This window comes from Pan paniscus, chromosome 14 (genome assembly GCF_029289425.2).
Source record: "Pan paniscus chromosome 14, NHGRI_mPanPan1-v2.0_pri, whole genome shotgun sequence".
NCBI classification, from domain to species: Eukaryota; Metazoa; Chordata; class Mammalia; order Primates; family Hominidae; genus Pan; species Pan paniscus.
In genome coordinates, this window is record NC_073263.2 from 67290206 (window position 1) to 67434384 (window position 144179).

General features: G+C 35.0%; 1 protein-coding gene and 2 long non-coding RNA genes across 3 annotated transcripts; 2 read left to right on the forward strand and 1 right to left on the reverse strand.

The window, feature by feature from the left end:
- Window positions 1–33387: 33387 nt before the first annotated feature.
- Window positions 33388–96780, forward strand: LOC117975616 (uncharacterized). Its single transcript, XR_010109620.1, has 5 exons — window positions 33388–33980; window positions 34214–34411; window positions 40016–40146; window positions 43980–44039; window positions 94511–96780. It is a non-coding gene; the product is annotated as an uncharacterized LOC117975616 (long non-coding RNA).
- Window positions 44289–45613, reverse strand: LOC100981942 (heterogeneous nuclear ribonucleoprotein A3-like). Its single transcript, XM_034936778.3, has one exon. The coding sequence runs from the start codon at window positions 45579–45581 to the stop codon at window positions 44697–44699; it is 885 nt and encodes a 294-aa protein (XP_034792669.2). The 5' UTR covers window positions 45582–45613; the 3' UTR covers window positions 44289–44696.
- A 25721-nt stretch (window positions 96781–122501) lies between the features above and the next one.
- LOC130540748 (uncharacterized) lies at window positions 122502–135464 on the forward strand. The gene is made up of 3 exons (XR_008954739.2): window positions 122502–122699; window positions 132173–132232; window positions 134382–135464. It is a non-coding gene; the product is annotated as an uncharacterized LOC130540748 (long non-coding RNA).
- Window positions 135465–144179: the final 8715 nt, after the last annotated feature.

Consider the following 144179-nt stretch of genomic DNA (forward strand, 5'->3'; position numbering starts at 1 on the left):
GATATAGTTAATGTTACTATGATATAATTAGATAGATATTTATCATGTTTGTATTAATAACTATTTTCTATTCCTGGCATCTGTTCTTTGTGTTTTTTTTTTCTCTTCCTTTTATGCTTCTCTGGTTTAATTGAACATTTTACATGATTTCATTTTGTTTCCTCTCATCAATTGGACTACTTTTTAGGAATTTTTTTGGTTGTTGTCTAGAGTTTACAATGTATTTTTAAATTAACCTTAATCCACCTTCAAATAACCCTATGCCATTTTATCTGCAGTGGAGAAAATTTATAGCAATATATTCCCAATTCATTTCTCCCATTCTTTATGATATTGCTATTGTTTATTTCATTTATTCTTGTGATATAATTACCTAATACATTATTATTATTATTGCTCTAAACAAATAATTATCTTTTAAATCATTTGAGTATAAGAAAAGTAAAATGCATTGTTTCATCTTCATTTATTCTTTCCACAATGCTTTTTCTTTCTTTACATAGATATGTTTCTTACTTTAGATTTGTTTTTCTACCTGAAAAACTTGTTTTGACATTTCTAACAAGTCAGTTCTGCTGGCAATAAATTTCCTCCATATTTGTTTGTCTCAGACGTCTATTTCTTCTGTACTTTTAAAGAATAATATTACTGGATATTGAATTCTAGATTGTTGGGTATTTTTCTTTCAACATGAAATATTTCAGTTCACTTTTTTTCTTGTATGTATAGTTTCTGATAAGAAATACACTGTAATTTTTATCCTGTTTCTTCTGTGGGAAACCCCTCTCTCAGCTTTATACAATTTTCACTTTGTATTTGCTTTTTTATAGTTTGAATACTGTACGCCTATTTTGGTTTGCTTTTTAAATTTATCATGCTTATTTTTTCTGAGCTTCCTGAAGTGTAGTTTGGTGTCTATAATTAATTTATAAAGTTCTTTTTCATTAATATTTCAAATATTCCTTATGTTCTATGCCCCTTTGCTTCTCCTTTCAAACCCAATGACATTTACAGGATACCTGTTGATATTTTCTTGATGGCAAAGCTCATAAAAAAAAAATGTTTCCACCATATGGTGCAACTCCAGGAGTTTCTCATTCTCCTGCTAGTCCACATAGCTTATAATAATTTGTAAAAATTGCAATTTAAATGTTACTACTAGTTTATGGCTCCAGCAGCTTCTGCTCCAGGTAGGAGCCTGATTATGACTGTGGATTCACCTCTCTCTAGATTTTGGTGTAGTTGTTTGCCCTGTGACTTCAAATCTCTGATGCGTCAAAGAAAAGTAATTGTTTTCTAGAAAGTCCAGCTCTTTCTTTTTGTAAGAATGGGAGTATTGACTTCCAAACTTTTTATAAGTCAGAGCTAAAACCAGAAGTCCCTGAGAATAGATTTCTGCTATCTATTAGAAAATCAAATCAAAAGAAAAATGTTGCAATAGAGTTATGACTTGGAAAATAATTGTGGAGAAAGAAAGGGCCCAGCCACTGGTTAATTCTAAAACATAAAACAAATATGGTACATGTTCCTCTATAAGTGTCAGTTTCTGAATGTAACTCAGAAATCAGACAGGCCATAGGAATTGCATGTTGTTTTCAAAAAATAGTTGGGGATTAATTGACTGAAAAAGTTCAACTCAATTGACTTAGTTACCCTTAATTTCACAGACTACTGTTACATTGCAAGACACAAAGCTGAGACATGCTTCTAGCTTGTGTGTCCTCACTGCACTGTATCACTGGTTCTCAAGTGTGTGGGACTCCAACAGCACCAAGAAAATTCTCTGGCAGCTTTTTAAAAATGCACATTTTGGATCTTATCCCAGACATATTGAATCAGAAATTCTGGGAATAAGGCCCAGAAATCTGTTTATTAAAAAAAGCCCTTCAGGTCATTCTAATGCAGACTAAAGTTTGAGAACTGATTTCCTATATCATAGTATAGAATGATTTCAACTGTAGTATTCCCCTAGAAGGTCAACACACCACATACTGGGGATTGCTCTTTCCCCAGGTCCCTTGTTTACAGGAAAGCAGTAGAAGCAAGCTTGACTCTGCTGCAGGCCAAAACTATGTGGTCACTTAATATGACAGTGTTATTCCATTAGAAAGGCACCTTGATGAAGATTAGCCAATTAAAATGCCTCATTTGAAAATTTGGCTTTGGAATTTACTTGAATAAAGAAAATAAGTCAGCACCTGTAGATGAGGGCTATTTTCTTTTTTTTTTTTCTTTTGTTGTGACAGAGTCTCACTCTGTTGCCCAGGCTGGAGAGCAGTAGCGCAATCTCGGTTCACTGCAAGCTCCGCCTCCCAGGTTCAAGTGATTCTCCTGCCTCAGCCTCCCAAGCAGCTGGGACTACAGGTGCGCCACCACACCCGGCTAATTTTTTGTATTTTTAGTAGAGGCAGGATTTCACCATGTTAGCCAGGATGGTCTTGATCTCCTGCCGGCATGATCCACGATGAGGGCCATTTTCAAATGTAGTCTGGAAAGTATAAAAACTAGCTTTCCCAAAGAGAGTAAAGCTGAAATGTAGAGATGCTTCAAGGAACACTCAAGACAGATCTCTTTTTTTTTAGTTTCTACTGTGCTCTATCAGCAGTTCTCATCCAAACCAGAGGTAAAGCTGAACTCCTAACACTGCATTCTTCGTTAAACTTATACATTCTGGTAAGTAGATACAAATTTTGCTTAAGCTAGGTTGATTGGGATTCTTTGTAAAAGAAAAAGAGTTATAAACATAACAGGTAGAAGATTTTCTCCTGATTATTAGGAAGCATCTTTCTTACTTATAATGCTTTCTGATATTTATTTAACAAAAGACCAAATAATTTACATCCAGCTTCAAATGAAGAGCTCAAACACTCTTAATAGGAAGAGATTTTACATTACTATGTATTTGATCCAGTGAAAAGGCACATTCCAGAAAAGTTTTCATGGATGTGTATAGTCTATCAAGTACCATTGACAGGTCTAAGACTGGACTGGCAGCATATTCACAGTTGTCTTAGTCCATTTTATGTTGTTGTAACAGAGTACCTGATGCTGGGTAATTTATTTTTTAAAAAGAGGTTTATTTGGCTCATGATTCTGGTAGCTGGAAGGCTCAAGGATAGGCAGCTGCATCTGGTGAGGGCCTCATGCTGTTTCAACTTACGGTGGAAGGTGGAAGGGAAGCTGGTATATGCAGAGACTATTTTGCAAGAGAGGAAGCAAGAGTGAGAAATCCAAGAAGCCAGATTTTTAACAACATGTTCTCAAGGAAACTAATCCATTGCAGTAAGAGAAACAACTCATTAATTCCGGAGGGAGGTCATTAATTTATTTATGAGGGATCTACCCCCATGACCCAAATACTTCCCAGTAGGCCTCACTTTCCAACACTTCACATTGTGAATCAAATTTTAATGTGAGTTCTGGTGGGGACAAATCATGTCCAAACCACAGTAACAATTAAACATTGCTGGGCTGCAACAGCATCTGTGGACACAGTCACATAAACACTCGCATTCACTCACTCATTTCTGCTACTGCTCAAAATTCCAATGGGCAGTACATACACACACACACATACACCACCCCCACCCCCCAAAAAATAAACCTAATAACTGCTAGGATATCTGCCTTGTTCCAAGATGTCTCTCTATTTTCCAAACCAGACAACTGAATTGCAGATTTGACATGTGTGAGTACAAAATTTAGTATGAGGTGGAAAAGGTTTAACTGCTTATTGCAGTATATTGCAATGTATTTTCTTGAGTAATACCTAATGTCCTGGAAATAAAGAATGCCAAACCAAAATAGAACTAAAGTTTTAAGAATTATCTTACCATTATGAACAAGTCAAGTAGATCCATTAATTTATTTAGTCTTTCTTTAGATCTTTTTTCAGTAAGGCATTCCCAATAAAATAAGAAAATGAAGGCATTATGATTTGATATTTATCACTGCTTACTGAAATAAACAAAAATTGCTCAACTATCTTTTATGGGACAGCCATTTTGAATGATCACTGCCCATCAGCAAGGAGCAGAAAAGTGTATAAATACTTAATTATTAGCAAACTAATGATTTTATGGTTGTATTTTCTTAATTAATGGCCTAGCTAATTGTGAAAATAATTAAATGAACTCTTAATTTAAAGAAATTTGTTGTGATAAAAACAAACAACATTAAATTTACCATCTTAATTATTTTTAAGTGTACAGTTCAGTAGTGTTAAATATATTCATTGTTGTAGCACAGATCTCTAGAATTTTTCATCTCACAACATTAAATCTCTATGCCCATTAAACACTAATTTCCTCTCCCTTATCCCTCCAGGCTTTGTCAACACTTATATACTTCATATAAGCAGAAGCATATAGTATTTGTCTTTTTGTGACTGGATTATTTTGATTAGCATCATGTCCTTGAGGTTCATCCATGTTATTGCATGTTACAGGATTTTTTTAAGGATGGATAATATTCTATTGTATATATATATAGGATATTTTATTTATTCAGTCTTAGAAATTAGGGTGGCTTCTGCTTCTTGATTATTGTGAATAATGCTGCAATAAACAGGGATATGCAAATACTCTTTTGTGATCCTGCTTCCAGTTATTTCAGACACATACCCAGAAGTGAGATTGCTGGATCAAATGGTAATTCTATTTTTAATTTATTGGAGGGATCTACATACTGTTTTTAATAATGGCTACCATTTTACAATCATATAAACAGTGCACAAGAGTTCCAGTTTCTGTGCATCCTCAGAAACACTTGTTTTTTCTGTTCTTTTGATAGCTGCCATCCTAATGGGTATGAGGTAATGTCTTACTATATTTGATTTGCATTTCTCTCATGATGAGTGATTTGAGCATCATTTTGTTACGGGTGGGTCTTTGATCTCAGAGGTCCCAAGATGTGGTGGGCCACTCCCAAGATGGTGGCGGCCACTCTCAAGATTGCAGCAAGCCTTTTGTTCTCTGACCTGGGGTTCTTGGCCTCACGGATTCCAAGGAATGGAATCTTGGGCCATGCGGTGAGTGTTATAGCTCTATTAGAAGCCACGGGTCACAGAAGAGAACCGTGGAACCCAACAACTAGTGTTCAGCTCGATTAGGACAAACCCTGGGCCCTTAGCCATGCAGGAGCAATGGTGAGCCTCTATCCCGATTGGGAGCGGCAATGGGCGCCTCACTGGATCAGGAGCGCAGCGGACACTGCCGGATCCAGAGGGACGGAAGTCAGCGGCAGTTCTGGACTGCGGCAAACAGCAGTGGTGGACGGCAAGCAAAAGTTCAACTCGAGCCGTAACAAACACGGACCAGAAGAGTGTGCAGTTGCAAGATTTAATAGAGTGAAAAAAGAGCTCCCATACAACAGGAGGGTACCCAAAGGGGGTTGCCCACTCCCTGCTCAAATGCCTGGGTTTATATTCCAACCATTGTCCCTCCGCCTGTGCTCTCAGATGATATGTGATTTGACTACTTCTTTACCTCCTGCTTTTGCCTAATTTGTATTTTAGTAAGCCCTCTTTACTACCTGATTGGTCGCGTGTGAGCTGAGTTACCAGCCCTGTGTTTAAAGGTGGGTGTGGTCACCTTCCTCAGCTAGGCTTAGGAATTCTTAGTCGGGCTAGGAAATCCAGCTAGTCCTGTCTCTCAATTTCATGTTTGTTGGGCATTTGTACACCATCTTAGAGGAATTGTCTGTTCACACCCTTTGGCCATTTTTATAGGACTATTTGGTGGGGGGGCGGGTGTTGTTATTGCTGAGTTGAAGCACTTTGTTACATATTGTAGATTCACATATATGATTTACAAATATTTACTCCCATTCTGTAGCCTGACTTTTTATTCTGTTGATAGTTTCCTTTAATGCACAGAAGGTTTTAAGTTTGATATAGTCCCATTTGTCTAGTTTGCTTTCTGTTGCTTGTGCTTTTAATATCATGTTTAAGAAATCCTTGGCAAATTAAATGTTCTGAAGCTTTTCTACTTGTTTTCTCCCATGACTTTCACAGTTTTAGATTTTAACCTTTAGGTCATTGATCTATTTTGAGTTGATTTTTGTTTATGGTACAAAGTAAGGGTCCAACTCTATTATTTTCATATGAATATCCAGTATTTCCAACATCTCTTGTTGAAAAGGCTGTGTAGTCTTGCTTCTTCAAAGTTTGTTTACACATATATGCAGGGGTTTATTTCCAGGCTCTCTATTATGTTCAATTGGTCTGTCTTTCTTTTGCTATTGATTTCTAGTTTTACTCTCTTGCAGTTGGAGAAGATACTTTTTATGATTTTAATCTTCTTAAATGTATTAAATATTTGTTTTGTTGCCTAACATGTGGTCTCTTTTGGACATCAGTCCATGTGCACTTAGAAGACTATGTATTCTGCTGTTGCTGTATGGAACCTTCTATATATGTCTGTTAGGTCTCATTGCTCTACAGTGTTATTAAAGTTCTCTACTCTGATTTTTCTTACCTACATAAATTATTTCTCTATTAGATTTTTTTTAAACAATTTCAAATTTTATTTTAGATTCCGGGGGTAAATGTTCAGTTTTGTTACATGGGTAGATTGTGTGATGCTGAGCTTTGGAGTATGACTGAAGCCTTCACCCAGGAAGTGAGTATAATACCCAATAGGTAGTTTTTCAACCCATGGCATGGCACCCTCCCTTCCAGCAGTCTCCAGTATCTATCCTCCCATCTTTATGTCTGTGGGTACTCAATGTTTAGCTCCCACTTTGAGAACACGTGGTATTTGGTTTTATGTTCCTGAGATAATTTACTTAGGATAATGGCCTTCAGCTGCATCCATGTTGCTGCAAAGTACACGCTTTTGGTTTTTTTATGTCTGCATGGAATTCCATTGTGTATCTGTACCATATTTTCCTCATTCAATCCACTCCTGATGGGCACCTAGGTTGATTCTGTGTCTTTGCTATTGTGAAGAGTACTGCAATGAACATAAAAATACACGTGCCTTTTTTGGGAACAATTTAATTTCTTCGGGTATGCACCCTGTAATGAGATTGCTGGGTTGAATGGCAGTTCTGTTTTAAGTTCCTTTAGAAATATCCAAACGGCTTTCCACAGAGACTGAACTAATTTGAATTTCCACTAAAGTGTTCCCTTTCCTCTGTAGCCTCACCAACTTCAGTTATTTTTTGACTTTTTAATAATAGCCATTCTGACTGGTGTGAGATGCTATTTCATTGTGGTTATGGTTTGCATTTCTATGATGATTAGCGATGTTGAGCATTTTTTCATGTTTTTTGGCCACTTGTATGTTCTCTTTTTGAGAAGTGTTTATGTCTTTTGCCAATTTTTAATGTGAGATTTTTTTTTTTTGCTTGCTGGTTTTCTTTAAATTTGTTATAAATTCTGGATATTAGACTCTTGTCAGATACATACTTTACAAATATTTTCTCCCATTCTGTAGATTGTTCCCTATATTCTGTTGAGAGTTTATTCTGCTGTGCAGAAACTCTTTCATTTAATTAGGTCCACTTGGAGAAACTTTTTGAGTTGCAATTATTTTGAGGACTTAGCCATAAATTGTTTGCCAAGGCTGATGTTGAGTAGGCTATTTCTTAATTTTCCTTCTAGGATTCTTATAGTTTGAAGTTTTACATTTAGATCATCAATCCATCTTGAGTTCATTTTTGTATATGATGAAAAGTAGGGGTCTGATTTTATTCTTCTGCATAAGACCAGTTATCCCAGAACCGTTTGTTGAATAGGAAGTTCTTTTCTCATTGTTTGTTTTTGGGGACTTTGTCAAAGATCAAATGGTTATAGGTGTGTGGCTGTATTTCAGGGTTTCTTTATTCCATTTCACTGATCTATGGGTCTGTTTTTGTGCTGCTCTTTACTGATATTCTGTCTGGTTGTTCTAATCATAACTGAAACTGGGCTATGGAAGACTACTATTGTTATTGTGTTGCTATCTATTTCTCTCTTCAATTCTGGCAGTGTTTGCTTCATATATTTAAGGGCTCTAATGCTTACATATATACATTTATAATTGTCATATTTTTCTGCTGAATTGATAATTTTATCATATTATAATGTTCATCTTTTTCTCTTGTGAGTGCTTTTGTCTCCATACATATTGGGTCTAATATATGTATGGGCATACCTGCTGTCTTTAGGTTCTCAGTTATGTAGCATATCCTTTTTCATCCTTTTACGTTCAGCTTATGTGTGTCTGTAGATATAAAGTGAGTCTTTTGTAGACAGCATACAGTTGGATCCTGGGTTTTGTTTTTTAACTTAATTTTTTTTTTAATTTATTCAGCCCCTCTGTGTCCTTTAATTGGTGACTTGAAATTCACATATATTTATAGTAATCACTAATAAGAAGATAATAATACCATTTCAGTCATTATTTTCTATATGTCTTGTAGCTGTATTATCTCTCCTTTCTCCTCTTGTTTGCTTCCTTTGTGTTCTATTGTTTCTTTTCTTTTTGTGTGGTGACATGTTTTGATTCTCTTTTCATTTCATTTTGTGCACATTCTATAATTTCTTTGTGACTAACATTATATTGCATAAAATATTTTTAAGTTATAGCAATCTATTTCTAATTGATAGCAAGTTAGTTTTAATCACATATAAAAATTTTAATCTTTTGCATCTCTGTTTTTACACTTAATGTAATTGATGATACAAATTTTCTCCTTTTATTATGTATCTGTTAACATAAATTTAGCTACATTTTATGCTTTTTTCTTTAAAATTATTTACTAAATTTAAAAGTAATGTGTATAACTATATTACAATACTACAAGATCCTATATTGTCTGTAAACTTACTGTTGACAAAGAGTTTTGTATTTTCAGACAGTTTTGTTATGCTGTATAGTGTCTTTTTTGTTTCAAATTAAAGGATTCTCTTTAGCATTTCTTGTAGGGCAGAAATGGATACATAAATTGTCAAATAATTCATCAAAAAGTGATGAATTCTTTGATAATTCATGTATCCAATTTTTTAGGGTCAGTTTCTGAAAAAAAGTATTTTTTTCTTTTAGTTGGACCATGTTTTTGTTTCTTTATATGCCTGTTATATTTTGTTGGGACTTGGGAACTTGAAAGCAATACCATCACTCTTAGTCTTTACGGTCTGGACTCATACGGGCAGGACATTCACCAATCAACCTGGCTAAAGATTCTGGAAGCCTTTTCTGGGGATATGTCTTCTTTGTGCTGTACATATAATTCCCTAGATAAGGAGCACTTATTTCTACTCAAGAGTGCTCCTTGGTGATTATTGGTGATACTGCTGACTCTCTAGTGCTAGGCAAACTGAGGAGTTCTTCTTTGTTTTAAGAAGCCCTCATCCTAGTGCCTATTACTGTCAGCATTTATATTCCGGCAAGACAGAAATCAATCCCTCAAAGAGCTATCTAAAAATGGCAGAAGGTTGGACATACATGCCATTCTTCTTATTCCCCCTAGACAGAAGCTGGAAGTTGAAATTTTTCTCCTGATCAGGCCATGCTTCCTGGGAGGAGAAGCTATTGGAAGGACATTGCTGTGAATATTCCTGTCAGCTTTCATGTGGTTCTTCTTGGGTTGCTTGCACTGCAAGAATGACTTAAATGGTTCCTAGATTTTTCACAACGGTAATTTCTTTATGTATTGTTGTCATGGGAGAAGGAAAACCTAGAGCTTCCCATTTAGCCATCTTGCTAATGTCATCCTTCCTGGAAAGAAGATTGTTTTATGTGCACAAATATAAACTCAGTATTTTTTCTGCTATCCATTTCAAAACTAATGAAGTGCTATTAATGATAAAAAGGATATTCTGCTTGATAAAAGATGAAAGAATTTTGGTTATATTTTTCATAGAAATTGTATCATTTAGGGTAATATAATTTTTTATTTAGTCTGCAGTCATTATTTTAGAAAAGTTTTGCTTTTGTTAAAACTGTATTAATTTTATAAAGCAAAAGAATCCATTTGCTCTGGACAAATGTCAGTTCTTAGTGAGGGCAGGGACCAATAATTTCCAGAAAGTTGATAACATGACATTAGAATTTGAGTATACTTTTTTGAATCTGCTGTGGCTTTGATTAGAAGCAATACTAAGATAAGAATTTAGGCACACAATACAGATTGATAAATTTAGGCTCTGTTTAATCAATTCTCAGTGAAGATGCTGCTACTTTACTTAGACATTGGGTGATTTGTTCATGTTATTTAATCTTTCTGAATGTCAGTTTTCTTATATCTAAAATATTGTAAGGATAATACCCACTTAAAAGGATTGTTCTGAAGATTAAATAGTACTAACAATAATAGTAGCAGAAGCAGTAGTAACAGTAATACTAGCAGTATTGGCTAACATATATTGACTGCCTATCATGTGTTGGGCAGAGTGTTAAGAGGTTTACATGCATTAACTCATAGCACATTTTCTGAAATACAATATTAGCACTCAATAAATGTTAACTCATTGTCATTATTACTGCCACTATTCATGAAAAGCACCAAATTGAATTTGATTACAAAATTACATGACAGGTCACTAGAAAAAAACCTATGTTGAAAGAGGCAATAGAGAATTCTAATTTTAGTGAAAAAAATCATCTGTAACAGAAAAAAATGCCTGTATATTTTATACCACCAGAAATGATTTTAAAGAAATTTGAGACATGCAAAGTGGTTTTTACCTTTAAGCTTTTTATTGGATAATTGTACCCAATAAAGGACGTACTGGTTCTTTCTTTCTATTATTGATATTCTTACTTTCTCATTTAAAGTTTCCTCTGGCCACCAAAGTCTCTCATTTTAGTGTGATTCAATGGATCTATTTCTTTTTCTTTATTCATACATAGCAAGAATTTCAGGACTTATTATATTATAGTTTTTATCTCTTCTGATATCTGTGAAAATAGGCTGATAATATTTTATGTACCTATACATCTATACATTACTCATTTTCATTAAAAACTCATTAAGACACATACATATGTGTGTTTGTGCACATGTGTGTCTATCTGTTTACTAAAATGATATCTCTGTTTAAAAGAAAACACTTTAAATTTAAATCTTAAATATATTTTTCATGCTCATGCATTGATAAACAGATGAAATAATATGTTTTGATCTGGATGGCTTTTAGTGGGCTCTGGAATTGCCACGTAGGTTTTTTCTGCATTGATCATATTATCTTTGGGGATGCCTCTATTCAAGAACATCAGCGATCCAGATTTTTAGCAAATATTTTATATGGTTTCCTTGTCCTAAAACATGACTTGACTCTTGTCATCCCATAACTTTTTAAAAATATATATATTTTATATAATTTTATACCCTTATATTATGATTTAACTATTTGATCTGTGGTAGAACACATATATTCTTTTTGTGAAAAAATAAATAGCAGTTGATTGAGAAAAACTAACAGGTTTGAGCAATACAGGTTAAGGAATTAAGTACAGAGATTAATTTTTTTTTCATTCAGAGTTCTTCACATTAACATTGGAATTCATATAAATGTAGTGTCTTTAGGGCATTAAAATATAAGCAAAAATAGTGGTAACCTATGTCAGGGAGAAAAGTATCAGTTATAACCACTCTTCCTCTTTTAAGATTCTACATCAGTGCTACTCAGATTTCAGTGTTTCCAGGAATTACCTTACAATCTCATAAAAATTTGATTTCAATATTCTAGGTCTGGAGTGAAATTTAACTGTGCATTTCTAACCAGCTCTTAGTGGGTGGTTGCCAGATACCAGATGACATCTTGAGCTTTCCAAGGAAAAATAATCTAAACTCAAGTAAATTGTATAATGTTACTTTAAAAGTATTTAGGGGAACAAAGCAGCTCAAAATCCCTGACTTTATAATAAAAAATTTATTCCTATGGAAACCAAACAATTCAAGCAACTAAAAATCAGTTAACACAGTTTGTTAGTTAAGATGACAAAAAATATATATCCTTTTCAGAGAAGCGCTTCAAGATGGCTAACTAGAGACATCCAGCACTCACCTCCACAAAGAACAAAAATAGCAATAGATAATCACAGTTTGAATAGTGGATGATATGGTTTGGCTGTGTTCCCACCCAAATCCCATCCTGAATTTTAGCTCCCATAATTTCCATGTGTTGTGGGAGGGACCCAGTGGGAGATAATTGAATCATGGGGGCTGTTTCTCCCATACTGTCCTCATAAGTCTCACAAGATCTGGTGGTTTTATAACAGGATTCTTCTTTCACTTGGCTCTCATTCTGTCTTGCCTGCTGCTATGTGAGATGGGTCTTTTGCCTTCCACCATGATTGTGAGGCCTCCCCAGCCATGTGGAACTGCGAGTCCATTAAACCTTTTTTTTCCTTATAAATTACCAAGTCTCAGGTATGTTTTTATCAGGAGTGTGAGAACAGACTAATACAGTAAATTGGTACTGGTAGCTTGAGACACTGCTGTAAAGGTATCCAAAAATGTGGAAGCAACTTTGGAACTGGGTAACAAGCAGAGGCTGGAAAAATTTGGAGGGCTCAGAAGCCAGAAAAATGTGTGAAAGTTTGGAGTTCCCTAGAGACTTGTTGAATGGCTTTGACCAAAATGCTGATAATGATAAGGACAATGAAATACAGGCTAAGGTTGTCTCAGATGGAGATTAGGAACTTGCTGGGAACTGGCGTAAAGGTGACTCTTGCTATGTTTTAGCAAAGAGACTGGTGGCATTTTGCCCCTGCCCTAGAGATCTGTGCAACTTTGAATTTGAGGGAGATGATTTAGAATATTTGGTGGAAGAAATTTCGAAGGAGCAAAGTACTCAAGAGGTGACTTGGGTGCTGTTAAAAGCATTCAGTTTTAAAAGGGAAACAGCATGAAAGTCAGAAAATTTACAGCCTGACAATATTGATAGGAAAGAAAATCCCATTTTCTGAGGAGAAATTCAAGCCAGCTGCAGAAATTTGCATGAGTAACAAGAAGCCAAATGTTAATCACAAAGACAACAGGCAAAATGTCTTCAGCACATGTCAGAGACTATTGCAACTGGCCCTTCCATCACAGGCCCAGAGGCCTAGAAGGAAAAAAAGGTTTCATGGGCTGGGCCCAGGACCTCCTGCTGTATGCAGCCAAGCGACTTGGTGCCCTGCATCCCAGCCACGCTAGCCACAGCTAAAAAGGGCCAAGGTACAGCTTGGGCTGTGGCTTCAGAGACTACAAGCCACAAGCCTTGGCAGTTTCCATGTGGTGTTGAACCTCGGGTGCACGGAAGTCAAGAATTGAGGTTTGGAAACCTCCGCCTAGATTTCAGAGCATGTATGGAAGTGACTAAATGTCCATGCAGAAGTTTGCTGCAGGGGAGGGGAGCTCATGGAGAACCTCTGCTAGGATAGTGTGAAAGGGAAATAAGGGGTTGAAGCCCACACAGAGTCCCTACTGGGGCACTACCTAGTGGAGCTATGAGAAGAGGGCCACCATCCTCCCAAACCCAGAATGGCAGATCCACTGACAGCTTGCACCATGCTCCTGGAAAAGCTACAGGCACTCTACGATAGCAACCAAGAAGGAAGCTGTACTCTGCAAAGCCACAGAGACAGAGCTTCCCCAGGCCGTGGGAACCCACCTCTTGCATGACTGCATATAAGACATGGAGTCAAAGGAGATCATTTGGGAGCTTTAAGATATGACTTCCCTGCTGGATTTTGGACTTGCATGGGCCTTTAGTCTATTCATTTTGGCCAATTTCTCTCATTTGGAATAGGTGTATTTATCCAAAGCCTTATCCCCATTGTATCCAGGAAGTAACAACTTGCTTTTGATTTTACAGGCTCATAGGTGAAAGAGACTTGCCTTGTCTCAGATGAGACTTTGGACTGTGTACTTGTGAGTTAATGCTGAAATGAGTTAAGACTTTGGGGGACTGTTGGGAAAGCATGATTGGTTTTGAAATGTGAGGACATGAGATTTGGGATGGGCCAGTGGTGGAATGATTTCATGGGAGGGAAAATGAGGGACACGATTCATACTATGTGGCATAAGAAATTTGGCTGGGTCTCCACCCAAATCCCATCTTGAATTGGAGCTCCCATAATTCCAAGTATTGTAGGAGGGATCCAGTGGGAGATAATCGAATCATGGGGGTGGTTTCCCCCATACTGTTCTAGTGGTAGTGAATAAGTCTCATAAGATCTGATGATTTTATAAGGGGTTTCTCCTTTCACTTGGCTCTCACTTCTCTTGCCTGCTGCCATGTAAGAGGTACCTTTTGCCTTACAACATGATTGTGAGGCCTCCCCAGCTACGTGGAACTGAGTCCATTAAACCTCTTTTTCTTTTTAAATTACTGTCTTAGGTATGTCTTTATCAGCAGCATGAAAACAGACTAATACAGAGCATCTAAGACAGAACACTGAAATTTAACAGAGAAGCAAAAGGAAACAACTGAGGCACAAAAGGAGAAATGAGTGAGAAAGCCATCTCAGTTGGGATTGGCTGGGAACCTGAAGAAGATCCCCGGTGTAGGGAAAGAGTGAATGAGAGATCCCTTGCAGTTCATATAACCACCATAGAATCTTACAACTCTAGCCATGGAAGAGCCCCTCCATCCTTGCAGGCCATTAGAATAGCATAGAGAGATGCCTGGAGACCACACAGCAGCATTGTCCCAGAAAGGGAGCTCATGCTAGGTCCCACAAACACCACAAGTACTAAGCAGCTTATGCATGGCACCATTTTGAGGGCCTGGTCCCTACCAGACTTCATTTTGCCCTATGGCCCAACAACCCCTGCCACTCCACGGCCCCAGACACCACTAAAATCACCCTGCATTCATCCAGAGGCCAGCAGTCACATAATGCCTGTTAGATGTAGAGTCCCCTGCAGTCTAGCAGACATATTGTCCTGCTCACTGGAGAATGGGCAGTGCTATGCACCAGGGATGCTGCCCTTGAGACAAAGGGAACCAGAGTGCCCACTCTCCAGATCCTGAAATCTGACCGTCTGTGGTCACTGCCACTGAGAACAACACTGCTTCCACTATCAGCAGGGCCCTCACACATTTGCACAAGTCCTGAGGATTGGCTCTTCTTGTCCACTGTTAGTGTTATTTTCACCATCCACACATGTTACCAGGGGCCACGGGAATCATGCAACAATGCCCACCATATCCCCTATCCATTTGCACTGCTAAGAGGCCTAAGTATCAGCTCAGCTAGCTTGGCATCACCTCCCAAGCCCCAGTACCAAAGCATACTGCCCAGGCACCTTTGTATCACCCCAACCCATGTAGCTCATGCACCTCATGCTGATATCTATGTATTCCTACCAGGGACCTGAGGATGGGCCCCTCCCTTCTTCTACTACCACCACAGCCACAACCTGCATAAGCCACCTGAGGACCTGAGGACTGGCCTATCCAATAGCCACTAATAACACAAGCTCATGCCGTATGGGAGCCTAGGGTTTTCCAACCACTGCTTTGGCCATTGCCTGCAACATGCTTGCTGCCCAAAGCTTAAGGCCCAACCCCTTGCTACCTCAGCACTATCACTGCAAAACACCCAAGAAAACCACCTAGAGGCCTCAGAATTGGCCCACTTAGACCCACCAACACTGGTCCACATGTATGCCACCTGGGGCCCACGGACAGGAACGCTTGACCCACTGATGCCACTATTCAAGCCTGAGGACTGGCTCACCTGGTGTTCCCATTCCCAGCAAAACTTCACCCAAAGCCTTCACTAACAACCACAGCCTAAGCCACTGTGGAAATCACATACATCATCAGCATTGCTTACAGCCAAAGAAATCATACAAAGAATACACACCACATGCACCCAGAATAAATGATGAATTATCATATTTAACAAACACAATAGATAAATATGCAGGAAAAAGGCCTCCCTTAAAAAAGCCAATCCAAAAAAGTGGAAGAAAGGACTGTTAAACAGGATATGCAGATATCAACGTATGAACAGAAGAAAGATTAAAAAGCAAGGAAAGATAACATTTCCAAAAAACACAGTAATTCTCTAGCAATAGATTCCAATGAAAAAAAAATTATAAAATGTTAAAAAAATTCAAAATAATAGTGTTAAATAAGCTCAGTGAGATACCAAAGAACAGAGATGAACAAGACAGAGAAATCAGAAAAAAAAATTAAGGATATAAATGAGAAATTCACCAAAGACATAGATATCATAAAAAGAACTAAACAGAAATTGTAAAAGTGAAGAATTCAATGAATGATATAAAAATGTATTTGACAGCTTCAACAATAAACTAGATCAAGCAGAAGAAAAGATTTCAGAATTTGGGTAGGTCTTTTGAAAAAACCAATGAGACGAAAATACAGAAAAAATAAAAGTAAATGTGGAAAAACCCTGCATAACATATGGGACACCATAAGGCAACCAAATATTTTGGCATCTTAGAAGTCAAAGAGAAAACCAAATGAATATGAAACCAATTCAATAAAATAATAATTGAAAGCTTCCAAATCTAGCAAGAGATTTAGACATTAAGATGCAGGAAGCTGAGATATCCCCAAACAGATAAAACCCAGAAATTCTCCATGGCATATTATAACCATAGTGTCAAAAGTCAAAGATGAAGAATTCTAAAAACAGCAAGAGCAAAGCATTGAGTAACATATAAGGAAACCCCCATTAGACTAACAACAAGTTGTTTGGCAGGAAACTTACTGACCAGTAGAGAATGGGATGATATTCAAAGTATTGAAGGAATATAATGATGACTCAAGAATATTATACCCAGTACAGTTATCCTTCATAAATGAAGGAGAAATAAAATATTTCCCAGGCAAGCAAAACCTAAGGAAATGTATCACTACTACACTAGTCCTGCAAGAAATGCTTAAGGGTGTCTTACACCTGAAAGCAAAAGGAAGATATCTGTCATCAGGAAAGCATATGAAAGTATAAAACTACTGGTATTGCAAACACACACATGGAGAGAAAGAACTCAAATATTCCCATTACAGGAAATAACAAACTGCAATGATAAACAATAAGAGAGAAAGGAAGAAACAAAAAATATACAAAATGACATGAAAACAATTAACAATTGAAAGGAATAAGTTCTTGCATACCAGTAAATACCTTCAATAAAAATGGATTAAATTTTTCACTTAAAAAATATACACTAATTGAAGGGATTTTAAAAAATGACCCAACTAAATGCTGCTTACAAAACCTCATATCACCTGTAAAGACTCAAGTAGACTGAAAGTAAAGGATTGAAACAAGATTTTCCAAAGAAACAGAATCCACCAGTAAACAAGGGTAGCTATGTCAAAACAGACGTTTTGTCAAAAACAGTAAAAGGAGACAAGTCCATAATAAACGGACCAACTCAACAAGAGGACATAACAATTCTAACTACGTGTACACCCAGCCTTTAGAGTACCCAGATATAGAAAGCAAGTGTTTCTAGATCCAGAAGAGAGAGACAAACTTGAATACAATAATACTTGGGGACTTCCACACTATATTCTCAGCATTAGACAGATCATCTAGATAAAAAAATAAAAATAAAAAGTAAAATTGAACTTAAACTGCACTTCAGACTAAATGGGACTGATAGATACCTACAGAACAGTTTATGTAACAGCTATAGAATACATACTCTTCTCATCAGCACATGGAATAGTTTCCAACATAGACCATATGTAAGACACAAATAAATCCCAACACATTACTTAAAAATCAAGATTATACCAAGATTCTTCCCAGACGACAATGGAATAAAACCAGAAATAAAAATGTGAACATGGAAAATGAGAAACATGCTCCTGAGCAACCACTGGATCAATAAAGTAGGAAGAAAATTAATAAATTTCTTGAAACAAATAAACTTGGAAGCACAACATATCAAAACCTATGGGATACAGCAAAAGAAATGCTAAAAGTGGAATTTATAGCAATAAATACCTACATAAAAAGTAGAATGATTTCAAGTGAACAATATAACAGTGCACCTCAAACAACTAGAAAATCAAGAAAAAAAACCTGAAAATTAGTAGAAGGAAATAAAAGAGCATAACTAAACAAAATAAAGAAAAAAATCAACAAAATAAAAAGCATGCTTTTTGAAAAGATAAACAAAATTGATATACTGCTATCTAGACTAACCAAACCAAAAAAAAGAGACAAGAATCAAATAAATTCAGAAACAAAGAGACATTACAACTGACATACAGAAATTCAAAACTCATCAGAGACTACTATAAACAACTGTAAATTAACAAATTGCAAAATCTAGAGAAAATAGATAAATCTTGGATACACACAACTTATCAGGATTGAATCAGTAATAAATAAAATACCTGAATAGACTAATAATGAGTAATATGATTGAATCAGTAGTAAACACTCTCAGCAAATAAAAGTTCAGGACTGGACAAACTCACTGTCAAATTTTAACAAACTCATAATGAAGAACTAAACTAATTGTCCATAATCTATTCTAAAAAATCGAAGAGGAGCAAATTGTCCTTAATCTGTCTATGAGGTCAGCATTACCCTGATACCCAAAATCAGACAAGGATACAACAAAAAAGAGAAGGACAGGCCAAAATTCCTGATGATCACAGATAGAAAAATCCTCAACAAAATACTAACAAACTGAATCCAACAGCACATTAAAAAATAATAATAAGGCTATTTTGTCTGTGAAGAAAATGCATTGCTTAATGTAGCTACCATCATCAATTATTTTAGCTAGATCTTCTGATAACTTGCTGCAGTTTCTCCATCAGCAGTTACTGCTTCACCTTGCACTTTTTTGTTAGATAGCTTCTTTTCTTAAACTTCATGAATTAACATTTGCTACTTTCAAATATATATATATATATATATATATTTTTTTTTTCTGCAGCTTCCTCATCTCTGTCAGCCTTCTTAGAATTAAAGAGCACTAGCGCCTTGGTCTGGATTAGGTTTTAGCATAAGAAAATGTTATGGTTGGTTTTATCTTCTATTCATACCACTACAACTTTTGCCTAATCAGCAATTAGGCGGTTTTGCTTTCTTATCATATGTGTGTTCACTAGAATAGCACTTTGAATTTTCTTCAGATTTTTCTCTTGCATTCAAAACTTGGCTATTTGGCACAGGAGGCCTAGCTTTTGGCCTTTCTTGGCTTTTCACACTCATTCTGAGGATGCTTAATCATTTACAGCTTTTGATTTAAAGTGAGAGATGTGCACTTTAGAGGCCATTGTATAGCTATTAAATGGCCTGATTTCAATATTGTTGTGCTTCAGAGAATAGGGAGGCCTAAGAAGCGGAAGAGAGGTGGGAGAACAGCTAGTAGTTGGAGAACTCAGAACACAACATTTTTTAATAGTTTGCCATCTTATACAGGTGCGACCTATGACATCCCAAAACAACTACAATAGTAACATCAAAGATCATACATTATGATCACTATAGGAAATATAATAATAATTAAAAATGGAACTACGGAGACAATTGCCAGAGGCACAAAGTGACCACATGATATTAGAAAAAAAAAAATGGTGCTGATATGTTACTAGGAAATGTAGGAATCCTCAGTTCTCAGTCTTCTTTTGAGAAAGAACTCGGACAAGAGACCAATCAGTAATGCAAACAAAGGTTTATGGGAGGAAAATAAACAGCAGGGAGTTTATTGAAGGAAGTCCTTGCTAAGAGAGTAACAGGCTGGTCTGTCTGGAAAACAGCAGTAGTAGCCGCAAAGTTTAAGTAATAGTGGATAAAGTATACTCTGAAGGACAAGGCAGAGTGGGCTGTTCAAAAGAGAATGAGCCAGCAGCTGCGGAGTTCTGCACTGCAGTTTTATTATGCCGGATTCTGATCTTTAAGTTCTTGCCTCTGTCTCAAGTCTCCACCTTTTTCTTTGTCTAGTGTCTTAGGCCATTTTCACACTGCTATAAGGAACTGCTTGAGACTGAGTAATTTATAAAGGAAAGAAGTTTAGTTAACTCACACTTTCACATGGCTAGGGAGGCCTCAGAAGACTTACAATCATGATGGAAGATGAAGGGGAAGCAAGCACCTTCTTCATGAGGCAGCAGGAGAGAGACAGAGAGAGAGAGAGAGAGAGAGACAGAGACAGAGAATGAGAAAGACAGACCTAGACCACAGGGGAAACTGCCACTTTTAAACCATCAGATCGCCTGGGCTCAGTGGCTCTTGCCTGTAATCCCAGCACTTTGGGAGGCCGAGGCAGGTGGATTACCTGAGGTCAGGAGTTTGAGGCCAGCCTGGCCAACGTGGTGAAATCCCATCTCTACTAAAAATACAATAATAGCCGGGTGTGGTGGTGCATGCCTGTAATCCCAGCTACTTGGGAGGCAGAGGCAGGAGAATCACTTGAACCAGGGAAGCGGAGGTTGCAATGAGCTGAGATCCTGCCATTGTACTCCAACCTGGATGACAGAGTGAGACTCTGTCTCAAAAAATAAACAAAAAAAATGAAAACCATCAGATCTTGTGAGAACTCCCTCACTATCATGAAAACAGCATGGGGGAAACTGCCCTTATGATCCAATCACCTCCCACCAGGTCCCTTCCTTGACGTGGGGATTGCAATTCCAGATGAGATTTGGTGGAGACACAGAGCCAAACCATATCATCTGGTTTCCCACTTCTGCCTTAAGTCACACCTTCCTCTGCCTAGTTCCTGCCCCAGGTTTCTGAGATTCTCCCTTACTGTCAGTTGATGTGCCTGTGTGGACCTGGTGTTGCACACAAATTCTACTTAATGGCGGCATTGCTCATTACCTCCCCCACAGGAATGCATGCATGTTTCGGGTGGCCTCTGGGGTGTAAAATTTTCCAGACTTCCCATTTCTCAAGGGCTCCCCTTCCTGCGCATGTCTAGCTATCTGCCTACTGTAACAGACATGCTAGATGCAGGATTGCCACAGATCATTAATTTTTAAGAAATCCGTGTCTGTGAAGTGCAATGAAGTGAAGCCTAATAAAATGAGGCATGCCTGTATATTACAGCCATATGATCATCACAATTTGATTACATGACTAAACAAACTCTTTTATTATATTTATTTTTGTATAAAATTGCATTGAATTCAAGAAAATATTTGTGATGCCAACATAACTAAGCAATATTAAAGTATGGCAAATGCCAAAAATTAATTATGCTTAAAAACCATTCATTTCATTAAAATAGACATGAGAAATAAATTTTATTTTATTCTAGTATTATTTTTGTTTGTTTGTTTTCTGTAGAGATGAGGTCTCACCATGTTGTCCAGGTTGGTCCCAAATGCCTGGGTTCATGCAATTCTCCCACCTCAGCCTCCCAAAGTGCAGGGATTACAGGTGTCAGCCACTATGCCCTGCCACTATTAGATGAAGGAAAAAACAAACAAACAAACAAACAAAAACTTTTAACGGCTTGGATACATAAGAAACTTTGTACCTAATATTTTTATACTTCTCTATTATCTACATTTTAAACCATTGACAAGCACAGTGAGATTATCTTTTAAATCACTTGTTATACATGATATTCTATTATCTTACATCCATTATAACTTGTTAGAAACTTTTAATAATGCATGACTCCAGAAGGCAATTCTCCATAATAGATACAGATACTTAAATATTACTCCATCTATATTTTGTTATCTTATGAAGCATACTGGCAACTGAGCCAGCAATTTTGTCAGAAATGAACATTTACTAAGAAGCTTCAAAATTATCTAAAATACTAAATATGACAGCATAAAATAGCAAATCAATTTTATTTTTAAAAATCTTATTTTCCTGCTGAAAAATGAGAAGAGACATTTGAAGTGTTCCTATAAAATTTACTTGAAATTAAAGTAAATTAAAAGGCAATATAATAATTTATATTGTATATATGTCCAATATGCATCATATTGTCTCAATCTGAATAATGTAATTTAATTATTTTTGTATTAAAAACATTTAATTTTGTTGGAGCTATTATATTATTTTCTCTGGTCATCACATAATAAAAATTAATCACATAACTATTAAATTATAGAACATATTAGATAAATAAAACCATAATTACTTGAATTTAGTTTTAGTTGAAAAAAAATAGTGTAACTTTAATTTAGTTCACTGATATAAAATTATTCCAGCTTAGAGGTATTTGCAGAACCATCTTCCAAATAGTAGTAACATGAACTTTATAGAAAAAACAAAAATTTCAGGATTTTGATTAAACAGTTTTGTGAGAAATTATAATCAACACTGGTAGTGCTGAATAATGTAGTAAAATTTATTTAACAAAGCTAATTGTAAAGTTTATTTGCTACCTATAAAATGATTTCATCCTTATATGGTTTTAAAGCAGGGTTACATAAGTAACAATTTTCAATGCTTACAAATTTGACAAACAGTTAACTATTACTTACTTAAGTATTTTTAAATACTTTTTCCAAAAACAGAAACAAAGTAAATTATCACTAGATTAAGACTCTGTGGTAAGATAGATGGTCACATTTTCCTTAATAATTCATTAGTATGTCTAATCTTCTGCTTAGGCAATAAATTTACTATAAATTTTACATATATTTTGGTGTATTTTTACTTAGTCTTGGTAATATATAATCATTTAACTCAACCCTCCATGTAATTTATTTGGGCCTCTGTAGATAAACACAAAAGACGTTTCTAAAACCAGATAGACATCTTATAATTTATAGAGATAGAGATTAATACATTTTCACCTGAAATTTGGAATTATTTTGTAGCAATATGCTCTAACGCTAGGGTTCTACAATGATTTCTAGCAATTGCATGAGAGTTGTTATTAGTACATAGTATTATTCTAACAAATGAATTGTATTTATATATAATTCTTCTGTTATTTCTTTTAACCATTTACCGAATTTTCTCTATATTTTTAATCCGTTTAAAAAATGTTGCTACTTCTCCCTGTGTAATGTTTGGCTTTACCTTTTTGAATATATACATATTTTTAATTTTTAAATGTAAGTTTTCATGGCTTATGTTATGAGACCTCCTTTTGTTACTTTTGTTACATAACATTCCAGATAGAAAAACTGAAGTTTTGTTAATTGGGAATGTAAAGAAATCTCATGGCAAGAAAAAAATATATTCTTAACTGAAATATAGACAGTACCATATATTTTGACACCAACATCTGATTATAATTATATATATATTATATAGTTTATATGTTTAGTATAAAACAGATGCACTATGCTGAACCAGGGTTTCTAATAAAACTGAATATGATGCCTAGTGAAGCAATTTATTAGATGGTTTGACTCTATATTTACATGACATTATTATAATATGTTGCTTATCTCTGGTACAGAATGTAGTCATTGATCCTACATAGTGATTAGTTCAGTCTACAGACTTGAACATGATTCTATACATGCAGCTGAATAGTTTTGTCATGTCTCCTTTCCCAAGATTTGGATGAAATTTTTTTTTAAATTTCTCCTGCAAAAATATAGCATACATCTTCAAAAAGCCATAAAACAGTCAATATAGGATTTTTTATGCTTCTATATGGTTTTGTTTGCTTTTTTAATTCAATAATTTAATTGTCAACAAATATATTAAGAGAAAAAAGGTATGCAATTTACGTAAATATTTACATCTCAAGCCATTACAACATTTGTCTAGTCTTAGAAAGAAATATTGTGGAAGAGTTGGTTCAATGTAGGTTTTCAAAGCTGTTTCATTTTTTTATCTTATAAAGAGAACTAATTCAAGTTATAAATATTAATAAAGTCATACACTAAAAGTAGAGCTTAGAAAAAGTCAGCCAGTGTTTTTCTTCAGTTCTTTAAAGAACACAATCTAAATATATGAGAAAAATTCTTGGCTCTTTTTTCCTTTCTTTGCCTTATCCTAAGATTAAAGTTGCAGATTTTCCTTATCTAAGTACCATTAGAAAAATGTGTGTAATGTTCAATAAAATTGTATTACATTAGTAATTGTGAACAGCATTCAGTAAGTGGCTTTAATATTAAGCATGTTTAGCAAATATACATAAAATTATATTAAAACTAATTTATTCACAGAGGACTAGTTTTCTAAATTTGACTAAGATACATTAAGGCACCAATTTTGGTACATACCTTCATTTTCTCTTTCCCTTGCTCTACAACTGGCACATTCAGAAGCAAGAAAGAATATTGCATGCATTGCTCTATTAATTAGAGAAAAGTGAGCAATAAAAAATCTATTAAGAATATAAATTGGAAAACATTGCATATATATTAGTGATAGCATTGTGTAGTGTCATGATATAAATAGCCCATTAATTAGCAATGGCTTATTATCCACCAAAATTTTTTTTAAAAAGCAAGCTATTTTTAATATTTTTAAATGAATTAACTCTAAGAATTATTTAAATAACAATCGATGAGCACTGAATGAGCTTGCTATATATCCAGCATAATGTTTAGCTATGCTCGAAACAGTTTCTTACTTATTTGGTTTGAATTTATCCACCAAGTTTAATAAATCTTTTTGAAAGAGTATCTTTGTGCAAAAAAAAAAAAAAAAAAAAAAAAAAAAAAAAAAAAAATCTGTTTGCATAATCCTCTTAGGGATATAAGTGAAATAACATAAGTAAATTACTGGATTGTATTATGAACAAATATATGGGGCAGGGTGTGGCAAGGGTATTAGTATCTGAATATATTGTTGTTATTCCTAGCCACATTGCACCTCTTTTAAAAAGTTCATATTCTATCAGCCAACATTTAGAAAAGTAGTTTAAAAGTTTGAACACAGTATAACTTTCAAAGTTATGACATAACCATTCTTGGTCTTCAAAAAAAGAAATCTTAAAAATACAAAAAACAGAACATTCTATGCTGTAATGAACATAATCTTTACTAAAAATATAGTACGATTTCTTAATACAAGTTCTTAGAGAGTTCCTCCACATGGGTCGATGACATCTCATGAAAGCATAATTTGATCAAAGGCTATATGCTATAAGAACAATATGATACACCACTCTGATGGTGGGAAAACCTAGAGGTACATTTCATAGAAACCAGAGGAATGCATGATTTTTACATCCTTCGGGCAATCCTCCACACATATTGTTTCTTTGAACTAAGCTTTTGATAAACACTGAATGGTTGTAGGCTTGAAATTATCCCTCCTGGCTAATGCCTGGAGTGCAGCTCTCTTCTGCTGTTTGTTGAAATCTGCCTCATGTTCCTGACTAGATATGCTGGTTCTATAAAGTTAAGGATGCTTTTATAAAACCTGAAAAGGCTAGAAAAAGCACAGGATAAAACACTGATACGGCTCCGATGACTGGAGGAACACCGGGGTCCTTAGTCTCGCACCAATTTAGGTAAAACGAAATGGACTCACGTGGAGGGATTTTAAGGACCAGAGAGTTTAATAGGCAAGAAAGAAGGAAATCGCTGCCCCATACATAGACAGAGGGAGAGAGGCTCCAAGCGGAGAGAGGAAACCCTGAGGGCAGGGAAGACAGTCAGTTACATGAGGAGGCTGGAGGAGGCGGTGTCTGATTTGCATAGGGCTCAGGGGATTGGTTTGACCAGGCATGTCATTCAGGTAGCCCGTGAAAAAACTGGCCCTCCCACCTTAACCTTTAATATGCAAATGCAGGGTGCCCTGATGTTCTACAAACCTAGGGATATGTGGGTACGGCCATGTTGTCAGGCACATGTAGGGGCAAGAAGAAGATGGTGAGAATTGCCATGTTTTGGTGGAGCCAGTCTCTAATGGCCTATATTTGCCTATCAAGGCTTGCCGGCCTGACTCTAAGAACCAGGCTTTCCTGCTAGACAAGAAACCTTCCTGGAGCTTCAATTAAAAAAACAAACTTCCTAGGGATCCCTTTTCCTCTCTATCAGCCTAAAATGATTGCTTAATAACTCCTTTAACAATACCATGCATATTTCCCACATTATCTCCATTCTGAGTTGTCAAGGAATGTCTGCATGTAAACATAAGATCTGCATTTTAGAAAAATTATTGTCACCTCGTATTGCATGCCTGTATCGCAGTTGCTCAGGAGGCTGAGCTGGGAGGATCACTTGAGCCTGGGAGTTTGAGATTACAGTGCATTATGATAACACCACTGCATGGGTAACAGAGGATGACCCTATGTCTCAAAATAATATTTTAATAATAATAATGATAAAATAATAATCATCAGTAGACACATTGATAAAGCTATTAAGAATGCATATTGCTTAACTATATGTAACATGAACAAAAATATTTTTGTATAATTTTTTCAGCCAATAGTAATATTGCCAATCTTCAAATAAAGTCATATCAAAATAAAATAAGTATAACTCGTTTGGAAGAAAAACATAATAATAAATAAATAAGTGTGGAAGTAGCTGTCATGAAAAGCAGGAAAGCATTACAATGGAAAATGAATGATGCTATATTCTAGTGGTAAAAAGTGCAGATTTTGGAATCATAATACCTATATTCAAATCCAAACTTAGGTAGTCAACATATTAAGCCTCAGTTCTTTCACCCAAATATCAGATTGATAATTAATTTGAGGCTTAAATAAGATAGTATCTGAAAAGTATTTGACATGATCTATGGAAGGAACTGTTGCAAAGTTAAGTTTACAGTTAGGAGATACTAAAGATGGACAGGAGGAAATGGCAATTATAAAACATCTAAGGTTAACATTTACATCAAACCAAAGTTAATAGAATGATCACTAAATGAATTGAAAATGTATCATGGGGAAAATAAACTATTAAACAAATAACTATCAGTGGAAAGTAGACTCCCTAAAGAAAAATAACTTCCTGATTCTGAACTTTGAGAGGCCTCTCTGTATACCTTGTAGGAAAAGCTTCTCTTAAAATCTAAATTAGAAACTTATCAGGTAACCAACAAGCCCCAGGCACATTTAGACCTCTGTCATTCTTCTCATTTTGTTAAAATGTTAATTGTACATAAGATCCACTTATACAGCAGAGAAATCAGAGCAAATTTTTACCACATAAAACAATAGACAACCCAGGATTAATATGCATATGAAGGAAAATCATGAAATAACAAATTTAATAACATAAAATAAATAATAAAATAAATCCCAAAGGAAAAATTTTTAGGTAATTCTGAAAATCAAGAGCAAATTGCTATCTATCAAATTAAGAAGAATTAACAATAAGAAAATGCCCTTGAGAATTTGTCTTAATGTTTAGAAATAACAAAAATTCAAGCTCTGTTGGAGATTAAATTTGATAATATTTCTCAAATCACAGAGCAAATCACAAATAGTTGCAATATATGAGATAAAATTAGAAATATAAAAACTATTCAGGATATACAACACTCATCTAATATGAATGCAATTAATGAGAAAGAAAATGGAGGTGGAACCTATCAAGCCAAGAATAAACAAAGGTTTATTCTTCTACATTTTCAGATCCTCCTACGTTTTCAGAAATAAAAGATCCATTGAAAATAAAACAGTGTAAATAAAAAGAAAACTAAAATTAGTCTTAAAATTTTGCAGTGGGAATGAGCAGTTAATAATACAAAATGAAAAATACAAAATAAATGAGAAATAAGATTTAAATATGTAGACAATAGAATAAAAAGAAAAAGAGCCATAAATTCTAAGTTCTGAGACTAGATAGATAGATAGATAGATAGATAGATAGATAGATAGATAGTTTGATAGATTGTATTAATCATCTCCAGAGCAACTAGGATACAGGCATGCAATTATATTGATATATATGTTTATATATATATATTATATATATATATAGAGAGAGAGAGAGAGAGTGAGAGAGTAGTCCCACCTTATCCATGCAAGATGTATTCCAAGACTCCCAGTGGATGCCTGAAACTGTAGATAATACCAAACTCTGTATATATGAGGTATTTTCCTATACATACATAACTATGATAAAGTTCAATCTATAAATTACATAGAGTAAGAGATGAACAGCTGTAAACCACGGATAAAATCCTAAGCTTCCCAGCCGACTGAATGGATCACCCCTTGGCCAACGGACTCTAGAGAAATCTGAAAAACTATATTCCTGGTAATGATGGGAAGGGGTTCATACACCCCTTGTTATATTCCCTTCCAGCATTAAGGTTGAAATAAAAGATCAAAAGACTGACAAAGCAGACTCTTTATAGCAATAAGATACCAAATAATAAACAAGATCTAAGGACATGAAAGGCAATGGTTAAGTCTGTTGTGGGAAGTCAGGGACCCCGAATGGAGGGACTGGCTGGAGCTGCGGCAGAGGAATATAAATTGTGAAGATTTCATGGACATTTATCACTTCCTTAATAATACTCTTATAATTTCTTACGCCTGTCTTACTTTAATGTCTTAATCCTGTTATCTTCGTAAGCTGAGGATGTACATCACCTCAGGACCACTATAATTGTGTTAACTGTACAAATTGATTGTATGTGTGTTTGAACAATATGAAATCAGTGTACCGTGAAAAAGAACAGAATAACAGTGATTTTAGGGAAGAAGGGAAGACAACCATAAGGTCTGACTGCTTGTGGGGTTGGGCAAAAAGAGCCATATTTTTCATCTTGCAGAGAGCCTATAAATGGACATGCAAGTAGGAGAGATATTGCTAAATTCTTTTCCTAGCAAGGAATATTAATATTAAGACCCTGGGAAAAGAATTGCAATCCTGGGGGGAGGTCTATAAATGGGCGCTCTGGGAGTGCCTGTCTTATGTGGTTGAGATAAGGAATGAAATATGCCCTGGTCTCCTGCAGTACCCTCAGGCTTACTAGGATTGGGAAATTCCAGCCTGGTAAACTTTTGATCAGACTGGTTCTCTGCTCTCGAACCCTGTTTTCTGTTAAGATGTTTATCAAGACAATATGTGCACCACTGAACATAGACCCTTATCAGGAGTTTCTGATTTTGCCCTGGTCCTGTTTCCTCAGAAGCATATGATCTTTGTTCTCCTTTTTGCCCTTTGAAGCATGTGATCTTGTGACCTACTCCCTGTTCTTGCACCCCCTCCCCTTTTGAAATCCATAATAAAACTCACTGGTTTTGCGGCTCAGGTGGGCATCATGGTCCTACCAGTATGTGATGTCACCCCAGCTGGCCCAGCTGTAAAATTCCTCTCTTTGTACTCTTTCTCTTTATTTCTTAGCCAGCCGACTGACACTTATGGAAAATAGAAAGAACCTATGTTGAAATATTGGGGGCGGGTTCCCCCAATGTAAGTTGTACCCTATAAACCATAAAATCTCATTAAATAGGTGTTTTATTAATCTTGTATAATGTGGGTTACTTCAGTCTTGACCCTTGTATAGCATCACATGACATGATAGCAGACCCTGAATAAAAAGTGTTTTATCCCCAAATATGTTTCTTTGTCACCATTAAAATGATCCTGCATAGCCATGTTTTCTGGGAGAAATTTGCATCTGTGGAGAATCTCCAATAATTCAGCCAGGTCTCCCCTATTTAGATCTTTCCTAAATCTAGGAGAGTGTGACACCTTAGGAAACCTGAAAAGAGATATTTACCGTCTATTCTTTCTAAGGGTTGTAAAAGTTACCTCTGAGGTTTCATCTACATATCATGGGCCTTGGCCTCTACAACCCCCTTATTTTCACTGGAGCATTCCTTTCTACTGACTTCACGTCTTTAGACAGTAGCTTAACTCTCTCAACCAATTGTCAGCTAAAGAATCCCTAAAATCGACCTATGACTTGTAAGTCCCAGCTTTCTACATCCCACCTTTTCAGGCCAAACCAATGTGTACTTTCCACGTGTTGATTTGTCTTTGACTATAACTCTTGTCTCCCTAAAACATATAAAACCTAACTGTAACCTGACTGCCTTGGAATCATTTACTCAAGGCTTCCTGAATTTGTGTTTTCTCTGGGCTGTGGTCACTCATGTTGGGTCAGAATAAACCTCTAAAATATTTCACAAAGTTTGGTTTTTCCATTAACACAACAATAACTAATAATAAGCTAGAAAAAGTATAATACTAAGGGTTATGTGAATATAGTGTCTCTCTCTCAACATATTTTGTGATGTAACTGAAGCCATAGAAAGCAAAACTGCAGACAAGGGAGGAATGTTGTATCTTTACAAGCTGAAATATCAACTGAAAATATAGAAAAATAAGTACATTTTTAGACACTTATTAAAACACAGATTTATCATATGTAAAAATATATTTACATGTATTTATATGTATATAAATTCTCAAGTAATTTCTTCAGAAAATATATAGGTGTATATATATATGTGTGTACATATATTTATATTTATATATCCTATATATACAAATCAGGTAATTTCTTCAGAAAAAAATTGTATATAATATGTGTATATGTATGTATCAGGTAATTTCTTCAGAAAAATATATAGTTTTATATATATGCTATACATGTAAGAAATATATCCTTTATATTTTCATATGTACATAAAGTAATTTCTTTAGAAAAAGTATTGATAGATAAAAAGATAGAGACATAGATAGATCTTTTCTGAATAAAATACTTGATAATGTATCCCAGTAAAATGAGAGTGAAAATCTAGATGGACCTTCAGCTTAAAAGATAGTTGATTTGGCTCAAAGTCAAAATAAATCAAAGGGAAATACCTATCTCTAATTAGGAGGTGACCAGTCATAGGATGTCAAAATTTCCACTAACAGCCATTTGAAAAATGAGATACATGTGTAAAAATCATAATTTTAAAGGCATCATGTTTCTGTGGATGTAACAACAACAACAAAAACATACAGAATAAGTATTCCAGAAAGAGCAAAAAGAAGTAAGGTGAGCTTATAGCAGGTATCTCCACCCTGCCCCCTTTTTCGCCTTTGAGATCATTTGTTTGAGTTAAAGGTGGAGAATAAGATCCCTAGATATTAATGGCAACTTGGAACATCTGTCCAATAATCCCCAAAATATTTAGATGGTTCCCTTTCCCCAGCACACATTTTCTGAGTAAATGGTCTGGTAGAGTCTCTTGGTGGAAGGATTGGATAAATCACTATCACACACACTTGCTATTGTGATGCAGGGACTTTAGTGCCTAGAGATTGAGGATCCAACCTCTCTTTAGATAGTTCTATTTTTTCTTATAAAAGCTGATTCAAGTCAATGATTTGGCTTGAGTAATCACTTCTCAACCTATCAATTATTTTATTTATTTATTTGCTATGCTGCTATGGTCTGAGTGTGGCACCCCAAAATTTGTATGTTGAAGCTTAATCACCAGTGTGTTAGTATTAAGAGGTGGGGTCTTTAGGAGGCAATTAAATCATGAGGGCAGAGCCCTTATGAATGGGATTAGTTACTTATAAAGAGGTGCAAGGGAGCTGTTTGTCTTTTCTGCCATGTCAGAACGCAGCAACAAGGTACCATCTATGGAGTAGTGGGTGAGGCTTCACCAAATATCAAATATGCTGGCACCTTGATCTTGGGGTTCCCATCCTCCAGAACTGTGAGAAATAAATTTCTATTATTTATAAATTACCTAGTCTAAGGCATTTTGTTACAGCCGCAGGAATGGACTAAGACACACACCATTGTTGGGTAGCCATCTGTATTCCCAATTATGTTGCAATAACCATTCCCTTAAAATTCTTCGGGTCAAGTGTTTCTGGCCACAATTACAATGCCATTATTCATTATGGTAATGGATTGCTTCTGACAATTAAGCTCTGCTGTGTAGACCTCTATTATTTTGTAATTCTCTATTTCTTTTGCTAGTGGTGAGCCTAATACTACATCATCCTACCATCCATGGAGTCATCTACATAGAAAACAGGCACCACTGTAGGTCTCAGTGATGCTTATACCCTTCTTGCCAGAGCATTTCTCGTCACTTTTATGAATAGACTAATTTTAATGTCCTCGAATGGAATGCAGTTATCTGGTGAGCTCTCTAATTTCACTAATCTAGCATGTCAACTTCCCTGAGTTTTCTTAATCCCTTCTACCACCATATACCATGGCTGTTCTATTTCTGCTTCACCTAATGTGGAACATTGCTTTCTCCAGGATTCCAAGAGCCACTCTCACAGTATGGTAGCACTAAATTCACAAGTCCTTGTCAAAAAATTAGTGCTATAACATGGGAAATTTTTTACTAATGATAAACATTCACTTATTACCCCATGTTCCAAGCATTCGATCAAGCACCTTCAGACCCAGTGCTTTGTATAGTCCCTGGGCTTCTGCTGTTACATGGTGGTTAGGTCTTGAAAGTCATCCAGGATACATTGACTTTCACTTTTCTTTTTTTATAGATGTGAAGTGATACTATGTGATCTGGCTTGAGTAATTATGTGACATAAATATAATGGTGGACAGGAAAGGAGATGGGTTTTACCTTGAAGAAAACACATGTTGTCTTGTAAGCCAGATTTTTACATCATCTTCAAGCTCGTAGGGGAGTACAAGCTATTAGGAAAATGAACCTCTTCTGTAGGCACCACATTTACAATAAATCTGAGGATTCAATATTTTTATATGCACACATGCAAATGCCCACATCGCAGGGTCTCAATCCTTCTTAATGCCTACAAACTCAGGGTCTTGGCTCTTCCTGATCACACCTGAGTGCTTGGTGTTTGTCAAGACTGAGAATTCACATTTCTTCAGACCTCTTAATTCATATACAAATGGTACTTGACTCACATTGGGGTTACGCACCAATAAACCCATCGTAAGTTGAAAATATAAGTTGAAATGCATTTAACACATTTAACCTATCAAACATCATGGCTTAGCCTAGACAACCTAAAATGTGCTCAGAACACTTATGTTAGCCTACAGTTGGGCAAAATCACCTAACATAAAGCCTATTTTATGAAAAAGTATTGATTAGCTCATGTAATTTATCGAATACTGTACTGAAAGTGGAAAACAGAAGGCTGTAAGGGTACTCAAAATATTGTTTCTACTGAATGCTTATGACTTCCATACCATTGTAAAGTTGAAAACACTTAAATTGAACCACTATAAATTGGGGACTGTTTGTAATTAAATCCTAGGCTTGAATATCAGCTATTTTTTGCCCTCTAGCTGTAGGAAATGATAATCTCTTTCTGCTATCAAGAAGCTCTTCTCATTTTCACTCTTAGCCTTTAATTGGTGATTAGTCATCCTTAACATTTCATTGTCTTTCTTCAATAAATGACTTTTCTCTGGAAACTATTATCTAATCCCATGATTTTTATAATTAGAGTTTTTCTCTAAAAACTCTACATTTCTTTTATCCATTAGTGCATTTTTTTTTCAACTGGTATTCCATTCCAGTGTTCCACAGAATAACATTTTAGAAACTACTGCCACAAGCCAAGGATTATTATTGTTCCACCTACTACCAGTGCTTTCCTCTCATTGCCAGCCCACCACTGAGTGATCTAGCTCCAAATTCTGGCTTTGCAGTTGTTTCTTCAGCTTACTTTTATTTTTGACTTTTTAAGATTTTGTTCCTTAAGAAATGAACACAGAGACAGACTCTGATACAGGAAGTTTTGGGAGGAGTTCTTCAAGGGTCAACAAATGTGAGTGAATGACTATAAGAAATACAACACAATTGGGCACAGGAAGACAGTGAACTTCCACAGAGTCGATCAACAGCCTCAGCCAATTCCACAGGTATCTTTGTACCTGAGAAGTCTCTTCAGAGATACACCAAATGGAGGCAAGCCAAGACCTTTATATTTTTACAACAAATAGTCATTAGATGCGGGCTGCATCCAAGAAGGGCACACTGCTTTAGAAGAGGTGACTCTGTTCAGCAGAAGATGATTACTGGAGACAGATCCTGCTGAGAGCTGTTAGTCAACTGGGAATATGAAGGCCGTAGTCTGACAGGGAGATTCTGGGTGGGCCACCATCACATGAACGACATATGTGTTTACACATATATATTTATATTTGTATGTAAAAGCCTAGAAACTTAAAAGCCTTAATGATAACCACATGTTTACTTTCAGAGAGGAAACCCAAAACTGTGGCAATCAGGAATCACAGGTACGTTTTTGCCTTATCTGTTTTATCACTTTTTTATAATGAGAATGTATTAGTATGTCCCTATTATGTTAAAAAAAATCCATAATTAAACAACTTTTTATTTGCAACATGTACATATTTTAAGAGAAATGTTCTAAACGAAGTAGGTTATAAATTAAAATTAGTAAAATAAGTGAGTAAAACCTGGAAGATTTTATATATATTGCTAAAATAAAGTATATCTTTTTTTTCAGATTGAATAAACCACATAATGACAAAGAAATAACAAAAAACATAACAGCAACTATTTTCTTACAAAAAATTGTCACCCAAATTTGGCACAAGTGATTTTGGAAAACTGAATATGTTTTTATAAAACTGCCTTCCCTTACGAGATATTTCTCCATTAAATAACATAGAATTATTTTCATTGAATCCATGGAGGAATGGAGGTATGACTTTTGCATCTTCATTGTCTTTTGCTGGAATTGTATTTAAATAATGTTCAAGTAATATATTGATTTTTAATTAGACATTTAGAATGCAGTAAAGGCAAAGTCAGAAGAGGTTAATAAAAATATATACTTTATTGTTATTATTATTATATTATTACCATACCATTACAGTATTGTTATTGTTATTACATTATTGTAATTTTATTACATTATTAATATTTTTATTTGGCCATCCAAAAGTACACATAGTGCCACTAACAAATTGTTAGTGGTAACAAAATGAATTTGGATTCAGCTTTTATTGTGTGGACATACTATAACAATTTGACAGGATGAGAGACAGAGTTATAAGTATGTTAATCAAGCTTCAAAAATTACTTGAAGGATTAAAAAATAAAATTATGTGAAAAATCAGTAATTTGAATGTGTAATTGAGTTCAGTACTCATCTTGCATGGTATGTTACACAGCAGAATATTCAGGTTGATGGATCAAAAGATAGTGACTTAAACATGTTAGTTAAAATGCTAAGAAATCAGAAGAGAAAACCCCTCTCAAATTTCCCAAAAAAGGTTAAAACCGATTATTGGGGAATGGGGCTGAGGATAATTAGGGCAAGTTAGGGCAAATGATTCTTGATTCTTATTGAAAAATCCTTCTGTCTATTTAATATTATTTACACAAGGCATACATTACTTCTAATAAAACAAATAAGTGGCACAAATTGAGGGGTATACCACAAATAATAAATTGTATCCATATAGTGAAGATTAAATTCAGTGGTGCTCTTAGAAAAAGTTTCCACTATCTCTGAAACTTGGGGAAGAATTGCAAGATTTTGAGGCATTCGTTAAATACATTCATTTCATCCCTGATTTCACTTAAAATTCCCACCCATCCTTGACCCTCTTCCTTCATTGTATAACTTAGTTCTTTTTCAAGTTATCTTATCATATTGTATCAATTCTGTATGATGACTTAACTACTTTCTGAATCAGGGTGGTGTAAACTTACATTTTTAACTGTGTTTACCTGGTTTTCCCCTTTGATATCATAGTACACTTTTCAGCGGGTAACCTATCTGCACAATCTGATAGGTAATCTTTTCTTTCTACATTAATAGTCATTAAAGAAGATGTGAAGAATCACAATTTCTTGAGTAAATTGGAAAATACAGTCATTTTTAATATTCTTCTTCTTTTTTTTTAACCTTAAGTTCTAGGGTACACGTGCCGAACGTGCAGGTTTGTTACATAGGCATACACGTGCCGTGGTGGTTTTCTGCACCCATAAACATTTCATCTACATTAGGTATTTCTCCTAATGCTAGCCCTCCCCTAGTCCTCCACCCCCAGACAAGCCCCAGTGTGTGATGTTCCCCTCCCTGTGTCCATGTGTCCTCATTGTTCAACTCCCACTTATGAGTAGGAAGATTAGGTGTTTGGTTTTCTGTTCCTGTTAGTTTGATGAGAATGATGGTTTCCAGCTTCATCCATGTCCCTGCAAAGGACATGAACTCATCATTTTTTATGGCTGTATAGTATTCCATGGTGTATATGTGCCATATATTCTAAACATACTAGAAATACCCATTCCTATTACCACTTAACATTTACATAATATATTTTAAGAACATTGCACTATCATTTCAGATTTTTTTAAAATAGACAATTTATTTTGAAAGGGATTTAAGTTTTGTATATAGTTGAAACACTGCATTCAAAATGACATTTTATGGATGAAGAGGGTCAATAACTAGTACTCCACCATTAAACCACCACAGTCTTTTCAGAAACTCAATTCTTTGTTACAGAAAGAAAGTAATTAAACTTAAATATGCATGTTCAACTGAGGTTAACACATAGCGCTTCTTATTCTGGCTTTTGCAAGTATCCAAGACATCCTGGGTGGCAGAGTGAGGGCTGCCACACCAAAGGACCTGGTAATAAGAAGTTACTGAAAAGAGTATAATGACATATTTTGAACAGATTGTTTTGGATTGTAGTTGTTCTACAATATTTTAATCATAATTTTATAAAATTTTAAAATATTTTTCTTCATATGAAAGTATACAGAATCTTTTCATTTTTATGCAAGTTGTTCTACTATTATTTCTATACAAAGGCTTGGATTAATATACTTATCTACTAAAGTAAGTAGATAACTAAACCCTTTTGATTGCACAGAATTATAATAATACCAGTATTGTTTCTTTAATATTGTTTTACAAATCACATATATCTACTTGTCTGAAGAAAGGCTGCTGAACCATTTTAGACAATGGTTACACTAAACCTGATTCTCCTTCACTAATTGTGCTTTAATGATAATTTTCCATTTTGAGGATAACTGTATTTAAATATTCAGAGAACAGATTATTAAATTTTTTTGCTGAATGACGCATACAGAAACATTAATTAGAACAAGAAAGACAGAGTTGCAATTTTCCAAAATAGTAACTGTGCCAGGTGAACTCAAGACATGTTTCTGCTAACTGAAAACTTTTATATAGAAACCGGCAAATAATACATGTAATAATGATTAATGGTTTTCTTCTGAATATTTAAAAATGAATTGCTTACTACAAGTCAGGACTGTGGGTTCTCATTCGAAGTTCTGCCACTCATGATTTTACTGAAATATTTCAGTATTTTCACTTACTTTTATTTTAATTCTTTTCTCAAAGTATAACCTGGGAATTATAATTGAAAATATACAAATAAATAAACTGGGTAAAGTAACAAAATGAAAAATATACCCTCTATTAAGATGTTCTGACTGAAACATTGTTTGTGAAGGATTCACATTTAATATTAATTTGATCCAATAACACCAACCACTGTAAATAGTACGTCATACCATCAAGGAATTTAAACTAAATAGGAAACAATCTTAGGTCATGCTTTCTATAGTTATTTTCCCCTTTTAAGAGAATAACTAATTAAAATATGTCATGAGTTCCAAAATTTCAATTCTGAATTCTTAATAACAGAAATATAGAGACCTATAGCTGCTTACTTAAGTATACAGAGGAAAAAAATCCACATTTTAAAACTCTGAAACAGAAAATTAAGATACTAATAGTTTTCTGATTATTTCAAATGTTATATTTTACTTAAAGTCTAATCTAATCTCTTTTACAACAGCAATTGCTATCATGTCAATTCAAATGACAGCATACCCCTCACTGGAGCTCAATAGTTTTCTGTTAACAATTAAGGAACACTCTCGCCATCCTGTCTTCTCAGTTTGCTCAGTTGCATTTTTTGAGCCTTTACCAATGTGCAGCGCCACTATGCCTGGTTATTGTGTCTGTGCTCATGACATTTCCAAGCAAAGACTTCCAAGATCATTTCTCCCAACACAAACATCTTTAGAAAGATGGGAGGTTTACTTAAGATCACACTGCCCCTTGTTCAATCTTTGCTAATGCTGCAGCATTTGGAAGTCTTCCTGAAAATAAATTGTCTGATGTTTTTCCACAGTATGCAGAAAGTACCGTACCTGAAAGATTTGTACTAGTCAACTCAGCATATAAAATTCCTTTTCTGGCACCAAACTAAGCTCCAAGGAAATAAAATGATCTGCCCTCTTTACAGTGCCTTGCACATATCGATGTTCATTAACTATTTGGAGCTAGAGGAATTTTTATTTCCTATCCATATTGCAGTAGTAATGCCCCTGCCATTGAATATTGGTTTCATCCAATTTTTCACTGTAATTCTCAAGGCCATTAAAAATACCACCTACCAAGTCACAATGTAGCTATGGATTTGCACTAAATTCCGTATCTCTACTTCATTTGTCAGATGCTGAACTATTCCAGCAGGAACAGATTCTTTGTGGCATCTTATAGCAATTAAATTTGTAGTAGTTTTTTTGAAGGGTTGAAAGATCTAATTTTTCATTCATCTAATTGTTCTAGTTTTAGAGTTGTTCAACATCAGATAGTACACAAATAATTTGAGGCAATAAAAGAACAGTAAGTAGCTTAGCAACTATGTAGCTGAAAAAAAGCAGTTATAACTATTTATAGTCAATCCTAAATTTAAATTAAATTTGCAGAAATGCAAATGACAAGGATTTTCTGAGTTTAATTTAACCTTACTAACAGCCTAGGTGTTCACATATCATTTACGTGAAGAAAAACAAGGACCAGTGAAAAGAAAGCTGGGTATCTGAATCACAAAAATGAAACACAATATCTTTTTATGTCAAAACAAATAGTCCTCTTTCAAATTATGATTTTTTCTTCTGTTTAGTTTTTGTTATTACCTACCCTGTCCCTTTCTTTTTTATTTAGCATTACACTATAATTCTCGGATTTTTGTATCCTCATAGCCAGGAACACTACTTATCCAAACCAATAGCCTCATGATTTTCTCATCCTTTGGGGACAGTGAGAATATAAAAGACTCACATGAATCTATACTAAATATACTTCCGTAGCATGGATGTACTCATTTCCTTAGAATGGACAAACAGTCTTCAAAGGAGCATATACTAATTTATAGGAAAATATATTTGAGAGGTCACAGGAAGTCCTTTTTCTCACTAGTTTTCTGTTATTTCACTCCTAATATCAATGTTGGCAGAAATTTTAAAAATTATTTTTTTCCAGGCAGAGTGTTCTGGGTTTAACAAAAATATGCATAGAAGCCATATAAAAATATTTTTGGTCAAGACTTCCATATGCAAGTGACACTAGTTCAGAATTTTTCCTAACTCCCTGGCAGGTACCCAAAATCAGATTAATTTAATAATTAAAAGCTTGAGAGTTTTGTTTATAAGAGTTTGGTTTATATTGTTTGGGTAGGGTGTGTCCAGATGGAAAGGAAAAAAATAAGTAAGTTATTGTCATTGAACAGGTAGGAAAGCTGGTAAGAGGAGAGAATATTACAGTGCCCCCCATAACTGCTGACTTCCATGTTTTGCCAAGTCAACATTTCAAGTCAACATGTTTCTCTATGTATTCATTTAGCAAAGTTAGGGGCACCCCTATTATGTGTTGCTGTATACAATTCTAAACAAAAAATTTACATTTTATTATAGAAACACTTAAGAATATACGAAGTAGAATATTAAATATATACAAAGTAGAACTCTCACGTGCACATCACTTAATTTAAGCATTCTCAATTCTTGCCCATCTTCTTTCCTCTGTATCCAAACTTGCTTCCCACCCTCAACACCCCTATCTTATTTTGAATTATATCACAGCCATCAGGCTTTTTCATCTAAAATTATTTAAATCTATACCTTCAAATACAATAAATCGTACATACATATATACTAACTAGAAAACCATTATTACATTTAAATACCGATTATCCAAAGTTTTCTAGATTGCCTTATGTTTTGAGAATTCCTTTATTTGAATTTCTATCCAAATAAAATCTCTACATTTAGATCAGTTGCTATGTCTACTAAGTCTTTTACTATGTAAGTTACCAGCATCCCTTTATTTTTTTCTTTCTTGCACTTAATTTTTTGAAAAGCATTATGCTGTTTGTCCTGTAGTATTCCCCAGAGTCTAGATAATGCTGATTTTCTCCTCATGGCATTGTTTAACATCCTCTTCTCTCCTCTGCATTTCCTGAAGTTGGTTGTTAGAGATGGGAATAGGGATAGTCAAACTACAGCCTGTGACCACATCCAGCCTAAAGCTGTCATGAGATCCTTGGGGTGTTGCTTCACTACCTGGAAACATCTTTAGCCAGCGGCATCTTCTGTGTGAGTATTGCTTGCACCTTCTGGGCTCATCTGTCCACTTGGCCTGGCAGGTCATGCTCAGTTAGCATTATCAGCCCAGATCCCGCACCTGCCAAGGACAAGCCAGGCACGAAGCAGCAAGGGTTGTGTGAGCAAGTGAGCACAGGGTCCAGCCAGTGTGTACAATCAGGCACGCCAGCTGCTGCTTTGGGGCAGGCAGCTCCAGGCGCCAACCCAGGTGCCAGGTCTGTGTGAGGGTGAGGCTAGACCAGGTGTACTGCATGCATCTTCTCCTGTGGGCACCCGGGTCTCAACAAGGGGAACATGGTGGTGCCCGGAAGCTTGAAGACACCAGGCACTGCAGAGTCCCAAAAGGGTGTCACAGCCCTGGCTTGGGGAACCCCTATGTCTGGGCTCCCAGAAGGGCTGTAGCTCTTCTGTCCTTTTTGTTGCCGGTAACATGGAGAGCAGGGGGCTGTGTTTCAGCCCTGTTTGTGTTACAACAGGTCGTTCCTACAAGTGTCCAGCTTTCAGCAGAGAGGAGACCCGCAGTGGATAACTCCTTTTCACAGGCAGGTTGAGCTCCTTTTCAAAGGTAGGTCGTCCTGACATCAGTCAAGTCTGGCTGAGTCTGGGTTTTTTTTATGGGCTCAGAAGGGAGGAAGTGCGTGCTGATTACTTAAAAGGTTGCCTTGGTTGGCCCCCCAAAAGCACCATCTAATTGGCCAAACAGTCATCGATGAGGTCCTCACTCCAGGCCCTGGACTTCAACCAGAACTGGCAGCCCGACCCTTAGTCTTCAGGCTGTTCCTGACCTGAAGGTGGGGTTTCACCGGGGACCCACCCCTTTCCACCCAGGAACCTGCCTCCCGCCATCAACATGTTGACTATGGCACCCAGGTTGTTCATGCTGAGGGGCACCTCAGCTCCATCCCGGCCTCCCTCCTGAGCTCCTTAGTGCCCAAGTCTGGAGGGGGCCGAGGCAGCAAGGGGCTGGGGTGTCAGCATCATTGTGAAGGTATACACCTGGCTGGGTTGCAACAGCACCAGGGCTCAGCCAAAACATTCCTCCCCTCTAGAGCAGGCACTGGGCATGGGGAGAGGCCAGGGAGTGGGAGCAGGCACTTCTGATCTTGTGGAGCAAGGAGGATTCCAGGCCCCTGAGAGTGCAGGGATGCTCAGGTCCAGAGCCATGGCTGGGCTGCTTCAGTTGTGCCCAGGAGTGCAGGACTCCCACCCTAACTCAGTAGGGGGTGGGACTCTGGCCTGTTCCCAGCCCCAGCTAGCTCCATGGAGTGTGCAGTCCCTGCCGTGCCTCCCCTGCTGCAGCTGGCCTCTTCTCAGTGACTGCTCCAGATGGGCCATTGCTGCCATCAAAGCTTATTTTGTTTAGTGCAATTTTTTTAGAACCCAGTCAAAATTATTCATTTATGTATTTTCTATGGTTATGTTTACCTAAAAAGGTAGAATTGAGTAGTTGTGGTAGACATCATGCAGTCTATAAAACCTAAAATATTTATTCTCTGGCTCTTTACATAAAAGGTTTATTGCCGCTCAATATCAAGGATTGATTTTCATTTGATTGTTTTTGTTCTGTGTACTTCATATTTTGGTGTCGTGTACTTTCTAGCAAATAAGTAATGTCCAGTTGTCTTTTTGTGAGGTTAAAAATCATTTGATGCTCATTTCCTGAATCTATTGATTTTATCAAGGAGTTGAAAATGCTAACAAACTAGTTATTTTAGTACCATTGAGGTAAGAGATCAGCAGGACCTGTTTTCATGACCCTGCTATCAAAACAGGAGCAAAAAACTAACCAAAACCAGCTACGACTAGGAATTATAATATATTTGCTTCATATAAGACACTCCAGCACAATGACAGTTCACAATTGCCACAGCAACACCTGAATATTACCTGATACGGTTCCAGGAGCTCCCCACCCCTTTTCTGGAAATTTAGTGAATAACCTCCTCCTTATTTAGCGTATAATAAGGAGGACGTATACATATAGCTAGCCGCAACCCTCAAGTGCTACTCCACTTATGGGGTAGCCCTGCTGAGTCAATGGAGTAACAATTTTGCTGCACACTGTTGCTCTGATAACTTGCTTTCTTTCACCATTGGCTTGCTCTTGAATTCTTTCCTGAGCAAAACCAAGAAGCCTTCCAGGCTAAGACCCAATCTGGGGGTTTCCCCGCATCACCATGACCTAAAACGATTTCTGAAGACCTGACTTTTGTATGGGACCTGGAAATATTGTACTAGAATATCTCATTGCATTATTTTATAGGGAGAGGATTTGTAAAACTTTTGAGAAAAGAGTGGACTAATAAAAAAAATTGAATTGGTATTAAACCCTGGCTTTAGAAACATACATTTTTAATATTACTGAATATCAACTTCTGAATATGTAGAATAGAAATATCAGAAACTACTTGATATAACTATGGTAAATATTAGAAATTATGTAATATATAATTACATATTTTATACATAATTTCTAATACATAATGAATAATCAATGTTAACAATTGGCTGTACCATATTTCATGAAAACTCACTTTTTCACATGTCAACATCTCTGAAATTGGACTATATTATGAAATTGAACTGTATTATAAAATTGATAAATCTTAGGTTTAATGAAATATGGAAGTAGCAGTGTTAATATGATAGCTATGTGTTGTGTAAGTGTGTTGATTCTGTGCCATTAATATTCCCACCAAAAGCTCGAATAAAATTATTTTCACAGAATTTTCTTAGGTCCCCAAATTCTGTTGTTCATTTATACTGACCAAACTTTCATGGAAGATCTTTATTCTGGTGTTTTAGGTATTTGTACCAAGTGCCCTGTTCAGATTAACAAAGATGAATTTAGAAACTCTAATGCTATCACCAGGCATCTAAGTGTGTTGCGTTCATGTATTTCCCCGACCCCCACCCCATGTGATTTGTTCTGTGAGAGAGCTAGAGTTAGAGGTAAACCAGTTTGAAATAGTCAGGCAGGGGATGCTTAAAGAATCAGTTGTAGTTTTAATTATTCTACGTCATTCCTGAAATTCAAATACTAGGGTTCAAGAAGATCTCTATTTGCTGTCCACACCCTCCTATCTCCAGAGACAGTTTCTCCCTGGGTGTATGATCGACTAGTCTAATCACCCTGAAACAAAATTGTAAAATATCACTATTAGTAATAATAACAAAACACACTTAATAAGCTTATAATTTTCAAAGTACTATTAAAAGTACTTTACATATGTTACCACATTTAATCATTACAAAAATTAGACATGTTAAATGCTATTATTGTCTTCATTTTCTGGATGAGAAACATTAAGTAATATGCTGAAAATCTCACAGATATAAATAGTAGGGTCAAAAATATTATGTATATAAAGTATCTCCTCATTTTTGGGATAATAGATGTGAGAATTCTTTTCATTGTTGTTTGTTTTGTTTTGTTTTGAATAAAGCAGAGGTTTTACTGTAAGCCACACGGCTGTCTGGGAATAGGAGTAGCTGTTAGTATGTATATTCCCCAGGCCTTCAAGGGAGCAGGGATACCAGATTTTCAACCTGCAGACTCAGTGAGACAACCAAACTGAAAAGAAAACCAAATTAACCTTAGCTGAGTCCTTGTGGATTTGGTGCCAGTTCTCCTCTCATTATAAGTACTTAGGAAGATTGCGCTACCTCACTTTCCTCAACTTTAATCATGGTCACATGATTTACTTTGGCCAGTAAAAATTGAGCAAAAATGATATGTGTTGCTTCCAGTTAAAGCATTCCTGAAACAATAAATCTGCCATGTATTCTTATTCTTGCCACAACATCTTGTGTGAATTTTCCAGGCTCATGAATGAATGCGACATGAAGCAGAGACTACTGACAATCTGCAATGGACAGATTTAGTGAGTACAAGCAAATCTTAAATCTTTGACGTCACTGTGGTTGAGAGTTATTTGTTACCATAGAATAACCTAGCTTATTCATACTTTATAGTCAGAGTTAGTTTCTGTCAACACTCATAGAACCTAGATAAGCCTTTGTAATTTTGTCTAGCTCAATTAGCTATATATGATGCCCAACACTGAAGACCCCACTGTAAGTTCGTCCTTCAATGTTCATTTAATTAAGCTTATAAAAAATATGTAAGCTGAAGACATTTTCTTTTTTTTTTTTTTGAAAAGTTAAAAATTCCTTAATTTTTTATTCCTAGTACCACTACCACAATTTACAGGGCAATATACCTGATGTAATGAAAAGAAAAAGAAAAAGACAAAGCTACAACAGATAAAAGACCTCAGGAATGTACATCTAGTTGACACTACATTGCATTAATCAATAGCTGCACTTTTTGCAAACTGTGGCTATGACAGTCCTGAACAAGAAGGGTTTCCTGTTCAAGCTGCAGTAAATTTTCTGACTATGGATCATTGTTCCTTCTGTGGCAGATTTTTACAGTTCCTCTAATGCATTTGGGACAACTCTCTCAAGGTAACCTGCAGCTTTCCTGACAACTCCTTGCTCTCTCTCCTGCTAAAAACTGTAGCCCTTTTCTGCTGTTTTTAGAACCTTCGGCTACCATATCCACCACTTCCACCACCAGATCCATAACCACCACCATAGGGACTGCCCGAGCTTCTTCCACCAAAACTGCCCCCTTTCATGGGTCCATAATTTGATTGCTGTTGTCCACTATAATTTCCAAAATCATTATAGTTCCCACCACCACCATAGTTACCACTGCCAAAATTTCCTCCTTCATTGTAACCATCATATCCTCCACCACCTCCACCATATCCACCACCTTGGTTTCCATATCCTGTTCCACCACCACCATAGCCCCCTCTACTACTATAACCAGGACCACCACCATAGTTGCCACCATCACGTCCAAATCTATTATATCCACCATCACCTCTTCCATAACTTCCTCTGCTGCCACCACCTCCACCACCATAGCCTCCTCTTCCACCAAAGTTTCCACCAAGGCCAAAATTACCTCCAGCACCTCCAAAGTTTCCTCCGCAACCCATAAAATTGCCAGATCCACCTCCATGACCTCTCTGTGATCCAGCAGACTGCATCTCTTGTTTAGAAAGGGCCTTTTTCACTTCACAATTATGCCCATTAGTAGTGTGGTATTTCTGAACAACAATTTTATCAATTATATCATGATCATCAAAAGTTACAAAAGCAAATCCTCTCTTTTTTCCACTCTGCCTGTCTTCCATAACTTCTATGGTTTCAATCTTGCCATACTTTTCAAAGTAGTCTCTCAAATTATATTCTTCTGTATCTTCTTTAATACCACCAACAAAAATTTTCTTCACTGTTAGATGGGCAACAGGCATTACAGAATCCTCTCTAGAAACAGCTCTCTTTGGTTCCACTACAAGACATTTTCTAAAAATGAAAAAAACATAAAGCATACAATTGACATTACACATAATTCCTCCAAGTCTTAATATATTAATGTATTTACTTCCATCGTATATCCCAAGAGTATGTGAGTAAATATGAGCATATAAAAAACAACCAATTATATAGAATTTGTTTTTAAAAATCTTTCTCTAGCTCATCTTTTATTTACTATGCAACAGAAATAGCCACTTTCACATATTTTAGAAATTATTTTAGAAATGATTTAAATCTTTAAATAAGCTAGTATTTCTGTGTAACTTACTATGTATCTTTCCTCAGTGAAGAATAAGTATTTAATTTGTTTCTGTTTTTCTGTAACTACAATACACACTCAGCACTTTCCGCCCACAACCCCATTCTCTAATTATGGTTTATCATAACTTGAGTTAGATCAAGATTTATATTTCTTTCATGATTACTATATACATACTATTGAGAGCTAAGTAATATGCTTTAATTTTTTGAATCCTCACACGTATAAAAATGTCTATATTATATTGACAGTTGAGTGACATTTTGACTGATTATGGATTCATGATGAATTTCTGTTTTCTTCAGAATTTTTAAGGCATTTCCATTTTATTTTAGCTTCTAGTGTTTATCACAAAAAGCCTGAAGCATACTAATGACCGAACCTCAGCATGTAGGCATTTTTTCTCATATGTAATATTGTAGGATCTTTTTATTTTTCAATATTCTGGAATATTATAATGATGTGCCTCAGTGTTGCTCTAATTTTTCCCTTTCTGTGGGCACATAATGGATTCTTGAAATATGAAAAAGCATGTCCTTAATTTATATAAAAATTTTCAAAATTTTTATTTAATACTTTAATCTTTTTAACTTTTTATGCGATCTATTTCATACATTCCTATTACTTGGATGTTTGAATTAATGGGATGTGTCTTTTATTGTCTTACACATCTCTATTCTTCCCTCCATGTTTGTCTTTTTGTTGTTTGTTTTCTCTTGTTTCTGTGAAATTTTCTCAGCTTTATCTTTCAAACATACTATTAAGCTTTACATTTCTAATTGTGAAACAATGTTCATTTGTTCTATGATACATACATATATACGTATGTATATGCATGCATGTGTGTATATACATATATAATCATTATTCTGTTTGTTTCATGAATGAAATACTTTGCTTTATTTCTTTTAAGGATTTATTTTATACTTTTGTCACTGTGGCTCTGAGAATTGCTTAGTAATGGTGAACTGTACTCAGCATAGCCAATCAACTGGTTAGTCAGTTAGTCATCATCTTTTATATAGCAACAGATGACAAGACATCTAAAGAAAAACTCTGTTCACGAACAATTAAAAAAAGAAAAAAAATGTTTGACAGAATGAAGGTAATAAAAAAGAACTTAGAAAAAATTAAGAGAGGCAAAATAAGACTCTTTTTATCCTCTTCAGAGAATCATTCTCAGTATTATTTATCAAAGATAGCAATTATGTGCTTTTCCAAACAATTATAGAGCATGAGGTCATGCAACATATTCACTACAAACTACTAATTAATTCCCTTTATTTTAGGCTCAATTCTTTTCTTCTCCATTTCCAGTGACACCTTATATTGCTACATCGTGAGCATTTTGGAAAAATTTTGACATGCAAACATGGTCATTTATCAGCTTTATTTACTGCTGGCCAGGTTTGATTTGGGTAGGTTTTCTAAAAAGTGTTATGACAAGTTCAATTAATTTCCAAGATCAATAGTTTGTTGATGATGGATCAATTACCATTCTACTTCTTCCTGTGTGTTTATTCTAAAATAAATAAATTAATTAATAAACTTTACAGTCACTTAGTGGGTTTTCAGGATAGAGCAATATAAATATATTCATTCAAATTCTCTTAACTGGGTGGTATCCTTTTTTCCCTGTTTACATTATATTGTATGAATTGTATGAATTTTTCTAAAACTTTAATTCTTTATTTATTTTATTTTTATTTATGTATTTATTTTGAGACTGGGTGTTGCTCTGTTGCCCAGGCTGGAGTGCAGTGATGTGATCATGGCTCACCATAGCCTGGACCTTCTGGGCTCAAGCTGTCCTCCCACCTCAGCCTTCCAAGCAGCTAGGACTACAGATATGTACCAGCATGACCAATTAATGTATTAATTTTTTGGTAGAGACGGTGTGTCCCTATGTTGCCCAGAATGATCTTGAACTCCTGGGTTCAAGCATTCCTCCTGCCTCAGATTCCCAAAGTGCTGGAATTATCGGCATGAGCCACTGCACCTAGCCCAAAACTTTAATTCTTTTACAAAAACTTGATATTAAGGCTGTCCTGAAAGTATGCCATTATGAAATAACTTACAATTAATTTCACAATTTTCTTCTGTGAAATAACCAGATTCTCACATTTATGTATGTACATATATATGTATATATGAGTGCATTTAATCAAGAAAGTGAAAGGTTTGCAAATAAATATAAAGACATCTTTGTTCATGGATAGGAACACTTGATATTGTCCTACCCAAAGCAATATACAGATTCAATACAATCCATATTAAAATTCCAAGGTTTTTTTTTTTTTAATGGACAAGTCAATTCTCAAATTTATATGGAATTTTAAAAGATTCAAATAGCAGGCCAGGCGCGGTGGCCCACGCCTGTAACCCCAGCACTTTGGGAGGCCGAGGCGGGCAGATCACAAGGTCAGAAGATCGAGACCATCCTGGCTAACACGACGAAACCCTATTACTACTAAAAATACAAAAACAAAATTAGCTGGGCGTGGTGGTGGGCACCTGTAGTCCCAGCTGCTCAGGAGAATGGTGTAAACCCAGAGGCAGAGCTTGTAGTGAGCCAAGGTCGCATCACTGCACTCTAGCCTGGGTGACAGAGTGAGACTCCGTCTCAAAAAAAAACAAAAAAACAAAAAAACAAACAAAAAAACCCTCAAAGTTTCTGTAAATTAGGAGTCTGAGTATGACTTAGCTGAGTCCTCTCTTCAGAATCTCACAAGACCACATGCTCATCTGGAGTCTTAACTGGGGAATAATTTACTTGCAAGATTCTTCAGGTTGCTGGAAAAATTCATTCCCTTGCAGTTGTAGAACTCAGAGCCCCATCATCTTGCTGATTGTCAGCTGGGGATTGCCTTCAGCTCTTAGAGGCCACACTCAGCTGCTAGCCATATAGACCTGTTAACATGACTACTCAGTTCTTCAAGGCCAGTTAGAGACAAGGTCTCTATAGTATGTCTATATCAGGATAGAGTCTTAATATATTAAAAAAAGAGAGATTCAAATAGCAAAAATATTTTTTAAAAAATAAGAACAAAATGGGAAGACACATTTCCCAATTTCAAAACTTACTACAAAGCTAGAGTAATTGAAACTGTTGCACTGGCATAAGAATAGACATATATACTATCAGAATAGAATTGAGAGTCTAAAAAAAAAACTCATATATTTATGACCAGTGGATTTTGGCAAACCATTCAATAGAGAATAAAAGTTTCTTCAACAAATGATGCTAGAACAGCTGGACTATCACATGCAAAATAATTAAGCTGGACTCTTACCTTATATCATGTAAAAAATGACTCAAAATGGATGATCAACCTATATATAAGAGCTAAAATTGTAAAACTCTAAGAAGACAATACAGGATTTGTTCATCATCTTGGGTTTGGCAATGGATACTTAGATATATAACCAAAAGTAGCATCAAAAGATGCTACAAAAGAAAAAAAATCACAGCAACAAAAGAAAAAATATACTAATTTTACTTCATCAAAACAAAAACTCATATGCATCAAAGAAGTGAAAAGACGACTACACAATGGTAGAAAATATTTGCAGATTATATATCTAATAAATGTTTTATATCCGGAATATAAAGTGCTTCTATAACTCAACAACAAAAAGAAACAACTCATTTCAAAAATAGGCAAATACTGGAATACAAATTTCACCAAAGAATAACCAATAAGCACATGTAAAGATGCTCAACGTCGCTAATCATTAAGAAAGTGCAAATCGAAACCACAATGAAATACCACTTCATACTTACTAGTAAGGTTATAAAAATAAAAGGAAAATAAGAAGTGTTGGCCAGGATGTGGAAATTGGAACACATATATTGCTGATGGGAATGTAAAATATTGCATGTTACAGATGTGGAAAACAGTTTGTTGTTATTCAAAAAGCAAAACATAAAATTGCCATGTATCCCAGAAATTCTATTCCTAGGTATACACCCCACGAATTGAAAACAGGAACTCATTGAGATTCCTGTAGGCCAGTATTTGTTGCAGCATTATTCACAATACCAAAAGTAAAAATAATCAAAGTGTCTATCAAAAAAGGAATGGATTTAAAAATGCAGTATATACATACAGTGGAATATCATTCAGTCATAAAAAGGAATGAAGCTATGAAACATGCTACAACATGAGTGAACTCTGAAAATATGCTTAGTGAAATAAGACAGACACAAAAGAATAAATATTATATGATTCTACTTACGTAAAATATCTAGAATAGGCAAATTCATAGGGAAAGAAAATAGATTAGAGGTAATCAGGGGCTGAGAGTAGTGGTTAACTGTGAGTTATTGCTTGATTGCAACAGAGTTTCTAATTGCAGTGATGAAAACTTTTGGAAACTGATAGTGGTGATGGTTAGCACAATTATTTAAACATTAAAATAATTAATGCTACTCAATTTTCTATTTATAACTGATTAAATAAAAGATTATATGTGTGTATAGGTATTATTTTTATCATAGTAATTTTTTGTCCAAATAATTATTTCTCCAGAAGAAGTTTATAGAATCAGATTTTGTCATGAAATACATTTTTTTGCATGTACTTATGTGATATTTTCTACAAGGTATGATAGCGGAGAAAAAAAGAGCTTGTTGTATAAATTTGTAAGCTCAGGAGTCAGACTGCTCCTGTCAAGTAGAATCTTGGAACTATTCCTTACTACGTGGAAATTCTTGTTAGAGTCTTAGAACTATCCTTTACTATTTGGAAATTCTTAGGCAAGTTATTTATGTTTTTTTTCAATTATCTATAAAATAAAAACTTATAAAATTTTTCTCATAAGAATTTTTGTGGATGTAATGGCAAAACATATGCATAACACTTAGGAAAGTGCACAGTAAACTCCAGTATGTTAGTGATTAATACACTTCCATCATTTACACTAGAGAATGTCCTTAAAATGGTCAAAATATTTAGAATAACAAACCTAACCTACATTGGCTTTCAAATGAAAAAAATATATTAATATGCATATACAAAGCCAGTTAATAAAATTAAAAACAAATTTAACTCTCTGAAGTATTTCTGCCCCACTAAATTTTTAACTAATAATGTAAAGTCACACTGGGGCAAAAGAGCTATCCCCTCCCATTTGGAATTATCTCAATAATCTCATAAACCTTTCATTAATTTTACAAGTAGAAACACTTTTCCAACTATATGAAGAATATGGAGCAAAACAAAATAAGATGTAAAACATAATAAGAATTTATAGTGTACTTTGAGAAATACCTAGCAAATTTTATGAAGACCTCTATATTTTGAAATAAATACTTATTAATAAGGATTACATCTTCAAGATAGCAGAAGTTTGGAAAACAAATATTAGTAGGCTCTTTTTCAGGCAGATTCATGTAGTTTCTAGCAAGCTACCTCATCTGAACAAATGGCAGATGCTATCATGATAGCTGAGCAATTTAACAACCTGCTGTATCACACATGCACAAATCCTAATACAAGGAGAATGTAATCTTGCCAAGCACAGAGATTCCTTGTTAATTACATTTTCTTTCTATAACTTGTAACATAATATTTAACACGTTCTTAAATAATTTAAGGTTTACTCACAAGCTATTAAGTCAACTTATTTTTCATATTTTTCTTATCTGTTTAATACAAACTCAAAAATATTGTAAAAAGTGAGTTGTTTCAGATTTTTAAAAAGTTAATATTTTTCATGGAAAAATCAGTATTTGCTGAGTAATGTGTAATGTGGATAACATATTTTGGTTATTTTTGCAGCTTCTAAAAAAGATAGGTTCAATGAGACTATAACCATAAAATTAGTTGTAATTTTGATGTGTTGAGAATGAAAATATTAATACAATCAAGTGGTATAGCTGTTTAGTGTTTACCAATCACTTTACACATTTGCAAATTAAAATCACACTCATTATCAGTAACACAAAAATGACATTTTATGAGACTTCCTGAAGAACCTGTGGGAAATCACCACTATGTAAAACATAGTTTGTTCTTATTTAAAAAGAACTTTAAAAAAAACTATTTTAAAGTTCACTTAAAACATTCACCTCAATTTTATAGTAGAATAATTTTAAAAAGATGTGATTTGATTTTATCTTGAAAATGCATCTAACATATTACAAATATTTACATATTACATGTACATATTTACATATTATCATGTTTACATATTTACATTTTATATAACATTGACCATATTTACATTTTAATATAACATTGACCTTATTTTCAATAGAATTAAATCATTATTTTAAATATGCATTAATTCTCTGAAAACTTTAAGCTCGCATTAAACTAACTTGTTTGTGTTTTTGTATGCGTTTTTATTTTTTGCTAAAACTTGATTATTGCACATAACATTGTGATTTTTTAAAAGAACAATCAGAAAAAAAGATCATTTTTGCCAAAATACTGTAGGGCTTCATTAATTTTCCCAAGAACCTTTTTCAATTCTTTGATATCCAAATCATTCTTTTTTGAAGCACCTAATGTATCAACATCTTTGCCAATATGTTTCTTTAATTTTTAACCAGTTTATGATACTCTCAATTGTAAAAGGCTTTTAGTGATAAACTCTAGTAATTCTACTTACCTTTATTGGCTTCATGAAATCACGTAGTTATTGCAAGATTGCAATTTGTCTTTGCATATATTTCATGGTTTTGTTAGATGTACAGAACATCCTAATACCAAAAGGAAAATAACTGAAAAAGATGTTGCTCAGTTTACTGGGATGGATATTGTTGGTCATAAAAGAAAATTTGAGGTAGTGATCAGTTATATCAGTGGTATTAATAAATAATATCTTGTTTTGATGACTTGTTTTCTAGAAAAATTATAAATAATAACTACTTGGATACAAGGAAAAATTCCTATACATCTAGAGATTGGAGATTTGAGTAGAACTTTTGCATAAAGACTTGATTTATTATGTAATTTGTTTGCTCTTCCAAATATAATAAAATTGCAAATTAGGTTTAAAACACTTTCACATATGTTTTATAATGACTAGTGAATAAGGTGCCTTTGATTATCATGGACATTTTGAAGACATCTTAAGTCATACAGTTAAAATACTAATTTAAAACATGTTTTTAGCTATAATATTTCTGGAAAGTGGTCAACTCTCATGTATTTCAACACCCAATTATCAAGAGCTATTTATTATTTCACCAAGTTATTTCCATCATTTTATTTTTTTAGTGACATATGTTTCATAGCTGTTTCCTTAAACACATTCCCTTGCTGATTCTAGTTAAGAATTCTGCACTTAGGCAGACCAAGATAAGTTTCCATTTCAATAAACTTTTATATATATGCAGTTCACAATTTGATATACCTTAGTGTTCTCTCTTCCAGGCTAACATTTTCTAGTTTTTCGTCTCATTTCTCATGACATCTTTATGCTCTGCTGTTACAACCCCTGGATTCAATTTGGTTATTGTTGCTCATCTTAAAATGAGATATCCAGAACTAATCATGTTCGTTAAGAGTCATCACTCAAATGCACAATTGACTTGGACTATTTTTGTGATGGTGTTCTCAAAGAATAAAACATTCTTATTTTCTTAAGTTCCTGTTTGTGCTGAAACTGACACGTGGTGATCTATTACAACCCTCTCTTAAGGTGACTTATGCCTCATATCATTTTTCTTACCTTGAATCCTACTTGGGAAAAGGAGAGTTTTTTTTTTTTGAAAATGACTATATCTTATCTTCACTGCCACACTGTGTCTCTTTATAATCGGTTTGTGTCTATAAAATACTTAGGCATATTAATCCTATCTATTATGCATGCTGTCTTACAAAATTTTCTCAAGCAACATTTAGTCATAAAATAATGTTCTCTATGTTTTACATATCGTAAAGTGCTGTTCTTTCTTTCTAAGAGTGAATCACAATTTTATCATATTTTCTATTCTGTAGTTATAGACAAATTCAAACCAAATTCTTAAATATTTGCTGGAAAAAAAGCAGGAATAATAATGCATACACATACATTCTCTTAATTGACAAGTAATTAATTTGCTGACATTTGATCTGAAAATGTACACAGACCACATGATCCCAAGGAATAAAAACACAGAAGATGATAGTAATTACAAAAGAAAAGTAACAGTTGCACATAACACTTCATATAATCAAATCTACATTCTAGAGAAAAATAAAATAGGTAAATAAAAATTGTTTTAAGCTGTAATAGCTATTATACAAGAAATAAAACATAAACAGAAATTGAAGTAATCAAGTAAGAGACCTACTTTTGACAGGATGGTCAACAAATTTCTGACTAGGAAACAAATTAGCTGAAATTTAAATGGAGAAGTAGTCTAATAAAGAGGCAGGTAGCATATTCTGGAAATCAGAAATAACGTTTGTTAAAACATCTATTTTTTGCTTATATGAATGAAGTCTGCCTTTACAAGACTGGTATCTTTAAATTACCGTGAAGAAGAAATCCAACAAAATGGAATTCTAGACTCAGAAAAATTGTTACTCAAGACTGAAGACACATAAAATATATACGTAAATGAAATAAATGAGAGAGATTACCACTCAAAGATTTTGGGAAAATAGTTACAATATCCTTAGCTTCAAGGTGGAAGACTGATTATACAAATGGACAATGGTCAGACCATATATGACAACAGGACTCTGACACACAAACTTTGCACAACTAGTCAAGGAAACAGTCCCAACTTCTGCAGCAGTTTGCCCAGAATGGTAAATTAATCACCAGTTACCATCTTTTCCTATATTTCGTTCTGACTTCTAACTCAGTCCATAACAGAGAAAGCAAAACATGCTGTCCAAAACTATCATATAAGATGCCCATCTTCCTCATGCCAAAAGCTTCCAAACAGAGCACACCTAATGTTTTGCTCTCTTTCTCTCTCTTTTTTTCCCCATTATAAAGCTTTCCTGCCTGCCTTTGAGTCTCTGCCTAATACAAATGGTGGTACCCAACTCACTTGCAATAGCAAGCTCTGAATAAATGGTTTCTGCTTCTCATTTCCATGATTCTAGTGTGTTTCACAAAGGAAATAGAAAATTTAAAACTGAATGGAGATAGAGATAAAAGAATAAATGGTTAACAGAGACTAGTAAAAATGTGAGGAAATTGAGTGGGTATTTTTTTAGAAGAACAATTCAAATAATTTTATTAACTAATAGAATGTTAGGAAAAAGACAACTAAAATAAAAAGAGGGTAATAATAGTGATGACATGATGAGGTCACCCAAATGTCCTCATGTTACACTGATAGAGGAATGATATTCACACTTTATTAAATCAGGTGTTCACTTGAACAATTTAAAGATCAATAGTATATACCATTTATGAAACACTTGAGAAAAAAGAGAGGAGAAATCAAGAAAACCTAATTTGATGACAAAAAATTGTATAGCTATAGATACAATGTAATTGTAGAAAATGCTGGAGAATGCAAAAAGCTAAAGTTATTGTCAGGGTCTTTTGTATTTTTCCGTTTTGCTTTCTCTGCTCTGGAATTTGTTATGTCCATCTTATTAACTTTCACCACTGCTGTGGATCTATTACTCTTCTTTTTCACTATCTATGACCTGTGGTCAGTTTTTTTAGAGCATATGCTTCCTACATTCACAAATGAATTTCATTTGAGCTAGCCAGGTATATGTGAGTGAGAACAATTGTTAATACACCCATTACATGAATGAGCGTGCTGAAGTATATATCATTTAAGTAAATCATGTAAGCAATTTAAGTAACACAATTAATAGTCACTAGTCCTCAGGTAGAACTTAATACAGTACTTTAGTATTTTTTTTTTAGAATTCTAGCTGCCTCCAGATAGACTATCAATGTCAATGAGCCACATACATTATTTTCCAATCAAATGAAGCTGAGAGCAAGAAATCTTCAATGTTAGACACTCAAAGAACAGTTTCTGTGTGGCCAGAAAGTATCATTTTGACACTTCTATTTAATTAGAAAAGCTTCTATTAGCATTATAAAGGTCGTTCAAGACACTGTTGTCAGTGACATCCACCAGCAAGTCGATCAGACTTGAACTGATTGTCCCGAGTACTTCTTTGCCCCTCTTGAACTTGACCCTTTGCCCAGGTGGAATTTAAAGAAAGAGATGCTGGAATAAGCATTGCAAACCTTCTAAACTGCAAAGTGGATAATTCAATCTTGAGACAACCTCTCAAAGTAATTTTGTCTTTAACAGACAGGAGATGACTAGAATATTTCCATATTTGAAGCAGGCTTTAAAATGTTTTTTCCTAACATTTTATTTTCTGAAGCTTAAAACTACTCTTTTTACCACAAATGTAAGTCATTTGTTCTGTTTAAAAGACATGAAAATTATATGAATGTTGTGGTGTGTAATATGTTTCTACCTGTATAAATTTTATTGAAAGGTTTGTGATACTTAAAATATTGTGTCTGCAATAACCCCAAGTTAACTTCAAATTAGTATTTAGTTTTTTGCCTTGAAAAATATTTTAAAATTTAGACTTCTAAATCCAGTAGTCCAGGCTACCACTTTCATTATTATTTCTTAGCTTCTGGGCAAAATTAAATGTCAAATGTTCAATCACGAAGATCCTTTTAGAATCATGAAATTAAGTAACAACCACATTATGACTTTCAGCTTATATTTATGTAAGCTCAAAATAACACATCACACTACTGTTCTGATATTTAACATATTTCCCACAGATTAATTTTAAAAGTGTGGCTCTTGAATGTAAAAGACAATGTCCATATGTTAAAGAATTTGGTCTAAAGCACAGACACCTTGAATTCATTTATTTGACAAGGAAATTAACCTAAAGAATCCAAAGATATAAATATATAATTGCCTGTTTTTGTAAGATATGAAAACATATTTATGGTCCATTTTATTTCAGATAATTAATATGCACCTGGTCCAACTAAAATTAAAATTAAATGAAGAAAAGTGTTATGGTTAGCATGTGCATTGTGAAAAAGTAATAGTATAGTGACTACAGTTTGCTTACATTTGAAACTGCTGAGTTATCATGCTAAAGTGTAAAACTGTTTTTTAGCTTTTGAATTTGAGTTATCTTTATTTTGGAATCTCAAGCTTTTATTCATTTATTTATTCACCCAATATATATTTATTGATTAGCCATGACATGCCAGGGACATATTAAACAGTAATGAACAAGACAAAGTTAGACTGTGGCTTTATGAATGTATGGTATGATTTTACAACTATCTAAAGCGTCTTAACTTCAAACTACTTTAAAAATATTAATCTATTAAATAAATTTCACCTGTTTCATTCAGTGAACATGAGAGATAAATATATATCTACTCTTGTGAGCAGCTATTAAATATTACAAACTTTTTTCCAAAGTGAATGAATACAAAGTACATTTTTGCTTCATATTTTAGAAATTCTATATAATACCAGATTGATACGCACCTGTCCAACATTAGTCCCTCTACATAAATTTCTAATTTTATTTTCTTTTATAAATAAATAATGGATGGGAAAATATATGCAATTATTAGCTACACAATACTCTTCAATTACTTCATTTATTACAAATTAGTTTTATCCCTGAATTTGCAAAGTTTGTCACTCCACAGATTGAAAAATCTGAAGTACATCTGTCATTATCTGCCCTCATTTTTTAATTGACAATATCATTGATAATATTACAATTCTATAAACAATGGATAATTTATATGTGAAATTTTTATACTTGCCAGTTTTACTGGTTATTAATCCTTCATAATTTTTCAGTTTTATTGTATAATATGATTTTTAAAAAACTTTTAAAGCTCAGAAAGTTATAATTAAAAATTTCTCTAAAAATTGCAACTTCATATTGGTCTAAGTTTTTTCATCAAATGGGAGCCAAGTTAAAAGAAGCACCAGGCTCACAAATTACCCCTACTATGGTGTAGGTGTGGTGAATATATATGGACGTAATGGAGATCATTATTCAGAGACAGAGTCACTGTTGTGGCCCACACTGCAAATACAAAGCAAAGAAAAATCTCAGCTTCATTTTCATTATACAACTTATATTTATATTTTAAGAATAAATAAAATAGCTCTAGTCACAATGATCAGTGAATTTAAATTCACAATAAATAGGACCTTTAGAAAATGACATGCTCTCCTATAGAGTCGTCATCTAAAATATTCCACATTCCTCAATATTGATTCTGTTAAGAAAGTTGTCCCTCTAGTCAATTACTTCAACACACACAATGTGGTTGTAAGTCCACAGTCTAGTCATACATTCTGAACAATGTCTTTGTAAGAAGCCTCTTCGTTTAAAATTTTTTAAGGTTTACAAATGATTGGACCTGTGTGGAGATAAATTAGAGACTAGTGGTAGGGGCTATGACAATTATGTTCCTGGTACTTATATTCAGCAATAATGAAAAATGTTACATGTCTCTGTGTTATGAGCTCAACTAAAGTGCTACCTTAAACTGATTACACATCAATTTTGAAATAACTTTTATTTAGTTTAATATATTAAGAAATGTTCACACTACTACAGTCAGAATCGATCACTTTATATGTTAGTCATGGAACACATTGAGGAACACGCTTAGTTTCATTATGTATTGCTTAAATTAGAATCTTAAAACTACTGAAGCAGTCTGCCTTTCACTGTATAAATTTCATAAGCAGAATTTCTATCACTCAAGTTTTCTTTTCCTAATCGATTTCTCATGATTCAGAAACTTCATTAGATACAGAGTCTCCTCCACCACTCACCACACTCATGTACTCTGCTCATGCCGACAGCAAAAATGCTGCTAAAAATGAGTGGGTGGAAGAAGTATTATAAATGTTATAAAATTTATCAAATGGTTGGTAAAGGAAAGAATACATATATGCTTTCTTTTCACTTGGATGTGACGGGGAATATTTTTTCCTATGTTACTCAAAAGGTCTTTTTTTCTATAAGCTGTGTTTTGTTTCCCCCAAAATAGTGTTTCTAAAATTTCAAGCTATGTATGAATTAAGTAGGACCTTACTGAAAAGGGAGATTTGGATATTGTAGGTCTGAAGTGTGGTCTGATATTCTGCGTTTGTAAAAAGCTCTTAGTGATGATAATGCTGCTAGTCCACAGGCCACACTGAAGACTCTAAGAGTCTCTCTCCTAACATTCCAGTTAAAACAACTATGAGTAAAATATTTTTTTTCTGGAGAACCCAGTGGGGAATAGAGTGGAAATATATGCTATGTTGTCATTCCTTGTGGGATAAACAAACAGATGCTCGGGATAAAGTGTGATGCGGTAAGAAAAGCACTATGATTTCGAATTGGACAATTTAAACTTGACTGTTAAGTTCCAACATTAAAGTCATGCAACATGGAAAAAATAAGATTTCTCACTTTACATTTTCTCTCTGATAAAATCTGCTTACATCAAAGCATGTTTCTGATATTAAGGTGGGATGATCTGTATGAAAGTGCTTCCTGTATGATGAAGCTCTATATAGGCACATTACATTGTTATTTTATGCAGTTAGATGTCTTTCTGCCCTCCTCTCCACCATCAGTGCCATAGTCTGTGCCCTTTCTGTTTTTAGCTGCTGTGAAAACTGCTCAGGAAACTGTCACTCAGCAGCTGCAGTGACTGCCAGTACTGAACCAGTTGATAGAAGGATCTAAGAGGGGAGAGGACAGACAATTTTGTTTGCTCTGCAGTTCTGGTTATAAAGCTTGGATATAAAAGGAGAAAATCATTGTGATGTGGAATGTGAATTTTAAGATGCTTTCATTGGTTTCATTCACATTCTAGAGCAGTGTCCTCAAGAGTGTTCACACCTTAGAAAGTTTTTTTTAAGTCTTTCTTTAAAAAGATATTAAAAGGAGTATGTCATCTTCACAAAGATGGTTATTATGTCATTGATCATGTAACTACATAGATAAGATTCTGGACTTATTTGCAGCTAGCTGAAAACCAACCAGCAACTTCATATTTGATATATAGATGAAGTGATATTGCTTTAAAACTAATGTAGAATTTATTTGTAGTGCACAATTTATTAGTATGCATGAAGATGAATTAGAACCTGCAAGCTATATTAAATTTAATGCATAAGAAAGGGAAGTAATGAATTACTTGAAAATCATTTTAAAGCATCATTGCTAATGCGCTGTTAAACCGCACTAGTACTAACTGCAGAGACAAATATTATTAAATCTGCCAAAGTCCCCAAACTGTGTTTTACACAACTCCTTCAAGAAAATAAGGAAAGGCATTTTACTCCCATCTTTATGAATAAATACAGTATGAAACCATATACACCACATATTCAAAGAAAGGCTTTAACAATTTGAATATCTCATAAAATAATTTTTATTCTAAGGCTAAAACAAAAGTTGTTTTAATTTTCAGACAGACATAACATGGAATTTATTAACTTCATATTTCTAGTGGATAAAAGAAAATGTAATAAATGAAGAGATGAGCCCAAACTGCACTCACTCAGCTTTAGTCAGCGTTGGTGCTCAGTTAGCTGACTTCTCTATCTGCAGCTGTAATATTGTACTGGCTAAGCCTTTTAGTGTGCACTAAATCCTAGCTGCATAAAAGTGAAGCTAAATGGTATTTACAGGTCCTTTTCCCACAAAGTGCAAACTAGCATTCCATTTATAATCCTATAATGACACTTTGTAATCTGCATACCAATGCAGTGCAAATAACACATTTACTTTAGAAATGAGCATAATTAGATTATATAGATCATATTTGAATTGGACTGAGTGACCTTCTGCTAGCATTCTCTGATAATGCAAGAAAATTTTACTACTTGGCTGACTTTTCTCATTTAATCTAAATGATCAGTTTCTGACATAGGCCTTGAAAATCTTCAGACTCTTTCACAGTCTGGAGTTCATGTGAAGATTTTTTTTTCCCCAGTAGAAGGAGTCTTAGTGTTGAACACTGAGAGCTGGGGTTAATATTCTCTATACATAGTAGAAGTAAGGAGGAGGAACACATAAAATATAAAATGAGTGGGCCGGGCACAGTGGCTCATGCTTGTAATCCCAGCACTTTAGGAGGCCTAGGCAGGCAGGTCACCTGAGGTCGAGGGTTCGCGACCAGCCTGAGCAACATGGAGAAACCCTGTCTCTGCTAAAAAATACAAAATTAGCTGGGTGTTCGGGCACGTGCCTGTAATCCTAGCTACTCAGGAGGCTGAGGCAGGAGAATTGCTTGAACCCAGGAGGCACAGGTTGAGGTGAGCCGAGATCGCGCCATTGCACTCCAGCCTGGGCAACAAGAGCAAAACTCAAAAAAAAAAAAAAAGTAAAATGAGTGATGATATAAAATTATTTATAATTGGGTTTATTACGGTTTTTGTACTTACGTTTTTGAACTATTATTTTTGAGAGTATGCTTTTCCCATTTGTGTATAATTCAAACCTTATGTTATGTATTATGTAGTTTAAGCCTAGTTTTTCCACTTAGCAATACATGAGATATTTTGCATCTGAATGGTTAATTTTTTTAAGTTATTTATTCACTAAATAGTTATTGTGCACTCACTATGAGTCTCCTATATTGGGGTAAGTGGTGAAAGCTGAATGTTTGTTTCTGAAATTTCCTTTTGAAACTCGAAACTATAATCAAAGATAAGGAAGATATAGTGACAATAACAACAGCAACATAGAGTAAATTCAGAGTAAATCACATCTCCTTCCTATTAAGAAAGGTGAAGGGAATTAAGAGTCATTTGTAACCTCAACACGTTTATTTCTACTCTTTCACTCCTAGGACCTCCCATTAAGCAAAAATTCATGTAAAGTAGGAACGTGTTCCTGAATGTTTGCCACTGACAAAGACTCTAGTCCCCTCAAGGTCACAGAGAGTTATATCTGCGTCATGCATCCACTATCCCTCCAGTCTTCCAATCTTGTATAGGAGTTCAAAAACATAGCTAAAACAACACAAAGATAGATTGAGAGGCGATCCTCAAGAATTTTTTTTTTACTACCTCTTTTATAAATTCCATAAGGGAAAACTTGTTTCAAGATGTTCCTTGCTCAGAAAATAATCATAAAAGAGTAAAAGAACTTTCTTTGCTTAGGTTAGTTAGGCCATATTTATAGGATGGTAAGAAATGTCACAAGTCTGAAATAAATATGAATGTTCACTTAATAACAGAAAAAGCTGAAACCTGAGCTTCTTATGGTTCTAAATCACAAAATTAAATAATAGATGTGTGCGAATCTGTGTGTGTCTAAATGTCAATAGATACACGCATAAAAATATATGCTTACAAACTCACTCTTCCATGATTTGTGTTATGTCCAATAAACAAAATAATTAACACTATCATGGTTAGTTTCCTTCCTTTTTCCTCACCCCTCACATGATTCCAAATATCCATTCAGCCTTAAGGATATGTTGTGAATTTCCATTGACACCATTTCAGCCAAGCTGCTCTAAGAGCTCCTGCAAGCTGCTTCTGACTGATTTCCCTGCTTCCATTCTTGTCCTGTCCAGTTAGTTTCCTACACTGCAGCCAGTGTCATGTTTTTCAAAAATAATGTCATCTTTTAATTTGACCTATCCAATGTATCCCCATTTCTCTCACATGAAAATGCAGTGTCTAATCACAGTTATATAGCTGAAAATGTTACTTTCCTGTGAAGGCTATTCTGTATCTCCTTATTTAAACTGACATAGGCTGGGCACGGTGGCTCACGCCTGTAATCCCAGCAGTTTGGGAGGTGGAGGCAGGTGGATCACCTGAGGTCAGGAGTTTGAGACCAGCTTGGCCAAGATGAAGAAAACCCCGTCTCTACTAAAAATACAAAAATTAGCTGGGCATGATGGCACGTGCCTGTAGTCCCAGCTACTCGGGAGGCTTAGGTGGGATAATCGCTTGAACCCGGGAGGCGGAGGTTGCAGTGAGCTGAGATCATGCCACTGCACTCCAGCCTGGGCAACAGAGCGAGATTCCATCTCAAAAACTAATAGTAATAATAAAAAATAAACTGGCCTTTATTAGTTCAGTTTTTATTACAAAATGTGGAATGTAGTTACTCCTTTGTAACACTTATCATGGTCTTTAATAATTGTATTTATCCCCTTCTTTGCTTATTGTCCATTTCTACCACTAGTATAGGCAGAGAAGTAACACCCTTGCTTTCCTAGTTCACCTTTCTATTTCTGAACAGTACCTGATATCTAGCACTCACGCAGCTGAATGCCGAATGAATGTGTTGCATACACTAGTGGCAAGGGGTGAGGTGTATGATCCAATTGTGGGATGCTTATGGATAGATTTGGCTTCTGCTTAATTACACTGTAATTAAAATATAATTTTCTCCTTAGTTATATTATACTTAGGTATACAGTGATACAATGTTACTTACACAGTGTGGTTGTTTTATATCTCTTGACCATAATGAAGTAGCAGAAAAAATGTGTGTACCTCAATATTTTGATATATTAACATTTTTAAATTATTGCATAAGGGATATTGCCCTAGCATCTGCATCCCTTCACAATTCCAATTCTTTAGCTATCTTCTGAAATTTTCCTTTTTTTTCAGTTGGACTTATTGATTGTAACTTATCTCCTAGTCCTATATCCTTCATTCTTATCTTTCTTATCATCACTTTGCTAAACTCAGTGAATTTACCTGTCCTTATGTCTCCAGCTATTGCATGTGTACTGAAAACCACTTCTAATTTTGATCTTTTACTTGCATGTGCATAATCCTAAGACCTTGAAGTACAGCATGATAGTAGACTTTCATCTCATTCTTGCCAGATTGAAAAAAAAAGAAATCAATTTCCTTAACTTTCTTTCTCCCTTCAGATTTTCTGTTTCTTTTATTGACATGTCCAGGGCTGGAAATCTTGGAGTCTTCTTAAAATCAGTATTCTTTAGTTCTGTCTCCTTTCGCTTTGTTTGTTCTTAGTATTTTCTTCACAAACTCTCTTAGAATTTTCCTTTCTATTTCTTTTCCCATGGCCCTCACTCTAATCCTTTAACTCACTCTTAAATAACTATAAATATTTTCTTTCCAGCTCACTACCTCTGGATTCTTTCTACCATCCACCACTACCAGATTATATTTTTAAAAACCATTTTTCATCATTTTTGCTCCTATACAAGAACTCAGATGGTTTACAGTAATCTATGTTAAATAACACACACACACACGTGCGCATACACACACTCCCCAAACTAAACCTCTAAAAAAATTGATAAATTTGGATCTTTTTAAAAATTAACTTTTTTTACCAACAGTAAAACATATTTATTTTCTCCTCTATATTATTCAGTGTGTTAGTACTCCAACTACAGAATTCTTATATTTTTCTTCCCTTCTATTAAACCTATATGAGATACATTATTTAGAAATAAACTCTAATATTTCCATTACTTCTCCTTCTACTTCATGTTGTATTGCATCTTCTTTGGATTTCATAGTCCCTTATATCTTGTATCACGCATACTACTGCTTGACTATGTATACCTTGTTTATGCATACTTTTTATATTCTTTATCAAGCTCATTAAGAACATACAATTTAAAATAGCTTTAAAAACTAAGGTTGGAAAGCGATATATGCTTCTAAATGTAGGTAGTAAAATAAACTTAGTTAGTTAAAAATTGATATATTTAATGAGTATGTATACCTCATTTGCAATGATCTTTACCTGAATTAATATAAGCATTACTCTAACTCAAAAGTGATATAGATCTTTTCCAAAGCACCTGAAGACAATATTTATTCCTCCTTTGACATCAGTAAATGTTTAAAATTTCCTGATGAGTTCAAAACAAGATATAATAAACACATTTTAAAATGCCATACTTTTTAGAATATCTTATTTTACATATATGTAAAGCACCAATGTTTTATAATTTTTCTTCGAGGTGTAGTATAATATTTTTAACAAGGTTATGTTGGTAAAACTAAAAAGTTTATTACATGATATAATTCTGCACTAAATTCATTTCATAACTAAGATTGTTAAAAACTCTTTGACTCTGCAGTGGAATTTTGAAATATTTCATTTCTGTAAAGCTGTTTAAGACAGTGGAGACAAATAGTTTATAAGATGTTCATAGTTAGGAATGCTGCTTTCTTTTCATTTTGACACATCTGGGGCATACAATTATTCACAAAGGTCACTTTCTAAAGAAGAAAAAGAACAATGACCAACGGTAGCATTTAGGTTTCAAATAGACTATGACAATTTAATCAATGACAAAACTCAATGTCAAGAACCATCTTATTTCTAGGTAGACAGAGAATGACATTTCATCAGAACTAAGTACAATTGTCTACATTAAAAACTCACCAAAAATGGCTACAGAAAAAGCTTTAGAGAAGAAAAAGAGAGAAATCATATTAAGTTTAAATGTGATTAAAAGTTTCCTTTTCTGACTGATACTTTCAAAAGTCTCATTGTGAATTAAGCAATGTTGATAATCTTAAGGAATAATAAAATTAAAAGCTTCATGAAGAATATTATGTACCGCTTCACCCCCATAAAACTCATATTTTTCAAATATGTACTATGATTAATTGGTTGAGAAATTTAAAAGAGCAAGACTGCCCTTTCAAATGATGCTTTAAACAGTGTTAGAATAAATACAGTCTATACATATTCAGGCATGCTGGTTTATATATATGTTTTTAAAATAAAATTGTTTAACATTCTTGATCAGCTACTGTAACCACTTCAACCTATGTATATTTAATCTATAACAGACGTTAATATTTACCTGGAAAATAGCTATTTTTTTAAGTTACTTCAAGTCTATAAGACTCAATTTCTATTCCTTAAAATAATTATAATAATACTTTAATACATGTGGGACTTTGACCTAATTTAGTATCACAATATATATTGTGTAAGCCCTAGCAATGTTTTAGGCATAAAGTTTACAATAAATATTTTAATGAGTTATTCATCATTTTGTGCTACTTCCTATGCTGCAAAATGTGTATCTTCATTTCTTTTAGGCATGCCTTACTCTTTCAGAAAAATATATTAAAATAGGAAGGCGTTGTAACAAGATATTCATATTACTTTTTTCACATACTTGCAGAACTATATTTTAGGAGATCAAAAGCATAAGACAATGAACTAGGGCTCCAGTGGAAATAGCTAATCCAACCAATATGTGATAGCAAATGCATATAAGTGATAAAATTATGAGATTTCTAATACAGGTAGGATAGTATTAGAAAAATGGAAAGTAATAGAATAAAAAGAGTCATATTTTAGTATCTTTCTGCAATCTGAAATGCTTGGATAAATTAGGCTAAACCCTAAAAATTTTTATTTTTTATTAAGAAAAATGAATGTGATCGATTATCATAGCTGTAACTGGAAGAACAGCATGATCTCTGTCCCCAAAATACAACTAATAGATATTTATACATACCGAAGACAATATAATTAAGAGATATAGTTAAAGGGCACTGTGAAATTTGCAGTTTATATACCTGAGGTACTTTTAACTGAAAAATGAAAACATTTTCATGAATATTCAAGAGACAGAAAAATAGTAGTCAAAGAAAATTCTAGATTTTCCATAAATAGAAATATTGTTTGTTAACTGGAGAGGAAAAAGAGAAAGAGAATAAAAACTTTTGAAGAATAGGTTAAACACAGTAAAAAACTTGAAATAGTATTTTCAGAAGTTCATTATTTTTTCAATTTTGCTATTTTACTTTATGTTCATCACACTCTTCAACAATTAAATGGCTAAAACCTTTCCATTTTGCCAGTCACCTATCAGACCACCTCAAATCTCTTCCTGTTGCTCACCTTTTTTCTACACTCTATCTTTCTTTACTTGAAAGTATTCTGAGATTGGAGTATGAAATAGCTATTGACTATTTTGCAATTTATAAAAGTCTATCAATAAGCTAATTTAATTTTCCTCCCCCCAAAAGCTTTAAACCCTACAATTTAGTTACAAATGTTTATTTTTTGCACCTACATTCAGCAAGGCAGATATCTGCTTATCAGGATTAGTATAGGAATCAAATCTGAATAATTGAGAAACCAAAACAAATACATGTTTATGTTTGTAATTTATGGAATATATAAATGCTACACTTTGGAGCACAAATTTTTAAACATCAATTATATTCACTAATTTAAGTTAAATTATAACTGTATTTCACTTTCCTTTGTGTTGGGTACATAGAGTTGTATGTATGGGAGTAATCAAGTCAAATTAAGGAATTCTTTCTACTGCTCCTTACAAATGTAGATCCAGCTATGTTTCTAAATTATCAATTATAAAGTGACTAAGCCTAAATAAGCCTTCAAGTTATCTTTTTTTAAATGTAATAACATGACTTGGAAGATCGTTTACAAAATTTTAAAATTTATATCATTGGGATCTTCTTTAAGAAGTTTTATAGGATTTTAAAGAATTCTAAATGTTTGTATAAATATTGAAGTAACAGTTTTACATATGGCAGGAGAATGTAGGCAGAAGTCAAGATGATTGGATGATTTGATACAGGAATAGTAGATTAAGTGGCTAGAAATAGCAATGTGTATCTTGCAAGCTGAAAACTATCATTAAGAATTTTTTTTAATTTTATTTTCCCTTGAGGGGATATATGTTGAAGTTTGTTACCTAGATATAGTCCATGATGCTGAGGTTTGGGGAACAAGCGATCTCAATACTAAATAGTACCCAATAGTAAGTTTTTCAGCCCTGTCCCTATCCTTCCTTCTCCACTCCAGTGGTCCCCAGTTTCTATTGTTGCCATCTTTATGTCCATGTGTACTCAATGTTAAGCTCCAACTTATAAGTGAGAATATGTAGTATTGGTTTTCTGTTTTTGCATTAATTCACTTAGAATAATGGCCTCCAGTTGCATTCATGTTGCTGAAAGGACATAATTTTCTTTTTGATGGCTTTGTAACGTTCTATGGCATATACGTACCACATTTTCTTTATTCAATATACCATTGATGGGCACCTGGGTTGATTCCATGTCTTTGCTATTGTGCATAGTGTTCCAATGAACATGCAAGTGCATGTGACTTTTTTTGGTAGAAAGACTTGTTTTCTTTGGGATCTATACCCATGATGGGATTGCTGGGTTGAATGGCAGTCCTGAGTTATTTGAGACATCTCAAAACTGCTTTTCACAGTGACTGAACTAATTTGCATTTACCAACAGTGAATAAGCATTCCCTTTTCTCAACATGTTTGCCAGCATTTGCTGCTTTTGACTTTTTAATAATAGCCATTTAGCCATTCTGACTGGTATGAGATGATATCTCATTGTGGTTTTGATTTGCATTTCTCTGATGATTAGTGATGTGGAGCGTTTTTGTATATGTTTGTTGGCTGCTTGTGTGTCTTCTTTTGAGAAGTATCTGTTCATGTTTTTTGCCCAGTTTTTGATAGGGTTATTTGTTTTTGCTTGTTCAATTATTAAATTTCCGTATAGATTCTGGATATGAGACCCTTATCAGATGCATAGTTTGCACATACATATTTTCTCTCCTGTGAGAAACAGTTTGTCTGTTTACTCTGTTGATAGTTTCTTTTGCTCTGCAGGAGCTCTTTAGTTTAATCAAGTCTCACTTGTCAATTTTTGTTTTTATTGCAATTGCTTTTGAGGACTCAGTTATAACTTCTTTCACAAGGTCAATGTTCAGAATGGTGTTTCCTAGGTTTTCTTCTAAGAGCCTTATAGTTTCAGGTTTTACATTTAAATCTTTAACCCATGCTGAGTTAATTTTCATATATGGTCGAAAGTAGAGATCCAGTTTCATTCTTCTGCATATGGTTAACCAGCTATTCCAGCATCATTTATTGAAAAGGGAGTCTTTTCTCCATTGCTTATTTTTGTTGACTTTGTTGAAGATCAGATGGTTGTAGGTGTGCAACTTTATTTTTGGATTCCCTATTCTGTTCCTTTGTCTGTATGTCTGTTTTTGTACCAGTCCCATGCTGTTTTGGTTGCTGTAGCTTGGAATCTTAAGTGAATGTTCTAATCTACTTAAAGTAACTCTGCCATAGGTTTTACAAAGCATAACCAACATCAATGACATATATTTATTTTTTCATCTTTCTAATTCATCATGTAGACATAAAATCTAATCTATATTTAGATTACATATAAAGGATTGAAAAAGTCTATTTGCACATTCATTATTTGTAGAATCTCCAAAATAAACCTGGAGTTTCTCAGTGACACCTACATAAAAGACAAAATCTATTATGTTTTATAAAACTAATTCATACTAATAAAATAACATATTGATAGCAGCAGGAGCCAGCCAAATGCCAAGGCAGGTAGGGGCAGGTACCTAGTGAAACCCCACTTCCAAGCTGAAGACAGTTTAAAGCCTGAAAGCCAAGCTACAGGTCAAATCCTCAGACTGGATTGAGAACTTTTCTTCTCGTTTGGCATGCTTTCCTCTGATTGATCCCACCCTTCACCTATTTTACATATACTTACCCTTTCCAATTTGGTTTTCTACACTGTCATGCCCACCTTGGAGTGGTGTCTTTGCTTTAACCTATTTTGCATACTCACAAACCAATCAGCACGCAGTCCCCATCTTGTGCCTACAAAGACCCCAGACTTAGTTGGTAGAGGGGAGTTGGCCGGACTCCAAGGAGACAACCAGACTTCAAGGAAGAAATGGCCAGACTTTGAAGAATAGACAGCAGGACTATGGAAGAGAGGCCTGACTTTAGAGGAAGATGGCCAGCACTTCCTGTCAGTTCTCCAGCTCTCCTCTATGCTGAGAGCTGTTTTCCTTGCTTAACAAAATTCTCCACCTTCACCATCCTTCAATTGTTCACACAACCTCATTCTTCTTGGACGGTGGACAAAGACTGGGGACCCACCCCTTTGCCTGTGCTGGTGGAGGGCAACCACCTTACATAATTAGGCAAGGGGCCAACTGAGTTGGTAACACACCATTGACCAGAAACAGTGAAACTAGGAGAGCATCATAACATCCCTTCTGCGGTTTCAGGGTCCCAGGCACCCCCACCTGGGTGCCGCCACAGGTCCTGCATGGAGCTTGCTCCTGCTGGTGCCCAGAGCAACTGACTGGATCCTGCACTTGCTTGCTCATGTGCTCCCTCCCACTAGGAGTTGAGCGTGGCAGACCAAATAAACAGGACACCTCTGTCGCGAGTCCAGCGAAGGGGCCAAGAAAAATCTTGCGTCAATATTGTTACAATTTTTTTTTCTTAATGCCAATATAACAAACGGAGAATATCATTAAAATTTAATATCCTGTGTCGGTTTATGCACAGGCAGAGTAGTTATATACTTAGTGTTAATTCAGATAGGTCCAAAGGAGGTTCTTGAGATTAATCATTTTATCTCTAGGCTCTAAAATTTTGAGTTTTTTTTTTTTTTTTATCGCTGAGTTCTGATCTCTATTAAAATTCAAAGACTCTTGGAAGAAGGGTTACCTTTCTCACTATAGCTAGTAATTGAGATTAAAAGGCCTGAAATCTAAAAAGAAATGGACATAAGAAAAATAAGGTATTGGTAAAAAAAAAAATTTAATAGGGAAGCATGAGAAAAAATGTCAGGAAAAATAAAATCTTGGTAAAAAAAATTAATAGGGAAGTATGAGAAAGTGTCACATTTTTTTTCCTTGGGTGTTTGGAAAAAGTAAAGGTATGAGTATGCTGACCTTTTCTAAAGAAATAAATATACTGGTCTTTAGAATTTTTGTCATTGTGGTGAACTATTTATAACTGACCTATTCAATAGTCCTAAGTATATTAATGGTGGATACTGCAATCTCTGAATGCTTCTTTCCTGATTTTCTGAGGTTTCTTTTTCCACATTTGCCAATATTAGACCAGAGTATTGAATATAGAGATAATGAAGACAGAAAAGGAGTGATATTTCTATATATGCATTGTGGAATATATAATATGACTTAGAAGATCCACTCTAGAACATTACTTTGAGCAATGACTACAGGATAATTTCACTTGTTAGCTCCTGGGATGGAGATTGAATTCTAGTTCCAGTTCTTAGGATGCTAATGTGAATATAAACACCAAGGGCTAACATATCCACTGTAGACTGAAATAAGTTATTTATTCATCCGTTATTCATGTTAATTCCACTGGTACACAGAAATACACATTTTCACTAATTATTAGGTGCTCAACCTCAAGACATATGCCCTGAGTTTCAATATTCTAATAAAATATTATTATACAAGGATAATAACAAATTGAAGATAAAGATAAATTGAGTCCTTTCAGAATGTCTAATAAATTCACATTCTTTAAGGATAACACATTTTTTTCCTATGCCCAAGATTCCAAAAGTTCAATTACATCCAGGAATTGAGTTCTTATATTTAATTAAGTGAAACCTTGAAGAAAGACATATGCATAATATCCTAAAAAGATTTATATGTGTGTTAACCAATATTTGAAACAAATGAAATCTATAACATGTCTGATATTTTCATTGTTACTTATAGGGAAATATTGGGATTTAAGTCATTGAGATACCTTTACTGTTAATCAAAACCACATAACTCAATGAAATACTGAGTTCATCTAGTGATACTAAGGTCCAATTTTCACTCTGTCACCCAAGCTGGAGTGCATTGGCATGATCTCGGCTCACAGCAAGCTCTGGCTCCTGGGTTCACGCCATTCTCCTGCCTCAGCCTCCTGAGTAGCTGGGACTATAGGCGCCCCCCCACCACGCCCAGCTAATTTTTTGTATTTTTTAGTAGAGACAGATTTTCACTGTGTTAGCCAGGATGGTCTTGATCAACTGACCTCGTGATCTGCCTGCCTCAGCCTCCTAAAGTGCTGGGATTAAAGGAGTAAGCCACCGCGCCCGGCAAAAATGTTTTGAAGTTTTTGAAGAAACTTTCCTAAACATTGTTGCCTTATTTTATTCTTACAACAAATAGGAGGTGGTATATAACCAGTTATTTCTCCCTTTTAGAAGTGATTAAAGTTTGATTATAAATAATACCTGGCTGAAGTGAGAACAAGAATCCAGAATTTATTTCCCTACACCACTCCTTACTAACCATTTTAATATTTATAATCTGTATCATCTCTATCCATTGTATATGTTCTCAAAATCTTTATTGGGGAGATGAAATAGAGAAGCCATAGAGGTCTATGCTGTTATATCAGAAGTTTTATAACATGAAAATTGTAAAAATGATTAAATAACTGCAAAATATTTGAATATGATACAGTTGCTTCTTGAAATCTTGTAACATTGGATAAAGGCTGCAAGATGTGAAACAGAGGAGATTCACCTGTGCTAAGACGGGTCAAGCTAAATATTGTAAAAAGAAAGCAGGTTAAAACAGTACACATAGGATACCTTTCAGTGGGTTTACAAGAGACAAAACACAATCCAAATCTGGTGACCACACTTCCACCTTCTCCAAGGAAACTAAGGGATTTCTAGAAGAAGCAGAACATTTTGATTAGGCACAAAATGGATTTTGTCCTGTTTATAGATGCTTTGTTTATGGAAATGCATCCTAAAATGCCTAAATCAGGAGTTGTTTGTGGACAAACTTCATATGGCACAATCTACATAAGCTTCTAACATTAATATATCTACGTAAGCTTCTAATGCTTAATGTGTTTGCATGATACCCATTATTCCACATTTTACTTCCAGTTGCTCTGTTTTCAATGAGTATTTTTTTAAAAGCACAATTCAATATTGTTATTTTTATTCAGCATCCATTTTTAACTTTTTATTAGAATATTCCATCCATTTACATTTAAGTCGATTATTAATATTATTGGGTAACAGTCTACTATTTTTATCATGACCTATTGATCTATGATTCTCCGTTCCTCCATTTTAGCCTTCTTTTAAGTGAATCTAGCATGTATTTTTTTTTTTTTAGTGTTTTACTTTATCTTATATATTGACTTCTTAGGTATATTTGCCTGTTTTCTTTCTAGACAATAGAGCAAGTTTCTTTGCCATTAATGTATGCCTCAAATAATAATATTCTATATCCTGAACAATGTAAAAATCTTATAGTAGTTTAATTCCATTTACCCCTTTCCTACTTGTTCTGTTTTTGTTCTCATATATTTCACATCTACATGTGCAATTATCCCATAACAATCAATGATTTTTAAAAATGTAAAAATGCATATTTACAAATACGATTTTATGAAAAGCATTTTTTTTACATATTTACCTTTTTCCTTGTCTTCTTTGAATTTTTCTTTGTATAAACTTCTCATAAAAATGCTTTCAAAGGTACAACACCATAAAACTCCAGGGGAACAAATTCTTATTGTGATCTTTGCGAATGGTGTTCCTTTGAGATGTGCTTTGCACATCTTGTATGTCATTACATTGTATCACAGTAATCTTCAAAGATAATCTAATATGATTGTTCTGATTTATTTCCAATTTCTAAACTTATTAACTAATTTTTTGCTTTAATATTCTTATTTTATATTAGCTATTGTCAGTATGCCTGTGACTTCAGAATACATGTATAGCATGCAATAAAGTAACAAAACTTAACTGATTTCTGAATACATTATTTTTCAAGTCACTGAAAACTTAATGTTTGTAATTAAAAACAAATGATAAAAGATATATTGAGCCAAGGGTTTTACATCATAAAAGAATAGTGTATCATGCAAATAAAATAAAGAAGTGAATAAACTGGTAGTTTTACAATTTTACCAGGATAAGATTTATTTAAGTTGAAAGAATTTCAGTAAAGAGGGCAAAGCTGAAGATGCTTCAAAGTTATAGTAATCAAAGGTGTGTGTCAGGGTGAAAACTTATTTCACACAATGGTAGATAAAAGATATTAATAGCCTTGTATGGCAAATAAAATATTTTGGAGGAATCCATATATGCACAGCTTTTCTTACTGTTGGGTCTTTGCAAATTGAAATTTATCAGTATGTATTCTTCAGGTGTGTATTATCTTACAGGAATTCCATCTGCATTGGTAAACAAATAAACAAAAAGGTATCCTATAGTATACATACATAACATTGAAGCCTTAGGTCAATCTGAAGGCCAAGTCTTATGTTGAAGGCAAGTAATTCAGTAGCTAGCAACAGCTGCAATCACATAAGAAATGGAGAAATTTTGCTCTTCGCTTCTTTACTAGCTTTGTAGTTATCTTTATCTTTATTTTTTCAATAAATTTAAATACAAGGTCAAGTAAATTCATGAGAATATTGAAACTTACATAAAAATCATATTAATATGTTCCTTCAGGGACATAAGTAAACTTATTCTAATGAGTTACAGGTAAAACTGTTTAAGACAAAGTGAAAATTTCAGAAAGAATAAAGACTATTAAATAAATGGAGAAAAATATTACATTAAAGAAAAATAGCCCTAGATCTCATTAGTGAAAACATAATTTTACTTCAAAAAATTTACTTCAGAAAAGAACTAAAAATTGTGTATAGTGATATTTAAAATATTAATCATCCTTCCTTTGAACCATTCAGTTAATGTGTACAAGTAGCTTGAAAATAGGTACAAGTTCCTTGAAAATAGAAATAATGTACAAGTATTCAATCGTATTTGAAGTCATTTATAATCCCAAATAATAATTACTGAGATCATTTTGACACCATATCATCAAAACAAAAAAAAAACACAAATGGTATTCAATGTTTATATAGATTGCTATATTGAATATAGATTGCTATATTGAATGTATTCTTTGAAGTATTTAATGTATTAATATCCACTTGAATTTTATTTTTTTAAATTTACTTTTACCTATCCTCCTTGTATCTGAGTTTTGACAAATTTACCCGCATGTTAGATGTAAGCACTTCTCTTCAGAGGAGGAGGCAGAGCAAGATGGCCAAAGGGAAGCCTCCACTGATCATCCTCCCCACAAGAACATCAAATGTAACAGCTATGTACACGCACACACACACACACACACACACACACACACACACACACACACACACACACAAAGCACCTTCATAAGAACCAAAAATCAGCTTAGGTATCAGGTCGTCCACAGCAGGGTAGAGCCCCAAGATGCCCCGTTGCAGCAGAAAACAAAATCAGAATGAACTCAGCTGACACCTACCCGTGGAGGGAGCATTTAAATCAGCCCTAGCCAGAGGGGAATTGCCCTGCCCAGTGGTTGGAAATTGAGTTCCCACAAGCCTTGCCACTGTAGACTAAAGTGCTATCGCGCCTTAAATAAACTTGAAAAGCAATCTTGGCCACAAGGACTGCAAATCCTAGGCAAGTTCTAGTACTGAACTGGGCTCAGAGCCAGCGGACTGAGGGGAATACAACCTACTGAGACACCAGCTGGTGCAGGTAAAGGAGCGCTGACACTGCAGCTCCCTTAGCTGCAGACTACATAGTTCACGGCTCCAAAGCAGATTCTTCTCTTCCACTTGAAGAGAAGAGAGGGAAGAGTGGGGAGGACTTTTTCTTGCATCTTGGTTACCAGCTCAGCCACAGCAGGATAGGGCACCAGTCAGAGTCGTGAGTTTCCCTTTCCAGGACCTAGCTCCTGGATGACATTTCTAGACACACCCAGGGCCAGAAGGAAAACCAGCTGCCCTGAAGGGAAGGACCTAGTCCTGGAAGAATTCATCAGCTGCTAACTGAAGAACGCTTAGGCCCTGAATAACCAGCAGCAATACACAGGTACTACATTGAGGGATTTCAGTGAGTCTCTGAGACTCTCTGCTTTAAGGTGAGACTCAGCACATCCCCAGCTTTGGTGGCTACAGGGAAAGGCTCTTTTTTCTTGAGAAAAATGGAGGGAAAGGTAGAGAGGACTTTGTATTGCACTTTGGATACAAGCTTGCCAACAAGAGGGTAGAGCACCAACAGGCTCTTGCAGTCCCCAACTCTAGGCCTTGGCTCTTGGATGATATTTCTGGACCTGCCTGGGGCCAGAGGGAAGCCTACTGCCCTGGAAAGTGAGTCCCACACCACGCACCACTCACCACAGTCTGACTGAAGAGACCTGAGGCTCTCTTTGGTAGCAGCCTGGTAGAACTCCCCATGGGCCTGTGGTGGTGGTGGCCACAGGTGAGGCTCCTCTTTCTTTGGAAAGGGGAGGGAAGAGTAGGACATTCTGCTTCTTGTGGTTTTGATGCCAGCTCAGCTGCAGTACAACAGAACACTGGATAGACTTCTAAGGTATTTGACTCTAGTCCCTCGCTCCCAGATGGCACCTCTGGACTTGCTTCGGGCCTGGGAGAACTCACCACCCTGAATGGAAGAACCAAGGCTGGCTTACTTTGCTACCTGCTGATGTGGCAACCTACAACCTTTAATGAACATAGGTGGTAGCCAGCTAGTGGTTGTAGTAGGCTACTAGGCTTTAGGCAGACAGAGTGCTGTGCTGGCTTCAGATCAGACAGAGCACAGTCCAAGTCGTGGTGGCCATAATGATCCTCGTGTACTCCTTCTCCAATTCCAGGCAGCTCAGCACAGATAGAGAGATTTCATTTGTTTAGGGTAAAGCAAGGGAAGAGAACAAGTGTCTCTGCCTAGTAATCCAGAGAATTCTTCTATATCTTATTCAGGACCATCAAGGTACTACCTCCACAAGTCTGCAAGAGCTACGGTGTTACTTGGATTGGAGTGCCCCCTAATTAAGACAGGACTGTAGTGATTAAAAGGCTAAATCATAAGACCTGAGTCTCTTTGAATACCTGGAAAGCCTTCCCAGGAAGGACAGGTACAAACAAAGCTGGATTGTTAAGACTACAATAAATACTTAACTCTTCAAAGTCCAGACACCAACTGATAAGGTTTGACCGTATCCCCACCCAAATCTCATCTTTAATTATAGTTCCCATAATCCCCTGTGTTGTGGGTGATACCTGGTGGGAGGTAATTGAATCATAGGAGCAATTTCCCCCATGCTATTCTCATGATAGTAAGTTCTCACAAGATCTGAGGGTTTTATAAGGTTCTTCCCCCTTCACTTGGTGCTTATTCTTCTTCTACCTGACAACATGTGAGGAAAGACATGTTTGCTTTCCCTTCCTCCATGAGCGTAAGTTTCCTGAGGCTTCCCCACCCCTGCTGAACTGTGAATCAATTAAACCTCTTTTTTTTTAAATAAATCAACCAGTCTTGCACGTGTCTTTATTAGCAGTGTGAGAACTGACTAATACACCAACAAACATCTACAAGTAACAAAACCATCTAGGACAACATGACCTCACAAAACAAACTAAATAAGGCACCAGAGTCCAATCTCAGAGTGACAGAAACTTGTGACTTTTCAGACAGGGAATTCAAAATAGCTGTATTGAGGAAAGTCAACAAAATTCAAGGTAACATAGAGAAGGAATTCAGAATTCTATCAGATAAATTTAACAAAGACATTAAAATAATTAAAATAATCAAGCAGAAATTCTGGAGTTGAAAAATGCAACTGACATATTGAATAATGCATCAAAGTCTCATAATAGCAGAATTGATCAAGCAGAAGAAAGAATTAGTGAGCTTGAAGACAGGCTATTTAAAAGTACACAGTCAGAGAAAACAAAAGAAAAAAGAAAAAAAAATGAAGCACACCTACAGTATCTAGAAAATAGCCTCAAAAGGGTAAATCTAAAAGTTCTTGGCCTTAAACAGAAAGTAGAGAGAGAGATGTAGAAAGTTTATTCAAAGAAATAATAACACAGAACTTCCCAAACCTAGAGAGAGGTATCAATACTTAAAGTATACGATAATAGCTGAAATCTTCAACACCCCACTTTCAGCACTGACAGTTCATCCAGAAATAAAATCAACAAAGTAACATTGAACTTAATCTGCACTAAATACCAAATGGGCCTAATTAATATTTACAGAACATTTTATCCAAGGGCTGAAGAACAGACATTATTCTCCTCAGCACATTTATTATTCTCAAGGATAGACCGTTTGTTATGTCAAAAACAAATCTTTTAAAAATTCAAAAAAATTGAAATCACAGTAATTATCTCCTATGACCACAAAGAACTAAAACTAGAAATCAATAGAAGAGGAATTTTGAAAACTATACAAACACATGGAAGTTAAACAATATGCTCCTGAATGACCAGTGGGTCAATAAGTAAATTAGGAGGAAAATGGGGGCTGGGTGAGGTGGTTAACATCTGTAATCCTAACAGTTTGGGAGTCCGAGGCAGGTAGATTGCTTGAGCTCAAGAGTTTCAGACCAGCCTAGGCAACATAGGGAGACCCTGTCTATACAAAAAAAAAGTTAAAAATAGCGAGGCATGGTGTCACATGTCTGTAGTCCCAGCTACTTGAGAGGCTGGGGTAGGAGGATTGCTTGAGCCTAGAAGGTCAAGGCTGCAGGGAGCTATAATTGTGCCACTGCACACTCCAGCCTGGATGACACAAAGAGAGCCCGTCTCAAAAACTAAAAAAAAGGAAAAATTAAAAATTTATTGAAGCAAATGATAATGGAAACAAAACATACCGAAACCTATGGGATAACATGAAGTTAATACTCAGAATGAAGTTTAAAACTGTAAGTGCCAACATCAAAAAAAAAGCAGAAAAACTTCCAATAAATAACCTAGTGTATCCAAGACCTTAACTGAGAATCTGACATTTAATAGAACTAGCATTTTAGATCAGTATGCAACCTATTTTTTAATAAATACATTTTAAATTCTATCTACAGCATTTATCAAAACAATTGCTGTTGTATGAAGGGCTTACATGTAAAATTCAACACTTAAAAAATTTTAAAACTTTTAGCAGAAAATATGGGAAAATATTTTTATCAACTTTCAGCAGAGAAGAATTCTCTAAGTAGAACAAAAGCCAAAATATGCATTGTAACGGTAATAACTTCAAACATATTAAAATTAAAATTATATCCACTAAAATTTACTACAAAAAGAGATAATATAAGCCTTAAAAATGTTACCAGGATACATGGGCATTAATATATATCTTCATTGTTTATTATAACAACAATTTAGAAACAGGCCACATTCTCAAAAGCAGCGGTTGAACAGATAAACACCTTAGGGCATTTTCTTTTCTTTCCTTCTTTGTGTGTGTGTGTGTGTGTGTGTGTGTGTGTGTGTGTGTGTGTGTGTGTGTGTGTGACGGAGTTTTGCTCTTGTTGCCCAGACTGGAGTGCAATGGTGCGATCTAGACTCACTGCAACCTCTACCTCCCAGGTTCAAGCGATTCTCCTGCCTCAGCCTCCTGAGTAGCTGGGATTATAGGCATCTGCCACCACGCCTGGCTAATTTTTTGTATTTTAGAAGAGACGGGGTTTCACAATGTCGGTAAGGCTGGTCTCGAACTCCTGACCTTAGGTGATCTACCTGCCTCGGCCTCCCAAAGTGCTGAGATTACAGGTATGAGCCACTGCACCTTAGGGCATTTTCATAAAATGAATATTATACAATTGTGAAAAGAAATAAAGCAACACATATCAATAGGGAAAGATATCAAAGTAACAATTTGAAAAAAAACAAATCATGTAACAATGCACATTATATAGAATAATTTATGTAAAATACAACAGATATATATACGTATGTGTGTGTGTATATATATATATATATATGGTAAAATCCATAAAAAGCATATAAAGTACAAGATGGTTTTTATTTCTTGGGAAATATAAAGTAATGTGATATTGTAGTACCATACAGGATGCTCCATATTTCTGGGTGATTTTCCATATCCTAAGCTAGGTAAATTGTCAATGTGTGTTAATTTTTTATAGACTTCTTGCTATATATTAAGCATTTATAGTAAAAATGTTAAAGTATAAATAGAAATGTAATACCACTAAAGCACTGAGTATAGACTTATGGAGGTGAACGTTTTAACTTGATTGACTATAAAAGAAGAGTCTTGGTCACATACAGCTGTTGGGCAAATGGGAAAAGGAGAGTAGGATTTCAAAATAAAGGAAAGATCGAGAAAGATGAAGAAGCAAAACACATTGAGGCCACAAGTAGCTACATATTCCACCTGTGCCTTGGGTAAGACAAGAAACATCTTCCCAATGGTATTGAAGGAAAAAATGTAAAAATAGTGGATACAAATACCTGTTTAGGTAGGGCAGGGACAGATAAGACAAAAAAGGTATTATTACCTTGATGTCTGTTTTTTACGCGAAATAGAAGTTAGTTTTCTCAGAAAAGAAGAAAGGCAAGTTGAAGACATTGGTAAAATTTGAAATTACTGCAGGAAAGAATTGGAGAAGGAACAGATAATGGAAACAGAATAATGTACTGGCATTATTGAGGATAAAGATAAGGTATGTTATAATCACCAATCTACACAGCCAACTGATTTTCTTCATTAATGCTTAGAAACTCAGTTGTACATTCAGAAATTTATTGACAAATGAAGGACTGGTGGAGTTATACAGAAAACAGGGCAGAGAGTTTCAAGTTTCTAAGAAGAAAATGATGAAAGTGAGGGAATTCTGACTTCCACATTGAAAAGGTAAGGATTTAAACACAGGAGACACAGAAAAATTGGATGGAAATTCCAGGGTCAAAAGACAGTGAGACCTAAACCTAGTTATACTTGCAGCAAGGGAAGGAGAAGCTTTATTTGAGCCTGGGATATTAACAAAAGTTATTTCAAGGTTTAAAACAGAGATAATGGCAAAGTCCAGGGCAAGGCTTTGGGTCCAAGTGAAAGTAACACTTGATAGTAGTTGAAAAATAAAAATAATTTATTATGTTAAATTGCATTGCTTCAATCTTACTGACTAATTTAGGAAAATAAACTCCAGGAAAAATACTTTCAAGATGTGCCAAAAATCCCCGAGATGCTTATACACGTAAAGTTACATTTAACCATCAAATGTCAATTTATCATGTCCATTGGCAGGTATATAAAAAGACTAGGGCATGTGGTAACCCTATTTCCTCCTACACATAACTCATGTTTCATTTTGAACTTTTATTCTGAATTATTACCAATCTTTTATTTCGTAGGATTAGGATTATCAGTAGTCTATTTTAATGAGTTTTTTTTTTTAAATCGATTTCTTGTAAGAAGTGCCAAGGGGAAGAAATCCACAATCAGATTGGCTGCAGGCTTGGAGAAAATTGTTTATGCATTCAGCTATGCAACATCATTGCTGTATGACATGCAGCAAGCCACTTAATCTCTCTTGTACAACATTTATTAATTAATTAGTGTAGCAGTACCTTATCTGTCTCCTTCACAAATTTGTAAAGAACCAATGAGATTACGCATGTCAAAGTAAAATGGAAATGCAAAGTATTGCAGTTTGTAATTCTACAAGTAAGCATTAAATACTGAGAAACTTAACAAGAAAGATTAGAGAACAAAACACAAAATGAGATTTTCTACAGAGATGAATTTGAAGTCACATATTAACTTTGGTCCATGTAGGAATTTTGTTTATTTTATTTTTTATTTATCATTTTAAATTTTTAAAATAGACTAAGAGGATACAAGTGAAATTTTATAACATTGATATATTGTGTAGTGAAGTCTGGGCTTTTAGTATACCTGTCACTCAAATAGTAAACATTGTACCCAATAGGTAATTTTTCAACCGTCACCCACCTCCCACCCTGCCACCTATTGTAGTCTACAATGTGTACTTTCCCCTTGTCCCTTCAAATCCCCTACATCCATGTGTACTGTTTGTTTAGATCCCACTTGTAAGTGAGACCATGTGGTATTTCGCTCTGATTCTGAGTTATTTCACTTACGATAACAGCCTTCAGTTCCATTGTGAAATACATGATTTTATTCTTTTTTATAGCTGAGTAGTATTCCATGGTGTGTAGAAATAAATAAATAAATAAATGTATATTACAAATATATATAAAAGGAAAGGCAGAGACAGATAGATGATAGATAAATAAACACACACAACATGCACACACAAACACACACACACACACACACACACACCATACTTTCTTTATCTAATTATTTGTTGATCACTTAGGCTGATTCCATAACTTTGTTATGGTGAATAATGCTGCAATAAATATATGCCTCAGGTTTTTCTTCTATAATGATTCATTTCCCTTTGAGTATATACACAGCAGTGAGATTGCTAGTAATTCTTTTACTAGTAATTAGTTCTTTAAGAAATCTCCATGCTGTTTTTTATAGAGGATGTACTAAGTTACATTCCTATCAACAGTGTATAAACTTTCCCTTTTCTCTGCATTATCACCAACATCTACTGTTTTTTCTGACTTTTTCGTAATAGCCATATTGGCTGGTGTAAGATTGTATCTCATTGTAGTTTTAACTTGCATTTTTTCATGTTTGTTGGCTTCTAAGTCTTCTTTAAAAAAAAAAGTCTGTTCGTATCCTTTCCCACTTTTTAATGGGGCTATTTGTTTTCTTCTTCATGAGTTGTTTGAGTTCCTTGTAGATTCTGGGTATTAGCCCTTGATTGGATAATTAGCTTGCAAATATTTTCTCACATTCTGTAGGTTGTCTGTTTTCTCTGTTGATTATTTCTTTTGCTGTGCAGAAGCTTTTTAAATTTTTACAGAACCATCAGTGTTAGTATATTAAATCCTTGATATGAATAATTTGATTAATTTTTCATTTGACACTGTAATGTTTATGTCTTTTTGTTGTATTTGATAAAACACTAAACTATTTTTGGCATTAACTATTTTCTCACAAAGTATTGTGTCCTCTTTTATATTGTATGCAGTTTTCTATGAAATAAAAATTAGTTTCAAATAGACCGAAACAGATTTGATTAGTCTTTTTATAAGAGGAATTTTTATATAATAAAAGTACAGATTATAATTAAAATGTTTTAATATACCATGCACCATTTTATCTTTAAAAAAAATTAATATAACTTTATTATTAAAAAATAAATTATTTACAGATTAAATCTTATAGGCCTTCAATAATTAGAGATTGAAAGACAGCATTTTGGACATTAATATATTTCTTATGGAATGACAAATATTCAGTAAGAGGCACTACATGCCCAATGCGGTTTTATTTAAATTATAATGTGTATATTTTAAATTTACATCATTTAGTATATGTAAGAGCTACGTTTTTATTTAAAGATTTTGCTTTAAAAAAAATCTGGTTTTTGTCTTTAAAATTCACAAGTTCTTATGAGTTTACATACAATAGCACACTTTGTTCCATCTTAATAAAGGCAACTGGATTCTTAGATATTCAGTACTTTTGCCTAAAAGTTTAAATATCATGTAAGTAGCATTGTCTAGCTCATTTTCCTTTAAAAATAAGAACTTCAGTTTATAAAGTTTGGCACTTATAGTTTTGTTACTCAGGTATTTAAAATATATATAAATTGCAAAGTGTATGCGGCATATAAACACTATATAGTATATATAATGTAGCTTATATATATATTTATATATTATTTTAATAATATTTATGTAGTATATAAATACGTATAGTCACATTTTTCCAGAGTATAATTTGCAAAGATTCTGTCATGTTTATAAACCAGCCTTTTATTCTTGTTGACAGTAATTCTTATAATAAGACTGCAAGTATCACATTTTTTAGAGTATATTATAGAAGAAAGCCCAAATGATTTTAAGATACATGTAAAATCTTACCTTCTAAAATGTCTGTACTATTGTCTTTCTCAGGAAGATCGAGTATAAGACTTGCACATTCTAGTCCTGATTCTTTTTCCTCAAAGAATAATGAGTGCTTCAATTCAGTTTTCTCACATCTTAAAATCATTTATCTGTCACCTGCTGCAGAGGGCACATGGTCTCATGCAAGAAAATAATTACGGCTGTGGAAACATTCTTTGGACAATGTGAAAGATCTTTTGCTATTCATCTGCATTGTTCCAAAACAGTAGCAGAACAAATTTAAATAAGTTAGAGCTGCAATTATTTATTGTTATCTTTTGGATTGTTTTTTACCTGGGTAACGCAGAAGATTAAACATAATCAGTTCCAGGTGGAAACACTTCTACAGTATGTCAAGGACAATAAGTTCACAAATTGACTTTTCTTGCTATTCATGTGGTATATGAAAAGAATTGGGCAAAGGGGAATTTAATTAGTGTGTCTCATAGTAGAAATAAATTAAAAAAAAGATAGACTGCTGATTGCATTGAAAATGAGTAGCATGCTTAGCTGTCAGCAATGAAGCAGAAGTGGTTTCTTAGTATTTCTTTGGTCACAGAAATTTTGATTTCTTTAGATTATCCCATGTGAAGTCTAACGTGTATTATTTTAAGTATGAACTATAAAATGCAATTTTATTATACATATGGAGAGTTGTTACTTAAGATGATATAGTGACAAGTATTTACACTAAAAAACTAAAGGATTATGATAGCTACTGAAAGCTTTTATAGATTGAAACAAGCCAAAGAAATAATACCAAAGATAAGTTATTTTCATATCTAAGCTTTTCCTCTTAAAAACTTGAATAGCAAAGAATATATGTTTCAATAAAGCACATTATCAAAGATATTTTATCGCATATGTGTAATTATTATTTACTGCTTATTATTGTAAAAAGGAAGGAATTCTTAAAAGTAAAAATCAGAAAGTTTCCAAATTACCAATTTTTTTGCTAGTAACTATGAGTTAAATTATGCAAATGATAAGTATTATAGTAATTTTTATTTTGTTAAACTTGTGCATTTCATAAGCTTCCATATAAGGAAGAACAAACGTTAACAATTCTTAAAAATATACTAAGGAAATAATTTGCATCATTTGTCATTACATTCTACTCCTGATATTTAGGATCTAATCTAGCGTTGCCTTTTACTTATGTCTTATCTATTGCCTTTGAAATAGAAAATAGCCTAATTTATGAATCACAAAATAATAGCTTAGTTTTCACTTTGCTTGGTGCTGTATAAGGAATCCAAATTTAAAAGATGCATGCCTTTATACATTTATTTTCCAAAAATTATATTGAGTTCCCAGAATATGCAATCCTATTAAAATGTGTAAGACAGTACATTTTCCTAAAAAATTAAAAATTTGTGGGAAATAACTACGAAAATAATCATAAATCCAGAGAAAATAAAATATGAGTTACCATAAGAAAAATCCATGAAACCGGAGAGAGATTCATTCTATGTGCTGTGGTGAAAGGGTGGAGTTGGGAAAAAAATGTCAGAGAAAGTGACATAAAATAGCCTTAGGGCTGTGTAAAAGATCAGTAGATTTGTGAGAGCCAGGTATTTTAAGTTTAAGGAATAACATGAAAAAGTGTATTAAAAAGAGAAAACTACTATTTTTTTTTAGTTCTTTTTGTATACCAATGCCATTCAAGGTGCCTTCAAAATATCCTTTCTGTTAGTTCTTAACACTCACTATGGGTTTGACAGTGATGAGGAGCTGGCAGACAGTGATCATAGACTGCTGGAGCACAGACTTTATGGTCAAGTTGTGAAGGTGTAGAATTGCTGGCTTAAAACTTTAGGCTTTATCATTGAAGCATAAACAGTTAAGGATTTTAGAAGATCTGTTCTCCAAATAGATAATTCTGCCAGCCTTATAAACAGAGAGAGTAGAGACACGTAAGAGGCTATTAGTGACAGCACCACCTAGGAAGTATTTCTACACAAGCACACATGCACACAACATGATCACCCACCCCGGGCACACATGCATATTGAACTTGACTATCATCGACCCTACATTGAGCTATCATTGAACAGGAAGTCAATAGAAAGTGCGGGGGAAGGAGAGATAAACTGATCAACACCAACAAGAAACAATCAGCCAAATCCAAAATGAGGTATAGTCTTCAGGCCATCTAACCTGTTTTCTTTAGCAAAGTTTTTATTTTCGTGAAGAAAAAAGTAAAGAAAAAAAAAAGTATTCTAACATTACTTCATCAGAATTAAAAGATAATTCATTAACATTATTACAATAATTGGACCTCATTTGAACTCTATTTCAAGTAAACTATTTTTTTAAATAATCGGGACTTTTATTATGGAGAAGGTATTAGAATATATTAAATAATTATTCTTAATTTTTAAGATACAATAATAGCATTATAGTTATTTAAGAAAAACATCCCCTTTTTGAAACACATATAGAAATAAATACCCTAATTTTTTTTTTAAAGAAAAGGAAAGAAAAGAAAGGGAATGCTGGAGAAAGGTATAGATGAAGCTAGTAGAACTGTCAATTTTTGTTGATCCAAGCTGAGGCACACATATGATGGTAGTGGTGACCCATCTGGAGTGGCTGCTGTGAAGATGCCAGCTGCAGCGGGGTGGGCATGGCCAGGGTTGTGTGCTCCATGCTCCTGGGTGCAGCTGCAGCTGCCCAGTTGTGGCTCCGATTCCTGGCATCCCTGTGCTCTCGGGAACCTGGTAATCCTCTGCCTCCTAGGCTCGGAAGTGCCTGCTCCCAGTGTCTGGCTTCTCCCCACTCCCAGTAGCCAGTCTGGTGTGAAGAAAAATTGTTGCCAAGCACGGTTGCTATGTTGACCTGGCTGGGTGTGTACATACTCTGGGTGGCACTGACATGCCAGACCCCTGCCTCCTCGGCCCCCTGCCTCCTCGGCCCCCTCTAGACTTTGGGCACTGATGAGCATGGGAGGAAGTTAATGGGGGGGATAAGGGTGGCTCAGCCTGAGCCTGCAGGTGCCCCTCAGCACAAACATCCTAGGCACCGTGGACAGCCTGTTGATGGCAGGAGGCAGACATGTTACTGGGCAGATAGGGGCCGGCCCTTGATAAAACCCCACTTTCAAGCCAACGACAACCTGAAGCCTGAGGGCGGAGCTGCCAGTTCCAGGTGGAGTCCGCGTCGCCCAGAGTGAGAACTTACAGTGCTTTTTCCAAGCCCGCCCATGGCTGCCCACGGAGCAGTCAGCACATACTTCCTCCCTTCTGAGCTCATACCACCCCCAGTTTCAGCCAGACTCGCACAGATGTCGGGAGGACTTGTCTGTAAAAAGAAACTACCCACTGCAGGTCTGCTCTCCCCTAAGAGCTGGACAGATGTCGGGACATCTGCCTGCAGCAAGGAGCTACCCACTGCGGGTCTCCTGAGAGCTGTTCTGTGGCTCAATGAAGTTCCTCTCTGCCTTGTTCTCCCTTCAGTTGTCCATGTACCTCATTCTTCCTGGAGGTGGGATAAGAACTCGGGACACACTAAATGGTGAGACTGAAAGAGCTGTAATACAGACAGAGCTGAAACACATCTCTCTGCTCACCATGTTGCAGAAGATGAGAAGGAGAGAAAAGCTGCAGTTCTTCAGGCAACCCAGACCTAGGGGGTCCCTGAGCCAGGGCTGTGACACCCTCCTTGGGGCTTTGCAGTAACTGGCTTCTGCAAGATTCCAGATGCCAGTGCATTTTCTTTTTCCAGACACGGTGCCCACAGCAGAAACCACGTGTGGTACATTTGGTCCAGCTACAGCTTTGTACAGAGCCGGCACCTGTGCCAGTGCCTTGAGCAGCCTGCCCCACCACAACAAGCACCGTGCCTGGCTGTGGACAATGGCCAGTCCCCACCCTTGCTTGCCTATACACCTCGCACTGCTCTGTGCCTGGCTTGCCCTTGGGAGGTATGAAATCTGAGCTGGTAGCACGAGCCAAGTGCAGCCTGCAGGGCCGAGTGTGTGGAACAAGCCCAGTGGCCACAAGCAATACTCAGGCAGAAGACACCCCCAGCCATAGAGATTTCTGGCTGGCAAAGCAACACCCCAAAGATCCCATGACACATACATAGTGGTTAATTATGTATGTTGGAAATCATCATAAAAAAAGACTTGCTATAGAATAATATGACTTGTCTGAGCAATGACAATAACAGTAGGCAATTACAGTAGGGATGTAAAAAAGAAACATTAAATAGGATTAGCAGAGGTCCATGAGGCAAATAAATCAAGATAGGGAAAGAAAGAAACAGCAGGATGACAAGAGATACATTTCACTTGGACATTTATAATTACAGTGCCCACACTCCTGCTTCCCTCATCACATCCTTTCCTCCTATAGTCATCTCCATCTTAGTTAATGCCTACTGCATCCTTCAGTATTCCCAGCCCAAAGATCACGAAATAATCTGTGTATTCTTTTTTACTGGTGCTGTGATAGAAACACTTCAGAATCCAACCACTTCCCACTATTGCACCACTGCTACCACCTTGGTCTAACCCACTCTAATTCAATTTCTGGGTGTTTGCATATTTTTAATAATTAATAAAGGCATTGGAGAGATTGTCTTAAGACATGAAGAAGAAGATTGCATCACTTTTCTCAGAATCTTCTAATGGTACCTTCATTTTTCTTTCATAGTAAAGCTATTTTCTTACAATACCTTCTAAAGATTTATAAATTGTGATCTTCTTTTATATATCTCCTCTTCTACTACTCCCCTGGACACTTTTGCTGTTATTTAATTATGCCAGGAATACTCATGCAACAGGTCCTTTGCACTGGCTGTTACCTATGGCTGGAACATTCTACCTGCAGATATATGCACAGGCTGCCTTTTTTTGGTTTTGATCATATGTCAAATTCTCAGTAAGGCTTACCACAATGCTCTGAAGCTCCCTACCTCGATTTTTTTTAAAATGATAATTTTTATTTTGTATTACATAATATAAATTACTTGCTACATATGTTTATTTTAAGTTCTTCCTTCATTGGAATATTATCTTCAAAAAGACAAGATTATTTTCAATTAAATTTCAACCTATCTCCCGTGCCCCAAACTTCACCTGTTGAATTCTACATTCTCAGAAAATATTTTTCAGATTGATATTGAATAAGGCACTTAGGTAAAATTGTAGTAGACAATTGAAAACTAAAGAGTATTACTCAGGAAATCAGCCAAAGTTGGAGATGGGTATTTAGGACCAATTGGTGAGCAATGTGGATTGTAGACAAAGGAATTAAAAGCAAGATAAAACCTCCAAAATGCTTAGAATTAAGGGAGTAGAAGGAGTTTAAGTGGAAATAAAAATAAGAATTCAGTGAATAAGACTGCTATCACCAAAATTCAATTTCAAACAGTTTAACAGTTATTTCTCATTTAAAGGAGAATTACTGTATGGTAAACTATTTTGGTAGGTTGTATTTCCTTGGATTTTTTTATTCCTTCACTCCCGTCCCTCACGCCCCCACCCCTCCACCTCCAGTTTTCTTTTTATCTTCTTCTTTTTTTGCTTTCTTTTTTCGTTTTTTTTTTTTTTTTTTTTTTTGTTTGTTTTTTGAGACGAAATCTCACTCTGTTGCTCAGGCTGGAGTGTAGTGGCACAATCTTGGCTCACTGCAATCTCTGTCTCCTGGGCTCAAGCCATTCTCCTGCTTCAGCCTCCTGAGTAGCTGGGACTATAGGCGTGTGCCACCATGCCTGGCTAATTTTTTTGTATTTTTAGTTGATACGGGGTTCACCATGTTAGCCAGGATGGTCTCGATTTCCTGACCTTGTGATCTGCCTGCGTTGGCCTCCCGAAGTGTTGGAATTACAGGCGTGAGCCACCAACCCGGCCTCCAGTTTTCTTATAGCTGTTAGTAAATGCGGAAATGATTTATGGATAGAATAATTGACAATTTCCATGATAAAGAACCCCAAAGGAATTTCTTAACATGGATGCAGACCTAAAATTCCTGGCTGTTATTAAAAAGTATACATTTTATTTTATTAATAGAAAAAAATTAAAAGTCACATATTAACTCTGTTAAAAAGACTGAGAATAGACTAGGCATGGTGGCTTATGCCTGTAATCCCAGCACTTTGGGAGGCTGAGACAGATGGATCACTTGAGGTCAGGAGTTCAAGACCAGCATGGCCTACATGGTGAAACACCATCTCCACTAAAAACACAAAAAATTTAGCTGGGTCTGGTGGGGCATGCCTTTAGTCCCAGCTACTCGGGAGGCTGAGGCAGGAGAATCCTTGAACCCGGGAGGCAGAGGTTGCAGTGAGCTGAGATTGTGCTGCTGCACTCCAGCCTGGGCGACAAGAGTGAAACTCTGTCTCAAAAACAAACAAACAAAAAAACAAAACAAAACAAAACAAAAGACTAGAATGTCTTGACACATATTAAACAAAATTATTTTAATATATGTATCCTAGAAAATAGACTAATATAATTTGGTTACCAAATGTGTATAATCTGTACTTTTCCGCAGCATTCCAAAATAACTGTGAATATTGTTTTCTACCAAACCTGTTTAATCATCTTGCCTAAGTCATTGTCAGGGTGCGCTGGCATCCTAAATTGCTTAGAAAAAATGATAAGGACCTGTTTTCTAGACTCTTTAAATCTGAGAGGTAGTTATTATTTATATTAAAATATAATGCCTAAATATTATATAATATTAAAATATGAAAGATAACAGTTAACTCAAATATTCATAAAAATGCTTCATTTCCATGGATAAAGTAAATTTTATTGGATATAAAGATTGATAAATGAAAGTGCAACCCTAAGAAATCTATGAAGGCTTGAAAATCTGTTTTCCATATGTAGTTTGGAATTCAAATTTTACGTTATGTTTCTACATGGCTCTGTGCTTTTTAAATGTTTCTTTCCTTCACTGTAAAGTAGTAAAGACCTATAAGATGATTTTTGCAATAACCACTAAGCTCTCTGAAAGACACACCTACTGTGAAATTTGAATCATTATAAGTCATTGCAAAGTTGAATTCAGTAAAATGGAAACCAATTAAAAGATAGTTAAAAATACATAAAGCTACAAAGATTTTTCATTTTTAAAAATCAGAAAATCAACTCAGAAACAAAATATGATTAGTTAATTAAGGTTCTTGGTGACATTATAAGAATCTGGTAAAATGTAGGAGAAATATTAACATTAGATGTTAATGTTAAACTAGACATGCTGGACTTATGTTGAAGAAAGTTATATTTATTTTAGATATTTGCCAAACTTTTCGACAGTAAGGTCAATCAAACTGTAGAAAAATTTTATTAATGAGGTAGATACGGCAAAGTCACTAAACATCTTTAAATAAAGTTTAGCAATATTAGTGGAAAGGATAGGAGAGCCATTATTTGGACTAGACATTTCTTCCAATCATTACATTTGCTTTCAACCTTATTACCTAAAAATTTTCTATGGGCTGCTAGTCTCCAGATAACTGGCATTTTCAACAACAGTCCTTGAACTTGATCTTTCTGTCTACCCAAGGGCATCTGGAGCCCCTTGTAAGAAAAGTGGAAATCACGTAGTCAAAGATTGAAAGTCTTCATTTGCAATGAGCACACATAATTTAACATGATAAATTAGAACACACAGAACAAACATAAAAAAAATTTAAAGTGAATTATTTAATCTCCATGATCAAATTTCTCATAGTTTCTAAACATCAGATGGAAGGTGTGTTATACAACATGAGGTACAACTCAAAATATAGCTCTATAAAAAGTTACTGTCCAGCAGAGAGAGATCATTATTCTAATCATATACTTGAATCAGGTTTTAAATTTCAGTGGTATTTATGTAAAAACTATGAAAATTTATAAATAGCAGCTAAGGGGCCATAGACATTGCTATATTAATGTTAAAAATTAAAAATTATATATTATATAATGTCTAAATAAATATGAATAAAGTAATTAGATATTTTAATAATACAAATACAAAGAAATAAAAATGGAAATAATTTGATCATATCAAAGATGGATCTTTCAAGGACATAAAGAAAATTGCTGAAAGAGATAAATGGTAACAAAATAGTATAGTTATATTCCACCCAAAGTAAAGAAAAAAGTGAATAATTTGATTATTTTAAATAGTACTGTGCTTCAGATACATAATTTAAAAACAAGGCTAAGTTTTCTTTAATTATCCGGGGCCAAAAAAGGTTGTTCATCTCATTATAACAACACATCTTCTGATATTTGAAGGCAAGAAGACATCATTTCCTACTAAAGATTTATGAAAAATAAGCAATGTGTATTAGCAACTAAATCAAGGCTCTGGAGTTGATTTAAGTGCACACTACATTCATGCATTCTACAACCACTTAGCTATTGAGTCATTCTCTCAGGCACTATGATAGTAAACAGACAGATAAAAATGGAAAATGCAAAGACCGCATACAGTTCAATTGAAAGTCAGTTTCAAATATAATTCATAAATGTATTTTATCCACTTCTTAAAGTATTCCTTCAGAAACTAATATTTTTCATTATCATTTAGTTTCCTTTCACATAAAAAGGTACTATAATATTGAATAGAACCCACACTCCATTTTGCACAGATTCTATACATCTCCTTGAAACACCAATATTGTGTATGAGAACGACTGAATTCTTGTTTATTTTATATGTACTATTCAGAAAAAAAATAGGTCCCCTGGTAATAACTATGTAGTCAGGCACAGTGCTGAGCATTTTCTGAAGATTATACTTCCAATAGCCCTATGAGTGCCTCTTTATATAAATATTCTAATGGAAGGAAAGAGAGGTGTGCAATTTGCCCAGGGCTAAAATTGTGTTAATTGCTGTGGACGTGATTTTAACTCTTGGATGGCCTGACTCCTAAAACTGCTTTTAACTACTTCACTATATCCCGACTGCCATGGATTAACTGACCTTCCAGAAAAGCTGTGAAGGAAAACAGATATGTGAAAGTTCCTTAACACAATTATTTTCTGTATGGACACACCTGCTTCCAAACCTACTATATGTTTAATTTGTGTATGGTACTAGTCATTATGCAAGAACTTTTGGAAACTTGAAACTATTTGAACATAGCACTGACTGAGATTTTTTTCATAAAAATATATTTAAAAAATTGGAATACTACTAAAACGTATGGTAAGAAATTTGCCATGTTTACTCAGATAATACAGGTGGATGGGGCTGTTTGATTGGGAGAGTGACTGCTCTTTACAAAAGCTGTTGCAAGCTGAAATGGTGCAGCTTCACCTGGCTGCACACCTTTGCTGCTCCAATTGCTCCACATTGGGTCAGTCTTTCCCCTGATATTATTTCCCAGTCTTCTGCAGCCATGCTTCATTACTTGAAATTGTTCTTCAATGTGTCTTGGCATGTTCCTTCAGCCTGCCCTATTTGAGATCTCCTCAGTTCAGCTCACCATACAACAGCTGGCCAGGTGTCTTCCTGCTGTCATCCATTTTTTATACTTGTTTAGTCCAGTGGAGCTGTATTGTAGCAAAGAATAACTTCACTGCTGTTGCACCGGCTGTGTTCCAGGACTTCCTGTTGGTGAATATGTTTCTACTTGTGATGCTAACTAAAATCAAGGTTAAACATAATGATCAATATTTTGCTCATTTTTTTATTATGGCATATTAGTAAAGATCTATGTACCTTTATACTCTACATAGTCTGTCTTATTAATCAAGTTATTCAAATGTTTAGTTTGATAACATACTGCTTTTAGCAGGATTTAAATAGAGCTGTGTTAATATATTTAAAAAAATGAACAACCACTGCAGTTACTTTCAACTTACAGACTAAATAATATCTTACGTATTAATCAACAATCTCTGGTCAATTCAGAAATTTTATGAGCCATTGTGCAAAAGATAATGAACACCAATTATGCAATGAAAAAAAGTAAGATAAACCCACAAATATTCTCCTAAACCTTCTTTAAGATAGAAAAAATTATTTGAAATATCAGGAAATATTTTGAAAAGCTACCAAAAAGGTACCTGATATTAATAAAAATGTGTATCTAGTCACTACTATGCTTATGATACTGGCCTATATATTATTTCAAACTCCAAACATAGCAAAAATTTTTAAAAAATAGTATTTTTCAGTGGCCATGATGCATAAATGATTCCAGCTAACTTAATATTCAGTTTCCACACACTTTCACATAAAATACTCATAAATTATAGTTAACATGAAATGGTCGAATACATAATGTGCGATCATTAGCATTTCTCTTTCATATTCAGTACATAATAAACATTATTGGTTTTCTTATATGATAAGATGTGATAATAATACCAGAATGAGATTAATATTGCTATGTTAGAAACTTAAGTGGATCGTACACAAGTACTATGAGAAGAAGTACTGCCAGAAGGAAATTACGAAGAAAATAGGTACAGTTACAAATTTGCTGACAGTTTTAGGCAGATCATATTGGTATGGAATATATCACTTAGAGTACATTGTATAGCTTTTTGTCATAAAGTGAATCCTCATTTATCATTGATAGGACATATTTAATTCTGCATCTGCATCTAAATCTATACTAAAGAGAAATACATTTTGGTAACTGCAGTTTGTTTTCTTTTAAATTCATTCGTTTTGTTTTGCTTTGTTTTTATTGTTAATGGTGGTCAGGATCTGTGGGAATCAGCGAAATTGCATTCCGGACATCCATATTTTGTGAAATAACTGTCATTTTTCTCTAAGCTATACTATAGTGAAGTCTGAAGTATTGGTGAATTAAATATTTATTAAAGATTTATTATAAATACATTTTATTTTTAATAAAGATTTAATTCACCAATAACTCAGACTTTGTAGTTGGCATTTTAAAGAGTTCTATTTCTTTTGTGTCTGGATATCATGAATTTATACATCTTGCAGAATCTGCAGTATTGGAGAAGACACTTCCAAATATCTACTAGTTTATTGGAAGCTTAAAAATTATGATCTGTCATCTATTGCAGAGCTTCTTATAAAAATCAATTCTATATTTTTATAGTAGATATATAAAATTAGTAACACATATGTTTATTCATTAATTATAACAGGTATTTGCGGGATAACTACTATGTTCCAAGAGACTGCAAAGATGCTGGAGATATAATGGTGATCAAGGGATTCTACCTCCCTTATGGAGTTGTCAGTGCCCTCCAGACAAAACTTACAAGGAACACACTGGTAGTCAAGCAAAGTTGGGCTTATTTACTCGCATTGAGGAAGACTGCACACCATTGAAAATTTTAGAGTATTTTATTAAGAGGGTGTAAAAAGCTCTTACTGCATGTATTAGTTCATTCTTGCACTGCTATAAATAAATACTTGAGACTGGGTAATTTATGAAGAAAAGAGATTTAATTGGCTCACAGTGCCACAGGCTGTATAGGAAGCATGGCTGAGGAGGCCTCAGGAAACTTACAATCATGGTGGAAGGCAAAGGAAATTAGGCGCGTCTTCACATGGCCAGAGCAGGAGGAAGAGAGAGAGAAGCTGCTACATACATTTAAACAATCGGATCACATGATAACTCACTCACTATCAGGAGAATGGTACCAAAGGGGAAATCTGGCCCTGTGATCCAATGACTTCCCCTCAGGTCCCACCTCTAGTGTTGGGGATTCCAGTTGGACATGAGATTTGGACAAGGACACAGACCCAAACCATATCACTGTAAGAGTTTTTGCTTGAATTGGGTGATTTTAGGGAGGTTTTGAAGAAGTGAGGTCTGCCCTGGAATCAATAATGCCAATAAAGCAGGTAATTTACTGAATTGATACCTTAATCATTCTTAACCTACAAGGTGAGAGGAGCAAATAGAGGCTAGGAAGAGCAATTATACATATTAGCCAGAATAGATGGTGCATTTGGTCAGTTTTTAGTTTTGGACATTGTTCTTGGCTTATTCTGTGCTCAGGTATAATTATGGAGGGGACTTGTCTTATTCCTTCATAATCACAACACCCTTTTCTGATGTGAATGTACTTTGAAGTTGTTTTTGTCAAACAGTAGAATGAAGCACCATGGCCTGGCTGTGAGTGCTGAGCCAGCTCCTAGCAACACCAAGGCGTAAATGATAGTGTCAGAGCATCTTCCAGCTGTTGATGTCTGCTTTTCTCTTTGTCAGAGGTAATTGCCTGAGGAAACTAAGGCAGGTTATAGAGGACATTTTCAAATGCTTAGATAATGACAAAACAAGGACCCTAGTCTGTTGTTTTTTGAATAGCCCCACAGTATCAATTTTTATTTAGCCACAGCCATTTTCCTACTTGTACCCCACACAACTTAGCCACATCCGCATACTGTAATTACAATGTGATACATGACAATATTTGATGTAGCTAAATAAAATGATACATTTCTGCATGTAACATGTAGTTTAAAATGAATAGAGTTAACTATAGTTCACACATATGTAACCAATAAACATCAGATTTCATAAATTCATGTATAAGAAATTTATTGTCATCCTTCAATAATGTGAATTGCTTTGTCTTATCTACACAGTAGATGTTTATTGTTAGTCAATTCAACTTTTTTCCTTCCCTCCTTTTTCCTCCTTGCTTCAGTTTTCTAAAGTTAAGTAAAAGTTTTAAGGGCCTGAGGCATTAAAAGACTATCATATTTTTTATTCAATCTCTAATCATCTAGTCGTACTGATTCACTTACTGAAAGCTACTTTTGCAACTGGTCTCTAAAGCTCCACAAATTTGATGGCCATTTTCTCCTCATCTAGACAGCAACACATGTTGAGGTCATTGGCTCCTGGTACTGGGTTACTGATATTCCTAGGTAATGGAAAGCACACTAAAGCCAGAGAATACGCTATAGGCTGCCTCAGACCCATCTATGCAGACACTTCACAAAGATATTTCTGCTCACTTCCTGCCACACTGATGCAGGAACACTTGGTCACTTGGGGGACAAAGGGCTTAAGCAGAGGATTCTTTACTCAACTGGCCATCCTATCTGGGTATTCTAACGCCAACATTCCTCGGAGTTGAGTTGGAAAAAATCCTTCTTAGCTTCTAATTCAATTATTTTCTCAATTCAGAGCATCTGTAGTTCAGTTTAAGCTGTTAATCTATTCCTCTAAATCTATTGTTTATAAAATCAATGATACTTTTTGAATCCAATAGTTTGCCTTGGGTTTTGAAATGGAGTATTTTGGAAAAGGTCATGAGGTACCTGGGAATATGGAAAACAAACTAGTGTAATATCCTAAAATATTATTCTGCCAGATATATTTTTAATGTAAGAAAATTATTGGTCATTCAACTTTGTAACTTTGTCTTTAGTTATTCTAATACAAATGTGTATCATTTAGTAAGAAATAAATTATGAAATTATGTATGGTTTTTAAACTATAAATTGCTCTTCATTTTAATAAAATATTATTGTATTTTGACATATATTTTTAACTTTGAAGTGTCCAATGGTTGAAATCCTCATCAGTTTATTTTTATTTCCTGTTGAATATATGTAATTTAAATAATAAAACATTTACTAGATAATATTTTTCAAGAAACAATTATCCTACGTATTAGCAACATTTTTCCACATGTTGGAAAAAACCAAAAACATATGAGATATTTTTTCTGGTACTTTCTACAAGATATAAATAACCTAACACTGTGCACAGAGCTGCATGGAGAATGGTTTAAATTAAATTTTCCTCAAGTTGTTGTCCTGTGTGCAAAATCATGGGGTGATTTTTTATTTTTCCCAGAATTGAAAATCCTCAGGGGAAAAAAGAACTTTTAATGGGATCACTGCTGGAACCTAAACTTCTTAGAGTTCAGCAGATGATGACAATTTAAGAGACCCACATAAACATGCTGCCGCTGTAGAATACTAAATGCCTTGTCCCAGAGAGGAAATGTTATCCAGATCTCTACCAGGAGTTCAAAAATGTGATGCAGCTCTAAAGAAGCCTTGTGACTCTTCAAAATTAAGTTCTTTATTTTGTATCAATGGGATATTATGAAAGAACTCCCCTTCCGGGTGATGATTTATATAATAAAGTGAATATATGTGTTCTGCTGAAGATCTGAATAAATGTGCTTCACTGAGGGCCCAGGATGATCTCCTCTTCATAATGGAAATTTTGAAGTTTCAGTTGGTTTTAAATCTTTGGGGAGTTTTGTTTAATGAAAATACATTGGTAATATGATGCCTCTACAAATTTCTATTTAGGAAATTAATAGAATTTAAAAAGGACTAGACGTTTTCCAAAGAAATAACTCTTAAACATGTACATTAATCACAGCCAAAGAAGTGTTAAGATCTAAGAAACCCAACTTTAGAAGGTTATTCTTAGCAATTCACAAAAGTAACATTTAAACTGGCTTTTACTAACTTCAAATTTAGAAGATGAAACTATGAGTTTTTGTTGCTGTTGTTGTTGTCATTGTTGTTCTATTACTTTGTAGATAATATTAAAGGACTATTTTAATGTAATTTATTCCAACCATAATAAAATTTGTCCAACTGGATGTAGAGTTTAGCTTCCTTTGGCAGCACATCAACTAGAATTGAAAGAATTAGCACGGTAAAAAGGTCGGTGTTAGTCTCTGCATGGGTGAAAGTCATACTTGCCAAATATTTACCTGATAAACGGAGGCTGACTTTGTGGTCCAACATTTAGTTTAAAAGTATTTTATTAATGTCTATGGAATGTGAACCAAGGAGGCCAAGGTTTTATTTATTAATCATAGATATCGAAAAGTATTATTCTGATTTTGATTTCTTTAGAAGAAAACTACAAATTTTAAAACCTACTGAGTCCTAATAAACCTACTAAGTCCTACTAAGACTGTTTAGCCACATCCATGTAATTCAATTTAACAAGTATTTATTAATTGCAACTAATTCCCTTAGGCAGGGCATATAATTAAAAAGATGACTAAATGATATGCTCATCCTAAGATAGCTTAAAGAAAGACAAGGACAAATTCAGAGTTTTATGTTTTTACTAGTACGTGCTGGTGCATTGCAAACATTCAAATCACAGGTTACAAGAGGCTCTTCACCTGGATCTTTACACAGATATTGACACCACTTTTAAGATAAAGCACATCATAAGTTTTTAAGAAAAGTCACTCTATCTTCTGTGAGGCTAAAAATTGTTTCTGCATGTGGTAAGGAAACTTCAAAATAAACACTACCGTTGCTGTCATGAACTGAATGCTTGTGTCTCTCCCAAAATTCATATCTTGAAATCCTAACCCGCCAAGGGATTGATGCTGGAGGATGGGGCCTTTGGGATGTAATTAGGTCATGACAGAGGAGCCCTCGTGAAACAGATTAATGCCCTTAAAAAAGACACCTCAGAGAGGTCTCTTGCCCTTTTTCTGCCATGTGAGGAATAAGAATTCAGCAGTTTGCAACCTGGAAGAGATCCCTCATCAGAACCAGAGCTTGCTGGCACTCTGACCTCAGACTTCCGGCCTTCAGAACTATGAGAAATAAATTTATGTTGTTTATAAGCCATTCAGTCTATGATATTCTGTTATAGCAGTCCAGACTGACTAAAACAATTGCCAGTATTCTCTCTTGAGTACCTAAAAGAAAAAAGATATAAGAAAATAATAGATTTCATAGAAAAGTATTTTTTCCCTTTCTAAATGATGATAATGATACAATAGAAAAATTATAAAATTAATGTGAAAGTAACCAAGCTTAGAAAAGCCAAGAAACTGAGTTGATGAATTTAGACTGATATAAAGATAGTGAATTATAATTTATTCCCAAAATACAAAAAATATTCCCACAGATCACTTATCTATACTTTTTGTCAAGGACCTGAAGCAATTACCAAAAAATAACAAAGAATTTCCTTCAATTAAATGTTCTCTTCCTCTGATGTTACCATTATTATTGTTCCTTCTAACACAGTTTTAGTGCTGAAAGCTTGTTCTACTGCAAGCTTTCCACTCTATCATCTTGTCTCAAATTAGAGCTTTATAATCTCCTACTGCTATTTACCCAATCTTTGCTGTATGCCAGCTCACCCATCATCCAAACAAAGGGAAAAAGCAATAATAATAATGTCAATATCTATTCCTAAAACAACCAGTTCTTTGTACATGTGTTATCTCATCTGATGCTCTTGGAAGTCCTGGAGGTAGGTAAGTCAGCATTCTTGTTTTCACTTGCAGTGTTAGTGAATTACTTGGTAACAATTTGTGAATTGCCAGTCCCAAACTTGTTTCGAGCTTCTCGGGATTATCCAGCCATTCTAAATGAAATACACAGAGAATCCTTTTCTACAAAGGTAGAAAGCCCAGATCTTCCCTGCCAACCAGTTTCTGAGTCGATTGCCACCCATTGACAATTCTTAACCTCCATTTCAAAACAAATATGGTAGAACTTTGCTTTGCTTTTTTTCTAATAAGGTTTCTATGCCAGCTTATTCTATCATCCGTCTCCTGTTTTTAGATAATTGACACTCAGATTTGATGGCAGCGGTGGCCTGTCTACAGCAGCCACTGTGAAGACGCTGGCTGCAGCAGGAAGATGTGTGACTGGGGTTATGCGCTCTGCGGGGCGGTGGGAGCTGAGAACAGCAAGGAGCCCCGCCCCCTACTGAGTTCGCAAGGTGGGAGCCCCGTGCTCCCAGGCACAGCTGCAGCTTCCCAGCCACAGCTCTGGACCTGGCATCCCTGCCCTCTCGGAGGCTTGGGCAGCCCCTGATCCTGCAGGCTCAGAAGTGCTTGTTCCCACTGTCTGGCCTCTCCTGGCTCCTGGCACTTGCTTCGGTGCGGAGCAAAGTTGTGGCCAAGCCCGGGTGCTGTTGTGATCCAGCCAGTTGTCCGTGCACTTGTGGCGGCGCTGACATACCAGCCCCCCTGCCTCCTCGACCCCCTCCGAACTTTGGGCACCCGTGATCATGGAAGGGAGACAGGGGTTGGGGGCTGAATGCAGCTTCGTGTGGGCCTGCAGGCACCCCTTGGCACTAACAGCATGGGCACCATGGACAGCATGTTGATGGCAGGAAGCAGACAGGTTTTTGGTCAGAAAGGGACAGGTCCCTGGTGAAATGCCATCTTCAAGCCAGGAAGGTGACTGCCTAAAGCCTGGGGGCAGGGTTGCCAGTTCTGGGTCGGGGAGTTGAAGTCTGGAGTGAAAACTCACGGTGCTTTTTCCAGGCCTGCCCACGGACACCCACGGACCAATCAGCACACACTTCTTCCTTCCAGAGCTTATAAAGACCCCAGACTCATCTAGATTCACACAGACGTTGGGACAACCTGCCTGTGGAAAGGAGCTACCCACTGTAGGTCTCCTCTCCACTGAGAGCTAGACTCTCACCAGGACGACCTGCCTATGGAAAGGAGCTACTCACTGCAGGTCTCCTGAGAACTGTTCTGTTGCTCAGTGAAGGTACTCTCTGCCATGCTCAACCTCCAGTTGTCTACAAACCTCATTCTTCCTGGAAGCGGCACAAGAACTTGGAACCCACTGAATGGCGGGACTGAAAGAGCTGTAACACAAACAGGGCTGAAACATGCTCCGCCACTTGCCATGTTGTGGGTGACGAGAAGGAGAGAAGAGCTGGGGACCTTTGGGGAGCCCAGACCCAGGGGCTCCTTGAGCCAAGGCTGTGACACCCTCTTTGGGACTCTGTGGTTCCCGGCATCTCCAGGCTTCAAGGTGCCACCGCGGTCCTCTCGTAGAGATGTGTGTGCCTGCAGTAGAAACTGTGTACATCTGGTCCAGCTGCAGCCTCGCATGGTGCAGGCACCTGTGCCGATGCTTGGAGCTGCCTGCCCTGCCACAGCCGGCGTACCCGGCTGTGCACAGTGGCCGGATCCTGCGCTCACTTGCTCACACATACCTCACCCCTCTGCACCTGGCTCGCCCTTGGCAGGCACGGGATCAAGGCTGGTAGCATGAGCCGAGTGCAGCCTGCCGGGCCAGGTCGTCAGAACAAGCCCAGCAGGTGCAAGCAAAACCCAAGCAGAGCCACCGGTGGCCACAGAAGTTGCTGGCTGGTGAAGTAACATCCTAAGGATCCCATGACAGATTCACCTTGTCTAGAGCAAGGCCTGAATATCCTCATAGACCCTACCTTATACAGATAGTTACCCATCCTTTATTACTCCTTTGTAAACTGGCTACTCTGGAGATGGACGTGTTTCCCCACACCTCAATCTATCACCTTGGTTGTACACTTGCCCACACACACATAATACATTTAGGTATCATCTTGTTTCCCTCATTCATAGGACTAGCTGCCTTTTCATCATCTCTGCCTCACTTCCTTGCATTTAGATTTTGTGTGTGCTTTGTGGATGAGAGACTTACTCAAGCCAGAGCCACCCCCATGTTCAGCAATCCCTCCCTGTGCCCTCCCTTACTTTCCTCCACATTCTTTATCCTACAGTCTGGACTCTGTTCTTGTTTCTTTAGCACCTAATAACTTTCAATCTGTTTTGTTTCTATCTTCAGCCTACAATAAATATAATGTATACCCTAATAAGCCAGGATAAAACACACATACACACACATTTAATACAGGATTCATAAAACAATACTAACTCTTGGCAAGTGAATTTGTCAATTGAATTGTCAAGTGTAAGCACTCTAAATTTTCTATTCTGTTCTGTTTTATTCTAGTATTTCCTATTATTTCACCTAAAAGGGCTGATCAAAATAAAATAAAATGGATTTACAACTTACTGAAGGGATCATGATCCACAATCTGAGAAACAACGCTCTAACTGGCTAGTCATGTTTCACTTAGGAAAACACTTACCCAAAAGATAATGGCTGCTCAACAGGCTGCCAAAGTCTTTGGCCTCAAGATTTGAGACCTCTGACCAAGGTTTAAATACATTCTCATACCTCCCAGCAGAGGTTAAAATGCAGAGGTTAAAATGCCCATGAACTACTACCATTTGCTCATCAATTCATAGGACAATTATGATATTATTAAAAAATCTAGTTGCTGTTTTTTCTTCTAAAGTCTATTTGTAAGATACATAAGAACAGATAATGTATTTTATTAATTGATGTAGCCCTTGTTTCTAGGCACTTGCGGGCTCATAGTGTTCATTCTAATATTTGCTGAATAAATCAATCAATGAATCAATGAATGTTTGGAAGTGGCTTAGTAGGTTGTTACTCATTCATGCATTCTCTCATTCAGTAAGCATCTGATGAATACCCATTACATTATATGTCAGTCACTACGCTTGTTCCTGCTTACATTATGCAATTGATTGAAACCAAGTCCTTATTTTTAAGAATAAGTAGTAGAATATGTAGTTTCTGAATGTTAAAGGAATTAAATGAAAGATTAATATCTAGCTCTTGCTATATGTGGAACTAACAAATCACATGTATGTTAATTTTCTCATCACCCAATCAACAAATATTTAAAAAGCACATGGAATGTGTTAGACACTATTTTAGGCCTTGGAGACAGCATGAATAAACAAGAAAAATTTCCTGCCCTCAAGGAGCTCACATTCAGTGTGACAAGATAGAAATGGAACATAAGCAAATGAACAAGATAAAGTAGATAGTATTAAGCTCTATGAAGAAATAAAACATGGTGAAGAGATAGGGAGGTGGGCAGGTTAAAAGGAAGAGAGTACTTTTCTTTAGAACAGCATCTAGATGTCTCTGGAAGGCAATGGGAAACTGAGGTATTAAGAAAACTTTATTAGGAAAATGCAAATGGCTGCTTTCCCCATTTCAGAAAGATCTTTGCCTCAGCTCAGGAGGACAAAGTGCTTGCACTTTTCAAAATGTGAAAAAGAAAAGGCTTTCACTATTGCTGGTCATTGATCCTCCACGAAGTAAAAAATAAATAAATAAATAACAAAAATATAAGACAAGAAAGAAAAGGAACAGATCCTTGCCTCATTAGGCAACCAAGGTTAGTACAAAATATTTTGCTGAAAAGGAGGACAGAGATTAAATTGAACCTATGTTTAAAGTAAATGATTGCTGTGACATGCATTTCTCATATCAGAGCAATTTAGATAGGAAATAACTGGTAAGCAAACATTCTGTATTATAAATGAGAAAATCCTGGAAAGATTATTGTTGTCTTTTTCACTGAACACATCAGCAGGAAAATTATTCAGCCCCAGGCAGAGGAAACAAATATCATCAAATACAACAGGGTTGCTGTTTGGATCCTTCTACTATCCTCAAGGACTGTCATGTTTTCAGTGCTCATTTCTTTGTATGTCGCCTTTCAGTACAAGTCTTTATGTCTTGTACACATTCAGTCTGTTTATTTTTTGTATTGCTGCCATTGTAAACTTCTAGAATCTTAAGTATACCAAGGACAACTGCTTTTTCTGAAATAATAATATGATGCAAATACTGAAAATAAATATAATTTGAACAAATCTAAAGCGGATTTATATAACTTGACTGTTTCAATATTTACAACATTTAGAAACTAGATTTCATTTGCACAGAAGTCCAAAAAAAATTAACAATACCTAGGGTAGTGTTACAAAGTTAGTCAGATCTCAATAAAAACAAGCTATATGAAAAACAAAACAAGTAGTAAAACCATTTAATCACAAACTACCCAGCCTGATAAGGAGAGCAGAAACGCAGTCTCGTAAGACCCATTACCCACTATTGCTTTCTCTGCTTATATGATAGGGTTCCTGACCATATGGGTTTATTTCCCAAGCTCTCAAGTCAGGAAACATCTGACTGGAGTTGGCCAATGGGAGGCCTTGGTGGGAGACAGGACAATGAAAGAAAAGAAGCAGCAGAGTTATTTCTTCTTCTTCCTGCACATTTCTAGCATTCTGCCAGAGTGACCTCTCTAGAAATGCTTACATGTTCTCTGTGGTCTGACACCCACTAAACAGGATTGCCTAAATCTGGCTATTGCAGACAAACCTGTTAGCAGAATGGGATGGCCTCTTTCCTTTTTAGCTCTAGCTAAAATGAATTGGCCACTCCCCATGGTTGCTGATATTTGCATTATCTCACTGTTTTTATTTTCCTGCTGAGCTTTTCCATCGCCAGTACAACCAATCCTATTCATTAAGTTTTCTGTGCCTTGCATTCATTGAGTGATTGCATATTCCTAGTTAAAACTTGAAGAACACAAGCAATATTTGATCCACTATATATGTATAATATTAAAATGTTATGATATCTGTATTGAAACTGTCTTTTCATAAATCTGGTCATAAATATATATCCCCATACATTTTGACTCCATTCTCAAATTTTAAGGGAAGTTAAACTTTTATATGCATGTTTTATAATTCCTTTCAGCAAAATTATTTTATAATGTTGGCCAACTACTATGGGGCTAAGGTTTCCTATTCCTTACCTGAAAAATATCAATAAATCTCTCTTGTTCCTCTCTCCAAAATTGCCCCTTTTTGCAGAAAGCAAATCATCCTTCTTGGCATTATCTTTTGGCTACCTATTCTTTATTGTTTGTATTGAAGTTGTTGTTTTCTTCCACAAATTAATCCTTCATATTTGATTGGCCCAGGCTAGGCCAAAAAAAAAAGAAGAAAGAAAAAAAGAAAGTGAGAGAAAGAGAGAGAGAAAGAGAGGAAGGAAGGAAATATGGAAGGAAGGAAGGAAGGAAGGAAAGATGGAAGGAAGGAAGGAAGGAAAGATGGAAGGAAGGAAGGAAGGAAGGAAAGATGGAAGGAAGGAAGGAAGGAAGGAAGGAAAGATGGAAGGAAGGAAGGAAAAGAAAGAAAGAAAAAGGAAGAGAGAAAGAAAATAACGTTTTCTTTGAATGTCAGTCTTAGGAATGCACTAACTCTGGTTAACTATGTTTCTGGCCTTGTGAAGAAAATGAATCTGAAGTACAAAGTGATGGAACAATATTCAAAGTGAAGCAGAGATAAGAAAGGTAGAGTTTAAGATTCTCCTTGCTGTTCTTTGAAGTCGACCTTCATTAGTATCTTTCTTATCTATATTTGTTAAATATAAATATAAGTATGTGTGTGTATATGTATTAATTTAAATAATTGAGGAATATACTCTAAGCCAATATAATCATTTTTTATTAAGCTAGGTTGAGTTTATTTTCTGTTATTTGCAACCTAAGATGTCTTAAGTAATACACATATCACTTTATTACATTGCATTAAAATGTCACTGTTAAACCTGCTCCTTGGAACAAGGACTTTCATTGTGTTAGGATAATGAGGCCTCACAAAGAAGTTAAGTCATTCTTGTTGCCTAGAATCCATTTTTAAGGCTTGAATCTCAGACATCAACCAGAATTGAGAGCAAAAGCCACAAGTGGGCTACAGAGTGAAAATTTGCCTCTTTCAGTCTTGACTAGCCCTAAATAAGTCAAAATGTCTATCCACCTTGGGGGTAAATTTTAAGATGGTATAAAAACAGACAGAAAGAAATGAAATCAGGAAATATGTCAGGAAAATTGAGCCAGCTGTTTTTAGACATAGTGTAAATATTGCAAGGCAATGGATGAAATAGGATTAGTAACCGTGTCCTCCAAATAAGTGAGCTGAGCAGAACACAGAAACTGGCCATGTGAAATTATACTGTTTCCTGCTCTATTTAATGCATTATTTTCTCTTCTATTCCTCCTTATACAACTTAAACAGATGAATCCAAGGGCAAAATGAATTGACATGCTATTGCCAGAGAAAACATGACAGGTCAGGACTGGAATCTGCCTTCGAAATGTCTATTTTATGGTCTTATATGTTTTTAAAATATACTTTAAAACCTAGGTATTCATAGTAACAATATACAGAATTATTCCAATTGTGTTTCCTCCAGTTTTTTCCTACCACTTTAAATATGCTATATCAAATGCTTTTGTTGTCGTTGTTGTTTTAGAATAAGATATTTGTATTTAAAAACATAAAATTCTCGTTCAGGAAAAGTACATATTGCCCCAGGATAGGTAACAGAAAATAAAGTTTCTTCAAAGCCTCACACCCTGTGTTTTCCCTCAACCACATTTTGGACTCTTCCCTAAACACACACACACACACACACACACACACACACACACTTTTTGTTAACTAAGTTGGAGATGTCTAAAAACACGTAAGTTTTTGGCCAAATAATTTAGCAGATAAATGTGCATAGTCACACTTTGCTTCCTCTGTATATTTTTTTCTTTCAGAAATTTCCTAGTATATGTGTCCTTCATTCCTTAACTCATTGATTATTTTCTAATAAATCTAATGGGTTAAGGGATGACAAAGATTTTCACATTTAAATTATACTTGTATTTTAATTGGGAAAGTTTTAGAGATTGAAACTTTTAAATTCATGATAAATAAATGTTTAATAGTGGACACTCTGGCCTTGATACTATACTAAGAAGACAGAGTTAGATATGTGTTTGAATATTAGGTTGGTGCAAACATAATTGTGGTTTCGAACTATGAAATTTAAATCATTATAATAGGCTCAAACACATCTTTTTTAATCAAAATAGGAACCATTACAATCAACACATTTTTGCCAATGAGAAATAAGTTTGTTTATTCCTATGGCATAAAAATCCATGCTTCGGGATTTGATGAACTCTTGGAAAGCATTTTCTGCACTCTGCTGGTTGTGGAAGCGTTTTCCCTGCAAAAAGTTATTGAGATGCTTGAAGAAGTGGTGGTTGGTTGACGAGAGGTCAGGTGGATATAGCAGATGAGGCAAAACTTCACAGCCCAGTTCATTCAACTTTTGAAGCATTGGCTGTGTGACATGCAATCAGGCTTTGTGGAGAAGAATTAGGGTCTTTCTGTTGACCAATGCCAGCTGCAGGCATTGCAATTTTCAGTGCAGCTCATGGATTTGCTGTAATGGTTTCACTGGGATTCAGAAAGCTGTAGTGGATCAGACTGGCAGCAGACCGCCGAACAGTGACCATAACCTTTTTTTGGTGCAAGTTTGGCTTTGAGAAGTGCTTTGGAGCTTCTTCTCAGTCCAGTCACTGAGCTGGTCATCATTAGTTGTCGTATAAAATCAATGTTCTGTCACGCATCACAATCCAATCAAGAAACTTTTCATTGTTTTGTGGAATAAGAGATGGCAACACTTCAAAATGCAGATTTTTAAAATTGTCTCTCAGCTCATGAGGCACCCAATTATTGAGCTTTTTCACCTTTCCAATTTGCTTCAAATGCCAAATGACCACAGAATGATCAATGTTGAGTCCTCAGGCAACTTCTTGTGTAGTTGTAAGAGGATCAGCTTCGATGATTGGTCTCAGTTAGTCATTGTCAACTTCCAATGGCCAGCCACTACACTCCTCATCTTCAAGATTCTCGTCTCTTTTGCAAAACTCCTTGAACCACCACTGCATTATATGTTCATTAGCAGTTCCTGGGCCAAAAGCATTGCGGACATTGCGAGTTGTCTCCACTACCTTATGTCCTATTTTGAACTCAAATAAGAAAATCACTTGAATTTGCTTTTTGTCTAACATCGTTTCCATAGTCTACAATAAATATAAAATAAACAGCAAGTAATAAGTCATTAGCAAAAACATAAAGCGAGAAATGCCCATTAAAATGAAGTATAACATAACCACATTTAAATAAGAATGCATTCCAATATCAAGTGGCAAATTCCAACAATGCAAAAACTGCAATCTCTTTTGCACCAACCTAATAATCCACTGAAGTGAATACTTATTCCACCAAATTGTTAGTCAAATACTGGGAATGTCAGTATGTAAAAGAGCTATGAATTCTCTTAGAATATTTTATTTACTGTACATAACCATATTAAATTATCTATTATTTATCTAATAATATGTACATTTAATTTTTTTAAATACTGAATTTATTCTTATTAGTTGTTACCTCATTTAGGGATCTTACGGCTTAAAGTCAATTTCATTCAATGTGACAGTAAAACTCTTTTTGAAAAATATATTGTATTTGTTTAAGTTCCTCTTCACTGGCATAGAAATGGAAACAAGTTACTGTCTACTTCATGTAATAATACTTAAATGTATGTACAGATTATCTAGGTGTTTGGATTTTTAAAAAATTTAATTCCATTAGGGTGAGTCATGAGGACACTGATATAATTTTTGACAGGTTTTAGGAGTTTTTTTTTTCTTTTTAATTGGGTCCATTTAATCAACTTTAAAATGTGTGAGTGAATGGACGTTATCTAACAATATGAATACCAGATTTTACTCAACAGTGTAAGAGCTCTGGTAAGGAGGTGGTTTAAAATTAGCTTCTCAAAACTTAATTTTCATATGCTTTTACAATACTAATGGCATTTTTTTCATTCTGGATTTGTTTATTCCCTAAACTTATGCAAGACTTAATTTTTCAAAATACTGCAAAGGAAACCACTACTAATTGCTATTTTTAATAAAAAATTCCTTGTTTGGGACCAAGTTCCATTTATGTCTGTAATGTAATTCCTTATTCTATCACTGGATGATGAATATGCTCATCCATTAACTCAGTGTCAGAAAGATTTCCTTTGCAGATTCTCAATGTCCTGCTGCTATAATTAAACTAATCATACAGTGGGGACCATTGTGGCCTACTCAATTTTATGTAATTTTATAAATTACTTAACAAAATTTCTTAAACTATTTGCAAGACTGTTCGTATAAATGATTTCACAAGTTAAAAACAATTCTTTATTAGACTTCTGGTAATGACTTTTACTTTGCTAAACATGACCACAAAAATTACAGTAAGTTTTCCAATCATTATTATAAATATTTCTCAGCTGCTGCTACAGTTGGCCTTGTGGCCGCTGCCAATTTTACATGGCCTTTTCTAGGCTCCTGCACAATTATGTGTATCATTAGCTTACACTGTTTACTTCTTATTGCCATTTGCAATTTTGTTACTGTAACTCTCAAGAACACACATTTTTTGTCTTTCTTTTTTTTTTCCTGGCTATTTGTTCTTAAAAAAAAAATCCAGGTGCTCTTTTCCTTGTGGCATGTCATTGCTTCCATTGGTTAACCTCCTACCTCTGCCATCTTCAAGGCAAAACTATTGTGTCTTTTACTATACAATTTATACTATTTATGATCTATACTGGCTCCACACTGACCATTACATCTTTCCATTCTAATACATCCTGTAAGACCTGATTTAGTCCTCAGAGCAATGTGATGAGGTAAGCCTCTGACTTATAAGCACTAACGTTTGGATTCACTCACTTCTCTTTTCCAACTACATTCTGAGTATTGGAACGAAACGGATGTTTTCTACGAAGAATGACACCAGGATACCTTTCAGTATCTCTTCCTTAGGGCACAGGATATTACATTCAGAATAATAGACAGAATATTTTCAAATGCAGAATAGAAAAATTTGGTTAATATGTAAATATTGAAAAATATTCAAAATTAGAATACACAGCAAATTATATGTTAACCTAAATAGTAAGATATACATCAAATATACTAAAACGAGAGTTTATTATACCATTCTATGGGACAAAATTGTATGTAATCACAGGAGCTGTTATCCTAATAAAGGAAGTAAAATTTCAAGAGAATATAACTGAGATTTTTAAGATAAAAAGAGGAGAATTACATATTTAAGAAGCATAAATAATCACTGCTTATAAAATATTTCACATTAATAGAATAAATATGAATAAAAAGTCAAATAATTTACTAAATAAAATGAAGAAATCATAAGAATATAATTAAATTATATTTTACTGTTTTAAAGGGAACTAACAGTTGGAAATAATAAAGTACAAATAAAGTATGATTAGACATATTCACAAACTCAAAATATATATAGGTAAATTTTCTTTAGAGTCTCTGATTCTTTGCTTCCTTGATTCTGGTAATACTATAAAATACTGTGTAAGAAACTGTGTTTGGCTGTGTGAGAAATAAAATCCAGAATACAATATGGTGCTTGGATATAGAATTAAGAGTAATTGTTTTATGGTTAAGGAAGACTGTATGGTAAGGAAGTACCTTTATAATAAGTAAGAAGAAATATCTTTGAAATCTGAAGAAACAACATAGACAAGTACAGATACTTGAAAGTGTCCATCAAATTCAGAAATCAATGAGAAATTCACCTCTTCTGACTTCCCTTTCAAGTCTAATCATTATCAGATGAGAGAGGGCAGAACCATCTTTGATAGAAGATAATCAAAGTCCAAAATACACTAGGAGATAACAAGTGAGCACCTAAGTAATCTAAATAACTTTGGGAGTCTCGAGTCAGACAAATTACTTACAGAAGTACAGTAAGATGTGCACTGATATCACTGAACTGCATCTAATGATGTCTGAAGAACTATATTGAAAATAACACAGTCCTAAAATCTGTCAGGCTGACATATTTGTGGAAAACAGCAGACGTGGTTTAAGAAGGTTTTATGAAGTAAATACCTGTAAGAATTTAGAAAAAGGAAGGAGGGAGCCGTTGTTAAGAGCCAGGATAAAATGTAACCTAGAACTTAAAGTATAATAAAATATATATGTATTATATATATATATATATAAATCGCAAAGAACAAATCTCAATAAGCACATGTCATTTTCTTTTTTCCTTGCTTTCTTTCATTTTTCCTTCCTTCCTTCCTTCCTTCCTTCCTTCCTTCCTTCCTTCCTTCTTTCCTTCTTTTCTGTACTTGTCAAATTAGTTAATTGGGGCAGTGATAGAGTTTCACTTTTCTCAATATTGTCATTGTAGACAATAATTTTTTGTTGGTGGGAGGGGTCTGCCTGCATACTGTCGGATGTTAAGCTGCTGCTTGGCCTCAGTCCTTCCCTCCTTACCTCTCTAATTGATTTGTGAAAACCTGTTTTTTTTTCTCCCCTGGGGAGAAAAATCATACATATGGTTGAGAACCCTTATCTCAGATACAAGATATGTGAAAATTTTCCAGGCATTTGATGACATCTGTTATTATGTTACTGAGATAAAATGAACAGATATAAACTGAAGATTTCTTAAAAGTAAGTTCATTGTTATCTGGCCTATTAACTTACTCATAAATATTTATTGAAAATTTACATGATGTCAGGCACAGTACTTGGCATTGGGGTCAAAAACAATGTGAGATTATATATCAATATCAATTTGCAGAAAGTTTTTCATGGCTCTATCTTTAGTCTTATAATGTTCAACATTCTACTGATGACCTGGCTGTAGAAAAATATGTTATGCGTACCCAAGCAAATCTGGAAGCATTATTTAAGTGGATTTCCAAAGATTAGTCAGCATTTACTATGCAAAAGAGGAGGAAAGTAGAAGTTGGAAAGTGTTTACACTGAAGAAACAGAAAATCTAAAACCCCTGATGTGAAAATCTCAAGGTCTGTTAGAAGAACTTTTAACAACCCATTCAGTTGGAGATAAAGAGTAAGGAAAAGTGTGAGAGTAAATAAGAGTATGTAATAGTTAAAAAAAAAAAAAGGGCAATGCCATTATGAGTCTTGTTAATAGAAAGTCATAGAATATTTTACTTTACATATGAGCAATGAGAATATATTGGAGGGATGAAGAATGTGTAAGATAGGAAAACAGTTTTTATTTACAAGATTAACACTCAATGCAATGTAAAAAAAAATAGACTGAGAACAATAGAGAGCCCTTGCAATAATCAGGTGAGATATGATTAGAATGGTGGGGTGAGACTGAAGAGAAGCAGAGGGATTTGAAATGAATTTAAGATTAAGTGAAAGAAGATACTGTTGTGCAACACCCTGATCCACTCCCACCCCTTTCAAAAATGAAGCAATCATTCCCACAGCTGCTGGGTTGTGGGAAGCTGACAGCTCTCATCTGATTGCCTACCTGGAAATTTCCTTTTAGAAGAGAGCCGCTATGTTCAAAGCCATGACCCATTTTTATGGTCAACCTGCATTCAATGAAAAGTCAATGCAGTTTACACAATTCTGGGATGATTTGTTACACATAAAGACGAACTAAAACATGCCTATTGTTTCAGATGCCTGTGATTTTACTTTTTAATTAGTTTATAAATATCTTGTAAGCTACAAATGACTGATGTGATTAAAATTGTACTTGATAAAATATTTACATCTATCGCGGACACTGCTAAATTAATAATGTTGCATGAAAATCACTCTGAGAAGTGGTAGCTTTTGTGGTAATGAAAAGTAGTGAGGTGTTAACTTTGTTGCCTACACTTAGGGTGTTTCCTGATTAACTTTCACTGCTTGAGAAGTTTTTTTTTAAATTCCATTAATTCTGTTGCAATGAAATATTGTATTTATAGCCCTCAAATGCATGAAGTGCCACATTTTTCACTTGAAAACATTTTATGTAAAGGCTAAAAGAGAGCCAAAGATAAGAATACACCTTACAATCTCAAAAGAAGATAAGAACATAGTAACAAAAAAAATTGCAAACATTAGTACTATAAAGTACTCAAATCTTGTACTAAATATATTTGTCTCCTACTTTCCCTTCAACATCATAGCTTTGTTAAATGTTTCACTCTAAATTTTAGAATACTGTAATATGTGCTTTATAGTTGTACCAAAATGAAAAGAAATCTCCACCAATGAATATTGACCCAAAGAAACTTGCTTCTATCCACGTTTGCATTTCCCCAGAACATTTTCTGTATGGTTTCTGCAGGTGAGTGTTGATCCTTCGGCTTCAAGGAGGGAATCTCCATGTGCTTTTTCTATATTCTTCTTTTGTACTTTTGTTCTGAAATGAGACAAGAAAGGTGCACTTTCTGCAATGAGCCACAGTTCAAGTAGTCCTCACTTTTACATTTTCCAATTGCTTCTCTTTCTGGAGACATTTATTTAAGAGTGTTCTTGATCATTATTAAATCTGGCAGATTCATCCTGAGTGCCTGCAGTGCACCAGTTCCTTTTGGAAGCAGAAAGAGAGAGTGACTGCTGTATAGAGAATAACATCTGTCTGAAATAGCACTGAGCTTTGACCTTGGCAGTTTCTCTTTAGCTACTTTGAGCATTTACTCAGAGTAGGCAGTGACTCATTGGATCTGTTACTACACTGGTCATGTTATATTAATTCCGAAGCCTTGGTGGGGCAGAGCCTCCATCTTTAATCTCTGTTTGTGTACAACAAACGTTCAGACTTATGTATAGTTAACCTTCAAAATAAACTCATTTTATGCTTTTAAACATTCATTTGGAAATAATAAAGATCTGATTATGAGACTGCTTTTCTTAATGTAGAGTAATGATAAGATAATCATTTGTTGGACTACCTTATATGTGGCTCCTTTTTGGCTGGCGTTTGCAAAGTAATTTCGAAATTTTCTTCTCATGATGAGAAAAATAGGAATATTCCTTTTATTTCATTTTTCTGGGTCTATTAGAGTAGGAATTTTATTTACATATTCACATGCAACTTAACAAAAGGAATTTTTAATACTTTGTCAACAAACAAAACTAAAATCATATGGCATTCTCAAATATGATACTTAATAATTACCGTATATACATGTATACCACATACAGTTAAATCCACCAATACCATTAGATTTGTTTAGACTAGTGATGATTTACAAAACAATAAAGCAATGACATGCAGAAATTATTTAACATATATTTTCTCTATTCTAACTATGATACACACATACACACACATATATATGTGTATTCATCAGATGTATATATATTTATACATATATATAATGAAAAATGTTTTATTTGGACAACAGTTTTTGAAAAATGTGCCAAATCCTCCATTAATATAAACTAGATTTTTAAAAATTTCACTGAAGGGGACACATAGAGAAATAAACATTTAAGCATTTTGACTAAATGCTGTCATTCTGATTATAAAATCCAAAAGCATATAGTTCATATGTCATTTTTCTTTTCTGAAACTATCAAAGACAAACACAGAAGGAAAACAAACTCTGTGTAACTGATTACATAAAACAGATTTTATTTTCAACAACAAAATTTACATCTGAAATTATATTAGAATTCCATCCTTCCAAAAAACTACCTATTCAATTTCATATCTGAAGTAAGTTTTTTAAATGGAATCTTAATTAATGTTAATTATTTTCTACAGTGAATTTGCCATTTTATTTAAGGTGCATTTAATCATGTATTTCTTTTGAATATTGAGTGAGTAAAATTATATACTCTCTCTCCCGCCTTTCACACATTTGTCTTTTGCAGCATTTCTCTTTTATTGTTGTTCATCAATTGAATTAATGAACTGTGAAATCAGTTATTATTCTGAGGGTATATAAATTATCATTTTTAAATCTATGCTTCCTTTAATCCGCATAAAACTGAGAAGCATTTTTCATACATCTTGAAAAAGGATTAAATAAACATCAACCTAAGAAATAACGGCTGGTGAGTTAGTGTCAGTCCCTAGCTGCACATGTGATTCCAGCTGAGACACTGCACTCTATGGGCAAGCTACAAGTAAATGGTATAGAAAGTACTCTGTCAGGGTGAATCTGTCCTCTGGGTCTTTACAGAGCATAATTAGTTTCATGTAAAATGAGTGGTTTTTAAGTTTATTATATATGAATTTAATATACCAAATAGATAGAATACAAGAAATGATAAGTGGGAAAATTTCAAAAGATTTATATTTCTCTAGTGAGCACAAAAATAGCCTATCCTGCATTCTTCTCAGTTGCCACAAGATGTGTAGTACTCTGACTTTTCCCACAAGTGAAGTGATTAACTGTCTTGTGAGGGGCATTTTACTCTTTCATTTTTTTTTCTACTAAGGATAAAAAAGAAAAAAAAACATAAAAAGGATACATGACTGAGTTTGTAATATTAAACTCTGTGCAAAAATGACACCTCCTCCATATAAAGTGTTTGAATTATACGAATCTCTGGACAATAATTTTGGAAAATTTCATAGGTGCCTTTCAGTTCACCTCTAGTTTATTTGTTATTGATAATATGAATACAACAGGAAAATGAATTCGATAAATTTCCTCTGCTTGTCTATGATCATATATTTATTTTAGGAAGCTTTTCTTTCTATAATGTATTAATAGGGACTTCTGTAACATTTTATCTTTAGCTTTCTCTTATTACATATTTGAAATAATACATTATATTATTAGAAATACTATATTTCTTATATAATATTAGAAATAATTTTTTTCTTAGACAGAAGTAGGGTTTTCCTATAATATTTTCCTTCTATTAAAAGCTTTACTTAATTAAACAAAAGATCTTTCTGACCAGAGACAGCTCCTTCTAGTCTATATGTTTGGTGGATCAGAGAAATGGCCACGTACATTTCTCATTTCCACACAAGATCAGTATCCTTGCCAAACTTGTTTATTTCTTTTTTCTTATACCTAGAAGTATGCCTTGTACCACTAAGAATCAAGAATAAACACTCAGAAACTACCTTTACATATCAAAGACGAAAGGAAAATAAATGACATATGTGTTGAGCATCAGCTATGAGTCTGACAGTAAAGTAAAAAATGTATGTGTGCAACTGGATCTTAAAATAAAGATTTCACTTAGGCACTTTCTAAAATGCTATGCTGACACAAGTTTCAAAAATTTTCAGATTACTATGCAAAAAGACAGTTAGAATAATGAGCAAGAAGATTGAAAGAGAAAAACAGACAGCAAGGCAAATGCAGAGAACATGTAAACAATGCAGGAAGCAAGCATTGAGGAAATAAAGCTCATTTCTATCTTTGACTCCCCTCTGCTCCTGTCTACTGAACATTCTGTGAACATATTCTGTACATTCATCATTTCTAATGCAGCATTTCATTTCTTCACCCAAATGATCGCTGCTCGAATTTTTCCTACCTGAAATATCATTCAGAGTATTTAAGGCTTAACTCAGTTGCCATGGCTTCTCTAAGTAGTTTCTAATCCCACCAGCATATAACCCCAAAATATAGCATTTACTTCATTTTAGACCTTGGAAAATATTATTGAATTCATATCTGCTTCCTCTACTCAATTTTAAGGTCTTTCATTATAGGTAACTACTTTATTGATCTTAGCAACTCAGTGCAAGCGAGGACAACTTGTATGTAATTTCCTATAAATAATGAAAAGTAATGTACTCAAGTGGAAATAGTATGGACTTGGAAACCACAGAAAAGGGTTTTGTCTGTCTGAGGGATTTTCCACACACCTCCCAGTCAGCACGCCACACACTAGCTTTGCCACTTTTAATAAGACGCCTAAATTCCCTAAGCCTCCCTGTACGGCTTATAGATTTAGATGTCTAATGCCTCCCTCATAGAGTTTTTGTAGCAATTATATGAGGCAACATATATAAAAAACTAATGCGTTCCATATATTACAACTGCTATTACTATTAATACTTTAACTGCGATTAATATTTTAATAATTGCTTTTTTTAATGGAAATCAATTTAGTTAGAATGTTGAAAAAATATAGTCATATATATCTGTGAGCTTCTTCCTTCCACAGTTCAGTGTGCTCATTTTTCATTGATGTATAACAAATTGCCCCAAATTGAGCGGCTTAAAACAACATCCTTTCGCATCTCAAAGTTCTGTACGTCGGAAGTTTTTGCAAGGCTTTGTGGTATTCTCTACTTTGTTTCCCAAACAGCTGCATCAAGGTTTCAGCCAGGATTGGGGGCTTATCCGAGGCTCAGGGTCCTCTTCCAGTTTTCTGACTGTTAAAAGAATTCAGCTCCTCACAGCTGCAGAACTCATGGAGGCTGTGTATTCAAAGGCAGCAGGGAAGCATCTCTCTAATGTCTCACCTTTTTTTAAAGTCTTACCTGGCTATGTTGACCCCATCCAAGATTATTTTCCTTTTGATTAACTCAAAATCAATTAATTAGTAGCTTTATAAAGTGAGAGATATCTCATCCATCAGTTAAGTCCATACTCAAGGGAAGGGGGACTATACAAGATGCCCAGGGATGAAAATTTGGGAGGCCATTAGAGAATCTTGCCTATTACAGTCAAGTTAGTAATAGCAAGCTAGAAAATGCACATTTGTAGTTACATATATTAGCAGTGTACCTGTGTGTGTAGATGAACATGTGGTTATAGCAATTTCCTTGGAATATACCAAGTAAACTGTTCTAAAGATCTTAATGGAACTCTTGGATGTAAATGAGTTGGATCTCTGGAACTGAGAATCAGAAACATGTAAAAGCATATTTTATTACATTCAAAATATATAGCTATAAGTAAAGCAAGTAGTATGTGTAGGTGTCGTGCATCCTTAGGATAAAGACAAACTAATGTTCTATTTTTAAATTAATGAGCAAAGAGGAATTTGGTTTAAAAAATATTTGATGTGGTAAGAAAAAGATGTTGAGTTTGGTTGAGAAAGCTTTTGGTCTTTGAGTGGTGCCTAGATAGCACAAAAATGAAAATCAATAAAAAATAGTGTTTTAAGAGAATTAAATAGAGAAATGAAGGGGGGTGGAAGTAAAGGGAGAGAGAAAGGAAGACAAAGGTGAGAATTTGAAGGCAAAAAGTACCCCACACCCTTCCCTCTACTTGAAATACATTTTCTGGTGACAGCAATAAAGATAAAAAGAGATGAAAAATAAACATGAAGAAAGTGACCTAAAACCAAAATGCTAAAATACATACAATTTATATAGAAAATTATGGAGAAAAGTATTCAAAAAGAAACTATACTTCATTATGATTTAAAAACCAAATTGAAGGCTCATACTTTTTTCAACCTAAAAGCTTACATCATGAAATTTTTGCAACATTATTTTTAAACTCTAGAAACATCACACCTTGCCCAACTACTGCCTACATACTCTAGAAGAAAACATGGGATTCTTACTAACAAATGACAGACATATTTGTTTTGCATTTTAATGTGATATGCAGAAATAGATTAGAAGCAAATATTGCATTTTTTGGTATCATTTCTCAGAAAAAAACCTTGAGGAAAAATTTTTTCATAATTAGTTTTGACTTTGTATTATACCAAATGCATTCATTTTGGGGGCATGTTTCCCAAAAATCTCTGAAATAATGATGAAACTTTAAGTCCATATAAGTGTTTGTTGGCATAATTCCACTCTGAACAGCAAGCACGTATGACATGAGGGTTGCACTGTGCTGGGGCAGATATGAATGAAAAGACTAAGAATTAAATGGGAATTTAAAAAAATGCTTTTTCTTAATAAAAGGAAATGAAGCCTTTTCTGCAAATTTGCTTAGGGCTAGAGAATTTAAACTAATACCCCTGGGACATTAAATGGTAAATTAGTAGATTAATGAAGGATTATAAATATAAATATATATTTATTTTTACACATATACATATAAATATATGTATACAAATATATGTATACATTGTATACAAATATATATTTGTATACAATGTATACATATATACATATATATGTACATTTATATATATAACCTCTATGTCATACATATTTGCCTTTCAGAGTGGAACTATGCCAACATATACATATATGAACTTAATTATTCATCATTACTTCCGAAATTTTTGGAAAACATGTCGCCAAAATGAATGCATTTAATATACTACAAATTCAAAACTAATTATAAAAAAAGTCCTCAAGGTTTTCTTCTGAGAAATGATACCAAATATGTAATATTTGCCTCATATACATATACAGAGTATATATGACTATATATGATATATATACATACAGATTATACATGATATATATATTTACATGATAAAAAACTAGTTGTTGCAGGAAACCATATACATCTCTTTAGAGTACTTTAGACATTTACTTATCTTGAAAGAGAAGATAGAACTCCATTGTTAAAGATAAAGTTTCACTTTTCTTGGGATTTTATGGTGTTTATGTACATAGATGTAAGAACATCTTTCTCTGGGTGGAGATTTACTCAAAAGGAATATTTACAGAGAATGAATTAAGGTACCACTTCATTAATAGCTTTTACATACTCTGTATAACAACAAATTCAGAAAAAGTCTGACCAGAGCTCCTGAGTTATGATCAAAAGTTGAATGGGACTCCTAATCAGCAAAATGTCCCCTATCTCTCAGCAGTATTTTGGGACACCTGTGATCAGACAACTAATGGCTACAGATAGCGTAATCTACAAAGAAGGCCCTGACTTGAATAGACCCACATGCCAGCAAAATTAGAAAAATGGGAGAAAGAAACTTGACCCTGAAAATCCAAACTGCCCAATGAATGAAGCTTTTCATAGGTCCGTTTTCTATATAGAGGAATGGAGCTCTAGAAAAAGAATAAATTCTTGACTTTAAAGGATTTAAAAAAATCCTCTTCAGTAAAATTTAGCTCAAGAAGCAGAGAAGGCTTTGCAAACAGTTTTAAGATATTGTACAAGATGCCCTGAGTTTGGTTGCATGACTCAGTATTTGCAATGATGCTAAAGGTATCTATATTAGACAGAGAAGCTATATAAGGTCTCTGGAAAGCTCCAATTTGAGGTTGCAACTCATGCCAGTGTACTGTAGCAAGGCCGTGTCTTCAGTCACAGATAATTATTCTTTGTGTTTAAAATAGTTCCTGCTGTGTGAATAAATTCCTGATCACGAAAAAGCAAGTGACTATGTAATCAGACTATTGGCTGCAACCCTGCCCAACACCAGATATTGGGCAATGACTTGACTATCCCCATCATTATCTTGGTATTATAACATTACCAAATCATAAGGTAAGGTGGCCATAGAGGTAATCCATTGTGCAATTAAAATGATACTTTCTGGAACTGGCCAGAGAACATCTAGAGGGCACAAGTAAGTTACATAAGCAGGTAGCCCAGTATTGTTGAACAAAGTCTCTTTCTCAGCTCATATCTCTGGCCTTATGGCTGACAGAAGCTTAGTTCACAAATGGGTTGGCCTGATAAATTAATACAAGCTGAAAATGTAAAACCACGTCAAGACAGAACAATGAGGAGTTTATTTGTTTGCTAGGGCTCTTGTAAAAATGTACCATAGTCTGGGTGGTTTGAAACAGCAGAAATTTATTTTCTCACTGTTCTGGAAGCCAGATCTCTGAAATCAAGTAGTCAGCAGGGCCATTCTCCCTCTGAAATCTGTAGAAAACAAGTGTTCTTTGCCTCATCCTGGCCTCTGGAGGCTGTCAGAAATCCTTGGCATGTCTTGTCTTACAGCTACATTGCTCCAATCTCTGCCTCTGTTGTCACATGGCGTTATACCTGTGTGTGTCTCCATATCCAACCCTTTCTTTCCTTTCTTTTATAAAGACACCAGTTACTGGATTAGGGTCACATTCACAGGTCCCAAGAGTTACAACTTCAACATATATAGGTTGGTGCAAAAGTAATTGTGGTTTTCCTCATTGAAAGTAATTGAAAAAACTGCAATAACTTTTGCACCAAGCTAATAATTTGGGGAGACACAATTCAACACACAACAAGAAGTGACACTAAAGGCTGGTGTCAAGGGGAATCCTCATTGTGAGCAGACCTTGGAGGAGTAACTTGGTCACTCAATTGTCTAGCCAATTGGTGAGGGCCTTGAAAGGAATGAGATGAGGAATTTACAATCAAAGAGGCCTGGAGGAGCGGTACTCAGATTTATGCTGGTTAAGATTTTTGTGCCTCAAGTCTGGAAGCAGTGGCTTATGCCTGTAATCCTAACACATTGGGAGGCCAAGGGGGGGCGGATCACCTGAGGTCACAAGTTCAAGATAAGCCTGGCCAACATGGCAAGACCCTGTCTCTACTAAAAACACAAAAATTAGCCAGATGTGGTGGCACATGCCTGTATTCACAGCTATATGGGAGGCTGATGCAGGAGAATTGCTCGAACCTAGGAGGCAGAGGTTGCAGTGAGCCGAGATTGCGCCACTGCACACCAGCCTAGGCATTAGAGCAAGACTCCATCTCAAAAAAAAAAAAAAAGATTTTTGTGCCTCAGGTTAATGACCACTACAGTTTATACATCACACAGGACACATTCAAAAACCATATAGACTGGCAGGGCGTGGTGGCTCATGCCTGTAATCACAGCACTTTGGGAGACTGAGGTGGGCGGATCACCTGAGGTCAGGAGTATGAGACCAGCCTGGCCAACATGGTGAAACCCCGTCTCTACTAAAAATACAAAAATTAGCCAGGTGTGGTGGCAAGCACCTGTAATTCCAGCTACTTGGGAGGGAGGCTGAGGCAGGAGAATCACTTGAACTCGGGAGGCGGAGGTTGCAGTGAGCCGAGATCACACCATTGCACTCCATCCTGGGGAACAAGAGCAAGATTTCATCTAAAAAAACACACACACACAAAACACCATATAGACAGGATGGCCCATTAAGTGGGCATCAGCCATCTTATGTTCTTGACTACCAGTGTTTGTGGAAGAAGCCATGAATACAGTAAGTGTGACAGTAGAAAGAAAAGCTATGCATGGGTCCAGTGGTTTAAGCTTCTTTTTGGAAAACAAGATCTATCTTCCACTCATGTTTGAAAGTCTGAAGTTTACAAAACAGATATCAATGCTGAGCCCGTGAAATGGTGCTAATGGCTCCAAGGAGACTAATTCAGTCGCTCATGAGAAGGTAATTATTTCCAGTCCTTGTATCCTGGAGGGAAGCATTTCATCCAAAACAGAATTAGCTCTTACTTTATTACTGATTTTCCTTCTCTGCCTATAGTTTTACTGACAACACCAACATCTAAGATTTATAACATGTGACAACATTTCAGTTTAAAAGATCCATTTTATATAAAAGACAGGGTGACAATGAGAACATGATTATGAGATCCACTGATTCTATCCCAGGTCATATTATCCAGAATTACCAGGCTAATGGTATAATGGGACGTCTTATTAAAGACTCAACTATGGTACCATGTCCAACACTCCTCAGGGTTGCAGTGTTGTCTGCAAGAATACAGTGTATGCATTGAAATGATTTCTTGAAATATGAAATTTGAATCGAATGGTAGAACATACAAGTTCATTGATGAAAGAAGAATGGCCTTTCTCACCACCACTGCCAGTCACTTGTGAGGAATTTATGCTTCCTTCCTCTGAAATCTTAGGCTCTGATGGATTAGATGTCTTGGTTTCTGAGGCATGAGAGGTGAGAACATTTGTAGTAGGGAACACAGTAGAACAGGGTTCTCTATTACATAATGGTGGCAGGGAGTATGTGTTGACATCGGAACATCCTCTTGGGCCTCTGGTGGTCTTCCATGCCTAGCATCATAGGGAAAAAACAGCTGGAGCAATTGAAGTTAGGGTTAAGGATCTCAAGGGCTTGGACTTCTCAGAGATCAAGATCTGGATCACTCCATCCGGCAAGCAACGAAGACCAGATGAAATGCTGCTTGAAGGGCTGGCATATCTAGAATTGGTGGTAGAAATGTGAGTTGAAAAATGTCACTAACAACCTGGGGGCTAGTTGGAGTAAAGATGATTGTAGCTTCTGTAGCTTATTTCGCTGACCGCTGCATATTACGTCATTTGTAGAGACCATGAAGACTAAGTAACTGAGAAGATTTAATGGAGGGTGCATATGGATTGAGTTCAGGGTGCGCTTTTCATCCCTTTGTTACTAATATCCCAGCTGTCCATCCTCCATCCCTCCCCCATGATTTCCGCCAAGTACAAAGCAGGAAGGGCCCACAGAAAGTGCAACTCAAAAAGACAGGAATAAACACTCTGAAGAAGCAATTTTTGATCAATTGAAGTGAAAGCTAATGGATAAATTATTGGATTGGACAATCTTGAAAAGCATCCTATATGCTTCCTAGAAGCATCTGTTGCTCATAACAATAAACTAAAAAATGCACGTTGGTATTGTTGTTTCCTTCCTCCCTGCCTCACTCTCCCTAGTTCTTCCCTCCTGCACCCTGGCATCCCTTCTCAAACTATTTGCACACAATGCCTCATCTCAAGTCTATGTTTGAGGAAATTCAAGCTAAGACAAGAAACTTTATCCTCTGCCCCCCACCTCATATTTAGTATTGTTTAAATCATTACAACAGTAATATATTTGTTTCTAACAACTGATTTTTAAAAGTAGCAAACAACCAAAGCAGACCGTGTCCCATAGCATAGACTATTACACATAGATTAGCATGCTTTGGTTATTTTCAGCACTTTTTTCCCTTACGGCCTCAATGTCAATTAATAAGACAAAGAGTTGCATATGTTTAATTTTAAAGTACTCAAGAAGGATCGATAAACTGTCCTTTTTAATACAATGGGGGGGTCACTTGAAAGACGAATATCTGTTACTGAGGAATACTTTGAAGTCGGTTCTCTGCTCTCTTTCATGAAAAGAGACAGCAAGAAAATCTGAGAAAGTAAGTAGGTTATCTGAGGTACCTCCAGAGGATTATGAACAATATCCTGCTTGTTACTTATAGAGATCTCTTCATTCATCCAAACCACTAATATTTTGATCATCTGCTAGGTTCCAGGAAGTTTTCTGGATGTTTAGAGTACAGCAGTGAATAAGATAATGAGCCTCTGACTTCTTGCAACTTATATTCTGTTTGGTAAATTGAACAAAATAATAAGCGTGTATGTCATGTAACGATGCATGCTAAGAAGAAAATGATTAGAAAGGTAAAGGGAGATAAAAGGGATAAAAAAAGGGCTGAGGACTGGCATCTAAACAAGGGAATAAAAAAAGGCATTCTTAAGAAGATGACATTTCAACAGCATCCTGAAGGAACTGAGGAAGTGAACCATCAACTATTTGGGGATGAGTTTTCAAGACAGAAAGAATAAAAAGGCAAAGGATCTGAGGCAGGAACATGCAGAGCACACAAGGAAAGAGTGCAGAGGCCAGGGCAGGGTGCAAAGGGGAGGTGGGAAAGAGAGGCCAGATTGCCGAGGGCCATGTAGGCCACTGTAAGAACTTTGCTTTTTTTTTTTTTTTTTTTTTTTTTTTAGAAAGATGGAAATGCCCACGAGTGTTTTATGTGCAGGGAAACCTTGACATAAAAAGAAGACGCAAATCAGAAGTTTGATGGGATCCTAATCAAGTAGTGTGGTAACAATAGGGTCTCAGGATTCCATTAACTTTCAAAGCACACAAAATTAATTGGAAATTTAAACATTAAGTAAAACTATTTAAACTCCACTTTAACTCTGTAGTAATGTGAACTCAGTTTTTAGGCCACTCTTCCTCTCTCTTCTACTCTCTCAATATCTGAGATTGTTGACTGCTAAAATATCACTAATTTTACTATAATCTGCTACCATAGAACATTTGCCAGACAAAGTTGTGATTGCCTGTCTCTAAAAGCTTCACAGACAGAATGCAGAAGCCATGGATAACGCTGAGCCTCAGACCTAAGGGATTCCCCTTGGTTAATTGAAAAGTTTATTTTTTTGTCTCTTTTTATAACGCTGTGTCATCTAGGGGTCCTCAGTCCAATGGCTTGTGTTCTGTTGCTTAGTTCCTCATGTCTACTGAACAGCTGCTAAATGTGGCAGCCTGGTGTCAGAGATCACAAGTCACGTTTCCAGCACACGTTCTCACATTACCATCATTATTCCACATTTTAAAAGGATATCAACTGAAAATGAGGTGCCAATCTACAAAAGCCATTATAAAGCCCATTTATTTATATAGATAGAAGGATAAAAACATATAAAACTTAATGCTTAGGCAACTTTTATTTTATATAAAAATAAAAAGTTACTTAACACTAGAATTATTTGTTGGCTGAAATATCTCAAAGGGGTACCCTGACATATATTTTATATTTATGACTTACATATTTCAAAGGAAACACATGATTCTTTTTTAGTTGACTAGCCTGAGGTTTATCGTATACCTTATATACTTACGCCCTTGATTTTATTTTCTCAAATGAGCAGAGATTTGAAAATGGCTCTCATGAAATTCAATTACCATTTCTTAATGTGCCAGGGCTTCCAAAGAATATAATTATGCTGATTCCTCAGAGATTATCCCAATGATCAATGGAAAGTGTTTGCAGGGTAGAAAACATGTTGCCTAATCTGCTCTCAAAAACAAATTTATCTACCAAAGGTGGTCTTTATAGTAAACCGATGAGCAATTTTATTTCCACCACCCAGCGCCAAGAATTGCACTGGTTTCCCAACTTTGCGCTTCTGCCATATGAGAGCACAGCCAGGAGAGACAGAAGAAATGGGTAAAAATGGCAGCTTGAAACTGTGTACACCAGCAGGTGTCTTGTCACAGCCTCTGTGCCATAGTATATCTGAGTTTCCTAAGCAACTATGCTCCCTAGGAAACTGGTTAAACTGCTTCTGTAGAAACTATTTACTGAGCAATTCCTCCTTCAAACCAGCTTTATGTAGAGAGTGCAAGAACGTGATGGGAGAATATTTTCCACTTCCTCAGTTCCATAGATCTTCTTGTGGAATATTGTAGAACTATACTGAATAAATGTGAAACCATATTTGTCATGGTCTTTTATTAATTTTCTGCTTATTTCATTGCATATAATACAGAGAAAGCAATGCTGTAGAATATCGTTCTTCGTTTGGTAGTTTTGGAGAGCTAGAGAAATTACCCAATTTGCTTATGGAACTAATTTGAGCTATTCCTCTCCCAAACAAGGCACATAAATGACATACACTGTAACTTGGGCTCCATAGAACATTGCATTGACCTGTCTTATAATGAGTTACATCTTATCATTACTAAATTGAGCCATATTTATGCACTACCATGAGAAACATGGAGTTACATTTTTAATACAGTGAAAAATGCATATATTAATTAAAATACATACCTTTTTGTGATCTCCATGTTTTATTCACATGTTTATGAAAGTTGATTCTTATTACTGCTTTCATTTATTAATCCAAGCTTTAAATATCCTGTACATTTCCCTGTTTTATTAACTTTAAGACAAGATTTGCAGTTTAGAAATAAAAATTGTCTAGGACCAAAATGTGTGTGAGTTGACAAAAGATAGAAAAGAGAGTTATAAAAAAATCTTTATCTGTAAAGTTCTTGATTCACATTATGGTGTTTTTATTTATTTATTTATTTATTTTTTTGAGATGGAGTTTCTCTCTGTCACCCAGGCTGCAGAGCAGTGGCACAATCTCGGCTCACTGCAAGCTCTGCCTCCCGGGTTCACGCCATTCTCCTGCCTCAACCTCCAAGTTGCTGGGACTACAAGCGCCTGCCACCACGCCTGGCTAATTTTCTGTATTTTTAGTAGAGAGGGGGTTTCACCATGCTAGCCAGGATGGTCTCGATCTCCTGACCTTAGGTGATCCGCCCGCCTCAGCCTCCCAAAGTGCTGGGATTACAGGCGTGAGCCACCGCACCCGACCTATCGTGCTTATTACAGTAGAAAATAATGCATTTGTTTTCCCATCTATTTTATCCATTAGAATACAAGTCTCATAAGAGCAAGTATAGTTTTCATTTTTAAACCCTAGCTCAGAGAATGGTCATGAATGTTTAGCAGATTAAAAAAAACTAGTACAAGATAGAGTGAACTGAACACCCCACAAAATACCTGGAAAAGCTGGATCTGCTCAGTTTTTCACAACAAAACATGTATTGCTTTTCTCTGCTTTATTTTCAAATTGCATATATTAATATGTTAAAGTAAACTTAAGTTCTTATCACCCTAAATTAAGTACTATTCATAGACTATAATTGTCTGTTTCTCTTTCTATAGATATATATGCATGTATACTACACACACGCTTTTACTTATATAAAATAACGTGATATTACTTTTAAAATATACATATTTGTCTTGTTTTCTTGGCCTTATACCACTCCTGCTCTAAGCCTTTCATTTTTTATCACTGTAAAATTAGTTTAGTAGAAATTCTTATGTATTGTAAGTTTTAGCATTAGAAATACTAAGGCAAATTTTTTAACTCTTGATGCTGTTTATATCTCTTGCCATATTTTGGATACCTTTTACATATTCAAATATTTCCATATTTTCTTATATAATTTTCAACATTTCAGTATTTTTTTTAATCCTCAATCTCTAGATTATAAAGTTAAGCTTTTATATTATATTTTCACATTTTTATTTGCTTTATTTTCTACATTTATGTCACTAGGGATGATAGAATTTATTTTTGTTCATAATGTAAAATCAAAGTTCAAATTTATTTCCTTCCAGAGTGAGCTGGATGGAGGCTTTCCCCATTCCAACGTATACATAGAAAACAGAGCACTAATTAGCCAGAGAGGATCCCTTTAATCTTAGAAATCGGCTGTTACTCATTATTGAGTGTCCAGAGCACACCAACACCTAAATTACATAACAATATTTTTAATAATAATTTTTTTGTTAATCTTTTTAAGAGACTTCACATTTTCTTGCTTTATTGAATAATGTTGAGTTACATTCCTTGCTGAGGACTATTACTGCCTTCCTCTTACTCCTTGCAATAGACTTGAAGCTCTTTACCATTCCTACCTTAAATCATTCTCTTATTTTAATGTGGTGGAAATACAGGCTGACTTCCTTCTAGCTAACACTCCACAACCTTTATCAGTGTCTCCACCAAAAGAAATCTATATATTGAAATTCCACAAATGTGCATTTCCAAGCTTTGTTTCTTTTCTCTCTGTGCTCTCTTGATAGGTGGCTCTATTATGAGTTGAATTGTGTCTCACAGAAAAGAATGTTGAAGCCCTGACTCTCAGTACCTCAGAATGTGGCCTTATTTGGAAATAAAATCGTGTACCACATAACAACATTTTGGTCAATGACAGATCTCATATAGAACAGTGATCCATTAAGATTATAATACCATGTTTTTACTGTATGTTTCCTATGTTTAGAGACACAAATACCATTGTGTTACAATTGCTTACAGAATTCAGCACAATAACATGCTGTACAAGTTTGTAGCCTGGGAGCAATAGGCTATACCATACAGCCTAGGTGTGCAGTAGACTATACCATCTATGTACGTAGACTCTACATAGACGTTATCGTCTACTATACTGTAGAAGAGCCAATTCACTCTTCTGCTTACTCACTACCATCTATCCACACTGCTCATCTTTCACATATTGGAGTATTTGATTCTGTTTGTTTATGCTGTTCTCTTGAGTGAATCATTCTCCCCCATACCCACAATCATTCTTTTTCATGGATGTCTTGTCATCATTATTCAAGTATCAATTTAAGTGCTACTTTCTTAGAGAAGCCTTCTTTAACTACCCTATCTAATGCTGTTACTGTATACTGAACTTTACATGTTCACACAATGACAAAAATCACCTAATACTGTATTTCTAAGAATGTATCCCTATCACTAAATGAAACATCACTGTAGTGTCACTGCCGATGTTAATAATTAAGATGGGGTCATACTGGAGTAAGGTGGGCTCTTAATCCAATATTAGTGCTGTCCTCACAAGAAAAGGAAAGAGACACACACACATAGAGCAGAATGTCACATGAAGACACAGAAACACACAGACCATGTAAGAATGGAGGAATAAATTGTAGTTAAGCTGCCACAAACCAAGGGACATCTAGTGCTACCAGAAGCTGGAAGAAAGACTTTCTACTTGAGGCTTCAGAGGAAGCACGGCCTTGCCAATTCCTTGAATTTGGACATGTAGCCTCCAAAGATGGGAGGGAACAAATTTCTGTTTCTTTAGAGTCCCCTAGTTTATAGTAATTTATTATGGCAGCCCAAGAAAGCTGTTACAGAGTAACATTTCCTTCCCAAGACTGCATTCCAATTAAATGCATATCATCAATGTAAGTCTCCCTTTTAATGTATAGACAATCCAAGAAACAAAAAAACTATGTTAAAATTTGACATACTCAACAATAAATTTTTAATTTTCCCTGTTCAACTTGCCTCTCTCCCAACCAGGCATCCTCATTTTAGTGAATGGCTTTGCTGAGTTACACAAGCTACATACTGAAGAATTTACTCTTTCTTCTTAAAAAAACACCCATATCATTTATCACTAATCCTGCCAAAGTGCCTCTAAAATGGATCTTGCATTCTTCACAGTTTCCTCTCTGCTTTACTAGTCCTGGCCACCGATACCAACCTGGATGAGTTGAATAGGCCACTAATTAGTCTCTCCCTTTCATTCTTGCTCACTTTCCGTACAAAACTTATTGATATTTAAAATGAATATAAAATAGATCTTATAACTCCTTTTCCTAGCATTTCAGTTGTTCTCCATTGCACTTAGACTAGAATTCAAATGCTTTAATTTAGATTGCAAGACTTGCGTGATATGTTGCCTATGCCTATTTCTGCAACTTCAAGTCAATTCACTCTTCTTCTTACAACTATCTATCCACACTGCTCATCTTTCACTTATTGGAGTATTTGATTCTGTTTGTTTATGTTGTCCTCTTGCGTGAATCATTCTCCCCCATACCCACATTCTTTTTTATGGATGTCTATTCATCATTATTCAAGTATCAATTTAAGTACTACTTTCTTAGAGAAGCCTTCTTTACCCTATCTAATGCTGTTACTGTATTTGCTATTACTATTAATCTATTTCAAAATATTTGGCCATTGGCTCTGTCGTACTTACCATAATATTATATAATTTACAATGTACAAAATTGTAGAGTTTTTTGTATGCAAATTTGATAGCTGTCTGCCTCCCACTTTAGACTCTAAATTCTGTGAAGAACAGAGTCACAACTATTGCATTTGCCACTGTATCTTGCATCTTAGTATAAGGCCTAGTAATAAAATAGCTATCATCAATGAAGAAGGAAAGGAAGGAAGGAAAGAAGGAAGGGAAAAGGCACTGAGGGAGAAAGGAAGGAAGGAATGACATAAACAAGAGATGATATCCTACAATGGAGTGGCTCTCATCTAACACGCTAAACAACTGGATAGAAAGACTCATCTATTATCAACTGTTCCTTGTCTCTGTTGACATGTGTCCAGCTATTGGAATCTATGACATTGTTTTAAGTAGCCAAAGAGTGACTTTAGCTTCTAATGGTATACATTTAGCTAGTGTTTCTATTTTCTCTAAATTTTAGATGGACAATTGTGTTTTTTAAACGTTAAGCTTAAAGAAAATGTGATTTCTTCTCCATCAAGATATTACTATCATTATCTGCATTCAGTCATGTATTTATAGACTGTGCATTATCATTTGATATTTATTCTAAGAAAAACCACTAAGGTACATTCAAATATGTATTATATATTAAAACGTTGTTTATATTTATTTATTTATTTTTATATTTTATTCATTTTTTTGAGACAGGGTCTTCCTCTGTTGACCTGGTTGGAGTACAGTGGCATGATCACGGCTCACTGCAGCCTTGACCCCCTAAATGACTTAATATCTCAGCTGAAACTGTAGATTTTGAAAAAGAAGGTATTCAGTTATTATTGAATGTGACTAAAGCAGGATGGAAGAAGTTATCTGATTTTTCAATAATATGATTGTCCAGTTAATTTTTTTCTAACTTTAAGGAATTCTGGAAATATTAAATATTCACATTACATAGTTTGAAGAGGAGTGATATAAATTGTTATCTCCAATTTTTTTCTCCTGCTTCAACTTACTGGTTCTATTTCTAAGATGCAAAACAAAGTAATGGAGGAAAGAAGAGCATACAAAGAAAATATTTTGGAAGTATTTCTTCAGGGTGCTTAGGTAGCTTTCACTTAGGAATGTTCAGAAAGTATATGCCATGCTCTCAGAACATCTCCATGAACTCAGGCAGCAGAAAGAAGCAACATGATGGGTTTCCAGTGTCAGTCATGAGCATTTACCAGAAAGCCTTAATAAACTGAAGAGCTTTGCAGTGCCTGCAAATCATATTTATAAGCCAATATAAACTTTCTCCAATAATATAAAGGAAAACCAAAGAAAATTGAAAGAGAAATTCAGTGGCCTAACTTGTGGAATCTGACCACATAATTATTAAAGACCATGGACACTGCATTTTTATGTTTTACTTTTTGGAAAAGACAGCTTGAGTTAATCCAATAGTCCCCCAAACTCTATTGAATGTGATTACAGCATAAGGTTTATATGAAATAGCTACTAGTGAAAGAACAAAAAATTTGAAAAGTGGATAAAACTAGGCCTACACTGTTACTCTGTGATTTATTAGTGCTTCATTCCATTGAGGGTATAATTTTTCTGTCTACATTTAATAGTTTCTGCTATTTTTCTACAATCAGAAAAAAATAACTAAAACCGCATATCTCACTGGTCCATAATGAATGCAGATTTAATGTTAGACAATGTCAATGAGTGGGAAAATGCAATTATTCTCATGGCAGCAACTCTTAATTTAGGTTATCTCCCAACAAGCTGTTGGCTATTTCAAAAAATTAAAATACTCAATCCAAAACCATCTTGAGATATGTATGGTAATGCTAGACTTTTTCTCATAGCCTTGTATTTAGAACTTAACATTTCTTAAAATTCTTGTTTCTTAGCAAATTGGCAGAGTTGCTGGCTTGAAGAAAATTGTTAAATTTCTGAAAAGACCATGTGTATTTTATTTTAATGTTCATCATATGTATCTTTTCCAGGAAAAGTAGTTAAAATTTGGCTTCTATATTCATATAGATGAAGGCAGCTTAGAGGCAATTTAGCTCATTCTTCTGTGTTAAGCAGTGACTATTTCCTCTGAGCAATATCAGTCTGATAAAAATCAATTCTGCTTTTCACAGACTTCTATAACAAGTTACTGCAAGAACCTTTTCATCGAATAACAGTGTGCAAATTTCTTCATTGTATTTAATTTTTTTTTCAGTTTATCTCACCATCATAAAGGCAGAAAGAAATTTCAGGGATAATTTATCCACCCCAGTGTTTTTATATAAAAAAGTAACTGAATCTTTTAGATAGCTTGTTGTCTCTTCTATTTTTAAAGATCTTTGCTTAAAAGTTTGCTCAAGAAACACCATGCATATTTGACATAAGGAAAGAAATGGTAAGAATTTTCAGACAAAGATTCTAAAGTTATAAAAGACTGGGCTACAACTGTTTTCTAAATGTGTAGTCTTGGATAAGTTATTTCAATTCTGATGCTATATTTTCTCATCTGTAAAATAACAATGATAGTACACCCTCATGTTTGTTAAAATAATTAATTGCTATAATTCAAGTGGAGTTCATATTTATTTATAATAGGAACATTCCTTTCCTGACAAAGGTTGTACTAAATTTAACTTTCTATAAAGGTAAAGTCAATATTTCATATAGGTAAGCTGGGAATTCATTTATGAGTTATGGTTTAGCAAAAAATACTATAAATTAAAGGTAAAAGTATGTTAAATTATAATTACCACATCATACTCCAATAAGGGTTATGATTAGTTTGATCCAGGTTAAAAACTATTTTTATGGAATATTAATCCAAATGCTCATTTCAGGCAAGCACCTTGTCCACAAAAAATTCTGACAATGACTTTTCAAACTTTATAAAAAATTTCTAAGAATGAAGACACTGCTATCTTTATAAACACTAGTCTGTCTTCAAATAACTATAAAGAAGTTTATGCCAACATTTCATTGTAATTCCCTCCTGTAATTTCTACCCATTTGTATCGATTATAATCCTTAGATATTAATCTCTCAATCTCATGATAGTTATTCTAATATTTAATGATATCAAGCTCCATTCTCTACTATTGTTTCCCTTCAAATTAAATCTCCCTTCAGTCATTGTTTACCTCACATAATTAAAATTCAAATTATCTCATAACCACATTAATCCTTGATAAATGTAATCTATTTAGTCCACCAAACACTTGAGTTAGCAGCTAGGTATTGTTCTTTCCTTCTTTGATCCCCTTCCCTTCCTTAAAGGCAAGGCTCTAGCCCTATGTATATATTATGTTCTATCTTGCAAGTTTTGATTATAAACCAATCTGCATTCCTATATTCGCTAATGGCAGACATAAAGTATGATATGTCCTAAGGTAATTTACTTTCTAAGGAGAATCTTGATATGCAAAACACATTAAAGTACAAAGTAAACTCTAATGGTGGGGTGAAGTTTTGTGATGTGATCATAATTTAGAAAGAGACTCAGTTCAGGGCTATATCAAATGACAACACAGAGAAAGTTCCTCATTCTAACTACTCACAAAGGGTCATATTCTTTTAAAGATACATTGAGACAGACTATCAAGATTTCTCTAATTATCCATAGGGATTTTGCTACAGACACCAAAGTCCATGGCCATTTTAGTCAGAGAATATTAGGACAGCATGGCATCTTTGTGATTATTTACCACTCTTTTTTTGTTTTGTTTTGTTTTGTTTTTGTTTTGAGACGGAGTCTTGCTCTGTCGCCCAGGCTGGAGTGCAGTGGCGCGATCTCAGCTCACTGCAAGCTCCACCTCCCTTACCATTCCAGTTGGCTGAAGTAATGCCCAGAAAACTTTAGAAATTTGTACAAGTTCATACACTTAGTTCACTTAGAAGATGTGCCTTACTTAAATCCAGGCATCCTGAGACTTAGGCCCATTTTAGTTCTATTAACTTCATGAAACCACCATCAGTTGACGTTTGTGGGGATGAGGTGGTATTTTAGACAATAGCAAAACTATCCTGGAGTTGGCAAATTGTCGATACAAATAATCACTTATGGATGAGAAAGGATAATTTTATTTCCATTTATATTTAAAGAGATACATTAGTAGAACTTTATGTTTGCTATAGAGTATATAATTTGCTAATGATGATATTAGAATCATCTAAGTTGTCTTTGACACGTGTTTGTGCTCTTTTTGAGAGTTAATTTCTGTGCAATCACAAATTTAATTGGAATTTACAATTAATAGGTAGACTTCTGCCTTTGTGAGCCATTCAAATTCAATAGTGTCTAATGACTATTTGATTGTCATCATCAATACAATATGTATTGTCAAGCATATACCTATATCATGCAGTCATTTTAAAAATTAACACTATATTTTATGCCAAAGGGTTAATCATTGAGAATTGAGAATAGTTGTTCAGGCAACTGTGATATGTGTTGTTTGATGTGTGAGTTGCTGTGATTAAAACAATGGCCTTCAGTTTGCAGTGCCATCAGCCTGGTACATGTCACTAATACTGAATTCATTTTTTAGAGCAGAACCATACATCCAACTTACATTGCAATTACTGCAGAGGAAGAGAGATGGAGAAGTTAAAATGAAACATTTCAAGGATGAATGGGCACTGAAAATTGGTAAAGTGGCAGAAAAGTCCAAGCTTGAAGAATGAAAAAGTAAATGTATGGAGAAAAAGGAGTTTGGAAAACAGGAAAAAAAAAAAGATATTTTGCAGAAACATCTGTTTGCTGTTGCTAAAAATTTTAGCATTTAAATGTTCTCATTTGGGCTCTGAAGTTAGCACTTCCTTGAAGTAGTTCACACCTTTGCTATTGCTCCTGTTCAGCTACAGATCATTTTATGCAAGGCTGATTTTAACAAGAAAATGGTGCATTAATTTACAATGTGTTGAGTGTTTTAAAAGTGGCAAAATCTAGGCTTTTGTAAAATTTTAGAATCTGGAAAAAATAGAAATACTTATATAAAGCTCTTCAAAATACCAGAATGGCTTTATGCACAATTACATGCTGATTAAGAAAATTAGAAAATTCGGTAATAAAAAAAGAAGTACATCTACCTCTAAGCCAATGGGTTTCCTATGACTCTCTAGAGTTTCTATTTAGTAGTGAGGCACATATAAACTTAGACACTATTGAAATATAATTTTTATTATAATCCCTCATAATTTTCTTCCTTCCCTACCTCTTCTCCCTCTTCTTTCTTCCACTGTCTTCTTATTTTTTATTTCTATTTATTTCTTTCCTTTCCTTTTTCTCTATATTGCCTCATTTTCTTTTTTCTGTCTCTTTTTTTTTTCTGTGTTTCAAATGTTTATTTGTGTTTCATTTAAAAAATAAACTTGAAAGCAAAAAAAAAAAAAAAAAGCCTGTTCAGGGTTCTTCCTCATCTCCCTCATTGGAGTAACTAATGTTTTGGAGCTTCATATTTCTGAAATATCTTAATATTTCAGATGCAAATAAGATAAGTAATGGAGCATTTTGTGCATAATATTTATACTTTTATATACTTTTTTGTAAATATCAAACTAATAGGCAAAATTGGCCTAAATTTATGAATGATGTTTCATTATTTAACACAATGAATTTCCCCAAATTAAAATTATAAATACAGTAATTCCTCACTTAACATTGTTGATAGATTCTTGAAAACTATAATAAAATCTATTTTACCATAAGCCAATTGGTATATATCAGAGTTAAGTTCTCATGTCATATTTGGGTCACAAAAATATCATCAAACCCTAAAAAATGACCCAAAACACTTTTAATATTAAACATTGAAACAAATGTAAGGTATACATACATTTAAGAAAGATTAATAAAAACAAGTATAATAATTACTTACCCAATTACTCCAGTTCAGGGTTGAGGGTCACCTAAGCCCATCTAGGCAGCTTGGGGTACATGGCAGGCACCAGCTCTGGACAAGATACTGACTCATCTTGGGGTGCACTCACACATACACCTACAGACACTGAGATGGGACAATCTAGACACACAAATTCACCCAATGTGTATACCTTGGGATGTAAGAGGAAACTGGAGTACCTGGAAAAACCCAGGTAGACATGGGGAGAATATGCACTCTATTCAGACAGTAGCCTCAGCCAAGAATTAATTATTTCCTCATCAATATTATAACAAAATGACATTGAATGTAATAATGTTATTGAGTACCTGCTGTATAAAGTTGGGGACTTCTATCGGCTAAATATTGAAGTTGAAAAAGGCTATTTTTCTGATACAATAATTACTCTCTCTTGTCAAAGTACCAAGATAATTGAACACAAAAGAACCTAAATACTATTTAGGTGCTGTTTGAGTCTGTTTTTGCCACTGTAATAGAACACCTGAGACTGGGTAATTCATAAAGAGCAGAAATGTATTTTTCATAGAGTGAAGGCTGAAAAGTCCAAGATCAAGGTGCTGGCAGGTTCTGTTGTCTGGTAAGGGCTGCTATCTGCTTCCCAGGAAGACAGAATGGTAAGCTAACTGAAGGTGGCCTGTAGCCTCTCTAATAAGGGCCTTCGACACATTCAAGAGGGAGAAGCCCTCCTGGTCTAATTACCGCTCAACATCTCACTACTTAATGCAATCACATTGACATTACCTGAATTTTGAAACGGACACACTCAAACCAAATATACAAATATATTTGTATATTTGTATATATATACAAATGTATACATTTGTATATATATACAAATGTATACATTTGTATATAAATACAAATATATTTTAAATATATTTGTAAATATATTTAAAATATACTTACAATTGCTTTATAGACTAAAATTATAATATGTAGTAGAGAAGGGATATTGTACTTGTTTTACACATTTGGGGTGGACACTAGACTCCAAAGTATATATGGCCAAGAAAAATAACTGAGAGACAGATTTATTATTATTTTAATATTTATAGGTGGGAAAATTAAGATAAGGAAAGGTATTAACGTACACTAAGAAAAACATTAGTAAGGATAGCAACAAATTTTTCAAATGACAAACTAAACTCACGGGTGGTAATGGAAACAGTGAGTTATGTTACAAAGCAGATTATGTGCTGCTTTAAACCTAGGTTGCTTTAGCACTACCTGCCAGTCAAACCCTTATTCCCTGAGCCACTATCCAGACCAGAATAAGCAGCATCTAAGGACTATGCTGTACCATATGGTCAATTTCCTAGAAAATTTAATTAGGAAATACAAATAATTATTTTCTGAATTTATGATAGTTCACTATAATTACAAAAAAGTCCTCAAAGGACATGAAGAGTTATTGTACATAAATTTAATTGATATAAGTATAAAGATGGCTATAGGTAGGAAGATAGAAGAGATAGAGATAGATAGATGATAGATGATAGATAGATAGATAGATAGATAGATAGATAGATAGATAGATAGATAGATAGATGAGTAGGAGAGTGGACTATTCATTTGTGGCACATATTTGCAGAAATTACACTATACTCAGCTCTAGCCTTTCTCATTTTTTAATAACATCCTAATACCTAATGGATTTACAAATTTACTGCATTCTTACACTGAGTAAAATTCTGTAAGTAAATAAACACAACTTTCACTAAACCAGTAATGTGATTTTTGCTGTAAAGCAAAAATGCTGAAGACATGCCCTTACTTATACATGCCCAAATTGAAGGAATGCAAAGCTACAACAATCTAAGTACAAACAGTTGAGTGAGCCTCTGGGAATAGAGAAATAGAAGTAGAGTACCAAACATATCCTGAAGAAGTTAGAGTGATTATACTTTTTCCAGACCTTCTCACTTTTTAAAATATATTTACATTAGGCTAAGGATATGCTTTGCACTTAGATTACAAATCAATTCTGCACTGGGTTTCTTGTTTTCTTTTTAACTTATCTGTTAATCTAAATTTTTCTTTCTTGTATCTGCTTCTTGCTACTCGATCATGGTTTTATTTATATATTTCACTTTTTACCTTTGTCTTTTTTATGCATTGTTTCTCCACCTGTAATTGTAAGCTAGTGCAAATAAGCACACATGTTGTAGGATCTCCCAGGTCCCCTGGCTTTTTCTCTTGTCCTGACCTAGAAACAAAGAGTACCTTGAACATTCCTGGGCACCGAGGAAGGTGTTTAGGTAGTTTCCCAAAACACTGAAAGAAACTAGCCCCAGCCCTGAGCCAAATTCCTTAAACTCTCATATAAACTCCCTATCCTGACACCCTTGTGGCAGACATGCCCTAGGTTGAGCATCTCTTTTTCTTGTTGTCTGCCCAAGGAGATGCTGCAGCACTCTGTAAGTAGGTTCTCTTAATAAATGCTTTGACTGATTACCCTGGTGTCGTGTGCTTTTCTTTGCAATCTAAATTGACCCCATTTCAGGACAATTTGGGTCACTCTCTTGTGGGAACTCCCCTACCACTGCTTTTGGGGAAACTCTAGCCACAAGTTCATCCGAGAGAAAACATATACACATAAAACTATAATTCTGCCTTTGTAACCACCCAATAGGTTCCTCCTGTCTGCTGCACAAATAAAGACCACAACATTGCAGTAAAGAAAGACTTTAAGTGATGAGAGACCGGCCACACCACATGGGAGATAGAGTTGTACCTCACATCAATCTCCCCAAAATTTGAGGATCAGGGTTCTTAAGGATAATTTGGGTGGCAGGGGGACAGAAAGTGGGGAGTGGCGATTACTGAGTCAGAGATGAAATCACAGGGAGTTGAAGCTGTCTTTTACAGTTAGTCAGTTCCTGGGTGGGAGCCACAAGACCAGATGAGCCAGTTTATCAATTGGGGTGACATCAGCTGGTGCATCAGAATGCAGTCTGCAAAATATCTCAAAAACTCATTGCAAGTTTTATAGCAGTTACTCCTAAACCATGATTTCTAATTTTGTGTCTAATTTCTTAGTCCTGAAAAGGCAGCCTAGTTCCCAGACAAGAAAAGGGTTTGTTTCGGGAAATGGCTGTTATTGTTCTTGTTTCAGAATTAAACTATAAACTAGGTTCCTCCCAAAGTTAGTCTGAGATATGCTCAGGAAAGGATAAGGACACTTTGGAGGTTAGAAGCAAGATGGAGTCAGTGAGGTGAGATCTCTTTCACGTAATAATTTTCTGTTATAATTTTTGCAAAGGTGGTTTTATCTGTATTTCTGCATCCAAATTTCTTATTAATTTACTCCAAGCTTATTGAATTTTGCCAAATCTAGATAGAATAACTGAATAATTACTCATTCTCACACCCTTCCTGTGTGAGAATCCTTCTTCTGAAGGAGATGCATTCAATGACTAGAAATGTAGAATGAGACCCTGATAAATGAAAATGTAAAGAGGACAAAACAATGTCGTGATTTTTATTGCTAACTCATTTGGCTTGTTTTTTAAGCTCTTTTCCCTCAGCTTTGAAACATCCCTTCTCTAATCTGCTGTGTAAGGTGAGGCTAGGGCTGGGGTGCTGCAAAACACATTTCTACTTCTCAAGCTCCTTTATTCTTGCTCCTTTAGACTCAAGAAAGAGCACTTGAAGGAAACCTAAATGTTAGAAGAGAAAGAAAAAAACAATCTATTTTCTGTGAAAACCAGCAACATTTCTTCACCCTGACAGTGGCAGTTCGTTCCTACAGTGGCAGTTGGTTCCGATTCGAGTTTCTCCTATATTTTTAAAATAAGTCTCCATGTTTCCCCTCAGAAGAACAAGCTGAGCCTTTTTTTCAGAGATCCAGCCCTGAGTTCCACAGGCCCCTACTCCAATTTGTCAAGGTTTAATAATTCCAGCTACTTCCCACCCTAGTGGTGGTAGCTGAGTCCTGCAGTTACTATCTGTGTGTTCTCTCGCTGTCTCTCTTTTTTCTTTTTCCTTTCACTCCTCCAATTATATATATATATATATATGTGTATACATGTATGTATACACATATACATATATATACATATATACGTATATATATACACGTATATATACGTATATATACACACACATATATATATAATATTCTGTTAAAATAATGAAGTTGTCTCAGATGTTCTGTCTGGATCCTACCATATATACTATTTTTTTATTTCAGGCTATTAGCTCCTAGCTACTGGTAGTTATGTGGAAGCAACTAGGGAGATAAAAATTGGAAGTTATGTCTCTCCTGAACTCACCTGCTCTTATAGTTTTTCTTAGAAAACACTGAAATATAGGATTGATTTGTATTATTTTCCTCAGGAAAGGGAGCTCTGTCCTACACGTGCCCTACTAGTTTTTATTTCAATATATATCATTTGTACAAAAATGAATCATTTTCATTCTCATCTACTTGTAAGTGATTGCATTTGAAAAGGACAGATTAGAGTTCATAAAGTTATGACAGTTAGCTATATTGAGGTAGGAAGAAAGCTTTATAGACTCACCAAATAAGAGCTTTAAGAAAGGCAGTGCCTAAATCGTTCATTCATTCAAGAATAAACATTGATTATGTGACAAATATTATCCTTCAAGAGATGAAAAACATGATATTTATTTTCAAGTATTGTATATTCTGTGTAGAGGAGAACTTGACACCATATTATACGAGTTTGAAAATGTAACAGCCACATATTATGACTTTTGTTAAACGCTAAAGCAAGAGAAATATAGGCTATACAGGAAAAAGAATAAGGTATTTTGAATAGTGAAGGCCTCAAGGAAGATATAGATCATTCAACAAGCACTTTTATGTTCTACTGACCATGGTAATTGAGAATAAAGAGTGAACTTCAGAGATAGCTCTGCACTAAAAAATATCTATAATCTTAAGTAAATTATAAGGAGATCTATTCCTCTAAGATTATGCAATACTTAACTTAGTGGCTTCAAATAAACAAACAAAACTTAGTGGCTTAAGACAATAGAAGTCAATTATTTTGCTTCTGAATCTTCAGTTCAGGAGCATTCATGTCAGCTTTACTCATTTTGGGATGTAGTGTCTCTACTTGGATTTAAGGAGATAGTTCATTCACATTGTAGGTAATTTGGTGCAGTCAGCCCAGCTGGAATCTTTGCTGGTGCTAGTACACGGATTGGGTTCCCCTTCACATCGGCTCCTTCATGAGGCTGCTTGAAATTCCTCACAAGAGAGTGACTGAGTTGCAACAGTTGGTATTCTAAGAGACAGAAAGTAGAAGATGCCAATACCATGTGGAATCAGTCCAGAAACAGTGTCACATTCTCTGTATTCTTTTTGGTTAATTAGTCATGGAGCCCTAAATAGATTGAAAAGTAGAGGCCACAGACCCCACTTTTTATTGGAAGAAGTGTTTAAGAATGTGAAGCCATTTTTAATGTACCACTTCTTCATTCTGTCATGTTTGTACGTTCTCTTATATTAACAGATATTGAGTTATCAGTTTTGGGGGTGTTTGTCTTCGAGACAGAGTCTCACTCTGTCGCCGAGGCTGGAGTGCAGTGGCATGATCTCGGCTCACTGCAACCTCCACCTCCCAGGTTCAAGTGATTCTCATGCCTCAGCCTCCAGAGTAGCTGGGGTTACAAATGTGCACCACCATGCCCAGCTAATTTTTATATTTTTAGTAGAAACAGGGTTTCACCATGTTGGCCAGGCTGGTCTTGAACTCCTGACCTCAAGTGATCCGCCCCGCCTCGACCGCCTCAAAGTGCTGGGATTAGAGGTGTGAGCCACCACACCTGGCTGAGGGAGTCAGTTTTAAAATGTCAAAAAAAAAAAAAAAAAAAAACTCAGTTAAAAATTATTTTCAGAAGTTGCATAATTCACTTTAAAAAATAAATTATATATATATATATCTCCATGAGAAAGACCTCCAGAAGGGCAAAGGTTTTCTTGTAATATATTACAACTAATGATATTAATGATATTAATACTAATATATTAATTATATATATGATATTAATATGCAGCTGGGATATTAATGATATTATACACAGCTGGGATAAAGTTAATAATGATAAAGAGTTATAGTAGATTGACAAGTGATAATTATTCCCAATTAACTAAAATTCTAAGGAAGGGAAGCAGTATACAAATTCAACTGGATATTGTTCTGAAATATATGTATTTTTAAATAAATATAGGTACTTTTAACTTTTTATATGTCTAATGGTCTTTTTTTCACCATAATTATAATTCAACTTAAGCCATTTATTTAAAAAATTTTCATCACATCTGAGACTTGCTTCAAATTAGTTCAGGAGAAGGAGAAATGAGTGAGAATATAGATAAAACAAGATTGGCCATGAATTGGTCATTGTTATTAACAAGTAATGGCAATTTGAGTTTTTTATATTAGTCATTCTATTTTTTCACAGTTTGAAATTTTCCATGATTTAATGTTAAATACAGATGTTTTACTCATAGGAAACGTTTTATAAAAGACCTATGAGTAATTCTGTTGGGTTTCACTTTCTGAGAGCTAGTTGTTAAATATTACTAATCCTAAAGGAGTTTAAGAACATTCATTTTTAATATCTGTCAGTTTAATGATGATCTCTGACAATTAGGGAGCACCTGATATGTATTGTTTAATCAAAGACAAAACCTTCATACATATGAACGTATTTTATATCCAATAGTCATTTGAAGTCTATGGAATCTACCTATTCATTTTTTTTTCTTATTCCTTGCAAAAAGCCTATGTTTAAACATGAAGTTTTAGTCCCCTGCAGCAGCAAAAAGTAGTCTTCACTATGTAAATCAATGCAGGACTGTCACACTAAGCCTCAAGCCAAACAGACTAAAAAAATATGACCAAAGGTGATATTAATGAAGCTTTATTTTAGGAATAAAAGATGCACCATTTATATATTAACATTATTAGTCCAGTATATCAAAACAAATAACTTCCATTCACATATATTGAATAACTGGGAATGAAATAAACTATTTCAACATCAGGCTATATTGGGCAAGAATAGCCCTCCATAGATTAGAGAGGTTATACTTTTCCCTTACTTCAGGTTCACCAACTGGTATGGGATATGACATTTAGATAGACAATAACAGTGATTTGTTTTATTTTCTAGAAGAAAAGATAATACATTCTGTATTTTCTTGAGACATACTAAAAAAATTCTATCCTATTAATTTAGCTACTAGTATTTATGTAGTATTTAGTATTAGTATTTATGGATTATTCACACATGGTTAAGAAAAGTGAGTCGAATGCTTCTTATATACAGTCTTTGGGGAAGAAAGCTTACTTATTTTATAAAATAAATAGAAGACATTGCAAGAAAATTTAAACACTACTGAGACAGAAAACATCAGACATTTAAAAAACTATGCTTGCTATTTTGTTACTGTGCTCATCAACTTTCTGGAGCTTCAGATTTATTAGCAAAAAAGAGAGAGAATTTTAGAACTAAATGGCTACTAACTGTAATAATTACTGAAGACATTGTGATACTTAGGATAAGGATGACTACTATAATATATAAATGCCAGGGGAATTTTCCTCCTCACTCATGTGTCAGTTCAATGCTGATTTTCTTTTTTTCTTTTTTTGAAACGTAGTCTCACTCTGTTGCCTAGGCTGGAGTACAGTGGTTCAATCTCGGCTCACTGCAACCTCTGCCGTCTTGGTTCAAGCAATTCTGCCTCAGCCTCCCCATTGGCTGGGATTACAGGCACCTGCCACCACACCTGGCTAATTTTTGTATTTTTAGTAGAGACGGGATTTTACCATCTTGACCAGGCTGGTCTTGAACTCCTGACCTTGTGATCCACCCGCCTCAGCCCTCCAAAGTGCTGGATTACAGACATGAGCCATCGTGCCCGGCCAGTACTGATTTTCGGTAGGCAACCTTCTATAAGACAATCCCAAAAATCAGATTCTTACCAAACCGTCTCCGTTATTGTGCGTCTTCAAAAGTCACTATTTAAGAAGTAAGCAAGCATGGGGATAGTAGGGCTTACTTCTTAATAACATCAGCCCAAAATAATACACGTAACATCTGGAACACCCTAAAGGGAAACTGAAATGCCATTAATAGAAATGGATATTCTTTTCTAGACAAAATAGCTCCTTCATAGTTCTAGTAATCCTTGGGTTGACACCTTGGGCATGTATTATTTTCTATGTCCATATTTAAATTGGGCACAGGGGAGAATAGGTAGCTTCTTAGCCTGCCTCCTCTGCAAGTCGTTTTAAGGTTTACCAAAGAATCAAAGGCTTTAAAAAAAAAAAAAGCATATAGTTTCTTTCATGAGAATTTATCTTAAAATTGGTAAAGACTAATTTCTGCTTCTTAAAAGACGCACTAGACATACTTCTCTCTATTTCTCCTGTTAACTATGTGCAGCACAAAACCCTGTCCATT

Bases quoted from the DNA above. Each gene is read 5' to 3' on its own strand.
- LOC100981942 (XM_034936778.3), bottom strand. From the start codon at position 45,581: ATGTGTAATGTCAATTGTATGCTTTATGTTTTTTTCATTTTTAGAAAA.